Raw genomic sequence first — 144179 nt, 5'->3', positions numbered from 1 at the left:
CATTCATTGTTTAATAGTGTACTGTTCAGTCTCCATGAGTTTGCAAGTTTTGGAAGTTCCTTTTCGAGGTTGATTTCCAGTTTCAATCCCTTGTCGTCTGAGAAAAAGTTTGGTATTATTTCAATTTTCCTGAATTTGCTGAGGTTTGCTTTGTGTCCTATTATGTGGTCTATATTTGAAAATCTGCCATGAGCATTTGAAAAGAATGTGTATTTTTTTCTTTGGGATGTAAGGTTCTATATATGTCAGTTAAGTCTCTCTGATTCAGTGTGTCATTCAGCACCACAATATGTTTATTAATGTTTTGTTTGGAAGATCTGTCCATATTGGACAGTGGGGTGCTGTAATCCCCTACTATCAGTGTGTTTCTGTCTACATATTTTTTGAAATCATCCAACAATTTCCTTATAAACTTGGGGGCTCCTCCATGGAGAGCATATAAGTTTACAATGTTGATGTCTTCTCGATATATTCTTCCTTTAATTATGATAAAGTGCCCCTCTGGGTCTCTTTTCATGGCCTTTGTTTTGAAATCTACTTTGTCTGATACAAGTGTGGCAACCCTGGCCTTTTTCTCTTGCCCATTTGCTTGGAATATTTTTTTCCATCCCTTTACTTTCATTCTGTGTAGGTGTTTTGCTGTGAGGTGGGTCTCTTGTAGGCAGCATATGTGTGGGTCATGTTTTCTTATCCATTCAGCTACCCTGTGTCTTTTGATTGGGGCATTTAGTCCATTCACATTGAGAGATATTACTGACAGAAACTTACTCATCTTTTCTCTTTGTACCTGTGTTCCTCTCTCTCTCATTCTTTTCCTTCATATTCTTAAACTGGTCCCCTTAGCATATCTTGGAGTGGTAGTTTAGTAGAGATGTATTCTTTTAGCCTTCTCTTGTGTGGGAAAGTCTGTATTTCCCCTTCTGTTTTAATTGAGAGCCTTCCTGGGTAGAGCAGCCTTGGCTGTAGGTCCCTGCTTTTCATAACTTGGAATATTTGTTGCCATTCCCTTCTAGCTTGTAGTGTTTCTGTTGAGAAGTCAGCTCCTAGGAGTATCGGGGCCCCCTTGTATGTTACTTTGTCCTTCTCCCTTGCTGCCTTGAGGATTCTCTCTTTGTCTTTGATAGTTGCCATTTTAATGATGATGTGTCTTGGAGTGGGCCTCCTTGATTCCCTCTTAAGTGGGGTCCTCTGTGTCTTCTGGATCCATGAGAGCGTTCGTCTCCTCAGATTGGGGAAATTTTCCATCATTACACTTTCAAGAAGGTTTTCTATCCCTGGATCCTCTTCTTCTCCTTCTGGTATCCCTATTATATGGATATTATTGCGTTTCGGGTTGTCCTGCATTTGCCTAAGTGACTCTTTATTCTTTTTGAGTCGTTTCTCCATTTCTTATTCTTTCTGGGAGCTTTTTTTCTACCTTATCCTCCATCTCACTCATTCGATCCTCGGCTTCATCCAGCCTGCTTTGGATTCCTTCTACTGTGTTCTTCAATTCAGAAATGGTATTCTTCATATCCTCTTTTGTCTTCTTGATAGTTTCTATATCGTTTTCCATGTTGATATAATTTGCTGTAAGATCCTGATAGTTTCTCTGCAGTTTCTCATAGTTCTCTTTGAGCTGGCTGAGCTCATTGAGCTTCCTTAGAACCATTGTTTTGATTTCAATATCTGATAGTTCCCTTGCCTCTATTTCATTGAGCTCTCTGTGTGGGGAGTCCCCTCTTCCACTCATTTGGGGGAAACTTCTTTTTCTTCCCATTTTTGTGAGAGTCTGTTGAGTAATTTATTTATTTATTTATTTATTTTTGCTTTTGCTTCATTTGGGCTGTCTAGATTTCCTGACATTGTGGATTAAACTTTTATGGTAGTAGGTGGGTCTTTTTATTGATTGATTGATTAATTGATTGATTGATTGATTGATCCCTTTACTTTTCTTTCTGTGCCTACCTCTGATGATGTCAGTTGTTGACCATATATGACCTTGAGTTGTTTATTTGAGCCTTCCAGGAGTCTACTGTCTGTGTCTGACTCCTGCTTGGGGCAGCTTTGTGATCCCTTCGGTAAGGTATGGACTCTTTTTTGGGATCACTCTACACTCTCACCCAAGCTCCTTGAGCGCGCTTCCCGGCGAGGCAGGATCTCTTGCCTGCCTGGGCTCATGCGTGCTTGCTCCAGACACGGGGGCTTATTCGTGACCTTGCGTATTCGTCTGGCCCCCCTGGTCGGCGAGCTCTCCATCACTGGTCAGTTTAGGGTCTTCTATTGTGTAATTTCCCTGCATTTGGTTCTTTGGGTGCGTTTCTTCCCCTCACCAAATGGAGATAAGGAAATGGGAGGAAGTCAGCTCCAGGACTCTCAGGTTAATCCTGTCTCCGGTCTCTCCTCCAGGGACTCTGGGCAGCTCTGTGACCCCTTTTGCTCGGGATCTACTAATTCTGTGAGCCTCTCTGCAATCGGGAGCCGGGCGGGTCAATTTACGCCTGCCCTTGCCGCTCTGTGTACTCCCTTGCAGGCCATATCGGTGCCAGTCTGTGGGAGGCCTTGCCGGCCGGTGCAAGCGTTCAGCAGCCCGTGCAGGTCGCACACACGCGCGCCAACTCTCGCTGGCCACCCGGCGCAAGTGTGCGCGCCTGCACTGGGTGGTTTTGGGTGTCAATGTGTGCTTTTTGGCTTTTGGCTCTTTGGGGGTGTGGCCTCTTCCTGCACAATGGAGACTACGGCAAGGAGAAGGAGTCGGGACTCTCCAGTTCCTCCTCCTGTTCTTTCCCCAACGCCTCCATTTCCAGTCTCTCCTCAGGGGTCTCTGGGCAGTTCTGTGACCCCTTCGGCCAAGGATCCACCCCCTGTGTGGACTGCGTTTCAATCGCAGGCACTATGGTTCATGCATGGCCCTCTTCTGCCTCTTTGGGGGCGCGCCTTTCCAGCCCACAATGGAGACTACAGAACGGGGAGGGAGTCGGGACTCTCCGGTTCCTCCTCCCGTTCTTTCCCCAAGGCCTACATTTCCAGTCTCTCCTCAGGGGTCTCCCAGCCAGTCTGCACTCAGCCCCCCAGCTCACATGCACAAACTGTGTGCGGAGCGCACAAAAGGCAGGTTAATTGATTCCCTTATGCCTGAGTGAGATGGTAGCCGCAGAGTGGGAGGTGCTTTATCACTGGGGCTCCACCGGCCGCCGTGTCAGTTCTCTTCACAAATTTTTCCTCACAAATCTTTTCCCAGGCACCAGCCCACCCTGCTGCCGCCTCTACCCAGAGATCAAGGAGGGTGGCTGCCACTGCAATTTTTGCATTGGCCCTTTAAATGTCTCTTTGCATCCCTAACTACCTGTCTCTGGAGGAGAGCGCCCCTAAGCTTTTCAGGGTTGCCTTTTGGCTTTATTTTCTTGGTTTTAGCTGCTGTAGTTTAGAGGTCCCTGCTCATGATTCAGACCCTGTTCTTCTTGGGGAGAGCTAACTGGCCGTTTCAATGTCCCTCTGGTGCTAGTGCCCGTGGGCACCCAGCCCACCCTCTCGATCCTCCACTGCACTTCTCATCCGTTGGGATGTATGAGAGTTGAATTCACTGTCTGTGGCTCCAAGGCTCCTCTCCCACTATTGTTCCATTGTTTTCCAGGTGATTACTCCATTATTTAGTCGCAATTCCAGTTTGGTCTTGGGAGGAGGTCAGTGTGACTCCCATTCTCTCCTCCATCTTAATCTCCCCTAATTATTCATTTAAAAGTGCATATTTAGTCTGGGCTGATGTGGCTCAGTGGATTGAATGCATACCTATGAACTAAATCGTCTCTGGTTCCATTCCCAGTCAAGACACATGCCTGGGTTGTGGGTTAGGTCCCCAGTTGGCGGTGTGTAAGAGGCAACCACACATTCATGTTTCTTTCCCTCTCTTTCTCCTTCTCTTCCCCTCTTTCTAAAAATAAATAAATAAAATCTTTTAAAAAATAAAAGTACATATTTATTGGCACTCACTATGTCAGATGTAGTAGTTCTGTGAGCCAAGGATAAGTTAGTTAACAAAGCACAGTGAAACAGTCTTACTCTCCTTGAACTTTTCATTCTAGTAGTAAAAGATTGAAAATGAAGTCAACAAATAATTACCCAGTATGTCTGATGTTGGTGATAGATGCTATGGAGAACAATAAAGGGTAGAGGAGGTAAGGAGAGGCCTGGTGATGATGTTATTGTGCTTACGCATTGGAATGAGGATGGAGTACTAGTTTATATAGATAGGATAATCTGAAAAGATCCCTCTGATAAGGTACCATTTGAAATTAGGTAAATTTGAGAATCTTATATCATTAAGATAATCCAAAGTATTGAAAACAATTATTATTTTTTTTACCACATTGTAAATTAAATTTTATTGTAAAAATATATTATTTTAAAAACTGCACACAATACTGGTTTCAAAAAAGTAGAATTTTATGAGATGTGCAATACTACTTTCACATCAGCTTTATTTGAATGATGAGAATTTTTTCAATCAATTATTTTTTTTTCTATTTAGTTTATGTAGAACAGTCCCAAGGGATTCCCTTTGTCTTAATAGTTCTGATTTATTAAGTGTCTTCAATGTGCCATATATTTTATTCTATTACCTTATCTTTCAACTCAACAATGATCATGAAAGGTAGGTACTGTTATACTCATTATGGGTGTATAAGAAAAATTGTTTAGCTATCTAATTGCATCCTTATTACAGTTTGTGACTCCAATATTTCTAAATGAATTTTAAACAAAATAAAATACTTGCAGAAATAAAGTGCTCCAAGGTCACACACCCATTGAATGGTAGAACCATGATTCTAACTTAGCTTTTCCTTAGTCTGACATTGCTGCTCTTTTCCTCTACGCCATGCTGCCTTCCCCATCCCTAGATAATTACAATGAAATACTTCTCTCTTGGAATAAGTTCCATGGGTTCCAATATCCTGCCAGTTTCTTACTCCCTGCTTCGTGGCTTCTAAAATAGATTTAACAAAAATTGAGATTTAGCTATGGATAATTAATCCATAATGGTTAATGGAGGAGAACTTAGGGCTTTCTACATTTTCAACTAGAATCTTTAAGCATGACAGCAAATGAAGAAAATACTATACCTTATTTAATATCATATTCAGTATTTGCTTTTGGTTGGCACAGAATGTCCTCTCTGTTTTTGCCAAATGCAAGAGGCTTTTTCTCGAAGCTGATGGGTCTGTAAAGTGAACACAAATATATGACTAGTTTTTAAGATGTAAGGGGTACTGATATTGGACTGCTCTGTCCCTATGATACAGGAGCCCCTACAAAGAGAGTGAATTTGCTATTAAGTCAAGTTGTAGGTTACTCCATGGATGCTATCCTTAACACCCCATTCTTCTTCACAAACATCCCTTGTACATAATAATCAGAAAATTATGCAAATTTTGCCTGTAAAATCCTATTTCATGTTCCACAATCTCTACCTTGGTTCAAACCATCATCATCTATTCCCTGGACTACTACAGTGACATCTCCCCTAGCTGATCGTCCTGCTTCCCCACTTATCCTCTTCAGTCCATCCTGTACACAGCAGCCACACTGATCTTTGGAAAACACAAATCTGATGATGTCATCATACTCTCTTCCCAATTTCAGACTTTGCTAAAGCTTCTTATTGCTCTTAGAATAAAGATCAAACTATTGTAACTTATGGAGCTCTAGATGCTCTGGCCTCTGCTAATCTGTCAGCACCCACTCCAGAGACTTCCCATCACTATGTCCATTTTTACTCCCCATTGCATTCCTACTGCCTATCATGAGGCTCTGCACAGAGTAGATGCTCTGTAAATAGTTCTTGAATGAATGAAAATATATATAATTTTTTAGAACTTATGCACTCACCATGTCTGTTAACCTGTTGGTCATGTTGGAAGGAAAGATGGGCCCTGACTTTCTGAAAGCTGAGAAAAATGCAGAAAAGAACACATTTAACAATTTTTATACAGGCATAAGACAGGTGCAAATATCTGGATCAAGATATCTTTAAATCCAAATTTTTCACATTAAATATTTCTTTAAGACATTTTCTAGATAGCAATCTACTCCATCATTAGAAAGAACTTCTTAGATCAGGCTGGATATAAAGGGGTGTTTCTATATGAATCAAATCAGATTTGTGAGCATGCTGCCAGACACTGTTGGAAACTGGTCAGTATTCTTCCCCACCCTAGCTGCATTAACCAGTATATGCAATCTATTGCCAGCAGTCTTATCTCTAGGATTTATACCAGGCAGCTCCCTTTGCCAGTCATGACTCACTGTTTCTTGCTCTAATCTTTGTAGGCTATCTAAAACCTTTGTCTCCATACAGTGGTTTTGACTTTGGCTTATGACCTTCCTTGTTCTCATGACCCATCAGAGACATAATCCTCTGGTGGTAGTCTGGGAAGCCTCTCCTGGAAGCTGTTTGGTCACTGTACTCTGATTCCACTGTGACAGCTGTGAGCAATACTCTTCCTTGTTCTTGGCAGCCTGGCCCTGTTAACTAGCATTACTGGGCCCAGCAGTTCTACCCTGAGAAGGGGAGTGGATAGAGAGCTCTAGTAACTTTATAGAATTCACAGTTCTGCCTAACTTAATTCATGATTATAAAGATAAAAATGGTCTTGACTGAATAGTGCATTTGATTATATATAATCACCAAATTGGAATGAGTAGCCCAGCTAGTGTAATGTTATTTTATGAAATAGTTTACACCTACTCTTAAATTTATTTGGAAATTAACTTCAATTAGCCAAATATAAGAACTGCCACTGGATTCTTTCCAATTTGACTTGCAAAATAGCTAAGATTTCAGAATGTGGCTCCAAGTGTGTCTCTGGTTTTAAGGACACTATTTAATACCCCAAATTTGTTATTTTTTCTATGTGCCTGGAATCTATCTGTACTGAGAGCTCAAGCTCCTTTTCTTTTTCATCAAGTCTTAGATTGTTCTCCAAGGAAATCTTATGGTCCCAGATCCAGCTGTATGCATCTACTCTTGAAATGGGCCACCTTTACCCTTTGCATTTGTGACTCCCTTGGGTCACATCTTGGACCTCTATTCCTTGCTGCCATCTTGGACCTTAAGATGATTTCCTCAGCAGTCTAAGAGATATTCTGACAGCATGCCTGTGGTATGACATTTCATTTTAATGGCTTGGCTTCCGATCAGAATATTACAGTGTCTTTGCAAATTGTTTTTTGTTTAAGGATGGGCACATAATTGAGGCAGAGGAAATGAAATGCACTTTTCAGACTTTTGCTTTTATTGTTGAGATAACCATGCTCTCATTTCTTCTGGCTTTGGGCCTGTGGGGATATAAACAGAAGGTATAGAGAGCCTTGCAATGAGTGAAAAAAAGCCTGAATAAGATCACAGAAGAAAGCAAAACCAGGAGATTGAGAGTCTGGGTGCACATAACCAGAATCAAGCCAGGTTTACCCCTGGCTTTTCATTTATGGAAACGAATACAATCCTTTTATTTGCTTAGCAAATCTGGAGTGATTGTATTTTTCACCTGGAATTCCAAGAATCCTGAGTAAATGATAATTATTTTCTCTTTGAATTGCCCCGATGCATCTTTTCTTGTACTTTATAAACATTGATTATTGTAAAATTACTTTTTAATTTTTAAATTATTTATCAGGAAATATTTTTAACTTTATTGCTGATGATATAGATGTCCCTATTATCTCCCCCTTTGCCCACCTGGCTCCCACTCCCTCTTCCCTCTGGCCATCACCCCAATGTTGTTTGTCTATTGGTTATGCACGTACTGTACTTTGCCATATATATTGCATACTTTTTGTCCAAATTTTTGAGGGAAAAATAAGGATGCACATTATATATGGGTAGTACCTGAAATACCTTGTATCTGTTTTTGTGTTTTGTAATTATTTGTCATATAAAATTACTTGTACCATAATATGTTGAAAATAAATGCTAAAGTTCCTTTATAACACAAAAAAGTATCTAAATATAAATAAATAAAAATTTAAATTAAAAGATTGCAATTTTTTTCCTGAAAGTTTGGGCCAAAAATGCGTGTGCACACTACACACAGGAGTACATTATACACGGCAAAATATGCTATGTTCTTTAGCTAATCCTTTTACCTCTCTTTATCCACTTTCCCCCATCCCTCCAATACATCTTAAAGAACTGTATTATTTGTGTAAGGGTTATATTAGATTTTCTACCTCGACTGTGGATGCCAGCATTTGCCTGTCATGACTTACTGCCTCTTGCTCTAATCTTTTGTGGGCTATCTAAAACCTTTGTCTCCATACAGTGCTTCTGACTTTGATGTCTGGTCTTCCTTGTTGTCATGATCAACAAGAGAGATACTCTTCTGATGGTAGTCAGGGAAGCCTACCTGTTCAATATTTTTCACACAGTCCTGATTTTAACTCAATGAAACTTTTGGCAACCCACTGTCACTGGGAAGCATTCACTTATGCATCCATCAAACCTATTATGAGGCATCTATCCCTCATATTGTTGACTTACTAGCTTCATAAGGTTGGTGCAATGCTCAAATGCATATTTTATTATGAAAGTATTCAAACATACTCAGAAGCATAGAAAGCATTTACAGTGAACTGTCATGAACTCACAAACTGGATGCTATCATTAATATTCTACTACACTTGATTTATCATATCTATCTCTCTCTTACTTTATCTTATTTTGGGGTGAATTTCAAACTAAGTTGCAGACATTATTACACTTCCTGTTAAATACTTTGCATACAGCTCTGTTTTAACTCATTGAAACTTTTAGCAATCCACCCTCACTGGGTCTTGGTTCCTGTATATGAAAAGACATAGTTAGAGGTTGCTTTAGATGACCTCCAAGTGCCCTTTCCAGCTCTGACATTTTATAGTTCTCTGATATTTGCCTTTTTAATTGATTGACATGCTTGTGCTAAATGCTTTCTTGTTGGATTTTAAAAGGATTAATATGGAAAATATATTTTGTTTATCAATGAAATATTTACCTAACTGAAACCTGTTTGGTTTAAAATACTCTCTTAACCAGTATGTTGTGATTTTGAGCCAATGCAGATGTTTTTAGGGATCTAGGGAAAAAGAAAATAAAGTATCAGGTATATATTTTTTAAGTTATGTGAACAGTTGCATCATATCTAGGAAAGGAGAGAAGGGAAAGAGCATGCAAGAACAAATGGATTCTAATGCAAGTTGTACCCTGCCAGTCCTGGGGAGGAAGAAGATCAAAAGTATGATAGCCCGACAGCAAAACAGCAGAAGTCAGAGTTCTGAGGCCGCTGAACCTGACAACATTATCCCTGTTTATTTAATGCTGGGCATCTCTTCCAGATAGTTTTTTATAGTGGTGGTCTTTAAGAACTAACAAAATGGTGTAAAACAAGCACTCCCCCATCCCACAAAAAGATATCATGAAAGTCAGTTGGACAGAGAACTGATTATTTCTAGAAACAATATCAAACATAACTTATTGCAGGAAACAACCAAACCAAATGGAGACCACGACCTTGCTTTTCTGTGGACAGCTTGCTCTAACAAGCCAGGCTGTAGTGAAGCAATCTTAACTTCTGATTTCCTTGGGGACCCATGAAATGGCTTCTTCAGCAGGGATGCAAATCAGTTACTATGGCTCTGAGGCAGGGCCTTTGGCATCTGATGTAAATTCTAATTCTCAATGATGTAGCCCTGCTCATACTAAGGCCGCTCTCCAGATTCCACTCTTTTGACTGCAAATACTCTTCTGGATTATTTTGAATAATTCAGGGAAGAACAAAAATATCAGTGAAATTCTTCATAACTGTCATCATCTTTCATGAAACTTCAAACATTTACCTACATATGTGAAATAAGAGGGCCGCAGGGCTTCTTGGGAGGACCTTTATGCATGCCAGATGATCAGTCCCATTAAATATAGACAAGTATTAAAATTCTTATGTATATTTTGGATCAAAGAATCTGGATAAAAGGTGATATCTGGTTATTTGGTCACAGTCCATCAGTTTCAGATCTAAGCTAGGAATAAGTAGTCATTCACATGCTATATGCATTAGGGAAATATTACTGTAGAAAATCTAAAAATAATCAGGAAAACTGTGTCTCAAATAGCATTTTTATTTTTTCATTTTAACACTCTATTGCTTATGATGATGGCTCATTAGGCACTGTCAAATACTTCAGATCCTAATTCTCAAGTTTATTTGAAAATGCTACATTAATTTGGCATTGAAGTACCCAGTTACTGTAGGCATGTCTAAATTTGTTAACCTTGTATAGATTTTGATTACACAATCATTCTTTTTCTATAATCCTTATTGGTACAAGGCTTTGTGTGTATATTCCATTTTGCCTTAAAAATATTTCTGGAAAGTGAAAACAAAAATAAAAGATTGTGTGAGGCCACCATAATATAGGATTTTAGAATAGAGTTGCTGTCTAGGATTCAAGCTGGAATATGAAGTATAGATTATGGAAATTAGCAGCTGCATGATCTCTTTATTTGATTGTTTCTTATGAGCAACATGCTTGATTAGCTCTCTACCCTTTTAAATGGAATTACAAAATAATTATGTGTTCTGCCTCCAAAGCCCTTCATTGAAGATAACAATAAACTGTCTGACATTCAAATCAATGTGTGATACATTTATATGATTATTAAATGCTTGTAAATTGCCAGTTAACACTGCATGTGTTTACTACCTAGTAAAACAAGTGTTGACCCATTTATTTAAACAACTGGGGAGCATTCATCTTGGCTTAAGTCATTGTTTCAGCTTGGGAAAACTCTGTTAATGTACCAGCCAGCCAGCTTGCCAGCATATCATCTTTCGTCTGCGTTTATTAACAGCTTAGAATGTCCATCTGTTGTCCTTAGTAAATGCAACACTAAGAAAAAATAGCATACATAAAGTCAATCTATACAAGGGTGGGCAAATGTAAGTTTACAGTTGTAAGCACATGAAACGGTTTATTCTTGTATAATTATTAATTATTGTATTTAATTTGTATTGCAACTATAAACTTACTTTTGCTTACCTCTGTACATGATTGTTGTTTTTTTTAATGGAGAAAAGCTCTTCGAAATGTTCTTCATAAATTAGAAACAAGGAAGAAATGTTAGTTAGAGAGAAGTCATCGAAGTTGCTGAACTTTTAAATGACACACAGCAGATTCTTCTCACTCTGGGAGAAGATAAACATGTTTGTTTCAGATAGTATGAAAACCATCATGGGAACATTTTCTCCAAATGTCTTAAATCACATTTATTCAGACTTTGCTGATGGTCTGATGGGTGGTATAGAATAAAAGAGAAAAAATTATCAATTCTTTCATGTGAATTTGTGTTCACAAATCCTTATGCACTGATGCCATCTTGTTTGTGGTTGGGGTTAGATTTGAAATTCAGGAGAACTATGAAGGCATATGTACACTTCAGTTATTCTTCTAAGAATCTTAGCAGATTTGTTTGTGGCCCCATCAATGTAAAATTACAGTTAAAGTGGGACCATTTGATGACATTCTAGTGAAGAGAACTGAGGGAATGTATGCAGTCTACAAGCACATACAAGTGGATTTACTTTGGATAAAAATAATATAATGTCATAACACATCTGCAGGGAATTTTAACTTTTGTTGGAGTTAAAAAACCTTATGTAAAAGGAGGGTTAGGCATTAGGATAAATAGAAAGGTGTAATTTTACTTGAACATGTTATTTTGATATACGGTATGTAAGATGAAACTATAAAGTCATTGCTTGGAAGCCATAATTGCATTACCTCAGTCTGATGCCATGGAGTCTAACAGCAATATAATTCGTATAATCATGTTGATCATGGTGGTGATAATAAGGGTTAGATTTCTGGGAATATAAACTGTTGACATACAACACAATATATAAATGGAAAAATAGCATCTAGACATAGATAATATGGAAAAAGAACTATTAGATAAAAATACATCATTTCTAGTAGAAAAGAAGCAAATTTAATTTGGAGACATCAGTTGCAAATTTACCATAATAAGATTCTCAGTTTATGATACCTACAATAATTCAGTCTAATATATCCTTGACAAATTAGCAATGCCTCTCTCTGGTTGCTTATTTGACTTGGAAAGAGAATTTGATATGTTGGTTTTTAATATAAATGATCAAGTGTTGATGTCTGCAACTTGCCTACAAGTTGTCTTCATCTGTTTAATTTCTTTCAACTCTACCTCCATTCATCTCCTCCTCTGGGAGGTGAATAAAAGGAAAATTAGGTCATGAAAAAGAGGGTATTTTATTTCACTTTAAGTCGGCTTTGCAAAATCTTTTAGTTTTGGATAGACGTTTTTTCTCCTGACAGTGGCTTTAAAATTGATATGTAGTAAATAACAATAAAAATAAAAATCAGAATTTATCTTCTTTTTATAAACAACTTAAGGTTCTTTGTTTAGATCTAATTTGAGGACATTTAAATCACATTATTTGCAAATATTTGCACTTCTGTCATTATTGTGAACCCTCCTCTTCACCGAATTATGTATTATTTTGTGTGTGGAGAAAAAATGACTTAATGGTAATTTCATTTGCCTTAATATCTCATCTTCCCCTCAGGATAACATGCATTACCATTGCCAGACTTAGCAAACATGGAAGAAAACCGAATTAAGTTTATATGTCAACTCTTTGTAGTACTCTTTTAATAAATGTCTACAGGCATCTTATAGATAGTATAGAGCTGCTTCTTTAGTAAACTATGAATAATGGGAGTAAAGGGATGGGTTTTTAAAAAGATTTATTTATTTTTAGAGAGAGGGGAAGGGAGGGAGAATGGGAGAGAAACATCAATGTGTGGTTGCCTCTCATGTGCCCCCTTCCGGGGACCTGACCTACAACCCAGGCATGTGCCCTGACTGGGAATCAAAGTGGTGACCCTTTAGTTCACAGACTAGCACTCAATCCACTGAGTCATACCAGCCAGGGACAGATTTGTGTTCTCATTTTATCAGTGTTTATCTTGTCCTCATTCACTTTCCTTTTAAAATTTATATGTCCATCTTGGCCATGGTATGGCAGGTTTTTTGACCATATAGGAGAAGGCATTGATTATGTATCCAATTATTCCTGAAGTCAGTTGTTGTCTTCTGAAGATTATTTTCTGAGATGAGGTGACAAGTAGCATCTTGAATTAGTTTTACATGTAAGCCATGCCTCACTGAGCAGCTCTTAATTTTCACTCAGAAAATAAAAAATGTATTGAAATTTAGAGTAAGAGTTTGTATTTTTCAGCCAGATTCTTCTTCTGTATTTTTAATCTAAACCTAGATACTCAAAGCCAGAAACCCTGAGAGTCAATCATCCTTTATTCTGTTTTACCCTGTCTTTTGCATCCTCCTCCCACTCTCGTTCAATCACTAAGCCCTGTTGTTTCAGCTCCTTAAATACCCCTGGAAGTTGCCTTCTCCTTTTTTATCAGGACTACCCATATCTTGGCTCAGATGTAATAGTGCCACAGTCTCTGAACTTGTCTTCCTGTTTTAATCTTGTCTCTTTATAGTTCATACTCAATGTTGCCACAAGTATGATCTATCTTTAAAAATGTCCATGGCACTTCCCAGTTAAAACATTTTGTGGACATAGAAAATGTCCAAACCTGTAGAGAATTTTTATGAGTGTATTTGAGCCAAACTGATGACATATGCTGGGATGCAAGATTTCAAATGCTCTGGAGAACAACAGTTTTGCAGCTTCTTTTATATATTTAAAATTAAGGTGGGAATATAAGGAAGATTGGAGGAAGCAAGATGAGGACTGGCTTACAAGATACTTAGCAAGATTACTTGCTCACTTGAGGGTGGTTACAGTTTATTTCAAAGGTGTGTTCACCTAGATGCACAGAATCAATGGACAGAGCTTCCTTAAGGCAAAGATAAACTTTTTACTATAGAAGTTACCTGCCTGGGTGTGCCTACCCACTGTGACCTGCCCAGTTAGAAATTTTTTATTAGATCACCCTATGAGGTTAGTTTTCATAAAATTTTTTTCTTCACAATATCAAGGGTCTTTTCGTTATTTACAGCAAAATGAAAAATATCTATTGTTTATAGGTGTTCGGCAGGTGATAGAAACGAGTGAAGCTGGCCCCAGGAAGAAAATGTAGTAAATTGGAGGGTCCATAGCCTATCTACACAGTCACCACTCTGCTCCAGCCTATTATTGTCATGCAGAATTGTGGGTCACTTTTTCCTGACCTCTTTATTTTTCTCCTCAAAAGAAATTAGAAATCCAGACTTTCATGTTAAATGCCTTGATTTTTAAATATTGGCAACTAACTTGTTTTCTTAATTCTTTGTGGGCAAGGAAAACAAAATAGGTCTGCAGGCTACTGGGATTGTGCTTTACCAGTGTGAAGCTTCTGTCCTCTAAGACAAAGTGAGTCCCTTAATGTGGTATATGAACTCCTTTATGAGCTCTTTCAGAACTACATCTTGAGCCTCTTTTCTCACAACTTCTGTCAGTTACACCTTTGAAAATCGCTCTCCAAATCTTTCTATTTCTTTCTGTCCTCAGTGCCACTCCCAGATTTAAGGCCATCACAATCTCTCCCCTGGATTACCACAATAGCCTCTTAACTGGTCTCCCTGTTTCAAATCTTTCCTTGTTCCAAATGATTTCTTAAGCTGTGATCTTTAGAAATGTAACAGTGATTTATTGAGAATTTCATGTGGCAGGGTGACTTATTGATAAATTACCTAGTGCCTTGTTATCTTTTTCTGCAACTCATTGGAAGAGATGGTAGGCATTTCCCCACTTTCCAGGAGAAGCAGGCAGACCTGTGTGTTCTGAAGAGAGATGTAATAGTGTGGCTTTTGCAGGATGTCTCTCATGGCCTAGCTAGGGAGATGGGCTGGGAAATTCAACATGGCTCCAGGAAACTCTTACCTCACAGAGTACAGCTGATGGCTAGTACAGATTCTGTGGAGCACAGAAGTGGACATTTTTGAACTCCATTAGGCAGGCAACTATTGTGTAATCATCTCTCTCTGTAACTAGATTTGGATACGGTGCCTAGTATTGCACATATTTAGTAAATATTGTTGAATTGCATGTGGGATTGAGCCAAACTACATTACAAGGCTCTTTAGGGAGCTATGGGTTATCTTTTTAGAAATTTTATCAGTTTTGAAACATTTATGAACTATACCTCCAAAATTACGTATAGGCCTGTTACAGGCATATCTCTCATCCATGAAGTTACCTCTTAAACCTCACAAATTCCTGTATGAGAGTAGAGGCATGTACTTACTGGTGACAAGTGATTTTCCAAAGTCCAAAAGGGTTAAAACCTAGAGAGAGATAAAACTGATCAAAAGCAAAAAAAGTATTCATATGCTTTGTGCAAGATAACAAGGATTTAAGAACAAGTACAGCTTAAAATAAGGAATCGAATTCACTTTCTTCTTAGAAAATGTTGCTTTAGTTCTAGCTCAGAAAATTAAGTAAAAGTTTCCTTAGAACTCTGGAATGAAATATTGTAACTTAGAAACCCATACCTTACTTAGGTCAACTTTCAGTTTATTATAAGGAATGGGTAAATAATTTTATTTCACATGCTAACTCTGAGAAGAGAACCTTATACTTGGTTATCTTATACCTAATATCTAAATAAATGAACAGCAGTTCTTACTAGGGGCACTATGTTTAGAAGAATTTTGAGGTAAGCCCAAATTCAGTGGGGAAAATTTCATGATCATGGTAGAATGTTGGCCATGGGCATGAGGCTGTATTTGCTGATGGCACTTGGGCCACATGTTTCCCCTTGGTCACATGTTTCCCATGGACTCCATATACCCTTTGGCTGTACCTCTCCTAAGGGCTATATATACTCCTTGAGCTACATATTTCCCATACTTTCTTGATTAAAGATTCATGCCTCTTCAGGTAATTTTCTTCACAGATGTCTGGGAAGTTATCACTTTATCTGATCTTTAGTAAAACTCTCTACTTCAGTTTATAGACAAAAACAAAGACCTACTTGAAAGATAGGAAATTTCTATTTACTTAAGGGATTAATTATGGGTGAGCCCACTCATCAGTTCTAAGTGAGGCTATGATAGTATAGCCTAGAAGTTAACTGATGAGTTCTGGAATCTTATGAAATAAAATTTAGTTTTATTTGCCATTTACTTGTAGAGCAACATTTGGCTAAAGTGCCTCTTAGCCTCCTTATTTCCATCTGGAAAATGTGGATAATGATCAATGCCTGGTAAATTGTTTTGATGACTAAAGAAAATAATAAACATAGAGGTTTTAGAATAGCACCTGGCACGTACTAAGTACTGTATTAATGGAAATAACTACACCGATGACTATTATTCTACAAGATACAGGGGCAACAGAGGATAATTTGTATTGAAGTTTCTTTAACAAGATTTTCATATTTATCAAATCAGAGATAGTTAGATATAACAGACTCAATACTGTATTTCTTTCCAAAGTGAGTGCTGAAAATAATTTTATAACAATATAAAAATATATTGTATCTTAATTTTCATGTAATTTCTTAACCAGAATACAATCTGCTTTTACACCATTATGAAGACATTATTTACAAAATTTATCCTAAAAAGTCAGTCTGATCATGTATATATTTTAAAAACAGTGTCAGTTTTTTAAATAAATAAAATGTGTCAAGATGAGACCCTCAATGTCATTTAGATTGAATTTAAGACTACATAATTGAAATGAGTGACTTTCTTATCTTTCAACATGTATGAGACTAATAAACTTCAAACATGTTTTCTTTTTTAAAATTAATTAATTTATTTTTTCAAATACATTTGTCTCTGCAGACCCCTACCACTTTCCCTTGCCCCCCTCCCTCACTCAACTCTTCCCCTTTGATTTTGTCCATGAGACCTTGCTATATGTTCCTTCACTTTCCCCTTCCCTTCCTTTTCCCTGCCACCCCTCCCTCCTTCCCTCTTGTCTCTGTTGGTTTCTTTTCCTTTCAGTGTTACTGGCCTTATTTTCCTTGCATCTTTATATTGTTGGTTAGGTTCCGCTTATAGGTGAGATCATATGGTATGTGTCTTTCTCCCCCTGCCTTATTTCGCTTAGCATAATGCTCTCCAGTTTCATCCATGCTGTCCTGAAGTTTACTAGTTCTTTTTTTCTTTCTGCCGTGTAGTATTCCTTTGTGTAAATGTACCATAGTTCTTTGATCCAACATCTACTGATGGGCATTTAGGTTGCTTCCAACACTTGGCTATTGTAAATTGTGCTGCTATGAACATTGGGGTGCATAGGTTCTTTTGAATTGGTGATTTGGGAATCTTAGGGTATAGTCCCAGCAGGGGAATCGCTGGATCAAAAGGCAGTTCCATTTTCAGCTTTTTGAGGACATTCCACACTACTTTCCATAGTGGCTGCACCAGTCTGCATTGCCACCATCAGTGGACTAGGGTTCCCTTTTCTCCACAGCCTTGCCAGCACCTGTTGTTTGTGGATCTGTTTATGATGGCCATTCTGACCGGTGTGAGGTGGTACCTCATGGTGGTTTTGATCTGCATTTCTCTGATGGCTAGTGATGCTGAGCATCTTTTTAAATGCCTCTGGGCCCTCTGTATCTCCTCCTTGGAAAAGTGTCTGACCAGGTCCTTTGCCCATTTTTTGATTAGATCGTTTGTCTTCTTGGAGTGGAGTCGAGTGAGTTCTTTATATATCTTGGAGATCAAACCTCTATCTGATGTATCATTAGCAAATATATTTTCCCACAGGGTTGGTTCCCTTTTCATTTTACTGATGTTTTCTTTGGCCATGCAGAAGCTTCTTATTTTGATGAGGTCCCACTTGTTTATTCTTTCCTTTATGTCTCTTGCTTTAGGAGACATATCGGTGAAAAAATTACTGTGTGGGACATCTGAGAGTTTCCTGCCAATGTTCTCCTCTAGGACTTTGATGGTGTTGCGACTTATACTTAAGTCTTTTATGAGTTTATTTTTGTGTATGGTGTCAGCTGATGATCCAATTTCAATTTTTGGCATGAAGCCATCCAGCTCTCCCAACAGCACTTGTTGAAGAGGCTATTATTGCTCCATTTTATGCTTCTGCCCCCTTTGTCAAATATTACATGCCCATATAGACCTGAGCTTATTTCTGGACTTTCTATTCTGTTCCACTGGTCTATGGGTCTGTTCTTGTGCCAGTACCAGATTTTTGAGTATAGTGGCTTTGTAGTAGAGTTTAATGTCCAGTATTGTGATCCCTCCTATTTTATTTTTCTTTCTCAAAATTGCTGCGGCTATTTGGGGTCGTGTATGGTTCCATATAAATTTTTGAAATGTCTGTTCTATTTCTGTGAAATATGTCACTGGTATCTTAATAAGGATTGCGTTCAATCTATAAACTGCTTTGGGTAGTATGGACATTTTGATGATATTCATTCTTTCAATCCATGAGCACGGTATGTGCTTCCATTTATTTGTGTCTTCCTTAATTTCATTCTTCAATGTTGCATAGTTTTCTGCGTACATTTCTTTTACCTCTTTGGTTAAATATATTCCTAGGTACTTTATTTTTCTTGTTGCTATATCGAATGTTTTTTTTTCTGATTTTTTCTTCTTCTCTTTAGTTGCTGGTGTACAAAAATGCCTTTCATTTCTGAATGTTGACTTTGTATCCGGCTGTTTTGCCAAATTCACTTATTAGGTTGAGGAGTTTTTTGGTAGAGTCTACAGGGTTCTCTATGTACACTGTCATGTCATCTGGAAACAATGATAGTTTTACTTCCTCCTTTCCTATTTGGATGCCTTTTATCTCTTTCTCTTGTCTGACCGCTGTGGCTAGGAATTCCAATACGATGTTGAAAAGAAGCGGTGAGAGGGGACATCCTTGTCGTGTTCCCGATCTTAGTGGGAAAGCTTTCAGTTTTTGCCCGTTGAGTATGATGTTGGCTGTAGGTTTTTCATATATGGCCTTTATTACATTGAGGAATGCCCCATTTATTCCCATTTTGCTGAGTGTTTTGATCATAAATGGGTGCTGTACCTTATCGAATGCTTTTTCTGCATCTTTCGAGATGATCATGTGGTTTTTGTCTTTTCTTTTAATTATGTGATGTATCACATTTACTGATTTGCGTATATTGAACAATCCCTTCATCTCTGGGATGAATCCCACTTGATCGTGGTGGATAATCTTTTGAATGTATTGCTGGATGTGGTTTGCCAATATTTTGTGGAGGATTTTAGCATCTATGTTCATCAGCGAAATTGGCCTGTAGTTTTCCTTCTTTGTAGGGTCTTTATCTGGTTTTGGGATCAGGGTGATGCTGGCCTCGTAGAAAGAGTCTGGGAGTCTTCCCTCCTCTTGGATTTTTTGGAATAGTCTGAGAACAGGGGTTAGCTCTTCCTTAAATGTTTTGTAAAATTCTCCTGTGAAACCGTCCGATCCTGGGCTTTTGAGTGTTGGGAGTTTCTTGATGACTGCTTCAATTTCCCCAGCTGTTATCGGTCTGTTCAAGCTTTCTGTTTCTTCCTCCTTCAGTGTTGCAAGATTATACTTTTCTAGAAATTGGTCCATTTCATTGATTTTCCAAATTTCCTGGCATATAACTGTTCATAGTAGTTTCTGAGAAGCCTTTGTATTTCTGTGGTATCAGTTCTTATTTCTCCTCTTTTGTTTCTGATATTATTAATTTGGGTCCTCTCCCTTTTTTTCTTGATGAATCTGCTTAGAGGCTTGTCAATTTTATTTATCTTTTCAAAGAACCAGCTTTTGGATTGGTAGATCCTTTGAATTGTTCTTTTCATCTCTATGTCATTCAGTCTGCTCTAGTCTTGACTATTTCCTTCCTTCTACTTGCTCTGGGATGTACTTGTTGTTGTTTCTCCAGTTCTTGAAGTTGTAGTGTGAGGTCTTTTATTTGAAATGTTTCTATCTCTTTTAGGTAAGCCTGTATTGCTGTGAACTTCCCTCTCAGGACCGCCTTTGCTGTGTACCGTACGTTTTGGACTATTGTCTGTTCATTTTCATTTGTTTCCAGAAATTTTTTGATTTCTTCCCTTATCTCATTATTGACCCATTCATTGTTTAATAGTCTACTGGTCAGTCTCCATGAGTTTTCAAGTTTTGGAAGTTTCTTTTTGAGGTTGATTTCCAGTTTCAAGCCCTTTTGGTCCAAGAAAAAGTTTGGTATTATTTCAATTTTCCTGAATTAGCTGAGGTTTGCTTTGTGTCCTATCATGTGGTCTATTTGAAAAATTTCCATGAGCCTTTGAAAAGAATGTGTATTTTCCTTCTTTGGAATGTAAGGCTCTATATATGTCAGTTAAATGCATTTGATTCAGTGCATCATTGAGCTCCATAATATCCTTATTGATGTTTTGTTTGGAAGATCTGTCCATTTTTGACAGTGGGGTGTTGAAATCCCCTACTATCAGTGTGTTGCAGTCTATATCTTTCTTGAAGTCCTCCAAGATTTTCCTTATATGTTTGACTGCTTGTATATTGGGGGCATATAAGTTTACAATGTTGATGTCTTCTTGATAGATGCTTCCTTTAAGTATTATAAAGTGCCCCTCTGCGTCTCTCTTTATGGCCTTTGTTTTGAAATCTACTTTGTCTGATACAATTATGGCATCCCCGGTCTTTTTCTCTTGCCCATTTGCTTGGAATATTTTTTCCATCCCTTTACCCTCAATCTGTGTAGGTGTTTTGCTCTGAGGTGGGTCTCCTTTAGGCAGCATATGTGTGGGTCATGTTTTCTTATCCATTCAGCTACCCTGTGTCTTTTGATTGGGGCATTTAGTCCATTCACATTGAGAGATATTACTGATAGAAACTTATTCATTTTTCTCTTTGTACCTGTGTTTTCCTCTTTCTCATTCTTTTCCTTCATCTTCTTAAACCAGTCCCCTTAGTGTATCTTGGAGTGCTAGTTTGGTAGAGATGTAATCTTTTAGCCTTCTCTTTTCTGGTAAACTCCGTATTTCCCCTTCTATTTTAATTGAGAGCCTTGCTGGGTATAGCAGCCTTGGTTGTAGGCCCTTGGTTTTCATAATTTGGAATAATTGTTGCCATTCCCTCTGACTTGTAGTGTTTCTGTTGAGAAGTCAGCTCCTAGGCATATCGGGGCCCCCTTGTATGTGACTTTCTCCTTCTCCCTTGCTGCCTTGAGGATTCTCTCTTTGTCTTTGACATTTGCCATTTTAATGATGATGTGTCTTGGAGTGGACCTCCTTGAGTCCCTCTTGAGTGGGGTTCTCTGTGCCTCCTGGATCCATGAGATCCTTTCTCTCCTCAAATTGGGGAAATTTTCCATCATTACTTTTTCAAGGAGGTTTCTATCCCTTGCTCCTCTTCTCCTTCTGGTGTCCCTATTATGCGGATATCATTGCATTTCAGGTTGTTCTGCATTTCCCTTAATGACTCTTCATTCTTATTGAGTCTTTTTTCCATTTCTTGCTCTTTCTGGGAACTTTCTTTTACCATATCCTCCATCTCACTGATTCGATCCTCAGCTTCATCCAGCCTGCTTTGGATTCCTTCTACTGTGTTCTTCAATTCAGAAATGGCATTCTTCATATCCTCTTGTGTTTTCTTGATAGTTTCTATGTCCTTTTCCAGGCTGATATAGTTTGCTGTAAGATCCTGATAGTTTCTCTGCAGTTTCTCATAGTTCTCTTTGAGCTGGCTGAGCTCATTGAGCTTCCTTAGAACCACTCTTTTGAATGCAATGTGTAATAGTTCCCTTGCCTCTATTTCATTTAGCTCACTCTTTGGGGAGTCCCCTTTCCACTCATTTGGGGGAAACTTCTTTTTCTTCCCATTTTTGTCAGTGTCTGTTAAGTTATACATTCATTCATTTATTTATTTATTTTAGCTACTGTTTCAATTGGGCTGTCTAGATTAAGTAACTTTGTTAGTCTTCTATGGTGTAGGCATGTCTTTTCATTTATTCATTTGTTTGTTTGTTTGTTTGTTTGTTTATTCTTTAGTTTTCTTTCTTGTCCTGCCCGTCATGATGTCAGTTGTTGACCCTATATGATCTTGGGTCATTTGTTTTAGCCTTCCAGGAGTGTATTGTCCATGTCTGACTCCTGCTTTGGGCAGCTGTGACCTCTTTAGCCAAGAATCCACTATTTCTGTGGATCATTTTCCACTCTCCTGCAGGTTCCTTGAGCGTGCTCCCTGTCTCAACAGGATCCCCAGCCGGACAGGATCTCCAGCCCTCCTGGGCGCTTATTCGCCCAAACTTGCACACTGGTCTAGCGCCCGCGCTCTGTGGGCACCCCGGGACTGGTCCATTTAGGGTCTTCTATTGTATGCTTTCCCTGCTTTTGGCTCTTTGGGGGCGTCGCCTGCCCTCACCAAATGGAGACTATGGAAATGGGAGGAAGTCAGCGCCAGGACTCTCCGGTTAATCCTGTCTCCATTCTCTCTTCCAGGGTCTCAGGGCAGCTCTGTGACCCCTTTGGCCCGGGATCCACTATTTCTGCGGACTGCTCTGCACTCGTGGGCCCGCGTGGGTCAGTTTACGCCTGCCCTCGCTGATCTGCGCACTCCTTCACATTCCCCATTGGCGCCAAACTGCGGGAGGCCTTGTCAGCTTGCACGAGCCCTTGCTAGCCCGCGCAGGTCCATACACATGCTTGCCAAGCCTCGCCGGCCACTCGGCGTGAGTGTGCATGCCTGCACTGGGTGGTTTTGGGCTGTCTATTGTGTCCTTTTCAGTACTTTGCTTTTTGGGGGTGTGGCCTCTTCCCACGCAACGTAGACTATGGCAGGGAGAAGGAGTTGGGACTCTCCGGTTCCTCCTCCCGTTCTTTCCCCAATGCCTCCATTTCCAGTCTCTCCTCAGGGGTCTCTGGGCAGTTCTGTGACCCCTTCGGCCAAGGATATTCTATTTCTTCCATCTTGTCTGCACTTAGCCCCCCAGCTCACAAGTGCACAAGCTGTGTGTGGAGCACCCAAAAGGCAGGTTAATTGATTCCCTTATGCCTGAGCAAGATGGTAGCTGCAGAGTGGGAGGTGCTTTATCACTGGGGCTCCACCGGCTGCCGTGTCAGTTCTCTTCACAAAGTTTTCCTCACCCGTCTTTTCCCAGGCACCAGCCCACTCTCCTGCCGCCTCTACCCAGAGATCAAGGAGGGCGGTTGCCACTGCAATTTTTGTGTTGGCCCTTTAAATGTCTCTTTGCATCCCCAGACACCTGTCTCTGGCAGAGAGTGCCCCTAAGGTTTTCGGGGTTGCATTTTGTCTGTGTGTTTTCCTGGTTTTAGCTGCTGTAGTCTAAGGGTCCCTGTTTATGGTTCAGACCCTGTTCTTCTCAGGGGGATCCAACTGTCCATTTCAACATGCCTCTGGTGCTGGTGCCCATGGGCTCCCAGCCCACCCTCTGGAGCCTCCACCACACTTCTCACACGTTGGGATGTGTGAGAGGTGAATTCACTGTCTGTGGCTCCAAGGCTTCTCTCCATCTATCGTTCCATTGTTTTCCAGGGGATTTCTCCAGTATTTAGTCACAATTCCGGTTTGGTCTTGGGAGGAGGTCAGCGTGACTCCCATTCACTCCTCCACCACCTTCCTCCCCACCAGATATGTTTTCTGGTTTAGACATTACAACTCTTCTGTGAGGTAGGCATCAGTAGCCTATTTACCGACAACAAAATTGGGTCTGTATCTGCTCTTTACATTGTCTCCTTCTTATCTCCGAAGTAATTCTGTAGACAGCAACCACAGCAAATGAGTGCTGAGCGAGCAAGTGAGCAAACCAGAGCTCCGAGAATCCAGGTGGCTCTGTGGTCTGGAGAAAGGGACTGTAAGTATGCCAAGGAGGACATTTCAACCATTCTCTGGTCTTTGTTTGAGACCATACTTAAATCTGTACTAAATAAATAGACTCTATGCTAATTTGGGAGACTGCAATAGAAGATATTTTTCAGTTTCCTTTAATGATGCCTCCAAAATATAATGGCTTTTAAGGATAAGAACAGTGTCTGGTAATGAGAAAGGAAAAGAGTTTTTCTATAAAAAGCAAAAGTAAAAATGAACTCACTATTAGTTATGGCAATTGCCTAATCACCTGTTTTGAAGTGCAAACCTCAGTTTCTCATCTATAAATTGAGGGTATGCAGTTTCTCATCTATAAATTGAGGGTATGGATCGCCCTTGCTTCAAAAGCTCCTGGATGCATTTAAGCAATATACATAAAAGGCACTTAGTGTGTAGTTATTTATAACATGATAAGCATTAAATAAATGTTGATATACCTTTCTCAACATCTCATTTGGCAAAATCAAGATGGCAAATGGATCCTTCAGGAGAAAAAAAATAAAGAAAAATCACATTCAGTGATGGGGAAAATTTAAATATGCAAATATAGTGTCTAAGTAGTTAAACCTGAAAAGCTAATGACATGATAGAGCAGAAAATTAAGATAAATAGCCAAATGACGTGTATTTGAAATCAAACATCATCCTTAATAAACAGTATTCATTATAGACAGTCAGCAAAGCTTTCAAAGTTTTACTCATACCAATTATCCAATGGAATTGATTGGTATAAATTGCACAACTTCTGTATTTCAGTTGGATTTGGAATCTACACAATGTCAAAATGAGCACATACACACACATCTAGCTGTTAGGAAATATACTCAGTTAACTCAGATAGACTGTAAATATTTTATTTGCAAATTGAGGTATTTCTATGGGCCCTGTCTATGATCATACTGTACAGTACAAAGGCATTCATGATAGTCATTTTTGGCAGCAGCAACTTCCAGTCTTTAGAGGCTGCTGGATCCCTGGCAGTATAAGAAGAGTTCTGGCCTCGTATACAAGAAATACAAGGTCTTCATTATACCAGAGTTTAATACTCACAGCCAGAAGGCTTTAGATACAATGTACACACAGAATCTCTGTCTTGCTTTCAGACTGAACAACTTTTTTTTTTTCCTGCGGTGTGTTGCAAAACTGCCATAATGGCATGGAAAACTATAGAAACACACTCAAAATCGAAATAGTCCAGTTAAATACATTTCACAAACAACTTTTGAAATGAGTCTAATTTACCAAAATGTGCTAGTGATTGACTTTAATACCTACATGGTAACACTGAAAATTTTGCTGATTAAGAGAGCCTTCCTTTTCTGTGTTACTTTAGTTGAAACAGAAGGAATTTGCTTTAAGCAAACCTGGTGTAAAAATTCAGATTTATAGCCCAGAAAAATAAGGGTTTTTTTTTCTTTTTTAATTACAAGAGGATCTTTTGCATAAGATTCATCCTGACAGTTTGTTGACAAGAATACAGAGGGTGGTTATTAATTATTTTTAAGCATTTTAGAGCTTCTGAAGCACTTTATCTTACCTGATCTCATTTGATCTTTGTCAGAATCATGTAAGAAAGTAAGGTGCTATTTATTATCTTTTTCCTATGCATGATGTTCAGGGAGGGCCCTGGGTCATTAGTTTCATAAATAGCTAAGCCAGGACAGAGGGAGTCCCATCCTTTTACTCCTATTAAGGGCTGAGCTGCCTTCACTTGTGCATTTGGCCAGGAATAAGTTGTAGAAATATAAAGCCTACTGGTTTTTCCAGGAGCACTTACAGGCATAAAATAGAGCATTCCTGAGCTGCCTGTGTGCTGTCACCTTTACAAAATGAAGGGAAATGAAGAGCAGCCATCTTATTCATTTGGTATGGAAGGTATGATATATAGGACCTAGGTGATTTACACGTGACTATGAAAATGGTTGAGACTTGGAAAAAATGTTGGTTCCAGGGTAGGCAAATTTTTTAAAAAATCAAAATAAATAACTGTTTAATTGAATGAGTATTTAACAGTAGGTCACTTAGTCACTTGCAAGTGAACTCAATTCCTATACATAAAGACAAAGATATTAATGTAGATACATTTAAACAAGTTTGGTATGACATAAGATGAAACTTTCAAAACTAAACATGCCTGGGGCATACCAGGGCTTAAAGTGGTCTGGTTAAAAAGAGTAGGAGAAGAGTCAATGGTAAATAAAAAAATATCCTGGAACATTATTATTATTATTGTTATTATCATTATTTTCCTGGGGGATGCCAGTGGCTGGCTTTTACATGTGTCATGTGCTTCAGCAGTTTGATATTCCTTAGGTCAGTCTACTCAAAAGGCAAAGTTGAGGATGGGAGCAATATAGAGTTATTTAACTACTAACCCATTTTCCTTTGAGTCTAGGATTGGCCAGATTTAGCAAATAAAAATACAGGATTCCCAGTTACATTTGAATTTCAGGTAAGTGATTAAAATTTTAGTAGAAGTACTTTGGCATAAATATATGCATTTTTAGTAAAAGTATATTTCATGCAACGTTTGAGAACTATTTATGCTAAAATAGTCATTGTTAATTAGAATTTCACATTTTATGGGTGCCCTGTATCTCATTCAACAACCCTAGTTGAAACACTTCAGTCTGATTCACTTATGTTTCTAGACTTTTGGGTTGAAAGTCCTGGCATCATGATCAGTATGGATTCTTTACTTCTCATCAATTTGTAAAAAGTAGATATTTGAAAGGCTCAGTTTATAAGGAACATTCCCCACAGTGTTTAGTGTTTCTTTGTTTTCCTAACTACCCTTCCCTTGCTCTTATACACTGCCTCAGCTGAGCATAAGGAACTCTACCCTTCCAATCTGTGAAGAAGACAGATGCACTGAAAATGTGCTAATTGGATTGGCATGGCATCATGGTCCTGGCCATTTTCCAGACTATGTTGCTAGTGTTTTGACTGATAGATGCTTTGTTGTCTTTGGTCTATAAGAGGTATTTATAGAGATCTGCTGGACTATAAGCTCCTTAAGGCCAGGACTATTTCTTATTTATCTTTATATACCCCAAACCTTGCAAAGTTCCCAGACTTCTGAGAACATAGGTTTTGAAATCGTACAGACTTAGATCTGATTCCTGGTTACATAATATTTGTGAGTAATTTTATTTGTCTGTACGTCCATTTCCTTATTTGCAAAATAGTGATATAAATTCCTAAGAAGAATGCAGAGTTTTTTCAGGGTTATATATGACCTGAGGAATTATGATCAATCAATATATGGCTATGACTAAATGGTAGCATTCATTAAGCCAAAAATAGACTTTTTTCTTTACTTATTGGCAAAAAGCCACCAGTCAATTTAATAGAGGAACAGTCATCAAATTAATTTCTCATTAGTTTATACTTCACTTGTGAAGAATTTTTCAATCATAATAAAGAAATTTGATTCTGGATGCCCCTTGCCTCTGAAAATGTAGTCAACCCTTCAGGCTTTAAGTGCAAGGACAGTCCATACTTGAGTTTGCTTCTGAAATGGGGAGATTAGGGGATCCAGAAAAAAACATAGTGCACCAGTAAAAATGTAGGTCATTTTCACTTCATAGACAACTTTAATACAGAGGAGGTAAACATTATTCCAAGCAAAGGGTTCAGATTTAGTTTTTCAAAATACAAGTGGTTAGGTTCGAAAATCATGTACTGTTAATATCAGTATTAAAATACAAAGAAGTTAGGCCCTTGAGTTGGGAGTGTTATAGTGCCTTAAACAGGTCAGTTGGTATCCACAGCTTTCTGTCATTGATGTGCTGGAACTTGCTCCAACTAGCACAAGAGAATTGATTGTTGAATTTTCAAGAATTTTGCAAGCCTATTGTCAAACTTTTAGTACCTTTAAATCTGCTATGGTAGTAGTATTTACATTCACCAAAGAAATCCTCAAAGGCTACAAAAATAACCACATTCTCTGCTTCCAAATTGCTTACTAATACGCCACTCGTTTCAGTATACTCAGTTATGAGAAAAATTGTCCTGGGACTTTCTTCACTTTGCTTATCAGAGAAAAAGATCTTGCCTTATTCTCCCAAGTAGGGATGAAAATATGCCAGGACAAGAGGAAACAAGTAATTCTTCTACACAGGAAGCTTCAAAGCTCATTGGTGTATCCCAACATTTCTATTAGCACTAATAATAATGAATGACACTTTTTGAGTTTCTTAGTGCCAGATCTTGTCCTAAGCACTATGCAGTGTATTGTGTTATACTCACAACAATAACATGAGATAATTACTATCGTCATCAACATTTTACAAATAAAAGTAAATGAGGCTCAGAAAAGTGAGGGACTTGCTAATGGTCACACAATCAGGAAAAGGTAGATTTTAATGCTAGTCTCCATGCTTCTACCAAAGCTGTGTGTTGTTGTTTTTTGACTGTGCTAGGTATTGGAATGTGTGTCAGTGCCCTACATATTGTAGAATCTCAACATATACTTGTAAAATTGAATCATAAGTTGTAAGGTCTACATTTTTAAACCTCACTCCTAATTTAGATATTTTGAGCTCCTAGTAACAGTGTTTTGTCTATTTCCAGAACCTTAACATCCAGCAGGACCCTGGGCACCTACTTGGTACTGAATAAGCAATTGTTGTATAGAAATAAACTTATCAACTTCCATAGCAAGTAAGCTGACTTAGGAAAAGAGTAAGAGCTGCTCTCTGGAATGAACGTCATCAGAGTGTAAGCTTTCATGGGATTTATAAAGCTTTGTCCTTCTAAACCTGGCTTAAAATAGCAACAACTAAGAAGGTGCATATGTTGCATGCAGTTCCTTTGGGGCTACTAAACTATTCTATTTCCAATCTCTTGTAAGCGAAGCAAAGGAAAAAACAAACATATTTGTTAGTGGTCAGTAATTTCGTGAGATTTCATATGTATATTTGCATGTAAAGCAACCCTAAGAGGTTGGCACTCTATTTTCTTTCTACAGATGAGGAAAATGAGGCTCAGTGAGGTTAACAAAGCTGGTATTCAAAGTAGTAGATTTGGGAGTCAAACTCAAGACTCTTCAGCTCAGACTCTAACAATAATAATACCAGCTTCCTCACCATTTACTATTTTTTTCTGCACATTCATTAAATTAACAAAGAGTTTACTTTTGTTCTCTTACAACTACCACCCTTTCTTTAGAACTTTTTTAAAGAAATGATTTTTTAAAAGATTTTTATTTTTTTTAAATTTATTTATTTTTAAAGAGAAGAAGAGAGGGAGAGAAACATGAATGCGTGGTTGCATTTTGCACACCCCCTGAGGACCTGGCCTGCAACCCAGGCATGTGCCTTGACTAGGAATCAAACTGGTAACCCTTTAGTTCATGCAGGCCGGCACTCAGTCTACTGAACCATACCAGCTAAGTTTGCCATCCTTTTTTAACCCAAGACATTGAATGAGGTGGTGGTGGTGGTGGGGGTCTGTGTTACCTAATGAAAAGGTCTCCATCTAGTGGTTACAAAACAAAGTGCATTCATATACCCCAAAGGTGCTGATGGCTTCCAGACAGCCTGAGGTTAAGGATTCAAATTTGTATTTATTGGTGTAGGGCCAGGATTACAGTGAGGTGAATGAGGCAATTGCTCTTGGCCCAAAATTTAACAGAGTGCCAAAAAAAAAAAACTAAAAAATCAAGATAAGTAATATTCTAATCCAATGTTTTTAAAAAATCAATATCAATGCAAAAGGTCTACAATGAAAAAAATATCAAAATTTTAAATAAATACAGGATCAGTGTTGCTGATTTTGCCTTTTGCCTCAAGCTTCAGTATGGTACTCCATGGCACTGGACTGGTGTGGACAACATGAATGTTCCTGAAAACTTTCATACTGAGACTAAATCCTAATGTCTTGGCTTCCACATAATATCACTATAGTAATCACATGCCAAGAAAAAAAATCTCATTTTCTAAGGATTTCAGCCATTGTGGAAAATTAAGGTGGTACTTACTAAGAGGCACTGTAACTGGTCACAGTCAAAATGACTAACCAGTTTCCTCATGAAAGCACAACTTCATAATAACCATTTGATATGGCTGTTTTGCTGCTATGAAAACAAACAAAATGTCTTTTCCATTATGTTCAATTCAACCAACTGTTGTATTTTACCAGTTACTATAAAATTGAAAGTGTTTTAGTACAAATATGTCAACAGTGAACAACAACAAAAAAAGGTATTTGATTAGCACTTGAAAATTTTAATTAAGTTTGAACTAGCAGTGTTTTAGCAGATTCTAGTTAATTTGACTATTAGGAGAGTAAAGTCACTATTTTTTTAAAAAGAAATAAAAGGCACTTCTGCTGGAACTTGATTGGTTTTGAGTTTCAGAATTAGTGAGCATCTATTAGAATTATCATTTTACACACTGCCGTGCATCAGGAAGAAAAGTAGGAAAATTCAGTCCATTATCTACATCTTTATTTTCTTATTTTTCAGCTACTTTTAAAAAATATTTTATTTATTTATTTTCAGACAGAGGAGAAGGAAAGGAGAGAGGGAGAGAAGCATCAATGTGTGGTTTCCTCTCATGCACCCCCTACTGAGGACCTGACCCTCAACCCAGACATGTGCCTACTGGAAGTTGAACCTGCGGCCCTTTGGTTCATAGGCTGGCACTCAATCCACTGAGCCATGCCAGCCAGGGCTATCTTTCAGCTATTCTATTTTGAGAGAGCCAGTGTGTTTAGACTCTAAATATTTTCTGACAGTCTCAGAATACTACTAAATGTGACTGTCTGTTGTCAGTCACCAAGTACAGTTTATAAATAATGCAAACTCACAACTTTTTGCTCTGCAATTTCAAAAAGTTAAATGAACTTTGTCAACATTGGCATCTATTTTTTCAGTCTGAACAATCAGTAATGTGATTTATTTTAGGAAAATCTTTAGGCAGTTGACCATTTGAAGCTAATGGTTTACTATTAAGGAGCTTCTCTAATTGTGGATTCCACAGAGCTAACTGACCCAGGTAACACCATTGTAGACCTAACTGACACCTGGAGATACTCTCCCAGATGAACTGCAGCTTAGGGTTGCCATGGTAACAACAACAGGCAGGCCCAGGCATTTTATGTAGACTTTAAAGAAAAGATGAGGGAGTAAGGAGAAACTGCAGCATGTTGGTAAAGTCTGGGTTTACATTCAGACTGAGTTTGAAGGAAAAAATAGTACAGCAGGGTTCTGTTGCTACTTGATGCTGGTCAGAAGGCTTTATACTGAACATCCCTGAAAGGACTGGGTTTGAAGAGAAAGGACCATTTCACATCCAGAGCTAATAGTAGGGGTAATTTTACTCAAAGGACAAAGACAGATAAATTCTATGGAATCAGTAGAGTGTGTGAGACCATTAAACCCTTGTAAAAAGTTAAGGATACAAGACAATATTCTTCTCTACCATAGATTTAGGACAAATATATTAGTATATAGGCATTTAACTTAAATTCCTTAGATGAGTTTCATCGTTTCCTGTTAGTTTTAGTAATACAAATAAAATGATGTACACCAAATACATACACCTTTACACATTATACACCTATACATACATATTTATATATCATATATGTGCACACTATATATACACATATGCATACCACATGTATCCATATCATATATATATATACACATACATACACACATCTATAGATAGTATGCATACATACTACCCACAGTTACAAAATACTTACACAGAAGCAGGCCACACACATTAGATCCTCCCATCTTACAAGGTTGTGAGTAATGCAAAGATAAAGATCATGTCTTCTTTAAGTTACTCTCCCAGACCTGTACACAGTGAGTGTTCCATACTGTTGAGTGAAGGAAAGGTTCAACCATGAAAACACTGCTTTTATATCCTCTGTATACTTACATAGTTTAATTTCATAGTTTTCTCTTGAAAACTTTGAGACTAAAACAGCTTTCTTTTAGAAGTTGAAGAATCCTGTTCAGATTACACACAATTGTCTTTGTTGCTGTTGTTGTTTTACTATGTTACTTTAAAGTGGAGTGGGTATCAGAGTTGAACTAACCTGTAGTCCATACTAATAGGGGAGCTTCTCTTTTGGGGTTTTGTACGTGGAGAAGGCAAGCATCTCACCATATATCCAAACAGGGTTCAAAAAATGCTAATGTGACAAGGGAGCTGAGAGACTGATTTCCATACACCATGTTTTACAGATGAGGAGGATAAAACCCAGACATGTTTTTTAAGATACCCAGATATTTGTTCATTATGGATTTGACATCATGATAGTTTTTCCCAAATGACTTTCAGTTCAACAGTACAGACCTGATTGAGCCTAATGTAAAATCATTTTTGGTATTAATGTAATCTGTGAAACCTGAAAGTTAAGAGAATGGACAACTTGGGTTTTGGGGTCAGCTCTTATTTGTAAGTTATGTGATCTTTATCTAGTTGGTTAACTTTCTAGTTATAACTTTTCTCATGGGTTGTGTAGGAATAATAATTTCTACCTTACAGAAGTGTTGGAAGATTTAAGTGAAATAATTTATGTAAAGTTTTTCTTCCTTCCTTCCTCTCTTTCTGTCTTCCTTTCTTCCTCCCTTCCTTCCTCTCTTATGTCCTTCCTTTTTTCCTTTACCAAGAATTTACCAAGCACCCACTCTGTGTCAGGTACTGTTTCAGATACTGAAAATACAGCAGTGGACAAAACAAAATCTCTAACCTTATGTAGTTCACATTCTATTGGGGAAGGCAACTAAGCAGACATGTAAAAATATATAGTGTGTCAGAGGGTGATGCATTTTATGTAGAACAGAAATTTGGGGGAGAAGCATAGACTGAAAGGACTGTGTTTGAAGAGGAAGGTTCATTTCACATACAATTGTTAGGGAAGGCTGCTTTCATCCTGTGATAATTGGAAAGAGACCTTAAATGAAGGAACAAACCAATGTGCACTGGGTTGAAGAGACCAGGCAGAAGAAAGAGGAAATAAAAGACCCCAAGACAAGAACATGTTTGAGGTTTTCAGAAAGTTCAAGGAGGTCACCAAAGCTAAAGCCAAATGATGTTAATGAAGGAGGGAAAGTAGGAGGTAAGGCCAGAGAGGACAATGAGATCTGCTAATAAAAGGCCTGGTAGTTCCCTGTAAAACTTGTGCTTTTATTCTGAGATAGGAAGTTACTGAGGGGTTTTGAAGGAGAAGAATGACATGATGACTTTGAAGACTGTTTTGCTTTTTCACATGTTTTAAAACAGGTTACAGAATCACACCTTGGATACTCATTGAGTGTAGACTTATGTGACAAGAGAAGAAGTAGGAAACCACTTAGAAGGAAATTTCAGTAGCTTAGTTGAGAAACTACTCAGTAATAGTAGATGATGATGGTTAGCACTAAGTGCCAGCTATTATTACACTGTAATAATAAATAATTATACTATATTGGCTACAATTAGATTTTCATGGAAAAAAAACTAAATTTAAAAATGGGATACAAAAGGTTAAGAAATAGTTTTTTTCTTAGAATGAAAGCTGTATGAAGGTACAAGGCAGCTCCTTAATCTTTGGCTACATCATAGCTATGTGTGCATGGTACCAAAATAGCTGATATAAAATTTTAAATTTTAGTCATCAGATAAAAACGGCAACATAATTGAATATATCTGTTCAGCTATTTGAAATACAGTTGTTTAACCATTGTGGCTTTTAATGGAAGTCAAACTGAATTTAATGTCAAACCAAAGGAAGAAAGAAAAGAAGGAGGAGGAGGAGAAAGAAGAAAAGAACAAGGAGAAGGAAGAAGAGGAGAAGGAAGAAGAAAGGAAGAAGTCGTGTCATGTATTTGACTTGCAGAAGAGAAAGAAGGCAGTCATCCAAAGGTTTATTGGAAAGTGATTTTTAAATAAAAGTGATTTTTTTCTATTCTATAGAAATATATACAAATTATTTGAAATAGAAAGTTAGAATGTTGAGAAGAAAAATTATCATCAGAGTCTATCATCCAAAACGAACATTAGCTTAATATGTTTCTTACTGGTCTTTTATTATTATTATGATTATGATTATTATTATTATTATGTTTTGCATTTAACACTCATACAGAATATAAATTTATGTACAATTTTTTCACTTATTGCAAAATAAAATCTATTAAACTATGTTCCCAAATTCCTTATAAATATCACTTAAAATAACCATGCAATATATACAGTATATGTCATGATTTACTTTACTAATTCTCTATTCATAGATAATTTTAAAGGTTATTTTTGTATTTCAGAGAGTGTCATTATGACTATGTTTGTGCATAAAATTTGTATTCTCTATTAAAGAGTGTTTTCTTAGGGCAGGTACTCAATATTGGGATGATTGAAACACTTTAAGACTTTTAAGTAGAATTCTCAACCACAAGAATAAAAAAAAAACTGAAAAAAGAATGAAAATTACAGAACCTTAAATTGAGGACTTTCCAGAGAAGAAATTTAGAGATTAATTAAGTTAAATGTGAGGGAAGGAAATAATGTATAAAACCCAACATGACTAGAAGTTTTCACTCAGAGTTCCAAATCAGATCATAGATCAAGTAATATCAAAACAGTACATCAGGTTTCTGGCCAAGATTGAGGTGTAGGTAGATACTCTTTGCTTCCTCACACAACCAAAATAAGGTTAACAACCAAGTTAAAAACAAAAAACAACCAGAATTGCCAGAAAATCAAACTGTATGAAAGTCCGACAACCAAAGAGTTAAAGAAACATTCATCCAGACTGGTAGGAGGGGCAGAGATAAGAAGCTGGTGCAGTGAGGATGCATGACAAGGTGGCAGGCTAGCTGATTAGGATATCCCTATTCATGTGCAGCTAAGCCAGGAGGAAAAACTGGGGAGTGAGACAGACTGCACAACCCAGAGTTCCAGCATGGGAAACTAAAGCCTCAAAACCTCTGGCTGCAAAAACCTGTAGGGGTTGTGGTGGTGGGAGAAATTCCCAGTCTCACAGGAGAGTATGTTGGAGGGGCCCATGAGATCCTAGAATGTACACAAAGCCACCCACCTGGGAATCAACACCTGAAAGAGCACAATTTGCTTGTGGGTAGCAGGGGAAGTGACTGAAACCAGGGCAAGAGTCAAGCAAGTGGCATTGTTCCCTCTCTCATCCCTTTCCCACCTACAATGCCACAATGCAATGATGTGGTTTGCCCTGCCCTGAAGAATACCTAAGGCTCCACTCCTTACAATGTAACAGGTGTGCTGAGATAAAGAAATATAGCCCAAATAAAAGAATAGATCAAGACTCCAGAAAAAGAACTGAGATTTAAGCAATGAAGAGACAACCAACCTATCAGACGCATAGTTCAAAACACTGGTAATCAGGATGCTCACAGAAATGGTTGAGTACAGTCGCAAAATAAAGGAAGAAATGAAGGCTATTCAAAGTGAAATAAAGCAAAATGTACAGGGAACCAACAGGGAAGAAAACTGGGGCTCAAATAAATGATTTGGAGCAGAAGGAAGAAATAAACATTCAACTGGAACAGAATGAAGAAACAAGAATTCAAAAAAATGAGGAGAGGTTTAGGAATCTCTTAGACAACTTTAAATGTTCTAGCAATTGAATGATAGGGTGCCAAAAGGAGAAGAGGAAGAGCAAGAAATTGAAAACTTATTTGAAAAAAATAATGAAGGAAAACTTTCCCAATCTGGTGAAGGAACTAGACATTGTAAGTCCAGGAAGCTCAGAGAGTCCCAAATGAGTTGGATCCAAGGAAACACACACCAAGTCACATCATCATTAAATTACCCAAGATTAAAGATAAGGAGAGAATTTTAAAAGCAGCAAGATAAAAGGAGAGGGTTACCTACAAAGGAGTTCCCATGCAACTAACAGTTGATTTCTCAAAAGAAACTTTGCTGGCAAGAAAGGGCTGGAAAGAAGTATTCAAAGTCATGAAAGGCAAAGACCTCCAACATAGATTACTCTATCATTTAGAATGGAAGGGCAGATAAAGTGCTTCCCAGATAAATTCAAGATAAAGGAGTTCATCATCACTCAGCCCTTATTATATGAAATGTTAAAGGAACTTATCTAAGAAAAAGAAGATCAAAACTATGAAGAGTAAAATTTAAAAAATCTCACAACTATCAAAAACTGAACCTTAAAAGAAAACAAACTAAGCAAACAAGTAGAACAGGAACAGAATCACAGAAATGGAGATCATGTGGAGGGTTATCAGTGGTGAGGGAGAAGGGGAAAATGGGAGAAAAGGTACAGAGAATAAGAAGCATAAATGGTAGGATCAAAATAGACACGGGGAGGTTAAGAATAGTATAGGAAATGGGGAAGCTAAAGAACTTATATGTATATCCCATGGATGTGAACTAAGAGCAGGGAATGCTGGGGGAGGGGAGTGCAGGGTGGAGGGGAATAAAGGGGAGAAAAAAAATGGGACAACTGTAATAGCATAATCAATAAAATATGCCAAAAAACCAGTGCATCATTTTAAAATGATGGCTTCACTGACATCAAATGATTACAGTTTACATTTATTTTGAATATAGTTTTTAAGTTGTCAATAAACATCATGCATAATGTTTATTAATGAAGTTGAAAAATTCTGACATTTTGTAATTATATTAGTTCTATTAGTCAATATGAATTAAGTAATGTATCAGGTTGTTAAATGAGATTTTCCCTATTGTCTCAAACTTTGGCTGAAACCCCAAAGCTGAGAACAATGCAAATAGTGTCTACACATTTGAAAAAATGTGCTAGACACATACACATAGGATTTGCTGAAAGAAGACAAATCTAAACCATCACGATCAGCCTCTAGCTTATTTGAGAGAAGAGAAGATATTTAAAAAGAAACTGTTTCAGGGGAATTTGAAGAAATAGATCAGACTTCAACTTTTCTCCTTGTCTTTCCAAACCAGGTAGATGGTTGCTGAGATTGGGAGTACCTGTGAGAAAGTCAGCTTACTGTCCCTCATCTGAAGGATGCCTGGGCAGCAGAAATTCTGTAGATTTCTTATAATGTGCCACCCAGGTGGCAAATGGTGAAAAAATATCAGGAGAGCATGACTAGCATCTCTTGGATTTTGAAGTTTCGTTCATTAATACAGTCAGGTAACAGATTTTAACATGAAGAATCTCATAATGGCATTGTGTGCAGATAACTTGTCCAACATCTTGGGGTGTTACTATTGTGTGAGTTTTACTTTGATCAGGTGGGTTTTAGAGGTAGTTTAATTTGAGCCACCTTAAATAGATCTCAGTAACTGAAAATTAGTTCTTATAAGTGACTGAAGAACTATGGGATCTAAAAGGGATGTCACAAAGAGGTGGAGAAGCAGATTGGTCGGAGTGGGGATGGGAATATTGCAGGCCATTCAGTAAAGTAGGCATTTACTTTATCTTAACTTACAAAATGAAAACTAAAAAATATCGACAATTAACAGTAAGGTTTCCTAGTTACAGGTGCCATATAAAATACAGGATGCCCAATAATTTGTTGTTTACCTGGAATTTAATTTATCTGGGCACCCTGTTGTTTTTTTTAACCTGTAAAATCTACAATTTGTCAGATCCTGGTCAAAAGACACGTGCACTAACAAGTGACACATATTACACATATGTTTCTATGTATGCACATTTAACACTTGTTTGTGCAAACATAAACATCAAATGTTAATTTTACATAGTTTTTGTATTTGTAAATAATGTTTCATATATAATACTTTAATGCACTTGTAAAAACATTTATTGATACAATGTATTTACATATGTTTATTGTTACAGCTTTATCTGCATGACTTCCTTTAGTGTTCACAGCCACCCATGACATTAATGCTATTTTTATCACTATTTTACAGAGGAAGAAAACACAGTTTAGAGACATAAATAAACTTGACCAAGATCACACAGCCAAGAAGGGGCCAGGGAAGATTTATAGTTAAGCTCATGTGACCGCACAGTCTGTACTCTAACCACTTGTGTTCTACTTACCTCTTTATGAAATGTAAATCAGAAGAATAAGCAAATTGCTTCATTAAAATGTTTGCATACGGATGTTTTAAGGAAGAAACAAGGGAAAAAAAACACTAAAAAAGCTAAAAATGGAACTGCTTTTTGATCCAGTGATTCCCCTGCTGGGACTATACCCTAAGAATCCCAAAATGCCAATTCAAAAGAACTTCTGCACCCCAATGTTCATAGCAGCACAACTGACAATAGCCAAGTGTTGGAAGCAACCTAAATGCCCAACAGTAGATGATTGGATCAAAAAACTATGGTACATTTACACAATGGAATACTACGCAGCAGAAAGAAAAAAAGAACTACTACACATTGCAACAGCATGGATGGAACTAGAGAGGATTTTGCTAAGTGAAATAAGCCAGGGGGTGAAAGACAAATACCACATGATATCACCTATAAGTAGAACCTAATCAACAAAACAAAGATGCAAGGAAAATATGACCAGCGACATTGAAAGAAAAAAGAAACCAACAGAGTCAAGAGGGAAGGAGGGAGGAGTGGGTGGGGAAAGGGAAGGGAAGAGTCAAGTCAAAGAACATATAGCAAGGACTCATGGACAAAGCCAAAGTGGGGAAGGAGGTGGGGGAGGGGGGCAGGGTAAAGTGGTGTTGGGATGGCAGAGACAAATGTATTTGAACTAACTAACTAACTAACTAACTAAATAAATAAATAAATGAAAAAGAAAACTCTCCAAATGCTACAAAATAGGATGGCAAGTTTGATTTTAATTTGGGACAGAGAGTTCATCTTTCTCATCCTAATACAAAAGTAGAGTTATGGCTCCAAGTACTTAATTTGTGAAAACATCAATTGTATAGACACATTGAAACTTCTAAACAGGATCTCAAAAATAATGCCCCAGTTGAAATCGTCCTTTAAAGTGTTAGATACCCATGTCCAACAGAAAGGAGTTTGTGTTTTGTATCTTTACCTTTATTTGTGTCTTTTAAAAAATTAGTCCTGTCTGGTGTGGCTCACCAGACAGTGTCTTGAGCACTGGACTGTGAAGCAAGGGGCTGCTGGTTCCATTCCCAGTCAGGGCACATGCCTGGGTTGCAGGCCAGGTCCCCAGTAGGGGGCGCGTGAGAGGCAACCATGCATTGATGTTTCTCTCCTTCTCTTTCTCTCTCCCTTCCCCTCTCTAAAAATAAATAAATAGAAATCTTAAAAAAATTAATGCATGTGTTTGCTGTTTTTTTCCACAAATGCATTTGATTGTACTTGAATAAAAGGAGGTACACATAAGTATTATAATTTTTCTGAAAGCATCCTAATTGTTTTATTTTTCTGTTGAATAGGGTGGTATAATTTATCTTTCATGGGTATAAAATAAATATGGATTGGAAACAAACTTTTCAAATTGTCTTTAAAATCATGAAATTATTTGGTCCCCGAAGATGGCATTTTTGTTACCCTCAAATAGTTGAATGAAGTGAATGAAAACTGCCTTTCTCTTTTATTTCTAATTCACCAAAGAATATATTAATCTCTGTCTTCTACTGGAAAAAGAAAGAATTCTCTCTAGAGATGTTGCCATCGTATAGCCAATGGGAATTCTTCTTTCCTCATCATTTTGGTATTTCTATCATTAAAAAATAATTCCAGTCCTAGGAGAGTATTTTAAAAGTTCAAAATAATGATACGAGTGCTATTGTGTTCTTTTTAACTCCATGCCATATTTTTAAAACTTTCCAGGTCTATTGTTGTACATTATTAAAGTATTTGCCAATTTTTTTAAAAAAAATCCATCATTAAGGAAATTATCCCTAGAATTACCTCCATTATTCTGAGTAACTCTTTTTGCTATTTAAACCAGAATCCATCTAAAAAGTAGTTTCAATTGGGTTACTGCTCATCATGGGTGAAGATGCTAGTTTCAATGACAGGTATGGACATTTTAGCTTCTTTCTAGCAAAAAAAATAAAATCAAACAAAAATTTAAAAAGGAAAAAAAGCAAACTCTTTATTGTGTATCATTCACAAAGCAAGCAATTGTTAATGTAAAGTTCTGTCTATTTGAATATACCCCTTCTAGTAGCTATGTTTGCACTCCCCTGGGCTTCCTGCCCTGGGCTTAGATTTATATCAGTTTCAGTCTGACCCCACCAATCTGCTCTATATTTATGAGTGATGATAATTGTCAAAATGCTCACATAATTTTCAATAGTTCTTTATGCATCTGAATAGTAAACTAAAAATATTTGGGAAAAACCACAAAATTTTCAAAAAAGGAAAACAGACATTATTCATAAATGGAAGGATATTATGTTTTAATAATTGTTGGCTAAGGGCCAGGTGTTGCAGTATGTATTATATACATGTGTCTCATTTCATTCTTACATCTACCTTGTGAAGTAGATATCAGCAGAATGAAAAAGAAAACATGCTTAGAGAGAGAACAAACCAGTTGCTCAAGTTTAGACACTGCTAAGAAGAATAATCAGGAGTTGAGGATTGGTATCAGTAAATTTGTGACTGATATCTACTATATAAGGCTAACTCTGAGCCATTCAAACTGTCTTTAAAGTCCTAATTGCCTGACTACTGATAATTTTTTCATGGACATACTGTAGTCTGTCAAAACATGCTAAATCATTCTATAAGGGTGATACAAATTAGGTTCACCTGGTTTATATGAAAAATAACCAGTTGACTGAATTTTTCTTTAAAAAATATTTATGCAAGCCCCTGTGTGTATAGACCCAGAGAACACTATGCAAAATGATGAAGGTGATTCATGAATTCTATTAATCTATGCATCTAAAGAGATATAAGTATGCGACATTGAGTTTATACATATTATCTCTTACTGATGTGCCTGTAAATCTTTAGTAAATATTGGGGATTATGATAAACATAATCCCTTGCCAGAGAGATTACTTACATAATGTCTTCATTTTGCTTGCGTGTATATATATTTGATACTTAGTAGACTTTTTCTTTAGTATGTAGTATCTATATCGGATCCTTTAAAGCAGGGGTCTGCAGACCTCTTTTTTAAAGGACCAAATAATAAACATTTTATGGTTTCTGGGCCATACTGTCATTGTTGCAATTATTCAACTTTGCTGTTGTACTGCAAAAACAGTCATAGATAATATATAAATGAATGGGCATGGCTTTGTTCCAATAAAATTTTACTTATGAATATAGGTGATAATATGGATTTGGCCAAAGGGCCATAGTTTGCTGAACTTTGCTTTATACCATGAACTGATGGGGTATACATTCACATACAACACACGTATGCACACACACACACACACATCACACTTTTTTAATGGAAGTGAACCATTACTATGATGTCTTCTTTTAATACCTCTTATAAGCTGAATCTTATATGAAATTGCTGGTAACATACAGTTGCAGATTATTTATTTCCTAAAGCACTATTTTCATAAATTAACTACTGGATAATTTAAATGAAAGTTGGTTGTATTGTATTTGACAAAGGAATTATAGGCAATAGATTACAGTTTTCTTCAGTTTTAATTGAAAACTGAGTTGAATTAGTTCTACACTGCAATGGCTTTATAAAGGAGTTCATTATATGCATTTGTAAAACTAATGTGCAGTGTAAGCGTACTTTTCTATTTATACTATTGTCATAATTAAAAGCCTGTCAATACTTTTAAAGGCTAGTATAAGGCTTTTCCAATTTAGCATTATATATTCTCTTCAGATTAAAACCTGGTACATAACAATGACCCTGGGTTGGGGTGGGAACGGAGAGAGGGACTTCCAAACATTCATTTGTTAAACTAATTAGTCCCCTGGGCTATTTGATATGGGTGTTTATGTTGTTTTATGTTTAAGCATTCTAAGTATTAAGATCTGTTAAGTTTAGCAAAAGTCCACATATCTAAAGATTTATTTAAATGTATTTCAAGCTTTCATTCTAAATATGCAGTTTTATATTTTCAAAATGTTTCCAAGGGAATTCTAGGGAATACTCTGACAAAGTGTTTGGATTTGAAATAATAGACTGAAAACAATGCACAAAACAGATCTAGAGCATATAATTCAAAGAGGCTAAATTCCTGTCATGACTGAGGAAAAATGTGAGAAACTTTTGGAGGAAATGGATAAAACAGTTAGAAATGTGCATGTCTGTCACCTTTCTCAGATCAAGTATCTGCCACTTTTATGATATAAAGTGGGTAATGAAATGCTTGACTTACTGGAAAATATTAGAGATTTACAGTATTTTATAATGTCTATCAACCTATACAGTGAAGCTGAACAATGTCTTATATCTTCTTTCCTTTTTCTTCAGCCATGTTAACCAAGTTATACAACACAAAACATAATCAAAATATACATTTGAGATAAACTTGTTTATCATGTCACCTCAAAACATTTGAAAACCCAATCTCCAAAGCATGATGTTCAGTGCCTCACAATCTAACTCCAGCCTTCCTTTCCTGCTTTATTTTTTGCTAAGTCCTACCCTACATGGTTTCCTCTAGCCAAATATGATCTACTTCCTTATCACCCTGAATGTGCCTGATCTAGTCTGATCTCAAAAACTAAGCAGGGTTGGGCCTGGTTAGTATTTGGATGTAAGATCAATGTCCTTTTCATGAATATGTTCTCTATTTACTGGGCCCTTATTCTTTCTCCATTTGGAATGGAAATTTTAGAAGAAATGGATGAAGCTACTCTTAAAAGTTTGTGGAAAGTGATTAAATTTACCTCTAGGATCAAATGTCAGTAATATATATTTTGCAAATACAGCCTCAGAACCTAATCTTTGCCTCCTTGCCAAACATCAAAAATATGAACTGTTTCAGCCCCCACTAGTTCTTTCTTATCTATTAGTTTATAAATTATTTTCCTTTTTATGGAATGCCATCAACTCTGCTATCTTTGCATGTAAATGGTTTTTACAGTTAAGGGGTTTCTTTGTTAAAACACGGAAACTTTCAGTTGTGGTTTCCATTCAAAGGGTTTTGGATGGAAATTTTGAGGATATGGAAGTATACTTGCATTAGTAACAAGCATAATTTCTTACTGCCTGCCTGCCTGGTTTGTTCTGCCTGTCTATTTGATGAAGGACACATTCTGATGACAGTTAAGAATTAAATAGGACATGAGCGCTAAAGAGACCATTTTAGTCTATAGTTGGCCATATACCCTAACCCCTTTGAAAACCTTAAAATTTTCTCTGCTTCAACTTCCACCAGTGCTAGGCCAACGAACAGAAGAGGAGTTCTAACTTAGTTTTGGGAAGGACAGGTAGTGTGCTTGGCAGTGGGGCATCTAATGGAAGATGAAAAGGGATTGTAAAAAATAATAATAACAATAATAGATATTTATTGAACATTTACTATTTGTCAGACAGAGAGCTCAGTGCTTTACTTGCATTATCTCATTTAATACTCATAACAGCCCTAAGAGGTAGGTGCTGTTTGTTCATAACACTTTAGAGATAGGATAACTGAGGCTCAGAGAGGTTATACTCATTGAGTTCTTACTTTGAACCAAACACTGCTCTAAATGATTTATGTCTATCATTTAATTTAATGTTAATAACAACTCTATCGGTGAGATGCTATTATCTCCACTTTATAGATGATAAAACTATGGACATGTAGGCCCACTGATTAATGAGCTTGAACACATAATTCCTATGCCATCTAGTAACTTAGCTTCAATTTATTTTTTCTTTTATTATAATATCTTATTTTGTTTGTATTGCTTAGCACTGTCTGATAACCTATTAATGTCTCTGTACATGGAATTTCATCTCTGGACTCTCCTGATACTTATTATTTTCTACCACAACCCCCAAATCCTGGGACAACCTGCATGGTCAGGGGGCTCAGAGCAGAGAGCCCTTGAATGGTGGTCTATATGAACTTTATTGTAGGCCTTGGAGAAAAGGGTTCTTGCTTTCCCAAGCTTTGCTTTTCCAGTCTGCCTTCCTCAGTTTGGTGTAAGATCCAGAAAGAAGACTAGGAGGGGACTCAGACATATTTCCCCATTTGGGATGGGTGAAACTTCCAATTTTTCTCACTTTGGCTAGACACGTTTATCTTAGCCGCATAAGCTACCTTCCATGTACCTGTTCTATATGCATCTGATAATGTTATATTTAGATTGAGTATTCTTTCCTATAAAAAAGAAAGAATTAGGAAAATTATGAATTAATTTTTTAACAAACATTGTAGGATATGATCTGGATTTGGAACAATCAATATGTGTTTCTTCTGATATTAAGAAGCTGATTTTTTAGGCAAAGTCATTTTTGAGAAATGTAGTTGGGGAATTTTTTTTTTTTTTATCAGTTTCACTCTGACAGACCATCTGTTGGCTGTCAGCCATGGGTTTTTGCCTTCAGTAAGTACTGTCATTTTATAAACGATGCGCTATTTTTACTTGTAGTTATTATATGAATGACATTGAACATTTGAATGGAACTTCCTTGTTATTATACTAAGACTTAAAGTTTCATGATTATGAAGTCAGATACTTCACTGGCTCAGAGATAGAATACATTTAGAGTACTTCATTTTTTTTTCTGTGTGTGTGTGTGTGTTTAACTGATGAATATATTTTTATTTAAAAAAATTAAGGCATGCAATTCACAAAAAATCAAGTTATCTTACTATTAATCACAAATTATATTTTAAAGTTATGTGACCAAAAAACCCTATGGAGAAATAATTAACAAATATAATTGTATTTATTTAAAGTGTGCAATGTGATTTGATATACATATACATTATGGAATCATTACCGAGAACAAGATAGGTAACAAATTCATCACCTCACATAGTTAACTCCTTTGTGTGTGTGTGTGTGTGTGTGTGTGTGTGTGTGTGTGTGGTAAGAATGCTTTAGATCTACTCTTGGCAATTGACAAGCATACAATATTGTATTATTAATTATAGTCACCATGCTGTAATTAAGTTCCTCAAAATTTATTCTCTTACAACTCAAGGTTTGTATCTCTGACTGACATCATCTGATTTATTCTCCCACACACCAGTCCCTGGCAACCACCATTCTATTCTCTATTTCTATGAAATTGGCTTTTTTAAGTTTCCATATATAAGTGATACTGTACAGTACATGTCTCTCTCTGCCTGGCTTATTTCTCTTAGCATAATGCCCTCCGGGTTGTCACAAAGGCAGGATTTTCTTCTTTTGATGGCTGAGTAATATTTACATACAATATATGTAATATTTGTATAAAATAGGATACAAATATCATATTTTTTAATTTATAAATCATGTTTATTCTATTACAGTTGTCTCTAGTTTTCCCCCTTACCCCCTCCAGCCATCCCATCCCCATCCTCTGCTCCCAAGTCAATTCCCACTCTGTTGTCCATGTCCATGGGTCATTCATAGATGTCCTTTGTCTAGTCCCTTCCCCTTCTTTCCACCATTGTCCTCTTTCCCCATCTCCTCTGGTCACTTTCAGTCTTCTCCATGTTTCCATGCCTGTGGTTATTTTGCTTGTTAGTTTATTTTGTTTAATAGGGTCCACTTATAGGTGAGATCATATGGTATTTGTCTTTCATCGACTGGTTTATTTTACTTAGCTTAATATTCTCCAATTCCATCCATGTTGTTGCAAAAGGTAGGAGTTCCATCACTCTTTCTTTCTTTCTTTCTTTCTTTCTTTCTTTCTTTCTTTCTTTCTTTCTTAAATGCAGATTAATTTTATTTAATTTTTTAGATATCAAAGTTAATTATAAAATATTAAAAAAATGCAAAATCCTTATAAATTCTCAGCAATTAAACCAACATGACACCAGCACAGAAATAATCAAGTAGATCAATGAAATAATATGAGAATTCTAGAGACAAATGTATCTAACAATGTAATATATAATTAAATTGATACTTCAAATCAATGGGGAAATAAGGCTAATTCAACATATAAGGTGCATGGACCACTATTACTTGAAATAAAACAAATATAGAGCCCTATTTCACACATTATACAAGAAATATTCAGGTGAGTTAAAAATCAATATGTAGAACCTGAGGAGTTTTAGGAAAAAATACAAACTATTACTTTTCTTACCCTGAAGTAAAAAATTCAAACCCAGAGCTATAAAGTAAATATTGACAATATGATGATATTAAACATTTAAGACTGTACAGTAATATACGTATAAAAACAGTTAAAGGACAAGTAATAGAACAGGAAAATATTGGCAATACATCTAAAAAAGGGTTAATGGTTTTGTTTTTATTTTTAGGGAACAAACTTTACAAATATTTAGTCAAAAAATGGCTAAAGAATAGCAAGTCATTTAAAGCTTTTTAAAAATAATAGAAATAGGCAAGAAATCTATAAAAATAGGTTTAGTTTCAACAAATAATAAAAGAAAAATTAAAATAACACCTCATTGTCACAATCAGATTAATACATATTAAAAATACTGGTAATATCAAGTATTGGCAACTGTGAAAGGAACTGGGTATTCATAGACTCTTTTTCTTCATTTTCTTAAAGCAGTCCCTTTAGCATATTTTGCATTGCTGGTTTGGCAGAAATGTATTTTTTTAAACGTTCTTTTGTGTGGGAAACTCCTTATTTCACCTTCCATTTTAATTGAGAGCCTTGCTGGGTAGAGCAGTCTTGGTCGTAGGCCTTTGCTTTTCATGACTTGGACTATTTCTTGCCATTCCCTTCTGGCTTGCAGTGTTTCTGTTGAGAAGTCAGCTGCTAGCCAGATTGGGGCTCCCTTATGTGTTACTACGCCTTTCTCCCTTGCTTTAGGATTCTTTGTTTGTCTTTGATATTTGCCATTTTAATAATGATGTGTCTTAGAGTGGACCTTTTTGGGTTCTTCTTGAATGGGACCCTCTGTGCTTCCTGGACTTGTGTGCCTTTTTCTCTCTTCCAATTAGGGAGGTTTTCCATCATTACTTTTTTAAATAGGCTCTCTATCCCTTCCTCCTCTCTTCTCCTTCTGGTATCCCTATTAAACTGATATTATTACGTTTCAGGTTTTCCTGCATTTCCCTCAATGCCTCTTCATTCTTTTTGAGTCTCTTTTTATTTTCTTGCTCTTTCTGGAAGCTTTTTTCTACCTTGTCCTCCAGCTCGCTGATTTGGTCCTCAGCTTCATTGAGCCTGCTTTTGATTCCTTCTACTGTGTTCTTTAACTCAGAAATTGTATTCTTCATTTCCTATGGTTTCTTACTGATAATTTCTATGTCCTTTTTCATTTTGATATAGTTTTCAGTAAGTTCCTCATAGTTTCCCTTAGTTTTTGGTAATTCTCTATGAGCTCACTGAGCTCATTGAGCTTCCTTATAATCATTGTTTTGAACTCAATATCTGATCGTTTCCTTGCCTCTATTGCATTTAGTTCTCTTTGTGAGAATTCCTCCTTTCCTTTTGAGTAGGGGTTATTTCTTTGTCTTCCCAATATTTGTGAGACTTTTCTTTTTTGCTTCTGCGTCTGAAGTTGATCTGTCTTGATTTCCTGACTTTGTGGTGTGAACTTCTATGGTAGGAGACCTCTGTTTTTATTTCCTGGATCTGCCTCTGATGATGTCAGATGTCATCCCTGTCTGTTCTTTCCTCAAAGCCTCCTTCCCCAGTCTCTCCTCAGGTGTCTCTAGCCCACTCTGCTCCCACCTTTGCCAGAGACCAGGGTGAGTGGCTGCAAATAAAAATTTTGTCTTGGCCCTTTAAAAGGCTCTTTGCATTTTCAGCCACCAGTCTCTGGCAGAGAGCAACCCTGCTACTTTTCGCAGCTGGCTGTTTTCTGTGTACTTTTTTGTATCTGGTGCTGTAGGCTAGAGATCCCTGATTTTGGTTTAGTCCCCGATCATCTCAGGGGGATCCAACTGGCCGTTTCATTATCCCTCTGGTGCTGCCGCCCTTAGGTGCCCCACCCACATTCTCGAGTCCGTACTCCTTATCAGTTAGATTGCGCTAAAGCCAATTCTCTTTCTCCAAAGTCACAAGGCTCCTCTCTCATTATTTTTCGGTTGTTTGTTCCAGGTGATTTCTTGACAATTTAGTTGTAATTTCAGGTTGTTCCTGGGAGGAGGTCTGTGAGACTTACACTCACTCCTCCTCCATCTTGATTTTTCACCAAATATGATATTTTCTTTATCAATTCATCTGTGAATATTTACATTTTTCCATATATTGGCTATTATGAATAATGCTGCCATGAACGTGGGTATGTATGCCAATAACTTGAGATTCTTACTTTAATTTTTCCAGTTATGTACCCAGGATTTGAATTGCTGGATCATATGCTAGACTGAGTATCAAACTATTTCTGTTTTTAACTCACATAACATTAATTTTGTTTTTTCTTTGTCTGTACTAATGGTATTTGGACTATAATCTCTGAAGAAGAGTCATTTACACTTGCAAACTTAGTAGCCTCATTTATGGACTATCTTTTAAATTATCCTAGTAACATGCTGCTTCTATGTAAACACAAATTACAAACTAGAGGAAATAGCATTCTTTTTTGATAGATATCATAATCATTAAAGATCCACTGTTATGTTTCAAAGATAGTATATCTGACAGGTTTCTTGACTGCAAGCCACAGAAGCTGACTCTTGCTAAACAAAAAAGGTGTTGGAAGGATATCAGGGACTCAGAATTAAGAAAATATGTAGGAGAAGCAAATTTGGGAAATGGCAGGCAGCAAGGTATTTACGGAAGAGCCATAAGCAGAAATCACCTCTACTGCCTTCCCCCGCTGTTGTGTAAGACTCTCCTACCCTTGGTCATTCTTGTTATTCTTAATGGGACACCACAATATTCACCATGAAAATATCTGAACTGAACTTCCATCTTTGTGACACTTACTCCAGATTTAAAGTCTTAGATGGAAGTGTCCTATTGGCCCTTCCTTATCATGTATCCAAAACCACTCCCAGAAAAGAGCAACACTGCCCCACTTGGTTCCTAAATTAGGGGTCATAAAAAAACACAGCAGCACATAAAGACTGCATGTATTGGAGTATTTACTCCTAAAAGGAAGTGGGCTAGATAGATTAAAAAAAGATATAATATTCACTATATACAGGTTGGTGAGTAGTAAGTGATAGAAACAAGTCATATTTTGTTTTGACTATGCAGATTTTTGAGCTCTAAAAAGAGCTACCTCAATTTGATTTTTTTTCTGTTTATATGAATGCCTTAACAAAAATAAGATATATTTAAAAGGACATAGTATTTGGGAAACTTGAAAGAGCTACAAATAGCAGTCAGACAAAATTAAGTTCATAGATATTTGCCAGCTGTGTGATCTTTTTTTTTTTTTTTTTTTTTTTTTTTGTGGTGATTGGGTTACTCCATTGCATGTCTTGTATTTTTATTTATTTATTTATTTATTTTTAAATTTTATTTTATTTTTTCAAATACATTTGTCTCTGCCTACCCCCCACCACTTTCCCTTGTCCCCTCCTTCCTTCCCTCCCTCAGCTCTTCCCCTTTGGTTTTGTCCATGAGTCCTTGCTATATGTGCCTTGACTTTCCCTTTCCCTTCCTTTTCCCGGCCCCCCTCCCTCCTTCCCTCTTGTCTCTGTCATAGATATTTGCCAGCTGTGTGATCTTAAAAAAGTGTCTTAACCTATCTGGGTCTCAATGTCCCTACTTGTAAAATTGAAATATTGCCTTTTGTGCTGTAGTTACTATGAAGATCATGTGATATGATGGTAGTGTGCTAAGTACATAGTACTTAGCATAAAGCTTAATAAATGATAGTACTTTTCCCCATAGAGTAAAGGTAAGTAACTAACTTTGCACACACAAATTCACAAATTAATTTAGTATCATTTGTTTTTAGTTCAATTTAGAAAAAATGTGATTATTTTATTCAACCTAACCATGTAGTTGACTGACAGACTTTATTACTTTGTCTAACTTTTAATATAATGTTTTATTGTCTTAAATTAATTTTATATGGGCTTAAGTAAAGTTGAGTAATTGCATCATGTTGAATTACTGCTGATTTACCTCTGTAACAGTTTATCTTAATTAACTCCCCAAAAAGAAAATCAAACAGTGTTTTTTGACTTTGGTTTTCTGGGAGAAAATTACTTCAGATATAATTCAAAACATTCACAAGACTTAACTCTTATATCTTGTGTAGATTTTTTATTGCTTTTTTGTTTCCTATTTATCCTCATATTTTATCAAGCTTTTAATCTGTGCTTTGTTGAAAATCACTTCATGAGCCTTAATCCTCTATGCCAAATAATAATTAACTAGCAGTTTTGGAAATATTCCACATTTAAACCATTTAAATCATCACTGTCTTCTTTGACTGGTAAATTATATTAATATTTCAATGACTCAAGAGTTCAGATTTTTCTAAAGGCTAAAGTATTTTTTTTCAAAATATAGTTTCCATCTCCTGCCTAAGTTTCTACTCCACCTCCCAATTTCAGACAACTAATTAGCAGTTTAGGAAATGTTAGCTGATGCCAAACAATTCTTTGTTCTTTCTGTACCTTTCCTCCTGCTCAGAGACTCTTGTTTTTCCTTAATATTTAAATAGTTACTTATATTTGGGAAGTCTGTTTGTTACAGTCTTGTTATAAATAGTTGTAAAATTTGAACATAAATAATGTGGTAACATGCATATTACTTATTATTATGGTGTGCCCTGCTCTGGGCACTACCAAATAAAGAATATTACTATTCAAATCACATTTACATCAGCCAAATATTTTCACAATACTGATATCAGAGTATATTATGTTGAAGATGAAAATAGCAACTTGAGTGCTACAGAAGACTAGAGATAAACTTCCTTCTATACACTGCCACTGGCCTCATAGATCTGGGCATTAGAAATGCCTAGGAGATATGCTGCAAGACTCAATCCATACTAGTGAATATCCAATGTATAGTGGATTTCAACATGCCATTTTATCACAAATTTGAAAGGTAATTATGGGTGATGTTCTAGTAAATGTATAACAACTAGCTTGGGGGTTGGGTGGAGAAGTACTGACTTGTAGCATTGACTGATTTTCTAGCACAACCAATTTCAAGCTACCAATATGACATCAAATGTAGATTTGGGCACAACACCAGCAATTAGGCCTCATGAAACAAAAGCCAACTCCAGCACATCACTGCATATATTATTAAACCACTTCATTTTTCAGGAAACAAAAACATATAATATGTGATCAGCAAATGTGGCATCTATGGTCAATATAAAGCATTACAACTTAACTAAAGCTCTTATACAGTTGACTCTTGAACAGCTACCTGACCTCCCACAGTCAAAATTACATCTATAACCTTCGACTCCCCTAAAAACTTAAGTATAGTTTTTCCTTATCTTCAGGGGATTGGTTCCAGAACCACTCCCCATACCCCTCAGATACCAAAATACATGGATGATTAAGTCCCTTATATAAAATAGTGCAAACACACACACACTCAACTTCAATGAGCCCTCCTCATTGAAGGATTCAACCCACCATGATTGAAAACAGTATTTTCCATTTGTAGTTGGAAATTCTTGGATGCAAAACCTGGAATATGATGACCGACTGTATATTTATTGAAAAAATCTGCATATAAGTGAACTTGCATTGTTCAAACCATGTTATTCAAGGTTTAACAAAAAGTGTTACTTGGATTAAAAGTCCAAGGCATGTTCAAACCATGTTATTCAAGGGTTAACTGTATTTAAAGGCAACAGTAATCTATTATACAGGCATGGGAAGAAGTCAGTTAAATTACCAGTACTCATTACCTAAAAGATAACTCATAAGTAAGGATACAAAATAATAACAATAACAATAAAAAGACAAATAATATAAATAAATAATGCAATAATTAATAAGCAAAATAATACAAGAATAAACTGTGTATCGTGTACTCTTGACTGTAAACTTACTTTTGCCCACTCCTGTATTACTCAGCTTGCAGTTCAAGATCTTCCCCAAAAAAGTGAAACAAAAAGTAATACATTATTTTAAAGTGTGATTTGTGGAAAAGTCACTTTGCAGACTAATTAACACACTGTTGTTATAGTCACAAGCCAAATGTTGCTTTTTCAAAATGGGAAAAGGTGAGTGAGAAAATGAAGTCACTTCAACTGGGTCCTTCTTCACTTGAGGCAAGGTAAAACTAGAGTGTGTGAAGAAGGGCTTTCTAAAGAATGACTTCTACTCTGGCTGCTGTGGCTCAGTGGATTGAGTGCTGGCCTACAAACCAAAAGGTCGCTGGTTTGATTCCTAGCCAGGGCACATATCTGGGTTTCAGGCCAGGGCCCCAGTAGGAGGCACATGAAGGGCAACCACAGATTGATGTTTTTGTCCCTCTCTTTTTCCCTCCCTTCCTCTCAGTCTAAAAAAAATAAATAAAATACATATATATTTTTTAAAAGGGTGACTTCTCACATCATGTACAATTAAATGTTTGCCTTGGACTTTCATTCCAAGTAACATCTTTTGTTAAATGAATGAAGAGTGTATACTTTTTGAAGCTTACATGAATCCTTTTCATATTTAAAGTACTGAAAATCACTTAGATGCTGAGAGAAGATGTAGGTAGCAAGAAGATAATAGGTAGAGTTTGTAGGAGAACAGGATTTTCCCGATTGACATGGTTTATATTCACTTGCATGGTAGGTGCTATGTTACTGACCAGTTGCACTGAGACAGCAAATATTTTATTTTACATGAGCAGTCATCTTTATGAGCTCCATCCCATCAGATTCTTGAATGCTTCATTGTCACAGACTCATAAAATGGTAGAAATAGAGGGGTTCTTGGAGATTATCATGATTGTGCAGAGAATCTAATTGGAGGTGAGATTTGCTGAAATCACACATAAAGTGATATGGCTAGGCACTGAAAAAAGTTGCTCTTAAAGTCTAGTATTCTTTCCACCTCATTTAGCATCCTCTTTGTGCAGACCCTTGACCAGCACAGTGGGATCACCCACAGTGTTGAATCTCCTCATGCTACACTGAAATTCCTCATCAGTCTTTAGGTTGCTCAATTTGTGGTTGCTTTCACCTGAATTGTGCTTAAAACAAGTGCTTGTATGCTTTAGGATAATTTGTTTTATATAAAAACGACAACAGCAACAACAACAACTCTCATTTGAGTACTTTCTGGTATTACTTATTTTTAAAGTGACCTCTAGTGTTACATGATAGGGTTCTTTTAAAGCCTCACCACAGCATTGCACATAGGTATTATTATCTTGATTTTATATATAGAAAACAAAGACTTAGTTGAGTTCAGCAGACAAGGAGCCCAAACCTAAATTCAGTTTTTATCTGGCTCTAAAGCATGTCATCTTCAACTCCTTAAGCCACTAAAACCTTCACTATGCTACATAGCTTACAGCAATGAAATACCTTCAGAAAGGAAAAATGGTTGCAGCAGATAATTTATTTCCTACAATTCTTTATCTATTTTTTTAATAGATAAAGACTGTATTTTTTAAAAAGCATGAGTAATACTAAGTTTTTGAAGGCAAACAGCAGTTAACCAGGTAACTTCAAATGAATATATGGAGAGAAAATCGAACTCTCTTTAAAATAATGAACACAAGAGTGTTTGAGAGGTTGAGATGTAGGTCTTCTCCAGGAGAACATCTGTTTTCTGGAGAATATTTGCTACTGTGACTTGCTTATTTTGGGCTGTCCTAGAATGCCATATAACACAGCAACAGAGTTCATTTTAATTTCTTGAGGCCTCTCACTGGGGAAATCTCTGGTGCATTCAAGGACTGTAGCACTAAAAAGGTTCTTAATTGATTTTATCATGTGATATAAATGTAATGATGCTGGAAACATTTATGTAATATCATCTACCATCTCTCTGGCCCTTTGGGCAAGATGAACAAGTCTTTTTGATTGATCATTGCGCACTCATTTCAGGAAATAATAGAAAAGAGAGAGAAATAGGATAAATGAAGTCAGGTTTTATAATGTTCCCTTCAAGACAACATAGGGAAATGCAATGTAATATATATATATATATATATATATATATATATATATATATATTACATTTATTTTTATTTATTTTTTGTCTGGGGGAAGTGTGAGAGGATGAGAAGAAGAATTTTCACATTATGTATTTTTGTACCCATTGAGTTTTTAATCATTTAATGGATGCCTTATTCACACACAATCACTTAATAACATGAAATTAAACTTTATGAAATATAAATATTCCTGGCTGAAAGATGGAACTATTTGAGCCAAAAAGCTTAAATCCATATCGAGCACTCTTTTGTTTTCTGCTTTGTTACCAAAGAGCTGTCTAGTGCTGAATAATGATGGCAGTAACATGATCTGAATATATACTTACAATCCATGCACATTTAAATTAATTAATTATTTTTTACTGAATTTATTAGGGTGACATTGATTAATAAAATTATATAGGTTTCAGGAGTACAATTCTATTATGTCACCTATATATTGTACAATATTGTGTGTCCACTACTGCAAGTGAAGTCTCCTTCCATCGCCATTTATCATCTCTTTACCCTCTCCTACTTCACTCCCCCTTTCTCTCTGGTAATCACCATACTGTGTCTATAAGTTTTTTTTTTTTTTTGGCTTACTTCCTTCACATTTTTCACCCAACCTTCCAATGCCCTCCTGACTGACAGCTGTCAATCTGTATGAGTCTGTTTCTATTTTGTTTGTTAGTTAATTTTGTTCATTAGATTCCACATGTAAGTGAAATCATATAGTACTTTGAAGCATCCCAACTGCCTATAAGTAGAAGAGTGTATAAAAAAGATATGGTACGTTTACACAATGGAATACTACTTGGGGTAAAAAAAGAAGGAAACCTTATTTTTTACAACAGCATGGATGGACCTGTAGAGTATTATGATAAGTGAAATAAGCCAGTCCAAGAAAGACGAACAAAATTTTTTATTTAAATATCACAGCTTAAAACATGCAAGATGTTTCACACATGGTAGATATCACCCACTGTTTCTCTGTGTTGGATTAAATAGATAAACCCCAAAGTCTGTGTACTGAAGATGTTTTTCCATTTTTCCCCCCTACTCCATATGTCTTAATTTTCTTAGTAAGACACAAAAAGAAGAGGCTCTGTAAATGTTCACTGCAAGACATGGGATGATAACAAAGCCTTGGTTAGATTTACAGTATTAATCTCTACTTCATTGGGTCCTCCAAGGAAAGTAGAAAAGAAACTAAATTTTTGAAAGAGCTAAATCTGAGCCAGGCATGATGTTGGGCACCTTATATACATTATCTCATTTAACCTCCATAATGACACAAAGAAGTAAGTATAACCTAATTTGTTACAAGTGATGAAACTCATGCTTAGAATGTTCAGTTTAACATGGCTCAGATCACAAGGCTAATAAGTAGAAGAGCTGAGATTTGAGTTGGATTTTATCTGGTTTTTCAGGTAGATATGCTCATAAGGACCATAATAATTAATATTTATCCAGTTCTTTCTGTGTGACATATAAGTTCTAATCTTCCCACAAATCCTTCAAAGTATATTTACAAGTGATCCAAAACTGAGGCTTAGAGAAATGACATAAGCCATGTAAGGTAACAGCTAATAGATAGTGGGTATATGATTCCAGATTTGTCTTCCTCCAAAATCTACCGTTTCTTACATACTCTACCTCTAAATATAGCTGCATGGCACCTGATATTGGTAGAAAGCCCATCCAAACTTTAATCTCACTCTCTCAATGCAGCAGACACACACTCACCCCCACACACATACAGATGGAATAATAGTGGACACAATAAAGAAAAAAAAGCTATACTCTGATATCATGGAATGATATCCAATTTCATCATCATCCTGGCTATAGGACAATTAAATATAGAAAAAGCCGTTACATATTTATTTTAATATCTTTCCATTTAAAAGTTATCTTTGTGTCCCTAAGAAAGAAAAAAATGACATAAAATGTTTATTCTGTTTTCCATCATTTAGGTGCACAGAATCTTGTGGTTTGAGAGAAATCATGTAAACATTAATATAACAAGTTCTATAATCTATTTAAAATAATATTATGGATAGAAAAATAATAAAAATAAAAAATGTGAGATTTTTACTATATTTTCCATTGAGAATAAAGTGACTAAAGGAAAAAAATATAAAAAAGAGCTAGCTCAGAAATAGCAAAAGCAGTTGCCAAAAAAATGCACTTTCTTAATTGAGATCAATGACTCTTGATTAGATCAAATGTAATGAAGGGAAAAAGGTCTGTGCATAAGTTGTTTCCTAACTATTAATATCCCATAAGAATGATCTATTTTGTATTCAAATATAAGCAGTTATGCCAGTGTAGATAAAAATCAAATTTCTTGATATTTTTCATTAATAGATTAGAGGAGCTAATTAGAATTACAAAATCAAAATCAACCAAAACCTAATCTTTGAAATATACCAAGATGAATGAGAATATAGTAACAGCTCACCAAACTGGAAATATCACTTATGTAGAATACAATCAGGAACTCATAATTAAGCAAAAGAAATTAGACATGACCAAAAAAGAATTTTGGATGTCCCATGAAGTTGATGAATTTTAAAGTTTCTCTTGTCTATACTCAGTGCCTCTTTATCTTATTTCCGCTGCAATAGTAATACACTTGGGTTTTCTTGTTTCTAAATCTACCCTACATTAGAGGCAACAAATTAGAAGAGAGATAAGTCTCTAAAGGTTGAGCTGTTGACTGAAGTAAATAGTGACAGTTGTCAAAGAGTAGAATGTAGGAAAACTATTAAAACATACCACCAATCTATCTAGGGAAAATAATCCTATATATGTATAAATAGCTGACAAGAGTCCAAATTATATTGCAATGAAGTATAATAACACATTCATAGTCAATACCTTAAGACAGTGGAAAATGGTTAACTCATATTTCTCATTTTATGAAGACAAGGAAGAGTACCGTCTATTTGAGAATTGTTTATATAGTAAACAATTAAAATCAAGTTTTTGAGCTTAAAGCCATAATCTTTCAATTATCAAGAAAACCGTGTGTTTTAGATTAGCTGAGTTTCCAAGACGATGAAATACTTGCACTCACTGATGAACTCGTACTTACATTAAACTAGTCTTTTTTAATATTAAAAGAACGTGTTTTCCATAGTCACTAAAGAATTTGTAAATAACAAAGAAGTTGGATTAGCATTAAGTGATGTGTATGAAATTTTACTTATTAGCAAAAAAATGATGGCATTTTGCAGTAGTCACTGTACAGATATGACACTGCCTTATAGCCAAAGGAATAGTTTGGCAGAGGCTGGAAAGGGGTTTGAATTTGAAAAATCAAATGGAAGGAAACTGAAGGACACTTCCATTCAGGTCCTATAAATTGCAACTCTGACCATTGTGCATTAATCAGGAATTATTCAGCTCCTGCATTTCAAGCTATCTGTTGGGGGAGCTCTTTGCACAGGTGCTCTTGAACTCATTCTTTTGGTTTAGAGATAAATCCACCCAGGACTGTTGTCCTCTAAGCTTCACTGGCTGGCTTTGGGCTCATTCAATGGTCTTGTTGTTTCCCCACACAAACATTATATCCTTCTTGGCTGCTATGCACTAATTTGGGGTTTGCCATGATTTGTGAACTCGAGAAACCACTGTTCTTTTTATCTGTTTTGAAAATGATATGCTTTGTTCTTTAGTTAAATTATGTTTTGAAAGTTCAGAAGAGGGAAGAGGGAAAAGTCCCTGAGAAGAGCTGTGTAGCTATGACTGTGAATCAAGTTATAAATTGCAAGCAATCTTTAACAGAAGCAGACAGATTGGTTTAAATAAAAGCAACAATGAAAATGCATAGGTTGCTGTCAGAGAGCTATGTGTAACCGTGAATCAAAGCGGTCTTTTCTGAGAGATGGAATGGAAATGTTGCAAAGGGCAAACTGAGAAAGAAAAGGGAAGATATTTGTGGCCATCATGAGATTAAGCCTTAGCTTGTATTATGCCGTGGGGAGTGGAGTATAGAGGTGACATTTTCTCAATTTTGAATCAAAGAATGGATGATATATTGCACTGTGCTGTCAATACCTTAGAAATCAAGAATAGTTACTGTTTTTCATATCAGTTTTATAGAAATATAATAGATAAACAAGAACAGTACATATTTAATGGGTACAATTAGGTAAGTTTGGACATATGCAAATATCACTCACGTCACCACTACAATTAAGATAAGAAGCATAAGCAATGCCTTGTAGAATTTTCTTTTGATCCCTGTGGTTTTGTTTTATTCTAGTAAGAACATTTACCATGAGATTTGAAAACAAAACATTTGAACAACACTGTAAGTCAAATGGACCTTACAGATATATACAGAATATTCCATACAACAACAGAATGTACATTTTTCTCGAGTGCACAAGCAACATTCTCTATGATAGATTATATGCTTGGACACAAAACCAATCTTAACAAATTCAAAAAGATTGAAATTATATCACCTACAATTTCTGACCACAATGGTATAAAACTGGAAATCAATAACAGGTGAAAAACTGGAACATTCACATATACATAGAATTAAAAAAAAACACTCCTGAAGAGCCAATGGGTCAAAAGATAAATAAAAAGAGAAATTTTAAAAATATTATTTGAGACAGATGAAAATGGATATACCACATACAAAATCTTATGGAATGCAGCAAAATAGGTCATAAAATATAAATACCTACATAAGGGGAAAAAAGATCTTAAATAAACAACCTAAATTTATACCTCAAAGAGGTAGAAAAAAGAAAACCCAAAGTTAGCTAAAGAAAGAACGTAATAAAGAAATAAAGGAAATAGAGAAAAAATATAAAAGATCATCAAAATAAAGTCAAGAAGATAAACAAAAATGACAAAATCTTAGCTAGACTGACCGAGCGAAAAAGAGAAATAATCCAAATAAAATGATCTTGAGACACAAGAACAAAGTTGGAGAACTCACACTACCTAATATCAAACTATAATATATGGCCATAGTAATCAAAACAACATAGTACTGGTATAAAAGCAGATACATAGATCAATGGAACAGAATAGAGAGCCCAGAAGTAAACCTATGCTTTAATAGTCAATTAATATTCAGCTGAGGAAGCAAGCACACACAATGGGCTAAAGATCGTTTATTAAATAAATGGTGTTGGGAAAACTGGACAGATATATGCAGAAAAATAAAAGTAGGCCACCTTCTTATACCACACAAGATTAAATCAAAAATGGATTAAAGCCTTAAATGTTATACCAAAACCATAAAAATCCTAGAAGAAAACATAGGCAGTAAAATCTTGGCCATTGCTTGTAGCAATATTTTTTTTCTGATATATCTCCTCAAGCAAGGGAAACAAAAGAAAAAAAATGGGACTACATCACACTAAAAAGATTTTGCACTGCAAAGGAAGCCATCAATAAAAGAAACAGACAACCCACTAAATGAGAGAACATATTCACCAATACATCTAATAAGGGGTCAATAGCCAAAATTTGTAAAGAACTCATAAAACTTGCTCTGGCTGGTATAGCTTAGTGGATTGAGTGCTGGCTTGTGAACTAAAGGCCGGTTCGCAGATTCGATTCCCAGTCATGGCACATGCCTGGGTTGTGGGTCAGGTCCCCAGTAGGGGGCTCTCGAGAGGCAATCACACATTGATGTTTCTCTCCCTTTCTTTCTCCTTCCTTACCCTTCTCTCTGAAAATAAATAAATAAAATCTTTTTTAAAAAAAAAGAACTCATAAAACTCAACACCAACCAAACAAACAATCCAATTAAAAAATGGTCAAAGGACCTGAATAGACACTTCTCCAAAGAGGACATACAGATGAGCACAAGACATATGAAAAAATGCCCAAAGTCACTAATAAGCATAGGAATGCAAATTAAAACCACAGTGAGATTTCACCTCACACCTGTTAGAAGGGTTGTCATCAATAAATCAAAAGACAGTGCTGGCAAGGATGTGGAGAAAAGGGAACACTTTTTCACTGTTGGTGGGGATGCAGACTGGTGCAGCCACTATGAAAAGCAGTATGGAGTTTCCTCAAAAAATTAAAAATAGAACTACCTCATGGCCCAGTGATTCTACTTCTGGGAATTCATTCCAAGAAACCTGAAACATTAATTTGAAAGAATATAAGCACCTCTATGTTCATTGCAGCATTATTTGCAATAGCCAAGATTTGGAAGCAGCCAAGTGTCTATCAGTAAGTAAGTGGATTAAAAAATTATGGTACATTTTCACTAAAGAATACTACTCAGCCTTAAAAAAATAAGAAAATTCTACCCTTTGCAACAACATGCATGGGTCTGGGGAACATATTATGGTAAGTAAAATAAGCCAGTGAGAAAAATAAAAATACCATATGATTTCAGTCATATGTGGATTATAATGAACAAACTGAACAAACATGGAGAATACAGACAGACTCGTAGATAGAAAGCAGGCTAACAGCTCTGGAGGTTGATTAGAGATTGGAGGAGCGAGCAAGAAAGAAAAAGGACTTGTGGACATGGACGACAGTGTGGTGATTGTGGAGGGGAGGGTATGGGTGGAGGTGAAAAAGAGTATAAGGGGGATAAATGGTAATGGAAAAAAAATAAAAATCTGTAAATGAAAGAGGAGGCATTACAACTGATACCACAGATATATAAAGGATCATGAGAAACTACTATGAATAATTATATGCCAACAAATTAGGCAACCAAGAAGAAATTGATAAATTCCTAGAAACATACAAGTTGCCGAGACTGAATCATGAGAAATAGGATATCTGAAGAGACCAATAATGAATAAGGAATCAGACTCAGTCATCACTCTTCCTCACAACAACAAGGCTACCAAACATTTTTAAAAAATTTAAATTTAATTTTATTGTTTATGCTGTTACAGTTGTCCCAGTTATTCCCCCTTTTCCCCCTTCCATCCACACCCCCCACTCCCTCAGGCAATCCCTGTTGTCCATGTCCATGGGTCATACATATAAATTCTTTGGCTACTATATTTCCTGTGCTGTGCTTTACAACCCCATTTCTATTCTATAACAACCAATTTGTACTTCTTAATTACTTTACCTTTTTCTCTCATCCCCTGACCTCCCTCCCATCTGCCAATCATCAAAATGTTCTCTGTACCTATGATCCTATTTCTGTCCTGCTTGTTTATTTTGCTTTTTAGATTCAATTATTTATAGATATTTATTTCCATTTTATTGTTCATATTTTTGATCTCCTTCTTCATAAGGAAGACCCTTTAACATTTCATATAATACTGGTTTGGTGGTGGTGAACTCTAGCTTTTTCTTGTCTGAGAATCTCTTTATCTGTCTGTCAAGTCTAGATGATAGCTTTGCTGGGTAGAGTAATCTTGATTGCAGGCCCTTTCTTTTCATCACTTTGAATATCATCTGCTAATCCCTTCTGGACTGCAATGCAATGTTTTTGTTGAGAAATAAGCTGACAGGCTTATGGGAGCTCCCTTGTAGATAAACAACTGCTTTTCTCTTGCTGCTTTTAAGATTCTCTCTTTGCCTTTAAACTTTGGCATTTCATTTATGATTTGTCTTGGTGTGGGCCTCTTTGGGTTCATCTTGTTTAGGATTCTGCATTTCCTGGACTTGTATGTCTATTGCCTTCACCAAATTAGGGAGTTTCTCTGTCACTATTTTTTCAAATAGGTTTTCAATTTCTTGCTCTCTCTCTTTTCCTTATGGCACCCCCATGATGTGAATGTTGGTATGCTTGATGTTCTCCCAGAGGCTCCTTACACTATCCTCATTTTTTGCATTATTTTTGTGGTTCTAATTGGGTGTTTTTTGCTTATTAATATTCTAAATCAATGATTTGATTCTCAGCTACATATACTCTGACATTGATTCCCTGTAAATTGTTCTTCATTTCAGTTAGTGTATCCTTTATTTCTTCATTTCTGACTGGCTCTTTTTTATGGTTTCCACGTTCTTTCTTATGCCATTGAAGTTCTCTCTGAGTTCATCTACTCCTCTCCTAAGTTCACTGAGCACCCTTATAACCAGGGTTTTGACCTCTGCATCTAGTAAATTTCTTATCTCCCTTTTGTTTAGCTCTTTTTTTCCCTGGATTTTGTTTTGTTCTTTCACTTGGGACATGTTTCTTTGTATCCTCATTTTGGCAGCCTCCCTGTGTTTGTTTCTATGTATTAGGTAGAGCTGTTATGACTCTCTGTCTTGGTAGCTTGGCCTAATGTAGTAGGTGTCCTGTAGGGTCCAGTGGCACAACCTCCCCTATCACCCAAGCTGGGTACTTGAGGTGCACTCACCTTGTCGGCTATGTACACCTTCCTCTTACAGTTGAGCCTTGATTGCTGTTGACAGGTCAATGGGAAGAATTTACCCAGGTTGATCAGCTGCAAGGTCTTGTTGTAACTACCGACCACCAACATCTGACCACTGTGGAGGATCTGTTGTGCAGTGGCCCACTCCACAAAGCAGGGCTTACTTCAGCATGGTTCTGCTGCCTGCTGAGTTTTCCCTTCGTGTGTATCACTTGTAGAGGTGGTTGGGTGATAGTACTCCAACATGGTTTGTAGCTGTCCACTGTGTGTTCAAGCCCTGGGGCCTCATGAGAGGAACAGGCCAAGGTCAGCCACTGCCTGTGTTCTATCTGGGGTAACCCGACATATGCTACAACGTGATCTTCAGATGGCTGCTACCTGTGCTGGACTTGGAGATGCCCAAGTGACGCCAAGCTGTGAATCAAGGCCAGGTGCTGCTAGTGCCTGGGTTGTGGCCACTTGACAAGAGGTGAGGCTCACTGAGGCCAGATGCTGCTTGTTTGGGAGAATTAAGGAAAATCTGAAGCATGAGCGAAGATAAGCAATTGGTATGGAAAAGCCACTGGAAACAACTTGGGTGGGCCTGAAAGTTGGGTAGGGGAAAACCTCAGGGAATCAACTGGGTGGGGTAAACAGTGTGAGCCAGGTTTATAGAGTCTCTGATATGGTGCCTGCTTGCTGGCTTTGTGCATGGAGGGCTCAGAAAAGGAACATTGGCCTCTGCTAGCACTTTTTTCTGGGAGAAAGCTGCCTCCCAGTCCTTGCCCAGACACTTCAGTTCCTCCTTGTACGTCTCTGGTGCCTTTAAAGCTGCCCTGGCACCGGAGTTCACAGAGAGTGAGTCTAAGTAAGTCTGTCCACAGGCCCTTTATAAAGAACTGTCTGGGACTCCAGAAGTTTCTGTCTTGCACAGCTTCAATCCCCACTGGTTTTTACCACCACAGGTTATGGGGAGTTATCTTCCTGGCACTGGAAACCTGGGCTTGGGGCCTGCTGTGGGGCTCGGACCCCTTACTCCTGAGACATACTCCCTGATTTTTATCCACCATGCATGGGTGAGGGACCAGCCTGTTCTTCACTTCCATTCCTCCTACTAATCTTGATGTGGTTTGTTCTTTAAAATCGTAGTTGTAGGACTTCTATTCAGCTTGATTTCTAGCAGTTCTGAATAATTGTTTTTCTGTACTTTAGTTATAATTTTGATGTGATTGTGTGAGGAGGTGAGCTGTGTTTACCTGTGTTGCCATCTTGATCAGCAGTCTGAGAAACATCAGAGAACATTTCTAGCTCTTTTACAAAACCTCAGACTGAGTTATTTCAGTCATTTAGCATACCCAACATCTCTTACATGAGTCCATGTCACATCTCCTAAACTTTAATGTTAACAAAAATCATTTTTTTCCATTCATCAGCAGTGAGAAACTTTTTAAAGGAATATAAATGTACTCTAGATATTCTAGCCCTAATGGTTACACGTAAGCCTTCTTCTCTGTCACTGAAGTTCTGAATGAGTTGGGAAAAGATCATTCAAATATCATATGGTCAGTCACCTTAAGAATTCTTGTGAATTTCTTTGTTATATGTAGGGTAATCACTGCTGAGCGGTGCTGCTGTGGTGACCACCATTGTGGTCTGTCCTGTCCCCTTCCTGGTCACCACAGCCACCACTACTGAGCAACTGACGCTTACAAGTAACTAACTACTTGTTCCCTGAGTGGACTACTTGAGTCTGCTGTGCACTCCTGGCTGCTCTCTGCCATTTGCCTACCTGCCTCCTTGCAGCCCTCAAGGATACCAAACTTGTAAACAATAATTAACACCAATACTTTTCAAACTCTTCCAAAAAGTAGAAGAGGAAGGAACACTCCCAGAATATATAAGGAACTCATACACTCAATAGCAAAAACAAACAAACAAAAACCCACAAACAACAACAACAAAAACCAAACAACAAATCTCATTAAAAGAGAGGCAATGGACCTGAATTGATATTTTCCCAAAGTAGACATACAAATGGCCAACAGGTGCATGAAAAGATGTTCAACATCACTAATCATCAGAGAAATGCAAATCAAAACTACAGTGACCAGCTCACACCTGTCAGGATGGCTATCATCAACAAGACAAGAGATAACAAGTGTTGGCATAGATGTAGAGAAAAGGGAATTCTTGTATACAGTTGGTGGGAATGTAAGTTGTTACAGTCACAATAGGAAACAGTATGCAGGTTCCTCAAATATTGAAAATAGAACTACCATATGATCCTGCAATTTCACTTCTGGATATTTATCCAAAGGAAATGAAATCATTATCTCAAAGTGATATATTTATCCCCTCTCCTCATTCATTGCAACATTATTTGCAATAGCTAAGACAAAAACAACCTATGTGTCAATCTACAGATCAATGGATGGAAAAAAAATGTATATTATTCACTGGAATATTATTCGATTTTTAAAAAGAAGGAAATCTTACTTTTGCTATAACATGGTTGAAACTTGAGGGCATTAGGTTAAGTGAAATAAGTCAGACAGAGTAACACAAATACTGTATGATGGCACTTATTTGTGAAATCCAAAAAAGCTAACTCACAGAGATAGAGAGTAGATAGGTGGTTGCTAGGAACTGGAAGGGGAGAGGAATGGAACAATATTGGTCAATGCATACGAATTTCCGGTTACAAGGTGAATAAGTTCTGGATGACTATAGTTAAAAATACTGAATTGTCTATTTGAAAGTTGTTAATACAGCAGATCTTAAGTGTTCTCACCACACACACACATGAGGTGTTGGATGTGTTAACATTATTATGGTAATCATTTTGCAATATATATGTATACTAAATCATCACATTGTATACCTTAAACTTACACAATGTTACATGTTGAATATATTTCAATAAATTAGGAAAAATAAATTGCCAGCAGAAAATTAATCTATGAGAGCTATCTTAAATTTTGAAGTGCACAATTCCATATTGTTCACCATAGGTGTGATATTATTCAGCAGATCTCTAGAATTTATTAATCCTGCATAACTGAATCTATGAAAAGACAACTCCCTATTTCACCTAACCCTCCCAGCCACTGATAACCATTACTTGCTCAGTTCTATTCATCAAAGGAGCCCTACCTTTGTTACCTTTTTGTTAAAATTGTTGCCCTCTAGGGAAATTTCTGTCATCATTCTTCCTGAAGGAGAATCAGCCAATTCCTTCTGATACCTTTGTCAAACCAACTATATAGTAAGCTGTGAAACAAGCATGTTTTTGTTTTTACTCACATAAATATCAGTGAATTCTAAATACAGTCTAATTATTAGACTCTAAGGATACTACCCTTAGAGCTACTTAAGTATTAATTGATAACACTCAAAAGAGAGACAATTTAAGCTGAATTAAGTACAGTTAATAATGCAGCCTAGTTCAAAATACAAGTCCTACTATAAATACAAATGGTAAAATTGCCTCTTTGGTTTGTGAAAGCATAGTAATCATTTTGGAAAATGTTTGGTTTGAGTTTATTTAACTAAGAAGAAAAGGCTGTGTTAGAAATTTAGGGAGAGGGGTAGTATTTAAATTGTTTAAGTGACCAGATTGATTTCAGTATCCTTGGCCTTTCTCAAAGTAGGTCATTACATAAAGTCATTCACCTAAAAGAATGTATTACATAAAACCTTACGTATTCACCAAGGGACCTATGCAAAACAACACTTTGTTTTTGTAATTTGAGTTATAGTATGCACCTGAAAATAACATTTTCTTCTTTTTTTAAAGTACAATTTAGGGTACTGTTTTTTTAATATGTGTTCTACACAGCTCCAGGGTTCCACTGAGCCCTATTAAGGTCAAGGATAAGGAAGGTGACTTATGGAACTGATGACTAAAAGAAAGAAAATTTAATTATTTGCATCTGACCTAGGTTTATATTATTTAAATGTGATAGTTACTGCAGAATAATTTGTGAATCAGAAAGCATTCCTTGGCATGCAATAAAAATAATGCATGTAATGGATATCACTGGGAAAGCAGAAAGCCTGGGAATAAAGAATTTTGAAACCAGAAGCATCATATCTATTAGAAGTCTAAGCTTTTATTACACAAATTTGTAAACCACATTTTAAAATGTAATTAGCAATTCTTCAGTTGACTCAAACTATAGCATTTGGTTTTTGGAACTACCAAGCTGCCACATTATTTACAAATGGCTAAGTTATAAATTCAAGTAAAAAAAAAAACACATGAAATATGATGGAGACTTGCCTTGTGTCCATATTCTTTTGATAATTTACAACTTAAGAAAAACATTTATCTAAAATCATTCTTTTTAAAAAATATTTTATTTATTTTTAGAGAGAGGGGAAGGGAGGGAGGGAGAGGGGAAGGGAGGGAGAGAAATATCAATGTGTGGTTGCCTCCTGTGCGCCCTTTACTGGGGGCCTGGCCTGCAACCCGAGCATGTGTCCTGACTGGGAATTGAACCCACAACCCTTTGGTTTGCAGACCAGCACTCAATCCACTGAGCCACACCAGCCAGGGCTATCTAAAATCATTCTTAAAATCTGCCATGAGAGAAGGTTTATAAACTCATGGGCCAGTCTGCTTTTTTGATCTAAGAATTAAGAAAAAAATTCTCTCACTTGGACTTTAACAGAGAGTAGTCTCAGTTCCACAAAATAAGGTGACCTTTCTTCAATTTTCTTTAACTTTCAGAATTTCTATAATGAGCTCCTATTCTGAAAAGTAAGAAATGCAGTTAATTTGAGGTTCCCTATTTCCTTCACCTAAGTTTGGAGAGTTTTTTTTTTTTTTTTTTTTTTTGTATTAAGTGATTCAGAGTGAGGCATGCATCTGCCCCTTATTGTTGTAGTCTAAAAGCTGGCATTGACTGACACATCCTCATCCCTCTCTGTCTATCCTTCTCTATACTGACTTCATGGCCATTTTAGTCCTGCTGATTCTCTAAGCAATGAAACATTCCTATTCACCCACTGGTTTCTAGTCTAAACTTTCTTTGAACTTTACCTTTTGACACCCTAGGTGGTCAGGTGGATGAACATATCAAGGGATGTCTTCTCAAATCTTTTGTTTAAGCCAATGTCTTGCCTTCGAAAATCAGAAACTAAAAACTGACATCTTTGTCCTTGTGTACTGAGGTAAACCTTCTTCATATTTCAAGTTGCATGGATTTAAAGGTGATGGGTATGGGTGGGGAGACACATTAGAAGGCAAGAGGAAATACTGGAGGATGCAACATTTTAAAAACAGATAACATTTTAAAATAATTTTTTCTGCTTCATTTTGTTTTGCATGGGTACATTACAAAAAGGAAAATTGGTTTAAAGAGAAAATATTCTGAGAAGTCTTTGGGGATAATCAAGGTACCTAAACAAATGTACTAAAATACACTTTCTAGCAATATACAATATCTACCAATGAGAGATAAAGTTTCTTATTTTATAAGTCAACAGTCAAGTAAGTTCGGTTTAGATGTATTTCTAAATGCTTGAAGGAACATTTTCTATCATGATTTGAGCAGGAGAAGCAAGAATGCATTTTCATGAGAATACAGAAATAAGAAAATCTGACATCTATTATAGAAGTTCAGGAATTTATGCCAAAATTCATTAACATTCAAATTATGAATTAACTGTCATAGAAGAACACCTCAGTAAACAAAGCAAGGACCATACAGAATCTTAAATGTACTGGTAGCCCAGTTTTGTTTTTTGAGTCTCTGATAACACATTTAGCAGGGTGTAGTCTAGTCTGGCAATGTTCGTAAACATTTTCTAGGTTATTTGCAATCCTTGGTATCAGGTAATACAATAACAGTAATATCCTGGACAAATAGCATGGCAAACATAACTTTCCTTGGGGAAACAAAATAACAAGAAGGAATTTGAATAAACTGAGAGGATACGCCTTTTAAGACTCAATCAACTAAATACTGCTTTTTTTCAAATTTCCTTGAGGTTTTTAAAGCATTGTTTTCAAAAGTGTGATTCACACTTCCTGTGCTTTAATAAATACTTCTGATTATTCCTAAATGAACCACCAACCTTGAAAAATGCACACACAAAAAAGGAAGGGAAGGGGAAAGTCAAGGAACATATACCAAGGACTCAAGGACAAAACCAAAGGGGAAGAGCTGAAGGAGGGAAGGAGGGAGGGGGCAAGGGAAAGTGGTGGGGGGTAGGCAGACACAGATGTATTTGAAAAAATAAATTAAAATAAAATTAAAAAAAAGAAAAATGCACACACATATTCATTTATATACTTCTATGTATGTGGATATATGTGTGTGAATACATATTATTCTAAAAATTCTGCTAATCATCAATATATTAGTATGTTTGAGTATAAATATTAATGTGTTATTTTATTTTTAATTTTTTTATTTTTTAAATCATATTTATTCTATTACAGTTGTCTCAGTTTTTCCCCCTTACCCAGCTCCACCCATCCCGACGCCACCCCCTCCTCCCACAGTCAATTCCCACTCTATGGTCCATGGCCATGGGTCATTCATGCATGTTTTTGTCTAGTCCCCTCCCCTTCTTTCCACCATTGTCCCCCTTCAGTCTGCTCCATGTTTACATACCTGTGGTTTATTGTGTTCATTAGTTAATTTTGTTGAATAGCTTCCACTTATAGGTGAGATCATATGGTATTTGTCTTTCACCGACTGGTTCATTTCACTTAGCATAATATTCTCCAGTTCCATCCATGTTGTCACAAAAGGTAAGAATTCCTTCTTTCTTCTTTTTTTAAATGCAGTTTGATTTTATTTATTTATTTTTTAAAATGTCAAGATCCATTATAAAATCTTTAAAAACTTAAATACATTATAATGTCTCAGCAATTAAAACAACATGGCACCAACACAGAAATAATCAAGTAGATCAATGAAGTAAAATGAGCATTATGGAATCAAATATATATATCAGTCTAACAATGTAATATATGATTAAAGTGATATTTCAGATCAATGGGGAAAATTACACTTATTCAATAAATAAGATGCATGGACCATAATTACTTGATATGAAACAAAAAAGACTCAAAAAGAATGAAGAGGCATTTAGGGAAATGCAAGACAACCTGAAACGTAATAATATCCATGTAATAGGGATACCAGAAGGAGAAGAAGAGGAGCAAGGGAATGAGAACCTGTTTGAAAAAGTAATGATGGAAAATTTCCCAAAATGGAAGAGAGAAAAAGTCTAAAAGTCCAGGAAGCACAGAGGGCCACATTCAAGAGGAACCCAAAGAGGCCCACTGCAAGACACATCATCATTAAAATGGCAAATATCAAATACAAACAAAGAATCCTAAAGACAGTGAGAGAAACAGGTAGTAACATACAAGGGAACCCAATACGGCTAGCAGCTGACTTCTCAACAGACTACTACAAGCCAGAAGGGAATGACAAGAAATATTCCAAGTAATGAAAAGCAAAGGCCTACAACCAAGGCTGCCTACCCAGCAAGGCTCTCAATTAAAGTGGAAGGTGAAATAAGGATTTTCCCAGACAAAAGAAGGCTAAAAGAATACATCTCCACCAAACCAGCACTACAAGATATGCTAAAGGGACTGGTTTAAGAAGATGAAGAAAAAGAGTGAGAAAGAGAAAAACACAGGTAAAAAGGTGAAAAATGAATAAGTTTCTATCAATAATAACTCTCAATTTAAATAGACTAAATGCCCCAATCAAAAGACACAGGATAGCTGAGTGGATAAGAAAACAGGACCCACATATATGCTGCCTACAAGAGACCCACTTCAGAACAAAAGACCTACACAGATTGAAAGTAAAGGGATGGAAAAAATATTCCAAGCAAATGGGCAAGTGAAGAAAGCAGGGGTAGCAATACTTATATCAGACAAAATAGATTTCAAAACAAAGGCCATAAAAAGAGACCCCGAGGGGCACTTTATAATACTGAAAGGAAGAATCTATCAAGAAGACGTGAACATTGTAAACTTATATGCCCCCAATATATGAGCACCCAAATATATAAGGAAAATCTTGGAGGACTTCAAGAAAGATATAGACAGCAACACATTGATAGTAGGGGATTACAGCACCCCACTGTCAAAAATGGGTAGATCTTCCAAACAAAACATCAACAAGGATATCGTGGAACTGAATGACGTACTAGGTCAAATGGACTTAACTGACATATATAGAGCCTTTCCTCCTAAAGAAGCAAAATACACATTCTCTTCAAATGTGCATGGAATATTTTCAAAGATAGACCACATGATAGGACACAAAGCAAGCCTCAGCAAATTCAGGAAAATTGAAATCATAACAAGCATTTTCTCAGATTACAAGGGCTTGAAACTGGAAACAAACCTCAAGGAGAAACTTCAAAAACTTGCAAACACATGGAGACTGAACAGTAGACTATTAAACAATGAATGGATCAATAATGAGATAAGAGAAGAAATCAAAAAGTTTCTGGAAACAAATGAAAATGAACAGACAACAATCCGAAACCTATGGGACACAGCAAAGACAGTCCTGAGAGGGAAGTTCATAGCAATACAGGCTTACCTAAAAAAGATAGAAACATTTCAAATAAAAAACCTAACACGACAACTTCAAGAACTGGAGAAACAACAACAAATAAATCCCAGAGCAAGTAGAAGGAAGGAAATAGTCAAGATTAAAACAGAACTGAATGACATAGAACAAAAAGAACAATTCAGAGGATCAACCAATCCAGAAGCTGGTTCTTTGAAAAGATAAATAAAATTGACAAGCCTTTAAGCAGACTCATCAAGACAAAAAGGGAGAGGACCCAAATTAATAATATCAGAAATGAAAGAGGAGAAATAACAACTGATACCACAGAAATACAAAGGCTTGTCAGAAACTACTATGAACAATTATATGCCACGAAATTTGGAAACCTCAATGAAATGGACAAATTTCTAGAAAAGTATAATCTTCCCACACTGAAGGAGGAAGAAACAGAATGCTTGAACAGACCGATATCAGCTGGGGAAATTGAAGCAGTCATCAAGAAACTCCCAGCACACAAAAGCCCAGGGCCAGATGGTTTCCCAGGAGAATTTTACAAACCATTTAAGGAAGAGCTAACCCCTGTCCTTCTCAGACTAGTCCAAAACATCCAAGAGGAGGGAAGACTCCCAGACTCTTATTATGAGGCCAGCATCACCCTGATCCCAAAACCAGATAAAGACCCTACAAAGAAAGAAAACTACAGGCCAATTTCGCTGATGAACATAGATGCTAAAATCCTCAACAAAATATTGGCAAACCGCATCCAGCAATATATTAAAAAGATTATCCACCGCGATCAAGTGGGATTCATCCCAGGCATGCAGGGATGGTTCAATATACGCAACTTAATAAACGTGATACATCACATAAATAAAAGAAAAGACAAATACCACATGATCATCTCGATAGACAGAGAAAAAGCATTCAATAAGGTACAGCACCCATTTATGATCAAAACACTTAGCAAAATGGGAATAAATGGGGCATTCCTCAACGTAATAAAGGCCATATATGAAAAACCTACAGCCACTATCATACTCAACGGGCAAACATTGAGAGATTTCCCAGTATGATCGGGAACACGACAAGGATGTCCACTTTCACCACTTCTTTTCAACATCGTATTGGAAGTCCTAGCCACAGCAGTGAGACAAGAAAAAGAAATAAAAGGCATCCAGATAGGAAAGGAGGAAGTAAAGCTATCATTGTTTGCAGATGACATGATAGTGTACATAGAAAACTCTGTAGACTCTACCAAAAAACTCCTCAACCTAGTAAGTGAATTTGGCAAAACAGCAGGATACAAAGTCAACATTCAGAAATCAAAGGCATTTTTGTACACCGGCAACTAAAGAGAAGAAGAAGAAATCAGAAAAAAAAATACCATTCGATATAGCAACAAGAAAAATAAAGTATCTAGTGATATATTTAACCAAAGACGTAAAAGACCTGTACACAGAAAACTGCACAACATTGAAGAAAGAAATTAAGGAAGACACAAATAAATGGAAACACATACCGTGCTCATGGATTGGAGGAATTAATATCATCAAAATGTCCATACTACCCAAAGCAATGTATAGATTCAATACAATCCTTATTAAGATACCAATGACATATTTTACAGAAATAGAACATACATTTCAAAAATTTATACAGGACCATAAATGACCCCATAAAAGAGCCATGGCAATTTTGAGAAAGAGAAGCAAAGTAGGAGGGATCACAATATCGAACATCAAACTATATTACAAGGTCAGTGTAATCAAAACATTCTGGTACTGTCACAAGAACAGACACATAGATCAGTGGAACAGAATAGAGAGTCCAGAAATAAACCCATGTCTATATGGTCAACTAATATTTGACAAAGGGGGCAGAAGCTTAAGTTGGAGTAAAAATAACCTCTTCAACAAATGGTTTTGGGAGAGCTGGACAGCTACATGCAAAAAATTGAAATTGGATCATCAGCTGACAACATATGCAAAAATAAACTCAAGATGGATAAAATTCTTAAATATAAGTCAAAACACCATAAAAGTCCTAGAGGAGAACATAGGTAGGAAACTCTCAGATATCCCATGCAGTAGTATTTTCACTGATATGTCCCCTAATGAAAGGGACATGAAAGAACAAACAAGTGGGATCTCATCAAAATAGGAAGCTTCTGCACAGGTAAAGAAAACATCAGCAAAATGAAAAGGGAGCCCACCCTATGGGAAAATATATTTGCCAATGATACATAAGATAAAGGTTTGATCTCCAAAATTTATAAAGAAGTCACATGACTCTCCACCCCAAGAAGACAAACAATCCAATTAAAAAATGGGCAAAAGACCTGGACAGATGCTTTTCCAAGGAGGCGATACAGGGGGCCCAGAGACATATGAAAGGATGCTTAGTATCATTAGCCATCAGAGAAATGGAAATTAAACCATAATGAGATACCACTTCACACCAGTCAGAATGGCCATCATAAACAGATCTAGAAACATCTGGTTAGGCTGGCTAATCTGTGGAGAAAAGGGAACCCTAGTACACTGTTGGTGGGAATGCAGACTGGTGCAGCCACTGTGGAAAGCAGTGTGGAATGTCCTCAAAAAGCTGAAAATGGAACTGCCTTTTGATCCAGTGATTCCCCTGTTGGGACTATCCCCTAAAAATCCCAAAACACCAATTCAAAAGAACCTATGCAGCCCAGTGTTCATAGCAGCACAAGTTACAATAGCCAAGTGTTGGAAGCAACCTAGATGTCCATCAGTAGGTGATTAGATCAAAACATTATGGTCCATTTACACAATGGAATACTACACATCAGAAAGAAAAAAAGAACTACTACCCTTCGCGACAGCATGGGTGGAAGTAGAGAGCATTATGCTAAGTGAAATAAGCCAGTGGGTGAAAGACAAATACCATATGCTCTCACCAATAAGTGGAACCTAACCAACAAAACAAATAAGCAAGGAAAATATGACCAGCAACACTGAAAGGAAAAGAAATCAACAGAGACAAGAGGGAAGGAGGGAGGGGTGGGTGGTGAAAAGGAAGGGAAGGAAAGGATCAAGTCAAGGAACATAAATCAAGGACTCATGGGCAAAGCCAAAGTGGGGAAGGATTGAGGGAGGTTGGGGAGGTAGGCAGGGGAAAGTGGTGGTAGGAAGGTGGAGACAAATGTATTTGAACAACAACAACAAAAAAGAATAAAGAAAATTTATTAAAAAAAAGAAAGAAATATAGAGTCCTGTTTCACGCATTATACAGAAAATATTCAGGTGAGTTAAAAATCAATGTGTAAAATTAAAGGAGTTTTAGGAGAAAATACAAAATAATATTTTTCTAACCCTGAAGTAAAATATTCAAACCCAGAAGCTATACAGTAAAATATATAATATTAATATTATTGAGGAGAAGAGCAGACACAAATATACCTACTAACAGGAGAGTTCTGAGCAGGTTTTTAAGGAGTCTTTATGATAGTCACATTGGAGAGATTGAGTTTTTAGTAGAAATAGTACATATTATTTAATGAACACGTACATCTATGAACTGTGCTGAGGGCTTTATAAGTATCATCTTACTCCATTCTCACCATATTCATTTGAGCTAGAGGCTCTTATTATTCCTTTGTTACAAAAGGGAAAGAATATTTTTGGAGCTGGTTGTTCACATTTATTTATTCAACTCATGTATGTTTAAAGATAATTGAGGATCTGTGTTAATTACTGAGACTAGAACAATAGCAACATCAATGATAATGATAAGAGTAACACTTATGGAATGCTTACTATTATGTCAGGCACTGGACTAAGCATTTTACATTAATGTCCTCACTTAATCTTCATATTAACATTATGTGATATGTGCTGCCTTAATCTTCATTTTGCAGTTGAGGAAATTGAAGCTCAGAAATTAAGTAGTTTATTGAAAGGTACATAGTTAGTATTAATGGTAGATAGTGCCTAACTCCAAAGTGCATTTCAAACTTTCAAATTTTCCTTCCTTCCTTCTTCCCTCCCTTCTTCCCTCCCTTCCTTCCTCCCCTCTTTCCTCCCCTCCTTCCTTCCTTCCTTCCTTCCTTCCTTCCTTCCTTCCTTCCTTCCTTCCTTCCTTCCTTCCTTCCTTCCTTCCTCCCTCCTTCCCTTCCTCTCTTTCCTTTCTTTCTTCCTTCCTTTGCCCTTCTGTCCTGCCTACCTGTTTTTTTCTTCCTTATTCATACCAATGTATTTGAGTTTTGTTGCTATCATTCTAAGAAAGCAAATCCTTCAGTCCTGGTATATTTCTGAACTTATTTCTTTGTTTTCTATCTTTTTTAAAGGTTTTTTCTATCTTCTCCTATTTCCACCTTCCTGTTATATCCCTTGTCTTCTACACTTAGAAGTCAACCCTCATCAGTTTCTAAAGCTGCTCCTTTCAAGGTCACAAAAGTCTTCTTAACTACACATCTAACAGACTTTCTTAGTTCTCATCATCCTAGACTTCTTTGCTCACGGTGATCAACAAAGACCACTGAGCAGAAGAGAACGGGCTAATAACTTGGTTGTTTAAATGCATTACTAACCTGATTTTTTAATTTGTTTTCCTTTGTCTTTTTAGTGTTTTTCTTTACCACAGAGGCTAAGACTTTGCAATACTGAACAGTGTTGCTTAACCAGAGGTGCACATACACAACAGCTCTGAGGATTTTGATAGTTCTGGGGTGAAACCAGGAATATGTGTTTTTAACATATTCTCCACAAAATTCTGCTTTGTAGCAAATATTGGGATTAGCTGCTAGAGAATTAGCAGCTGTCTGTGTTTCTCTTCCTTTTATGTAACCCCTATCATTTCATAAAAAAAGAAGGAATGATTGCTTGATTTGCAATTACTTGGAAAACTAAGGCCTTAACATTTCTACAGTTGAGGAGAAAATCAAATTTTTTGCTTTTCTGATTCTTCAGCTTAGTTTTATGTGGGCAAACAGTCAGCAACATCCATGAAAAATGGGTCTACAAAAATCTGATGCCCGCTCAACATTTCTACCTTCACAAAGCAAAGGTCACATCTATGGTGACCAACTCATCTGAGCTTACCAGAACCTGCCCCAAATTTAAACGTGAAAGACCCATGTTCTGAGATTCCCCCACAGTTCCGGACAAACCAGGGTTTTGTTTGCTCTCACAGTAAAGTATAACTTAATTCTACTCACTCACTTCCTCATGGATTCATTTATTCATTTGAAATTTTAATAAGTATTTACGAAGGGACTACTATATGCCAGTCTCTGTGCAAGCTGCTAAAGAGACAGTGGTAATTAAGACATCTTTTTTTTGTCCTTAAGGACATTAAAATATATTGGAGGATAAGGACATTAAATGAGTATGGTAACATTACCAAAGGGGAAGATTAAAATGATATAAGAGAGTTTAATTATGAGTCAAGATTCTGGCGAGTCTAAGAAGGGCTTCTCTGTAAATGTGAGTGGATGGAGTGGTGGGGGTGGGGTGGACAGGTGAGACAGAAAACAAAATTGGAGAGGTACACAGAGGCTAGATAATATAGGGCTCATAAGTTGCTGTCTACATCTTTTTTGAAGTCATCCAACAATTTCCTTATAAACTTGGGGGCTCCTCCATGGAGAGCATATAAGTTTACAATGTTGATGTCTTCTTGATAGATTCTTCCTTTAAGTATTATAAAGTGCCCCTCTGGGTCTCTTTTCATGGCCTTTGTTTTGAAATCTACTTTGTCTGATACAAGTATGGCAACCCCGGCCTTTTTCTCTTGCCCATTTGCTTGGAATATTTTTTTCCATCCCTTTACTTTCATTCTGTGTAGGTGTTTTGCTATGAGGTGGGTCTCTTGTAGGCAGCATATGTGTGGGTCATGTTTTCTTATCCATTCAGCTACCCTGTGTCTTTTGATTGGGGCATTTAGTCCATTCACATTGAGAGATATTACTGATAGAAACTTATTCATTTTTCTCTTTGTACCTGTGTTCCTCTGTTTTTCATTCTTTTCCTTCATCTTCTTAAACCAGTCCCCTTAGCATATCTTGGAGTGCTGGTTTGGAAGAGATGTATTTTTTTAGCCTTCTCTTGTCTGGGAAACTCCGCATTTCCCCTTCTATTTTAATGGAGAGACTAGCTAGGTAGAGCAGCAATGGCTGTAGGCCCTTAGTTTTCATAACTTGGAATATTTGTTGCCATTCCCTTCTCGCTTGTAGTGTTTCTGTTGAGACGTCAGCTCCTAGGCGTATCAGGGCCCCCTTATATGTTACTTTCTCCTTCTCCCTTGCTGCCTTGAGGATTCTCTCTTTGTCTTTGATAGTTTCCATTTTAATGATGATGTGTCTTGGAGTGGACCTCTTTGGGTCCCTCTTGAGTGGGGTCCTCTGAGCCTCCTGGATCCATGAGAGCCTTTCTCTCCTCAAATTAGGGAAATTTTCCATCATTACTTTTTCAAGGAGGTTCTCTATCCCTTGCTCCTCTTCTTCTCCTTCTGGTATCCCTATTATATGGATATTATTGCATTTCAGGTTGTACTGCATTTCCCTAAATGCCTCTTGATTCTTTTTGAGTCTTTTTTCCATTTCTTGTTCTTTCTGGGAGCTTCTTTCTACCTTGTCCTCCATCTCACTGATTCGATCCTCAGCTTCATCTAGCCTGCTTTGGATTCCTTCTACTGTGTTCTTCAATTCAGAAATGGTATTCTTCATATCCTCTTGTGTCTTCTTGATAGTTTCTATGTCCTTTTCCAGGCTCATATAGTTTGTTGTAAGATCTTGATAGTTTCTCTGCAGTTTCTCATAGTTCTCTTTGAGGTGGCTGAGCTCATATAGCTTCCTTAGAACCATTGTTTTGAATTCAGTATCTGATAGTTCCCTTGCCTCTATTTCATTTAGCTGTCCGTGTGGGGAGTCCCCTTTTCCACTCATTTGGGGGGGAACTTCTTTTTCTTCCCATTTTTGTGAGAGTCTCTTAAGTATTTTTGTCCTTTACTTTTCTTTCTGGGCCTGCCTCTGATAATGTCAGTTTTTGACCCTATATGACCTTGGGTTGTTTGTTTGAGCCTTCCAGGGGTATACTGTCTGTGTCTGACTCCTGCTTGGAGCAGCTCTGTGACCCCTTCGGTCAGGACTGGGCTATTTTTTTCGGATGCTCTGCATTCTCATGGGGGCTCCTTGAGCGTGCTCCCGGCGCAGCAGGATCCCCCACCTACCTGGGCTCACATGTGCTTGCCCCAGACCAGGGGGCATATTCACGACCTCGCATACTCATCTGGCCCCCCTGGCCGGCGAGCTCCGTGCCACTGGTCTGTTTAGGGTCTTCTATTGTGTGTTTTCCCCGCTTTTGGCTTTTGGGTACGGTTGCTTGCCCTCGTCAAATGGTTACTACGGACGTGGGAGGAAGTCAGCTCCAGGACTCTCCGGTTAATCCTGTCTCCGGTCTCTCCTCCAGGGTCTCTGGGCAGTTCTGTGTCCCCTTCGGCCGCGGAACTACTAGTTTTGTGGGCTGATGCGCAATCAGGGCCGGGCGGGTCAATTTACGCCTGCCCTTACCACTCTGTGCACTCCCTCGCAGGCCGTATGGGTGCCAATCTGTGGGAGGCCTTGCCAGCTGGCACAAGCATTCGACAGCCCACGCGGGTAACACACAAGCTCACCAGCCTTCGCTGGTCACTCGGCGCAAGTGTGCGTGCCTGCACTGGGTGTTTTGGGGGTGTCTATGTGTGCTTTTCGGCTTTTGGCTCTTTGGGGGTGTGGCCTCTTCCTGCACAATGTAGACCGCGGCAAGGAGAAGGAGTCGGGACTCCCCGGTTCCTCCTCCCTTTCTTTCCCCAATGCCTCTGTTTCTAGTCTCTCCTCAGGGATCTCTGGGCAGTTTTATGACCCCTTCGGCCAAGGATCCACCACCTGTGCAGCCTGCGTTTCAATCGCAGGCAGTCTGGTTCCTGCGCGCCCCTCTTCTGCCTCTTTTGGGGCGCGCCTTTCCAGCCCACAATGGAGACTACAGAATGGGGATTAGTCGGGGTTCCCCGGTTCCTCCTCCTGTTCTTTCACTAACACCTCCGTCTCCAGTCTCTCCTCAAGGCTCTCCCAGCCAGACTGCACTCAGTCCCCCAGCTCACATGCACAAGCTATGTGCAGAGCACAGAAAAGGCAGGTTAATTGATTCCCTTATGCCTGAGCGAGATGGTAGCTGCAGGGTGGGAGGTGCGTTATCCCCGGAACTCCACCAGCCGCCGTGTCAGTTCTCTTCACAAAGTTTTCCTCACCAGTCTTTTCCCAGGCACCAGCCCACCCTGCTGCCGCCTGTGCCGAGAGATCAAGGAGGGTGGCTGCCACTGCAATTTTTGCGTTGGTCCTTTAAATGTCTCTTTGCATCCCAGCCACCTGTCTCTGGCAGAGAGTGCCCCTAAGCTTTTCGGACTTGCGTTTTGTCTGTATTTTCTTGGTTTTAGCTGCTGTAGTTTAGGGGTCCTTGTTTATGATTCAGACCCCTTTCTTTTCAGGGGAAGCTTACTGGCCATTTCAATTTCCCTCTGGTGCCAGTGCCCGTGCGCACCCAGCCCACCCTCTCGAGCCTCCACCGCACTTCTCACCCGTTGGGATGTGTGAGAGTCGAATGCACTGTCCACGGCTCCAAGGCTCCTCTCCCACTATTGTTCCATTGTTTTCCAGGTAATTACTCCAGTATTTACTCGCAATTCCAGTTTGGTCTTGGGGGGAGGTCAGAGTGACTCCCCTTCACTCCTCCACCATCTTCTCTCTCCTCAAGTTTTCAATTTATTCAGAATTTGGTGTGACAGGCATAGCCTACATGTAGCCACCCAGGCAGATCTATCAAGCCTTTGCAGCTGTTCTTACAATCAATATCAATATCTATAGTCATATTAATCCATCAGTGATGCCCTCTGATACCTCAGATGGGCAGAATCTTCTGCTTGGCTTCACCATATTCTGGTTATTTTGAACACAGAGATATAGCCTGAGGAACAATTGGTAGTATTAAGGACATGCTTATTGAATCATCATTCAACCTTTTAATGAAACATAATGACAGAACAAAAATGAATTGCTTTTAGGGAGATCTCTAATAAATATATATTCACTTTTGCATTTTTTGTGGGTATCCTAAAATTTTATCCAAGTCTATAAATCTTTCATAATTCTCATATGCAAAATAAAAGATATTATAATTTACTACAAAAACCTGTTCTGCAGACACTTATCAATGTCAATGTATTTTTTCATGTGCTTCAATGGCTTCCTAATGGTGAAAAAATGGAATAGGGCAGTATATGCATTTTAGATATATAAATAATTGTATGAGAGTTATAGATTTCTGTAGAGGAGAAAGTTTTTCTATATTATTGGCCAAGCATGTGTTATTGTTTAGCTCCATTTGTTTTTGAGCTTGAAATTTATTAATGTCTCTGTATGTTTATATTCATTAGGATCTACCAAAAGTTCCTAAGTGGAAAAAAAGACTGCAAGAAGTTGGGCCAGATTCTGGGATCTATAAGTGTGTCTGTAGTTAAGCTAGAATACACTTAACTCTTGGAACCCCAGTTCTCTAACCTGTAACATGACACACAGAGTGGCCATGAAATTGAATGCACGAGCACACTGTATACAATTCCTGGCACATAGCAGGTACTCAAAAATGTTACTTAGAATAAAATTGAAAACTACCTAGGCTAGTTCTATGCATTTCTGATTGCTCACCCCATTTATCTTAATAGGTCATTAAAACTGTCCTCTGGAAGGCTTTCCTACCTAGCATTTGAGCTCCCTTGGTATATGGAAATCCATATTGAAATACGTCGGGTATAGCATTATCATTCATCTGTGAGTACAGTAAAACAGTATTTGGATGTCTTAAGTTCCTTAAATGTCCACATGAACTTATCTGGTAATGATAAACAATATCTAATACAACTAATCTAAGTCCTAATACCATATTTTATTACAATGAGTTGTTTATACTTATTAATCAGTTGTCCCTCAGTTAATGTAAGTTTTTATGTCTAAATGATTAAATGATTATTAGCAATGTGATCCTAAACAGTTTTTTCAATGCCAAGATATTGCTTCTGTTGGATTATTTATTTTACATCACTCCAAGGAAATAGCCAACAATTTGTTGGATGTGTATAAACAAACTTATTTAGCTTGAACCAGTTGTTTTATCATTTGTTTTTTTAAAATATATTTTATTGACTATGCTATTACACTTGTCCCATTTTTTCTCACCTATTTATCCCCCTCTGCCCTGCAACCCCCCCACCAACATTCCCCCCTGCCTAAGTTCATGTCTATGAGTCGTACATATAAGTTCTTTGGCTTCTCCATTTCTTGTACTGTTCTTTACCTTCCCCTGTCTATTTTGGACCTACCAATGATGTTTCTTAGTCCCTGTACTTTTCCCCCAATTCCTCTCCTCCCCCTCCTTGCTGATAACCCTCCATGTGATCTCCATTTCTGTGATTCTATTCCTATTCAGGTTGTTTGTTTAGTTGTTTTTTTTTTTTAGGTTCAGTTGTTAAAAGTTGTGAGTTTGTTGTCATTTTACCGTTCACAGTTTTGATTTTTTTTTAAAACCGTACTTTAATGTAATTGTAGATTTTTATATACAGTTGTAAGAAAACATGATTAAATTGATATTTCAAATCAAAGGAGAAAATAAGGCTTATTCAACAAATAAGGTGCATGGACCACTATTACTTGAAATAAAACAAATATAGAGCACTTCTTCACAAGTTATTCAAAAATATTCAGGTGAGTTAAGAATCAATATGTAAAATCTAAGGAGTTTTAGAAGAAAACACAAAATACAAACTCAGAAGCAATAAAGTAAAATACTTTTATGGTGTTGTGACTTATATTTAAGTCTTTTATCCATCTTGAGTTTATTTTTGTGTATGGTGTCCGCTGATGATCCAATTTCAATTTTTTGCATGTAGCCGTCCAGCTCTCCCAACACCATTTGTTGAAGAGGCTATTATTGCTCCGTTTTATGCTTCTGCCCCCTTTGTCAAATATTAGATGCCCATAGAGACCTGGGCTTATTTCTGGGCTTTCTATTCTGTTCCACTGGTCTATGGATCTGTTCTTGTGCCAGTACCAGATTGTTTTGAGTATAGTGGCTTTGTAGTATAGTTTGATGTTCAATATCGTGATCCTCCTACTTTGTTTTTCTTCCTCAAATTTGCTGCAGCTATTCAGGGTCATTTATGGCTCTATATAAAGATAAATAAATAAATAAATAAAGTAAAATACTGACAATATGACTATATTAAACATTGAAGACTATAGAGTAATATACATATAAAAAGTTAAAGGATGGGTAATGGAATAGGAAAGTATTTGCAACTCATCTAAAAAGGGATTAATATTTTTTAGTTTTTTTAGAGAAAATATTCTACAAACATTTAATCAAGAAAAAGATAAAGAATACCAAAAAGTCATTTAAAGCTTTTTAAAAAAATAATATAAATAGGCAAGATATATACAAAAACAGATTTAGGTTCAACAAATAATAAAGGAACAGTTAAGATAACCCATCATTGTCACAATCAGATTAATAAGTATTAAAAATATTGGTAATATCAACTATTGGTGACTGTGAAAGGAAATGGGTATTCATAGACTCTTTTACTTCATCTGATTAAAGTAGTTCTTTTAGCAAATCTTCCATTGCTAGTCTGGTCGAAGTGCCTTCTTTTGACTGGGAAACTCCTTATTTCACCTTCCATTTTAATTGAGAGTCTTGCTGGATAGAGCAGTGTTGGTTGCAGGCCTTTGCTTTTCATGACTTGGGCTATTTCTTGCCATACCCTTCTGGCTTGCAGTATTCCTGTTGAGAAGTCAGCTGCTAGCCATACCAGGTCTCCCTTATATGTCACTATGTGTTTCTCCTTTGCTTCCTTTAGGATTCTCCCTTAGTCTTTGATATTTGCATTTTAATTGTGACGTGTCTTAGCGTGGACCTCATTGGTTTCCTCTTGAATGGGACCCTCTGTGCTGCCTCGACTTTTGTCACTTTTTCTCTCCTGCAATTAGGGAAGTTTTCCATCATTACTTTTTCAAACAGGTTCTCTCTCTTGCTCCTCTTCTTTTCCTTCTGGTGTCCCTCTTATATGGATATTAATACGTTTCAGGTTATCCTGCATTTCGCTCAATGCCTCTTCATTCTTTTTGAGTCTTTTTTCATTTTCTTGCTCTTTCTGGGAGATTTTTTCTACCTTGTCCTCCAGCTTGCTGATTCGCTCCTCGGCTTCATCTAGCCTGCTTTTGATTCCTTCTACTGTGTTCTTCAATTCAGAAATGGTATTTTTCATTTCTTCTTGTCTCTTATCGATAGTTTCTATGTCCTTTTTCATGCTGATATAGTTTGCAGTAAGTTCCTTGTAGTTTCCCTCTAGTCCTTTGTAATTCTCTTTGAGATCATTGAGCTCATTGAGTTCCCTCAGAATTGTTGTTTGGAACTCAGTATCTGATAGTTTACTTGGCTATATTTCATTTAGTTCTCTTTCTGGGAATTTCTCATTTCTCTTCAACTGGGAGATGTTTCTTACTCTTCCCAAGTATTTGTGAGGTGCTTCTCTTTTGCTTCTGCTTCTTAAATTGATCTGTCTTGATTTCCTGACTTTGTGGTGTGAACTTCTATGGTAGGAGACTTCCTGTTTTTTTTTTCTTTCTGGACCTGCCTCTGAATATGTCAGATGTTGTCCCCGTGTGACTTTAGGCAGTCTGTTCAAGACTTCCAGGAATCTACTGTCTGTGGCTGTCTCCTTCAGCTGTTAATCTAGTCACTCTGCAGTCAGCAGGCTGGCTTAGAGACACCACAGGGCATGGCAGAGTCCCTCCTGGGCGCAGGGTCATTGGGTCTTCTCACGTTGCTGCCATTCAGCGGAGTGGTCTGCCAGAGCCAGATGGCTGCTGCCTTATGGGGGAGGAGTCAGCACTGGGATCCCGCCAGCTACTCTCTCCATTCTCTCCCCAAAGCCTCCATCTCCAGTCTCTCCTCAAGTGTCTCATTCTGTGCCTCCTTTAGCCAGGGATCTACTAACTGTGTCTGCCACTCTGCACTCAACATGCTGGCTTAGAGACACCAAAGGGTGGGGTGGAGTTTCTTCTGAGGGTGGGGTTATAGTATCCTCTCTTGCTGCTGCCGCTCATGGGGGTGGTCTACCTGAGCAAGATGGCTGCTGCCATCTGGGAGATGAGTCAGCACTGGGATCCTGCTGGCTACTCTCTCAGTTCGTCCCCCAAAGTCTCATCCCCCAGTCTCTCCTCAGGTGTCTCTAGCGCAGTCTGCCCCCGCTTTTGTCAGAGACCAGGGTAAGTGCTAACCTTTCTTATTCTGTCTTATCTATATTTCCTCTTCATTGTTATTTCATCTACTTCTCTTTCTATGCTTCATCCTCAAAAATTTTTTTCAGCTCTATTTCTGGATTAGTAATTCAATTATAGGGTATGTCTGATATGTTGTTCAACCAGTCTATTTAGTTTTTGAGCTTGACATTTATACATATTTTAATTAAACTTCCAAAATTGGCTCGTTCCTTTACTTGGTTTGGCGTTTTAATAGTACTTTGTATGTTTTTTTGATGCAAGTTTATTTTTTTTATCAGATATGTGTTTTCCAACTATTTTATCCCAGTCTGTAACTTGTCTTTTTATTCTCTTAATAGTGTCTTTTGTAGAATAGGACTTTTTAATTTTAATGTAGTCTGGTTTATCAATTTTTTAATCCCATAGATCATGCATTTTGTGTTGCTTCTAAAAAGTTATCACTAAATCCAAGGTCACCTAATTTTTCCTGTAATTTTTTTAGAAAGTTTAGAGTTTTGCATTTTATACTTAGGCCTATGAGTTATTTTAGTGCAAGGTATAACATCATATTTAGAGTTTCTTTAGATATGAATGTCTTGTTGTTCTAGCACCGTTTGTTGAGACATTTATCTCTTATCCATTGAATTAACTTTGCCTCTTTGTCAAAGATCAGTAGACTACATTTTGAGACTCTTTTTTTGTTTCATTAACTATGTGTGTCTTTTGTTATGCCACATGGACTTCATTACTACAGCTTTGTAGCAAGTTTTGAAGTTGTGTAGTTATAGTTTGCTGGCTTTGTTCTTCCTCAGTGTTTAGTTGACTGTTCTGAGTCTCTTGCTTTTTTATAAAAACTTTAGAATTAGTTTGTTAACAACCACAAAATTAGTTGCTGGGATTTTGAATTAGGTAATAGAATTGACAGATTAAGTTGGGAAAAGCTGACATCTTAACAATATTTAGTCTTCCTATACATGAACACAAATGATGTCGTCATTTATTTAAATCTTTGAATTTTTTCATAGTTTGTAGCTTTCTTTATATAGAAATTATACATATTTTGTTATACCTAAGTGTTCTTTTGTTTTTGGTAGTAATATAAATGATGTTTAGTTTTTAATTTAATATTCCATTTTTCATTGTTAATATATAATAATGCCATTAATTATATGTGTTAATTTTCTATCCTGAAACCTTGCTGTAATTGCTGATTAGGTCCAGGAGTTTTCTTTATTTTTGATTATTTGGGATTTTTTATACAAACAAACATATCATATGCATCAAAGGTAGTTTTATTCCTTTTTTTCCCAATCTGTATATATTTAATTTTCTTTGTCTCTTTGCTTTAGCTAGGTGGTGTTGTAAGATGTTGAATAGGAATCATGATGGGAGACATACTTGTCCAAAACAAAATGACAACAGTAACACTCTTCTTGTCTACCTAAATTTTGAAGGTCATATAAGATGATGGATGTGAACGATCTATACAAATTATAAACCATGGCACATATTATCATAATCATTGCTTACATTGGAGGTAGAATGGGCAAGTAGTGGTCTATTTAGATTCCTTAGGAACTTTCTTATTTTCTCTTAGCTTAAATTCTGGAAGGAACAGAAAAAAGATTCTGATAGGGAGGAGAAAACATTTCAATAAAGTTTTGAGGATGACTAGAAATTATATGGCTGTTAGAGAACTCATACATGGAATTAGGCGCATTCAAAGCATACCCCAAAGGGCTGCTGAATTGCAAATCAGCCTTAAACAGGGGGAGGAAGTGAAGAGAAGGTCCAGAAAGGGGGAATTTATAAGAATATGTGTGTGTGTGACTTCTCCCATTTTGTTTCCAGCTCTAACCCACAGGGGTCCCTTCTCTTGCCTCTCCCCCTCTCCCTTGTTTGGATGGGAGATTCCCTATGTCAGCCCAAGTGAAGATCCAGAATCTGTAGCTCATTTACAAAAACATTTTAAGGTAAAAAAAAAAACTTGCTTGGAAGAAGAGGTAATATAAAATATAAGATTACTAGGATTTACCCAGTGTGATGGTTACTTTTATGTGTCAACTTGCTTAGGCAACCCTGCCTAGATATTTGGTCAAACATCAGTCTAGATATTTCTGTGAAGGCATTTGTTTTGGATGAGATTAACATTTAAATCATTAAAGCAACTTACCCTCTGTAATGTGGGTGAGCCTCAGCCAATCAGTTGAAGGCCTTAAGAGAAAGAGACTGGGGTATCCCTGACAAAGAAGAAATTCTGTCTCCAGACTGCCTTTGTCGTTCAGTTGCAACATCAGGTTTTTCTTGGTTCTCCAGCTTGCTCAACTGCCTTGAAGATTTCAGACATCCAGCCTCCACAATTGTGTGAGCCATTTCCTTATAGTTAGTCCCCTCCCTCATCTCTAAGAAGGAGATAATAAGATAAACATTGCATTTTATTGTTGTTTTTGTTATTGTGCTCATGTGTTTATTTGAGTGTTGCAATAATGGATAAAAGTAAAATAGCCCCCATCCGTGAAGGATACATTCCAAGACCTCCCTTGCCTGCCTGAAACTGTAGATAGTACCAAACCCCATGCATATTACATTTTTTTCTTATACATATATACCTATGATAGAGTTTAATTTATAAATTAGACACAGTGAAGCATTAACAATAGTAATAATAAAATAGAGCAATTATAACAATATACAGTACTATAATAAAAAAGTTATGAGAATGTGGTCTGTCTCTTTCAGTTAACTGATCTGGTAACTGAGAGGGCTACTAAGTGGCTAGAGGTTGATAATCTAGACAAAGTGATAATTCATTCCTGGGCAGCAGAGAACAGGATGGCACCAGACAGTGCTAGATTTCATCATGCTACTCAGAATGGCACACAATTTAAAACTGATGAATTGTTTATTTTTTGGAATTTTTTATTTAATATTTTCACCATGTTTGATTGCAGGTAGTGGAAACCGCAGGAAGCAAAATTGCACATAAAAGGGAACTATTATATATGATAGTACTTGACTCACTTTAGATGATCTTGAAACATTAATTTTATTTAACACCTTACACCTCCCCAAATCTTTTATAGGGAATGAAAAAAGTTGTCTTATTTTCAAGCATCAGAATAATCCTCTTGACATAGGGGTAAGGACCTTTAGTGAATTTTCTAAGCTGAAAACAAACGAGCTCTATAGCCATAAAAAGCCAACATAATGGAAGATTATAAAGCTGACAGCAGTAGCATCTATGACAGGTGCTGTGATAGAAACTGTAGAACAAATTAAAATAAAATGCCATCCTCAAGGAGTTCCCTCAAGAGTGTGAGAGACAGAGTTTCTTAAACAGGTAAGTTTGTTACATTGTGAAAGGTGTTAAGACGGAGGTACATGCAGAGTGCCATGAGAAAACAGACAAGAGGCCTTATTATGCAATTAGGTTAGGGTCAGGGGAGGCTACCTAAAGAACTTCACAACTGAGCAATGTCCTGAAGGATGAGAAGGCATTTAAAAGGTAAAAAATAATAGGCAAGGATATTCCAGAGAGCAGTAACAGTATAAGCAAAGGCTGAGAGAGAAAAGCCTGATACATGAGGGAAACTAAAACCTGCTATTGTGCTACTTACTGGCAATTAAGAGAAGACCTCTATACTCATATGACTTTCAGTTTCTCACAAAAAGAAGAACATTAATATTCAAGGAACACACCATGCAACGATACATACTAAGTGCTAAAAAGTGGTAAAAAGATGAATTTAGGGATGCTGGGAGTGATGGTGGATCACTACAAACCAGCTTCTGGGAGTTTAACAGAAAAAAGAGGAATAAGGTTGAACTTGATGTGGAAACTAAGAGCTACAATAGAAGAGAGAATGTAGAAAACATTCAAGGCAAGAGAAGTAACACAATCAAGAAGTTTTTCAGGAAGGAAACAGTGGGCCACATTGTCCAATATCTCTTTTTCTTTTTTTATTGTCGTTCAGTTACAGTTGTCCTGCCTTTTTCCCCATTGGTCACCTGTACCCAGCTCCCCGACTACCACACTCAATCCTTCCCCATTGTCTATGTTCAGGAGTCCTCTATCCATGTTCACTGGCTTGCCCCTTCCCCTTCTTTTCCCCATTTTCCCCCTCTAATTGAGGCTATACTGTCCACTTAGTGGGTATTCAGAAATGTGTGGGGACATATAGTTGTCAAAGTGCTTGGGAGGAGCTACTAACATTTAATCTCTTGAGACCAGCAATGCAAAACTTCTGTGAGTACAGAGGTCCTTAGGTGAGAATACATAATTGAATATAATAATTATTGGTAGCTTAACAAGCTTCAGGTTTTCCACATGTAGTTACCTTTGTTATTTCAAATGCAATTTACTTGGGGTGTTTCCAACCTCTGGCCTACGTTTCCCATTTTTGGTAAAGGTTTGAAAGTAGATATAATGTATATTTTCTTTGTATGACTGGACAATACCTGCTAGAATTTTGAGAAAGGGTGTCTGCCTTAATGAAGAGGTCTAGAATAAATGCAGAAGAATGTGTCTAAGACCATACTGGTTATTTTTTCTGTCAGTCTTCTCTCCCTGACACCTTCCTGTCCACCCCACCCCATCCCACACAAAAGCAAACCCTGACCCTATTTATTCAGACATGTTTGGGACATTTAGATCATAGACCTCACAAAATGATAGATGGGGACAAGAAGCTGTATTGCTTCAGCAAATCTAATTGAAAAGAAAACTGGATGTTGGTGCTTTAGCGATGATGAATGAATATGAAATGCTGTAGCCTATTTCCAAGGTATAATTCAGAAATTTGACATTCCCACTTCTCTCCTCCTAGAACCTTGGGCAAACCTTTTTTTTTCTACTTCCAAAGTTCAACCTAGCCAGTAGGCATTTTAAAAGAGGACTGGTTGTTTCCTAATTATTACAGAAATTAACAAAAAGGCAATTAATGTTAATATATTTGGAGATATCCCACAATACAAAACAACAGAAAGTCTCCCAAATTATCACTAAACAATGAGATGACTATAATTTCATATGAGAAGTAAATACCTACATCAAAGTAATGTGCTCTCAAAATATGTATCGAGTTCCCTTCCTGTTGTATGAGATTAAGAATAATGTGCCTTCTCAGTATGACATGGAAATAATTTGTATTATTATGGAGCCCTTTCTATATTACTAGGAGAAAATACTTGTGTGTGAAGTGGATTTCTACCTCCATCCCTCTCAAATTCCATTACAATAGGTTTAACTGTGACTGTATGCCAAGATATTTCTTGTTTTGTTTGGTATTTCTATAAGCTTAAACCAGCAGCTCTGCATGTTTGTGCAATTCAAAAGTCAGGATTTATATATGTAATTTTTCAACTGAGGGAAAAAATTAAAAATATCTTTAATGAATCACATGGAAAGCCACTGAAAAAATTACAACACCAAAAAGTTACTCTATTCATATATATATATATATATATATATATATATATATATATATATATATACACAATATTTATAATGGAATGGATATAGACCTCTCTTGAAATAAGGTTTACCTTCCTATAAACTGATTGAGTTAATTTTCATTGGAGTGATTCAGGAAAACAAACAGCTTTTTGAAGTCTTATGTTGTGCTAAGATGTAGATGGGACTACTTTTCTTTAAAATAAAAATCTTTCAATACTCCTGCTGGGACACATGCACCCCTCTCTTACTCAAATCCCTCTAGCCCAAAGCAAGGCCCACACTACAGCTGACCTTTCTGAGAACGAAGAATATTAGAAAAGCAAAATTTCTTGTTCACAAGAACTTTATTAGTACCTATATTTTGTCTTGTCAGCATTCTCCTACAAGTTCTTTCTTTCTTTCTGCTGCATATCATTCCATTGTGTAAATTTACCACAGTAAATGATCCACTCATTTACTGATGGACACTTAGGCTGCTTCCAGCACTTGGCTGTTGTCAATAAATCTGCTATAAACATTGGGGTGCATAGGTTCTTTTGAACTCGTGTTTCAGGATTCTTAGGATATTATACCAGCAGTGGAATCACTGGGTCGTAAAGTAGTTCCATATCTAATTTTTTTGAGGAAATTCCACACTGCTTTCCACAGTGGCTGCACCAGCCCGCATTCCCACCAACACTGCACTAGGGTTCCCTTTTCTCCATGTCCTCGTCAGTACTTGTCGTTTGTTGATTTATTAGTGATGGCCATTCTGACCGGTGTGAAGTGGTATCTCATTGTGGTTTTAATTTGCATCACTCTGATGGCTAGTGATGGTGAGCATCCTTTCATATGTCTATGTGCCCTCTGTATGTCCTCCTTGGAGAAGGGTCTGTTCAGGTCCTTTGCCCATTTTTTTAGTGTTTTTTTTTTGTTTGTTTTTTAGAGAGGAGAAGAGAGGGAGAAAGAGAGGGAGAGAAACATCAATATGTGGTTGCATCTCACGTGCCCCCTGCTGGGGACCTGGCCTGCAGCCCAAGCATGTGCCCTGTCTGGGAATCCAACCGGAGACCCTTCACAGGCCAGCAGTCAATTCACTGAGCCATGCCAGCTAGGGGCCATTTTTTAATAGGATTATTTTTCTTCCTGGTGTTGTGTCATATGAGTTCTTTATATTTTTTGGAGGTCAAACCCTTGTCCAATGTATAATTGGCAAATATTTTCTTCCATACAGTTGGTTCCCTTTTCATTCTGATGATGGTGTCTTTAGCCATGCAGAAGCTTTTTAGTTTGATGTAGTCCAATTTGTTTATTTTTCCTTTATTTCCCTTGCCCTAGGAGATATATTGTCAAAAATATTGCTACATGGGATATCTGAAATTTTCCTATGTATGTTTTCCTCTAGGACTTCTATGGTGTCACAACTTATATTTAAGTCTTTTATCCATTTTGAGTTAATTCTTCTGTATGGTGTAAATTGATGGTCTAGTTTCATTTTTTTTTTTTTGCATGTACCAGTCCAGTTCTCCCAACACTATTTACTGAAGAGACTATATTTATTCCATTGTATGTTCATGCCCCATTTGTCAAATATTAATTAACCACAGAGCCCTTGGTTTATTTCTGTGTCCCCTATTCTGTTCCATTGATTTATGTGTCTGTTCCTATGCTAGTACCAAACTGTTTTGAACACTGGCCTTGTAGTATAGTTTAATATCAGATAATGTGATCCCTCCTACTTTACAAGAGTGCTCAGGCTATTTGGGACATTTTTTTTCCCATATACACTTTTGAAATATTTGTTCTAGATCCCTAAAATGCACCATTGGTATTTTAATAGCAATTGCATTGAATCTATAGATTACTTTGGGTAGAATGGATTTTACATTTTAATAATGTTTATTTTTAACATTATTTTTAACATTAATAATGTTATTTTTCCAATCCATGAACACAGTATATTCTTCCATTTATTTGTATATTTCTTAATTTATTTCTTCAGTGTTGTATAGTTTTCTGAGTACAGGTTCTTTTACCTCCTTGGTTAAATTTATTCCTGGGTACTTTATTTTTCTTGTTGTTATATTAAATGGGATTTTCTCCTAGTTTCTCTTTCTGATAGTTTATTGTTGGTGTACAATGATTTGTGAATATTGACTTTGTATTCCACTATTTTGACAAATTCACTTGTTAAATAGAGTAGTTTTTTGGTGGGGATTATAGGATTTTCTATGCACACTTTCATGCTGTCTGTGGATAATGACCATTTTACTTTCTCCTTTCCAATTCGGATGCATTTTATTTATTTGTCTTGTCTGATTGCTGTGGCTACAACTTCCAATACTATGTTGAATAAGACAGTGAAAGTGAACACCCATGTCTTGTTTCTGATCTTAAGGAAAATGGTTTTAGTTTTTGCCCATTGAGTATGATGTTGACTGTAGGTTTCTCATATATTATCTTTATTGTGGTGAGTTATGCTCCCTCTACTCCCACGTTGCAGGCTGTTTTTGTCACAAATGCATGCTGGATTTTATTAAATGTGTTTTTAGAATCCATTGATTTGATCATGTGATTTTTATCCTTCATTTTTTAATCTGATAATTTAAATTATTTTTAAGTAATTAATTAATTTTTCCAACTACATTTGTCTCTGCCCTCCCCCCACCACTTTCTCTTGCCCCTCCCTACCTCCCACCCTCCCTCAACTCTACCCCTTTGGTTTTATCCATGAGTCCTTGCTATATGTTCCTTGACTTTTCCCCTTCCCTTCCTTTTCCCCTGCCTCTCCCTACTTCCCTCTTGTCTCTGTTGGTTTCTTTACCTTTCAGTGCAGCTGGTCTTATTTTCCTTGCATCTTTGTATTGTTGGTTAGGTTCGACTTATAGGTGAGATCATATGGTATTTGTCTTTCTCCCGCTGCCTTATTACGCTTAGCATAATGCTCTCCAGTTCCATCCATGCTGTCGCGAAGTTTAGTAGTTCTTTTTTTCTTTCTGCTGTGTAGTATTCCATTGTGTAAATGTACCATATTTTTTGATCCAGTAATCTACTGATGGGCATTTAGGTTGCTTCCAACACTTAGCTATTGTAAATTGTGCTGCTATGAACATAAGGGTGCATAGCATCTTTTGAATTGGTGTTTTGGGATTCTTAGGGGATAGTCCCAGCAAAGGAATCACTGGATCAAAAGGCAGTTTCATTTTCAGCTTTTGAGGAAATTCCAAACTGATTTCCGCAATAGCTACACTAATCTGAATTCCCACCAACAGTGTTCTAGGGTTCTCTTTTCCACATAGCCTCGCCAGCACCTGTTGTTTGTGGATCTGTTTATGATGGCCATTCTGACCAGTGTGAGGTGGTACCTTGTGGTGGTTTTGACCTGCATTTCTCTGATGGCTAGTGATGCTGAGCATCCTTTCAAATGCCACTGGGCCCTCTATATCTCTTCTTCGGAAAAGCGTCTGCCCAGGTCCTTTGCCCATTTTTTGATTGGATGGTTTGTCTACTTGAAGTAGAGTCAAGTGACTTCTTTATATATCTTGGAGATCAGACCTCCATCTGATGTATCATTAGCAAATATATTTTCCCATAGGGTTGGCTCCCTTTTCATTTTTCTGATGTTTTCTTTAGCCGTGCAGAAGCTTCTTATTTTGATGAGGTCCCACTTGTTTATTCTTTCCTTTATGTCCCTTACTTTAGGAGACATATAGATGAAAAAATTGCTGCCTGGGATATCTGAGAGTTTCCTGCCAATATTCTCCTCTAGGACTTTGATGGTGTTGTGACTTATATTTAAGTCTTTTATCCATCTTGAGTTTATTTTTGTGTATGGTGTCTGCTGATGATCCAACTTCAATTTTTTGCATGTAGCCGTCCAGCTCTCCCAACACCATTTGTGGAAGAGGCTATTATTGTTCCGTTTTATGCTTCTGACACCTTTGTCAAATATTAGATGCCGATATAGACCTGGCCTTATTTCTGGGCTTTCTATTCTGTTCCACTGGTCTATGGGTCTGTTCTTGTGCCAGTACCAGATTGTTTTGAGTATAGTGGCTTAGTAGTAGACTTTGATGTCCGGTATCGTAATCCCTCCTACTTTTTTTTTCTTTCTCAAAATTGCTGCAGCTATTTGGGGTCATTTATGGTTCCATATAAATTTTTGAAATGTCTGTTCTATTTCTGTGAAACACGTCATTGGTATTTTAATAGGGATTGCGTTGAATCTATAAACTGCTTTGGGTAGTATGGACATTTTGATGATATTAATTCTTCCAATCCATGAGCACAGTATGTGCTTCCATTTATTTGTGTCTTCCTTAATTTCTTTCTTCAGTGTTGTATAGTTTTCTGCACACAGGCCTTTTACTTCCTTGGTTAAATGTATTCCTAGGTACTTTATTTTTCCTGTTGCTATATCGAATGATATTTTTTTCTGATTTCTTCTCCTATTTCATGGCTGGTGTATAGAAATGCCTTTGATTTCTGAATATTGAGTTTGTATTCTGCTGTTTTGCCAAATTCACTTATTAAGTTGAGGAGTTTTTTGGGGGAATCCACAGGGTTTTCTATGTACACTATCATGTCATCTGCAAACAATGATAGCTTTACTTCCTCCTTTCCTATTGGGATGCTTTCTATTTCTTTTTCTTGTCTGACCGCTGTGGCTAGGACTTCCAGTATGATGTTGAAAAGAAGTAGTGAAAACGGACATCCTTGTCATGTTCCCGATCTTAGTGGGAAAGCTTTCAGTTTTTGCCTGGTGAGTATGATGTTGACTGGAGCTGTTTCATATATCGCCTTTTTTACATTGAGGAATACCCCATTTATTTCCATTTTTCTGAGTCTTTGGATCATAAATGGGTGCTGTACCTTATCGAATAATTTTTCCGTGTCTATCGAGATGATCATGTGGTTTTTGTCTTTTACTTATGTGATGTATTACGTTTATTGACTTGCCTATATTGAACCATCCCTGCATCCCTCGGATGAATCCCACTTGATCATGGTGGATAATCTTTTGAATGTATTGCTGGATGCGGTTGGCCAATATTTTGTTGAGAATTTTAGCATCTATGTTCAGCAGTGAAATTAGCCTGTAGATTTTTTTCTTTGTAAGGTCTTTGTCTGGTTTTGGGATCAGGGTGATGCTGGCCTCATAGAAAGAGTCTGGGAGTCTTCCCTCCTCTTGGATTTTTTGGAATAGCCTGAGAAGGACAGGAGTTAGCTCTTCCTTAAATGTTTTGTAAAATTCTCCTATGAAACCACCTGGCCCTTGGCTTTTGTATGTTGGGAGTTCTTGATGACTGCTTCAGTTTCCCCAGCTGATATCGGTCTGTTCAAGCTTTCTGTTTCTTCCTCCTTCAGTGTTGGAAGATTATACTTTTCTAGAAATTTGTCCATTTCATTGAGGTTTCCAAATTCGTGGCATATAATTGTTCATAGTAGTTTCTGACAAGCCTTTGTATTTCTGTGGTATCAGTTCTTATTTCTCCTCTTTCATTTCTGATTTTATTAATTTGGGTCCTGTCCCATTTTTTCTTGATGAGTCTGCTTAAAGGCTTGTCCATTTTATTTATCTTTTCAAAGAACCAGCTTCTGGATTGGTTGATCCTCTGAATTGTTCTTTTTGTCTCTATGTGATTCAGTTCTGCTGTCTATCTTGACTATTTCCTTCCTTCTACTTGCTCTGGGATTTATTTGTTGTTGTTTCTCCAGTTCTTCAAGTTGTCGTGTTAGGTCTTTTATTTGAAATGTTTCTGTCTTTTTTTGGTAGGCCTGTATTGCTATGAACTTCCCTCTCAGGACTGCCTTTGCTGTGTCCCATAGGTTTTAGACTCTTGTCTGTTCATTTTCACTTGTTTCCAGAAATTTTTTGACTTCTTCTCTTATCTCATTATTGACCCATTCATTGATTAATAGTCTACTGTTCAGTCTCCATGCATTTGCAAGTTTTTGAAGTTTCTCTTTGAGGTTGATTTCCAGTTTCAAGGCCTAGTGGTCCAAGAAAAAGTTCGGTATATTTCCATTTTCCTGCATTTCCTGAAGTTTGCTTTGCATCCCATCATGTGTCTATCTTTGAAAAACTGCCATGAGCGTTTGAAAAGAATGTGTATGTTTCTTTTTTGAGATCTAAGGTTCTATATATGTCAGTTAAGTCTCTTTGATTCAGTGTGTCATTCAGCGCCACAATATGTTTATTAATGTTTCGTTTGGAAGATCTGTCCATTTTTGACAGTGGGGTGTTGAAATCCCCTACTATCAGTGTGTTGCTGTCTATATCTTTTTTGAAGTCATCCAAGATTTTCCTTATATACTTGGGGGCTCCCGTATTGGGAGCATATAAGTTTACAATGTTGATGTCTTCTTGATAGATTCTTCCTTTAAGTATTATAAAGTGCCCCTCTGGGTCTCTCTTTATGGCCTTTGTTTTGAAATCTAATTTGCCTGATACAAGTATGGCAACCCTGGCCTTTTTCTCATGCCCATTTGCTTGGAATATTTTTTCCATCCCTTTACTTTCAATCTGTGTAGGTCTCCTTCTCTGAGGTGGGTCTCTTGTAGACAGCATATGTGTGGGTCCTGTTTTCTTATTCATTCAGCTACCCTGTGTCTTTTGATTGGGGCATTTAGTCCATTCACATTGAGAGATATTACTGATAGAAACTTATTCATTTTTCTCTTTGTACCTGTGTTCCTCTCTTTTTCATTCTTTTCCTTCATCTTCTTAAACCAGTCCCTTTAGTATATCTTGGAGTGCTGGTTTGGTAGAGATGTATTCTTTTAGCCTTCTTTTGTCTGGGAAACTCCTTATTTCCCCTTCTATTTTAATGGAGAGCCTTGCTGGGTAGAGCAGCCTTGGTTGTAGGCCCTTGCTTTTCATGACTTGGAATATTTGTTGCATTCCCTTCTGGCTTGTAGCTTTTCTGTTGACAAGGTAGCTCCTAGGCATATCGGGGCCCCCTTGTATGTTACTTTGTCCTTCTCCCTTGCTGCCTTGAGGATTTTCTCTTTGTCTTTGATAGTTGCCATTTTAATGATGATGTGTCTTGGAGTGGACTTCCTTGGGTCCCTCTTGAGTGGGCCCTCTGTGCCTCCTGGATCCATGAGACCCTTTCTCTCCTCAAATTGGGGAAATTTTCCATCACTACTTTTTCGAGGAGGCTCTCTATCCCATGCTCCTCTTCTTCTCCTTCTGCTATCCCTATTATATGGATATTATTGCGTTTCAGGTTGTCCTGCCTTTCTCTAAATGACTCTTCATTCTTTTTGAGTCTTTTTTCCGTTTCTTGTTCTTTCTGGGAACTTTCTTCTACCTTATCCTCTATCTCACTGATTCAATCCTCGGCTTCATCCAGTCTGCTTTGGATTTCTTCTGCTGTGTTCTTCAATTCAGAAGTTTTATTCTTCATATCCTCTTGTGTCTTCTCCATAGTTTCTATGTCCTTTTCCAGGTTGATATAGTTTGCTGTAAGATACTGATAGTTTCTCTGCATTTTCTCATAGTTTTCTTTGAGCTGGCTGAGCTTATTGAGCTTCTTTAGGACCATTGTTTTGAATTCAATGTCGGATAGTTCCCTTGCCTCTATTTCATTTTGCTCTCTGTGTGTGGAGTCCCTTCTTCCACTCATTTGGGGGGAACTGCTTTTTCTTCCCATTTTTGTGAGAGTCTGTTAAGGTATGTATGTATGTATGTATGTATGTATGTATGTATTTATTTATTTATTTATTTTTGCTACTGTTTTAATTGGGCTGTCTAGATTAACTAACTTCGTTAATTAGTCTTCTATAGTATTAGGCAGGTCTTTTTATTTGTTTGTTTATTTATTTATTTATTTAGTTTTCTTTCTGGGCCTGTCTCTGATGATGTCAGTTGTTGACCCTATATGACCTTAGGTCTTTTTTTTTTTTTTTTGAGCTTTCAGGTGTCTATTGTCTGTGTCTGACTCCTGATTTGGGCAGCTCTTTGATCCCTTCCATCAGGTATCCACTCTTTCTGTGGATCGCTTTGGACTCTCCCACCGGCTCCTTGAGCACACTCCCTAGCCCAACAGGATCCCTGGCCCGACAGGATCTACAGCCCTCCTGGGCACTTATTTGCCCAAGCTCGTGCACTCATCTAGCGCCCACGCCCTGTGGGCGCCCCGGGAATGGTCAGTTAGGATCTTCTATTGTGTGCTTTCCCCGCTTTTGGCTCTTTGGTGTCGTTGCTTGCCCTCGCCAAATGGGGACTTCGGAAATGGGAGGAAGTCAGCTCCAGGACTCTCAGGTTAATCCTGTCTCCAGTCTCTCCTCCAGGGACTCTGGGCAGCTCTGTGACCCCTTTGGCCCGGGATCCACTATTTCTGTGGACTGCTCTGTACTCGCGGCCCGCGTGGATTCGTTTATGCCTGCCCTCGGCGATCTGTGCACTCCCTCACAGGCCCCATTGGTGCCCACCCTGCGCGAGCCCTCGCCAGCCTGTGCGGGTCCACACACACCTCGCCAACCCTCGCAGGCCAGTCAGCGCAAGTGTGCGTGTCTGCACTCAGTGGTTTTTGGCTGTCTATTGTGTGCTTTTCAGCTTTTGGCTCTTTGGTGGTGTGGCCTGTTCCTGCACAATGGAGACTACGGCAAGGAGAAGGAGTCGGGACTCTCCAGTTCCTCCTCCTGTTCTTTCCCCAACACTTCTGTCTCCAGTCTTTCCTCAGGGGTCTCTGGGCAGTTCTATGACCCCTTCGGCCAAGGATCCACTATTTGTGCAGACTGTGTTGCAATTGCGGGCAGTATGGTTTGTGCGCGCCCTGCTTCTGCCTCTTAGAAGGCACACCTTGCCTGCCCAAAATGGAGACTATGGAATGGGGAGGGAGTTGGGACTCCCCGGTTCCTCCTCCTGTCCTTTCCCCAACACCTCCGTCTCCAGTCTCTCCTTAGGGGTCTCTGTTCAGTTCTGTGATCCCTTTGGCCAGGGATCCTCTATTTCTTCCAGCTTGTCTGCACTTAGCCCCCCAGCTCACAGGTGCACTAGCTGTGTGTGGAGCGCACAAAAGCCAGGTTAATTGATTCCCTGATGCCTAAGCAGGCTGGTAGCTGCAGAGTGGGAGGTGAGTTATCACCAGGGTTCCGCCGGCTGCCGTCTCAGTTCTCTTCACAAAGTTTTCCTCACCAATCTTTTCCCAGGCACCAGCCCACTCTGTCGCTTCCTCGGCCCAGAGATCAAGGAGGGTGGCTGCCACTGCAATTTTTTCTTGGCCCTTTATATGTCTCTTTGCATCCCCAGCCACCTGTCTCTGGTAGAGAGCGCCTCTAAGCTTTTCGGGGTTGCGTTTTGTTTGTGTGTTTTCCTGGTTTTAGCTTCTGTAGTCTAGAGGTCCCTGTTTATGATTCAGACCCCGTTGTTCTCGGGGGGAGCTAACTGTCCGTTTCAATGTCCCTCTTGTGCTGGTGCCCATGGGCGCCCAGCCCACCCTCTTGAGCCTCCACCGCACTTCTCACCCATTGGGATGTGTAAGAGTTGAATCCACTATCTGTCCATGGCTCCAAGGCTCCTCTCCCGCTATCGTTCCATTGTTTTCCAGGTGATTTCTCCACTATTAAGTCACAATTCCAGTTTGATCTTGGCAGGAGGTCAGCGTCACTCCCATTCACTCCTCTGCCATCGTCTTCTCTCATTTTGTTTATGTGATTTTTCACATTCATTGATTTGTGAATATTGTACCATCCTTGCATCCCTGGGATGAATGCCAACTTGATCATGGTGTTTGATCTTTTTAATGTATTTCTGGATCTGGATTGCCAATATTTTGTTGAGGATTTTAGCATCTATGTTCATCAGAGATATTGGCCTGTAGTTTTCTTTCTTTGTTGTGTCTTTACCTGGTTTTGGAATTAGGATAATAGTGGACTCATAAAAATAGTTTGGGAGTCTTCTCTCTACTTGAATTTTTTGGAATAGTTTGAAGAGGATAGGAGTTAGTTCTTCTTGGAATGTTTTGGTAAAATTCACCTCTGAAGCCATCCAGTCCAGGGCTTTTGTCTGCCAGGTGGTTTTTGATTACTGCTTCAATTTCATTAGTTGCTATGGATCTATTCTGGCTCTCTGCTTCTTCTTGATTCAGTTTTGGAAGATTGTATGTTTCTTAGAAATGTATCTATTTCTCCCAGGTTGTCCAATTTCTTGCCATATAGTTGCTCATAGTAATTTCTTTACAATCCTTTGTATTTCTGTGGTATCAGCTGTTACTTCTCCTCTTTTGTTTCTGATTTTATTTGTTTGGGTCCTATCTCTTCTTTTCTTGGTGAGTCTGGTTAAATGTTTGTCAATTTTGTTTATCTTTTCAAGGAACCAGCTCCTGGATTCTTCGATCCTTTGAAATATTTTTGTAGTCTTTATGTCCTTTAATTCTGCTCTCATCTTGATTATTTCCTTCTTTCTACTCTCTCTGGGCTTTGTTTGTTGTTGTTCCTCTAGTTCTTAGTTCTTGTAGATATAGAATTAGGTAGCATGTATTGCGATGAGCTTCCCTCTCAGGACTGCATTCACCGTGTCCCAGAGGTTTTGGGATGTTGTATGTTCATTTTCATTTATTTATGGAAACTTTTTGATTTCCTCCCTATCTTATTACTAACGCATTCATTATTTAATAACATGGTATTCAGTCTCCATGTATTTGAATGTTGTTGAGTTTTTTCATTGAGGTTGGCTCCTTGTCTCAAGCCATTGTGATCCAAGGAGATGCTTGATATGACTTCAATTTTCTTGAATTTGTTCAGACTTGTTTTGTGTCCTACCATGTGGCCTATTTTGAAAATGATCCATGTGCATTTGAAAAGAAATTGTATTTTTCTTCTTTGGGATGAAAGGTTCTATATATGTCAGTTAAGTCCATTTGGTTTAATGCATCATTAAGTTCCACAATATCCTTGTTGATGTTTTGTTTGGAAGATCTCTCCATTGTTGACAGTGGGGTGTTAAAATCCCCTACTATCAGTGTGTTGCTGTCGATATCTTTCTTGATGTCCACCCAGGTTTTCCTTATATATTTAGGTCTTTCTATGTTTACAAGGGTTATACACTCTTGTTGGACTACCCCCTTAACTATTATGTAGTGACCTTGTTTGTCTCTTGTTATGGCTTTTGTTTTGAAGGCTATTTTGTCTGATATAAATATTGATACCTCAGCTTTTTGGTCACATCTGTTTACTTGGAATATTTTTTTCCATCCCTTCATTTTCAGTCTATATAGATTTTTTTTAGGCTGTTTTTATTTATTTATTCATTTATTTTTTGAGAGCGGAGAAGGGAGGGAGAAAGAGGGAGAGAAACGTTAATGTGTGGTGGGCTCTTGTGGACACCCTGCTGGGGACCTGGCCCACAACTCAGGCATATGCTCTAGACTGGAAATCGAACAAGCAACCCTTTGGTTCTCAGGCCAGTGCTCAACCCTCTGAGCCGCACCAGCCAAGGATAGATCTTTTGCTCAGAGGTGGGTCTCTTTTTGACAGCATATATATGGGCCATGTTTGATTATCCATTCAGCTACACTATGCCTTTTGATTGGAGCATTTAATACACTTATATTTAGGGTTATTATTGATACATATGTATTCATTGCCATTTCCCCCCTTTGTACCTGTGTTCCCCTCTCTCTTTTTTTCTTCATCTTCTTAAAGCAGTCCCTTTAGCATCTCTTGCAGTGTTGGTCTGGTGGGGGTGTATTCCTGTAGCTTTTTTTTTTTTTTTTGTCTGGGAAACTCCTTATTTCACTTTCCATTTTAAATGAGAACCTTGCTGGGTAGAGTAGTCTTGGTTGCAGGCTTTTGCTTTTCATTACTTGGAATATTTTATTCCATTTTCTCTGGCTTGTAGTTTGTTGAGAAATCAGCTGATAGCCTTATTGAAGTTCCCTTTTATGTTACTAGGTATTTTTCCCTTGCTGCCTTTAAGATTCTCTCTTTGTCTTTAAATTTTGGCATTTTAATTATGATGTGTTTTGGAGTGGGTCTCTTTGAATTCATCTTGATTGAGACCCTTTTTGCTTCCTGGACTTGTGTGACTTTTCCCCTCACTAAGCTAGGGAAATTTTTTCTACTTTTTCAAACAGGTTTTCTATGCCTTGCTCCTTTTCTTCTCCTTCTGGTATCCCTATGATATGGATATTATTATGTTTCATGTTGTCTCCCTCATTCTTTTTGAGTCTTTTGTTTTGTTTTGCTGCTATGATTGGGCGTTTTTTATACCTGGTTTTCCAACTTGCTGATTCAGTTCTCTGCATCATCTAGACTGGTTTTGATTCTTTCTACTGTATTCTTCATTTCAGGTATTGTATTCTTCGTTTCCTCTTGGTTTTTATTCATACTTTCTATGTCCTTTTTCATGCTGATATATTTCCCATTAGGTCCTTGTAGCTCCTATAGAGTTTCTTGAAGTTCTTAAACATCCTTATAACCATTATTTTGAATTCTGTGTCTGATAGATTGCTTGGTCAATGTCAGTTGGCACTTTTTCTGGGGATTCCCTCTTTCCTTTTCATTGGGGGTTGTTTCTTTGTCTCTCCATTTTAGGTGATTCTTTTTTGTTTCTACATCATAGATTGATCTGCATTGAATCTCTGTCTTTGTGGAGTGACCTTCTGTGGTAGGAGACCTGTGGGACTCAGTGGTGCAGTCTCTTTGATCTCCTGAGATGGATGTTCTTGGGATTTCCTTTATGCCTTTATTTTTCAGCTCTCTTGTTAAAATTGAGTTTAGGTTGTTGTTGGGTCGTGCCTTGGTAGGTTCTTCCTTATGGCTGGCTGACTGAGAGTCACACTTCCCACCATGTCTTTTATACTGTTTTACAGATGCTGTCAAAACAAAACAATCATGGAAGAAAAACTCACCCCTGCAAAAATACCCCTCAACTACAACCACACTATCAACAACAAATGAGCAACTATTAATAAAGGTGTAATGAGATTAAGACTATTATAAGAAAGGAAAAATGAATATGAAATGAGTAACAGAAAGACAAATGACTTTGAGAAGTTAAAGAGTCAAAATAATAAGAGTAGGGAACAGAAGCAAGGTGAAGAAAGAAAGAAAAATAAAATTTACAACTTAAAAAATGGAGAAAAGGAAGTAAAATGGACTAGGAGAAAGGAAGAGTATAATATGAGGTTTTAAAAAATAAAAAAATTGGAAAATAGGAACAAAATTGAAGAAGAAGAACCTCCACAGTAATATTACCAATGAGCAAAGATTAATAAAGGTGAAAAGAGAATAAGAAGGAAAAGAGAAAGAAAAATATTATGAGATGTCTAAAATAAAGAAGTGATTTTGAGAGAATAGAAGGAGAAATAATAATAAGAATAAATAATAAAATCCAGGCTAAGAGAGGGAAAAATATAATTCAAAACAAAAATAAAGGAAGGGCAGGAGGAAGACAAATTGAAGTAAGAGAGGGGAACAGTAAAATTTGAGATTTGAAATACAAAAATAGTGAACATCTAGGAATAAAATCGAAGAAATGCAACAATTGCCATATTAACAACAAACAAACAAAGATTAATAAAGGTGGAGAGATAATAAGGCTATTATAAGAAAGAGAAAAATGTGAGATGATTAATGGCAAGAAAAATGGTTTTGAGAGGCTGGAGGGAGGAGAAATAGTAAGAGTATGGACTAGAAACAAGGTGTAGAAAGGGAAAAATACAATTTAAAACAAAAATAAGAAGAAAGAAAAAGCAAATTGGAGTAAGAGAGAGGAGGAGTAAAATATGAGATTTGAAATTAAAGTAGAGTAAAAAATAGTGAAATAATATGAACAGACTGGAAGGAAAAAATTGTTAAAAAGCTGTGCCAGAGAAAAGATAATGCAAATAATGAATAAGGCCCAGGTGGAATCCCTCTCAGAAAAGTCTAGTGTCTGCCACAGTCTTCTCTTTCTGAATCCATCCCTGGTGATGTCAGATGGTGTCCTAGTCTAGCCCTAGGCAGCCTGTTTGAGACTACAAGTGATCCACAGTCTATAGCTATCTCCTTCAGGCCTGGCTACTCTTCCCTGTTCTGCCCTGTGGGCTTTCCATCAGCACAAGGCCCAAGAGTGTTTCATGTAATGTCAGAGAGCACTTTAAGCAGTATGACTTCCACCTGCCTCCAGAGGGAGCCTCTGGTGTAATTGGGAGGGTTGATTCTCTGGGTCATCCTCCAGAGGTGCTGTTCAGACTTCAGGGAAGGTGGTGGGAGTGCTCCCCACTACCACCACCACATGTCTTTGTCTGTTGCAGATTATTTCCAATAATGTATAATTTCTGATGAATTAGCTGCCCATTTCCTGTGAAGGGCCAATCTGTGTAAAAGGGTCAGCTCTTTTCTACTTGGTGTTGATTGCAGCTCTGTATAAGAGCTGAGGCTGACACCCCAGCTGGTGTGGCTCAGTGGATTGAGCGCTGGCCTGTGAATCAAAGGGTGAGTGTTTGATTCTCAGTCAGGGCATGTTGGGGGCTGGGTCCCTGGATGGGGGTGTGTGAGAGGCAGCCAATCAATGTATCTCTTGCACATTAATGTTTCTCTCCTTCTCTTTCTTCTTCCCTTACCCCTTCTCTAAAAAGAAATAAATAAAATATATTTTTTTAAGCTGAGGCTGGGCAGGACCCTGAACACCCCTTGCTGTGCCTGTCTCTAATCTCTCTGCTCTGCTAGTTTCAGTGGATCAGAGCCTGAGGAACAAGCATAGCTCATAGTGTCTGATAGAAGTTCATAAAGGGCATTTTTAGAGCTTCTCCTTCTTTTTCCTATGATATGTGTTGACAGGTGGGGGTTGGGCATGCCTGCTGGTGAGGGGACCTGTCTGGATCCAAGGAATCTCAGGCCCTCAGCCCCTGGCCATCCAGTCCCCAGCCTACCACTCTTGCAGGATACTTGAACTCTCTATTCTGCACAGCCCTCTGCATATCAGCCTTGTTGGGTCAGGACCCAGAATCCCTTCAGCATGCCAGTTTTTGTTCTTCTTGCACAGCTGGACTTACTAGTAAAAATCTACATTTCCCCTCTGGTTTCTTTGATGGCAAGGCTGTTGCCTGCGTGGTCATGGGGTCCCTGCCCTGCCATGCCTCAGCTTCCCTATTAAAAAAGTCTATGTGGAACCAACACTGCAGCCCCGAGCCATGGGCCAACTCTTCACGTGCCCCACCTCCATAAAAGGCAGAAAGTCTCTCTCTCAGTCACAGCTGTTCACAGCCTGCCAATGCCTCCAACAGTTTTAGGAGCTAGAGTTTCTCTCTGGAACTCTCACTGCTGGCGCTGCAGCTATGAACATGCTTTTTTTCTGTGTGTGTGTGCAGCCTAAGCCTTCCAGACTTTGTATATCCCCTCAAGTCTCTCCTGATTAGAGTTGGTGGTTTCCCTGTGTGGGACCAGGGCCATGCTCTGGGAGGGGAGGAAGCCACAAAGCTACATATTCTGTCTAATCTCTCCTTTGCTGCAGGCACCTTGTGCAGGGTATTTCCCCCTCAACTTATAAAATCTCTTACTGGATAGTGCAAAGCATCCTCTGTATGTACCCTTGGCTTCAAAAATTCATATCAGCTGAGATTCTGTTGATTGTTCACCTCACTTGTCGGAAGATCAGCTGGAAAATCCATGCAGGGGCAGAAGGAAGTGAGCTTAGCTTCCACCTGCTTGGCCACCACCTTCTATTTGAATCTATAATTATATTCTTCATTATATTTATAATTACTCTCAAAGATATAGGAATGAATATCAGTAGAGACATACAAATCTAAGAACTGGCACCAGACTAAAATATATGAAGTCAATTTACATAGATACAGAGAATAATCATTTACTAACAGATCAACTTAGGGATTCATAGGATGTTAATCTTCTCCACTTTCAAACAATAAGTCCTGGTGTAGCCTTTAAGTATTGAGATGCTGACATATTGAGAAAAGAAGCATAACTTTTTCTTCTTCTTCTAAGATTCTTGTAGCTATCCTGAAGACTTTGTTTATCTTCAAAATAACTATTGATTATATGCACAAACTCTAATACAAAGCTAAAGTTGCATTTTATTCCTAAAACTTATATTTAAGTTATTTACAGATTAGTTTCAATTGATAATAACTCACAAGTTAAAACCCATTTACTTTGTAAAGTTTTACTCCCAACTGATGTCCATATTTTATAACACTAGGCTAATCTTTAACTTTCCCTCAATGCACATCTAAAATTATGACATTTGAGGCATGGATGCAAAAGCCCAACTTCTGCAACAAGGCTGATCAATAATCAAATCCATGAATTGTGTTTAAGTTTCAGCATCTATTCCGAAATATATTTGTTTAAATAAATGTGTCTCTTTGATAATGGTTTTTAGTGAGCTCTACACAAGGAAAACCTATTTTGGCTTTACCCAGATGTAGTGATGAGAAAATTTATGAAACTGGATTAGATTTCAGGAGAACTGGTTTTTAATTCCACTTGTGTTACTTTGAACAAGTCACTTCACCTCTTCAGGATTTAATAGCTTCTCTCCTTCAAAGTGAGGACATTGTGCTAGATGATATTAAAAGTTACATCAGATCTAAGATTTTAGGATTTTAGATTTCACATTTTTAAGACTCTTGCATTTGGTATATCTTGCTTTTCAAATAAGGCACAAAAAGGATCAATACTCTTAGGTACTCATATATACATGACATAATATTTCACTTGAAAAGAGAAAACAGTCATAGTTCATGATTTTGTTGTCATTTCCTATCATGGACACTAGCTGGCATTTAGAATGTATATTTAATTTTTGTTGATTGCATATTAATTAGATTTTTCTCAACTTATTGGATCCTATAATCCAGCAAGTCCAGATAATAATAGCTGTGAACTGTACCTTGTAGCCATTTATTTATTCATATATTCATTCAGGAAATGTTTATTGAGTACTTTTAGTCACTGATCAAGGTAGTGAGCACACAGGCAAAACACAGTGACATCTGTTACTATCACGGAGCTTGCAGTTCAATGGTGGAGACAGAAAATGAGTGAACAATAAATATTTAATATCTTGATAAATGCTGGAGAGAAACAGATAGCTGTGATATAGAATAAGAATCAGAGGTGGGGTAGGGATGAGAAAAGATCTTATTTAGAAATCATGATCAAGAAAGTCTCCTTAAAGACTGACAGGTAAAACTCACTCTGAAGGAGACGCCAGCTATGTGCAGAGAAGTGGGAAGGATGTTATGGTCAGGAAGAAAGCGTGGAAAGAGTTTCTGAGGCAGGAAAGAAGTTGGAATACCTATGTGTGGTTAGAGACTAGCCAGTACAAGGTAGAGCGACATAAGATAATGTTGGAGAAATGACTAACATATACCTGTTAGTCATTTGTATGTCTTTTTTTTGGTTTCATCCATCAATGGGGTTTGGGCAAAAGTATGCATAAGTCAATAATGTGGAGATTTCAGTGATGTAGAGGTGTTGTGATACTGGGTTACTAGAATAAATGTGCTGGAAGCATAGGAGGTTAGAAAGGGGTGTGCTTGAAATTTAAGTTTCCAAAGTGGTACAATTACCAGCGATAACAAGATCCAGAATTGATTATTGGAGTGGGTATCTACGGTAGGTTGGAGGTAAATCTAGTTATAACTAAGAGGTAAAAGACCTGAGAGTCCAAGCTTTACCATAGGTCATCCATCTTGGATATTTATTGTCCCTGACATGCTAATCAGTGTCGGGGTGAGGAGGGAGGGGAACACAGTGATGTGGGAACTACACAGTTTTCAAGAACAACTAGGAGTTGGTGGATGACAGCAGTGAAGAACAGGTGTTTAACTCAACAATATGAGCCTCTGTATTTAATGAGCATGCTGAAGTTATATTGTTTCTCAACTTAAGCCTCATGTTTTAATTTCACTTTTCTAACTATAAAAGTAATACATTCACATCCTAGGAAATTTGGAAAATGTAAATACATATCAGAAATAAAATAAAATAACCCATAATCCCATCACTGCTGGCATTTTGTCTTTATTTCTATGTATGTGCATGTAAAACATTCAGATAAAACAGTACTTCCATTTTTACATCCTAAGTTTTTACTTAGCACTATATCTTAAGCATTTCCTCATGTTTATATATCTTTTTAAACATAATTTTAAATGTTAGATCAATAAATCATCCTATGGATATAGTGTAATTTACTGAAACATTTCACTATTGATGTATATTTTCCTATTGTAAACAGTATTAAGGTAGATACTGTACATAAATTTTTGTCCATATCTCTGAAAATTTTATTTCAATTGATACCTATAATTAATACTTCTGTGTGAGAAATATAACCAATTTTAAATATCATGACACAATAGAGGGCACCAAAATTTTAGTATCCCTAGGCAAATAAATTTATTATTTAAAGGTTAAGATGACATTTCCTTTTGCATTACAGACTACTGAAAGATATATTAAACTCCTTTGGTTTCTAGTGATAGTGATATGTGTTCTTGAACTCTTTTACTGAGGATGTAATTGAAAATTTTAGATGATGATAAAGATAATTGACCAACATTTATGTGGGTTTAAATTATTATGCACTTAGTACTGGTGGCAGCAATTAAATTTTCTCCCATTATACAGGAAGAAAAGCTATAGAGGCAACTATGACAGTTCCAGAAATGAGAATAGAAATTTGTGTAAAATGTAGATGCAGGAGGATCATTAAAAACTGAGTTACTCAACCTTTCTATTATTACAGTACTCCTAAGGAGAAAAAATAAATTAAATTTAAATTCAATATAAATTAATCAATTCATTAATTAAATGTAATGAATGAATTAAATTAATTTCAATTTAATTTAATTTCTCCCTAATGAGAAAAATTAAATACCAATGAATACAATTTTGTCAGGTAGAGCTTTTGAAGACTCCAAACCATTGTAAAATCTAAGATTTCTCCCTGGTATCCAAATCAATTTTCACCCATTGGGGGCAATATTGCCTATGTTGAGAATGCATCTAAAAGATGAAATGAAGAGTGCTCAACTACTAATGAAAGAGAGGTGCCTTAGTTTGAGCCTATGTTCTCATTAGCAAGGAGTGATGTACCCCAAGATTCTGAGATGTATCCCATATTCTCACTCCTGTTGTAAACACACTCTCTCCCACTTATTTAATCAGACAGGTGTTGCTGTAAAGGGATTTTGCAGAGGTAATTTAAATCCTAAATCACTTGACCTATAATAGGGTGATTACCCAGGTAGACCTGATTTAATCACAAGACTCCTTAAAAGTGGTCTGGGTTCTTCCAGGCAAGAAATACTTAATATGTGAGAGGGCCTATGAAGACGGCAATGTAACAAGGACCTGAGAATGTCATGTCCTAGGCGTTGAGGGAAGTCTCCAACTGACAGTCAGCAAAGTAAACCAGAACCTCAGTCTCACAACTGCACTGGCAATAGAATTTGCCAATACCTTGAAGGAGTGTGGAAGCCAACCTTTCCCCAGTCAAGTCTCCAGAGAAGAACATACCTGGCTAACACTCTAATTCAGACTTACAAAGCCCTGTGCAGGGAACCCAGTTAATGTGTTCTGGACTAATGGCCCATGGAAATGGAAAGTTGATAAATTGCTGGGTTTTTTTACACCTCTAAGTTTATTACACAGAAATATAAAGCTACGTTGACCCTTGGACTAAACAGGTTTTAACTGTGTGGGTCCACTTATACATATTTTTTAATCAATACTGTAAATGTATTTTCCTTATGATTTTCATAATAACATTTTCTTTTGTCTGGCATACTTTATTGTAAGAACATAGTACAAACACATATAACATAAAATATGTGTTAATCGACTGTTTACTCTATTTGTAAGTCTTCTGGTCAACAATAGGCTTAAATAGGTCAAAAGTTAATAACAGTTAAGTTTTGAGAAATTCAGAGTTATACATGAATTTTCAACTGCATAAGGGTCAGCAACCCTAACTCCCTATGTTATTTGACTCAACTGTAGTATATTCCACATTATACTGCACATTCTTCTCATCCCTTCTGTGGGAAGTAAAATGAGATATTGGGGTGTGAAAGGGAGATAATGACAGTTGCCTTTTCATTTAATTAGCATTCTGTTTCTTTTTGCCCTTCTGTTCTTGCAACACTATCCAACTCATAGGCCAGCTATGAAAGCGTCCCTAGCTTTAGTTATGGCACACCTCAGACAGATTTCAATATATAAGTTACCTTTGTGGTTTGCTTCTCTCAACACCAGTCCGTACACATATTCTAAGGTACTTATAGGTTTAAGATTTATCTTGCAGCAGCTGTCCCTCATCCTACATTTGGCTCTAGTACCTGCCAATCAGGATTTGAGGGGTTAGTAAGCATTGGCCAAGGATTTTTTCCATTTATCCAGGTAAGTCTTTGCTATGAGTGTAGCTCGTCCCTCAATGTAATAGCATCTGGACAAAATTTTGCAGAGATAAAGCATATTTCTCATAGCTTGTTTTTTTTTTTTTTGCTCATTTGAGTGGAAATCCTTTGGAGGAAGGCTGTTTCCAGTAGTTGGTATCAGATATTAACCTGGACAACCCCTGATTCAAGTTTAAAGACATAGCTTTCTTTTTTTTTTTTTTAAAAAAAGAAAGATAGCTTTCTTCATCATTGCATATTACATAAGTATATTATGTAACAATTTCAGTCTTGTTCCTTAAGAGACTCAGAGAAATCAGATCAATCAAGCAAAGAGGTAATCTAGTGAAGGCACACTTTGTCTTAAATTTTGAAGAAAGACCTCTGGCTTCAGAAACAACTATCTGGCTTCAAAGGATTGATAGATTTTATAGATGCCTTGCAACTATGTAGGAAAGTGCCATTTTAGCTTGAAGGAAAAACAAATCTTTGTATGGACATGGAAAACCAAGGAATGGATGTTTGTCAACAAATACAAGGTTATTTTTGGATATATTGATGTATATATGTGTGTGTTTTATTTGGAACCTTATTGTCCTGTTTTGTAAAAAGAAAAAAGAGAAATCTTTGGCAGTATATTAAATACAGGAATTTTTTAGGGAAAATATCTTCTTTCTTAGAGCTCATTGCCCAAAAATGCAAGGACAGTTTGAACACCTCCTCCCTTCAGGTAATATTTTTCTATATATTGAGGGAACACTTGAGAATGAGTAAGTCTGAATTAGGCTTTAGCTGACTCAACATTCATTGACAAGCCAGAGACCAACATTTCCTAGGCCTCTTTGCCTCTATATACTGGCAAATTAAAAAAAAAAGAAATTTCTTGTACATGGTTCCCTGGTCATGTGTATGGTGATGTTTTGAGGACATTTATTTATTTTTTTTTAATTTTATTTTTAAATCATATTTATTCTATTACAGTTGTTTCAATTTTTCCCCATTTGCCCTCCTCCACCCATCCCACCCACCCCCCGCTTCCACAGTCAATTCCCACTCTGTTGTCCATGTCCATGGGTCATTCATACATGTTCTTTGTTTAGTCCCTTCTCCTTCTTTCGTCCATTGTCCTCCTTCCCCATCCCCTCTGGTCACTTTCAGTCTGCTCCATGTTTCCATGCCTGTGGTTATTTTGTTCATTAGTTTATTTTGTTGAATAGATTCCACTTAGAGGTGAGATCATATGGTATTTGTATTTCACCAACTGGCTTATTTCACTAAGGATAATATTCTTCAGTTCCATTTATGATGTCGCAGAAGGTAGGAGTTCCTTCTTTCATTCTTTTTTTTAAATGCACATTGATTTCATTTATTTATTTTTTAAATGTCAAGATCCATTGTGAAATATTAAAAAAAATTAAGTCTGTTGTAAATTCTCAGCAATTAAGTACAGAAATAATCAAGTATCAATTAAATAAACTGAGCATTGTAGAAAGAAATGTATATATCTGTCTAACAATGTAATATATGATTAAATTAATATTTCAAATCAATAGAGAAAATAAGACTTATTCAACAAATAAGGTGCATGGACCACTCTTACTAGAAATAAAACAAATATAGAGCCCGATTTCATACATTATACAAGAAATATTCGGGTGAGTTAAAAATCAATATGTAGAATCTAAGGAGTTTTAGGAGATAATAGAAACTAATATTTTTCCTACCCTGAAGTAAAATATTCAAAACCAGAAACTATAAAGTAAAATATTGACACTATGACTATATATTAAACATTTAATACTCTATAGTAATATACATATAAAAAAGTTAAAGGACAATATGACCAGCAACACTGAAAGGAAAAAAATCAACAGAGACAAGAGGGAAGGGGGGGCAGGGAAAGGGAAGGGAAGAGGAAAGTCAAGGAACATATAGCAAGGACTCATGGACAAAACCAAACGGGAAGAGCTGAGGGAGGGAAGGTGGGAGGGGGCAAGGGAAAGAGGTGGGGGGAGGCAAAGACAAATGTATTTAAAAAGTAAATAAGTTAAAAAAATAAAAAAATAAAAAAGAAAAAAGTTAAAGGACAAATAATAGAATAGAAAAGTATTTGGAACACATCTAAAAGAGGGTTAATAGTTGTTTATTTTTTCTTTAGGGAAAAAATTCTACAAAAATTTAATTAAAAAAAAAAAGGATAAAGAATACCAAAACATCATTTAAAACTTTTTTAAAATAATGGAAATAGGCAAGAAATATACAGAAACAGGTTTAGTTTCAACAAATAATAAAGTAACAAATAAAATAACATCATTGTCAAAATCAGATTAATGAGTATTAAACATATTGGTAATATCAAGTATTGGTTACTGTGAAAGGAACTGGGTACTCATAGACTCTTTTCCTTCCTCTTCTTAAAGCAGTCCCTTTAGCATATTTTGCATTGCTGTTTTGGTGGAAATGTATTTTTTTTAAACCTTCTTTTGTGTGGGAAACTCCTTATTTCACTTTCCATTTTAATTGAGAGCCTTGCTGGGTAGAGCAGTGTTGGTTGCAGGCCTTTGCCTTTCATGACTTGGACTATTTCTTGCCATTCCCTTCTGGCTTGCAGTGTTTCTGTTGAGAAGTCAGCTGCTAGCTGTATTGGGGCTCCCTTTTATGTTACTACCTCTTTCTCCCTTGTTTCCCTTAGGATTCTCTGTTTGTCTTTGATATTTGCCATTTTAACGACGATGTGTCTTGGAGTGGGCCACATTGAATTCCTCTTGAATGGGACCCTTTGTGCTTCCTTGACTTGTGTGACTTTTTCTCTCCTCCAATTAGGGAAGTTTTCCATCATTACTTTTTCAAACAGGTTCTCTATCCCTTCCTCATCCTCTTCTTCTGGTATCCTTGTTATGTAGATATTATTATGTTTCAGGTTGTCCTGTATTTCCCTCAATGCCTCTTCATTCTTTTTGAGTCTTTTATCATTTTCTTGCTCTTTCTGGGCACTTTTTTGTACCTTGTCCTCCAGCTTGCTGATTTGATCCTCTGCTTCAAATTTTGATTTATTCTACTGTGTTCTTCAATTCAGAAATGGTATTTTTCATTTCTTCTTGTCTCTTTTCGATAGTTTCTATGTCCTTTTTCATGCTGATATAGTTTGCAGTAAGTTCCTTGTAGTTTCCCTCTAGTCCTTTGTAATTCTCTTTGAGATCATTGAGCTCATTGAGTTCCCTCAGAATCGTTGTTTGGAACTCAGTATCTGATAGTTTACTTGGCTATATTTCATTTAGTTCTCTTTCTGGGAATTTCTCATTTCTCTTCAACTGGGAGATGTTTCTTACTCTTCCCAAGTATTTGTGAGGTGCTTCTCTTTTGCTTCTGCTTCTTAAATTGATCTGTCTTGATTTCCTGACTTTGTGGTGTGAACTTCTATGGTAGGAGACTTCCTGTTTTTTTTTTCTTTCTGGACCTGCCTCTGAATATGTCAGATGTTGTCCCCGTGTGACTTTAGGCAGTCTGTTCAAGACTTCCAGGAATCTACTGTCTGTGGCTGTCTCCTTCAGCTGTTAATCTAGTCACTCTGCAGTCAGCAGGCTGGCTTAGAGACACCACAGGGCATGGCAGAGTCCCTCCTGGGCGCAGGGTCATTGGGTCTTCTCACGTTGCTGCCATTCAGCGGAGTGGTCTGCCAGAGCCAGATGGCTGCTGCCTTATGGGGGAGGAGTCAGCACCGGGATCCCGCCAGCTACTCTCTCCATTCTCTCCCCAAAGCCTCCATCTCCAGTCTCTCCTCAAGTGTCTCATTCTGTGCCTCCTTTAGCCAGGGATCTACTAACTGTGTCTGCCACTCTGCACTCAACATGCTGGCTTAGAGACACCAAAGGGTGGGGTGGAGTTTCTTCTGAGGGTGGGGTTATAGTATCCTCTCTTGCTGCTGCCGCTCATGGGGGTGGTCTACCTGAGCAAGATGGCTGCTGCCATCTGGGAGATGAGTCAGCACTGGGATCCTGCTGGCTACTCTCTCAGTTCGTCCCCCAAAGTCTCATCCCCCAGTCTCTCCTCAGGTGTCTCTAGCCCACTCTTCCCCATCCTTTGCCAAAGCCCAAGATAAGTGGCTGCAAATAAAAATTATGTGTTGGCCCTTTAATGGCTCTTTGCATTTCCAGCCGCCTGTCTATGGCAGAGAGCAACCCTGCTGCTTTTCGCAGCTGGCTGTTATCTGTGTACTTTTTTTGGCTCTGGTGCTGTAGCCTGGAGATCCCCACTTATGGTTTAGACCCCGATCTTCTCACAGGAATCCAACTGGCCCTTTCTGTATCTTTCTGGTGCTTCTGCCCATGGGCGCCCCACCCACCTTTTCAAGTCTCTACTGTACTCCCGTTAGGTTGTGCTAAAGGTGATTCTTCTTTCTGTAAGAGGTAAAAAGGCTCCTCTCTTGCTGTTGTTCTGTTGTTTGTTCCAGGTGATTTCTCCACAATTTAGTTGTAATTCCAGGTTGGTCCCAGTAGGAGGTCAGTGTGAGTTCCACTCACTCTTCTGCCATCTTGATTCTTTCTCAGGACGTTTATTTTTAGACACTAATTGTGGACAGAGAACTTCTTGTTTTGAATTAATTGGCTGAGGGTTAATTGATATAGTATATATACAAAGAGTCCCATCTGGAAGAAGTCTACCTATTGTTAATAAAAGAAGAATGATTTGTGCAATATGGATATAACCTGGCAGCCAAGGAGAGTGGGCTAGAATCCACGTGTGTGAACAATGACAACTTCATTGTAGTAGTCAGTGTGGGCAGTAGATGACGTTGGGTGAGCATGTATATTACATGGCCATCTCATTCAAAATGTCTGAGTAGAGCAACAAATCTGCATCGAATTCTGCGTTAAGCTTTAATATTCTTCTGTGGAAACTATTCAGATGATTCAGAAGGCTTTTAAGGATGATGCAAGAGTGCAGGACAAATAAAAGTGTGACATAAACACATCAAAGATGGTTGAGAATCTGTTAAAAGTGTTCCACATTCTGGAAGATCTGCAACAAGCAGAATACCTCAGAATATTGAGTGTGTATGGGTTGCAATTAACAAATATCAGTGACTGACAGTGCAAGAACTAGAAGCTGATCTGGGGATTCCAAAACCTACTGTGTCTGAGATTTTGATGCAAGATATGGGCATGAAGCATGTTGTGGCAAAATTCGTTCTGCAGCTTCTTCTACCAGAACAGAGGGGACATTTGCTAATGACTTGATTCAAACCGCTACTTATGAAACAGATTTCCTCAAGAAGCTCATAACCAGAGATGAATTGTGAGTCTATGTCTATGATACGGAAAAGAAGGCCCAGTTGTCCCAGTGGAAGTCACCTGGCTCTTCATGCTCAAAGAAGATGTGGCAAAGTCACAGCAAGAACAAGGCCATCTTCAGTGTTTCTTGATTGGAAAGGTGTTGTCCATCATAAGTATGCACCTCCATACCAAACAATTAATGAGTACTACCTCAATGTTCTTTGTCAGTTGAGAGATGAAATATGATGAAAATGGGCACAGCTATGGGCAGCTGGTGATTGGCAGCTTCATCATGACAACGTGCCTGCTTACGCATCATGTCTTTTGCGGAGTTTTTTGGTAAAACATCAAATCACCCAGGTAACTAAGTCCCCTACAGCCCAGATTTGGTGCTCTGTGACTTCTGGCTTTTCCCAAAACTAAAATTACCTTTGAAATGGAAGAGATTTCAAAATATCAATGAGATTAAGGAAAATACTATGGAACAGCTGATGGATATTCCAACAAAGGATTTTACAGAATGTTTTTACAGGAGTTTATTTTACTTTTTATTTTTATATTTTTTTAAATTTTTTTAATTAATTAATTTATTTTTTCAACTACATTTGTCTCTGCCTTCCCCCCACCACTTTCCCTTGCCCCCTCCCTACCTCTCACCCTCCCTCAACTCTACCCCTTTGGTTTCATCCATGAGTCCTTGCTATACGTTCCGTGACTTTTCCCCATCCCTTCCTTTTCCCCTGCCCCTCCCTCCTTCCCTCTTGTCTCTGTTGGTTTCTTTATCTTTCAGTGTTGCTGGTCATATTTTCCTTGCATCTTTGTATTGTTGGTTAGGTTTCACTTATAGGTGAGATCATATGGTATTTGTCTTTCGCCCCCTGGCTTATTTTGCTTAGCATAATGCTCTCCAGTTCCATCCAATGCTGTCGTGAAGTTTAGTAGTTCTTTTTTTCTTTCTTCTGCGTAGTGTTTCATTGTGTATATGTACCATAACTTTTTGATCCAGTCATCTACTGATGGGCATTTTAGGTTGCTTCCAACACTTGGCTATTGTCAATGGTGCTGCTATGAACATTGATGTGCATAGGTTCTTTTGAATTGGCGTTTTGTGATACTTAGGGTATAGTCCCAGCAGGGGAATCACTGGATCAAAAGGCAGTTCCATTTTCAGCTTTTTGAGGAAATTCCACACTGCTTTCCACAGGGGCTGCACCAGTCTGCATTCCCACCAACAGTGGACTAGGGTTCCCTTTTCTCCACAGCCTCGCCAGCACCTGTTGTTTGTGGATCTGTTCATAATGGCCATTTTGACCAGTGTGAGGTTATACCTCATGGTGGTTTTGATCTGCATTTCTCTGATGGCTAGTGATGCTGAGCATCCTTTCAAATGTCTCTGGTCCTCCTGTATCTCCTCCATGGAAAAGCATCTGCCCAGATCCTTTGCCCATTTTTTGATTGGATCGTTTGTATTCTTGGAGTGGAGTCAAGTGAGTTCTTTATATATCTTGGAGATCCAACCTCTATCTGATGTATCATTAGCAAATATATGTTCCCATAGGGTTGGCTCCCTTTTCATTTTGCTGGTGTTTTCTTTAACCATATAGAAGCTTCTTATTTTGATGAGGTCCCACTTTTTTATTCTTTCCTTTATGTCCCTTGCTTTAGGAGACGTATCAGTGAAAAAATTACTGTGTAGGACATCTGAGAGTTTCCTGCCAATGTTCTCCTCTAGGACTTTGATGGTGTTGTGACTTATATTTAAGTCTTTTATCCATCTTGAGTTTATTTTTGTGTATGGTGTCAGCTGATGATCCGATTTCAATTTTTTGCATGTAGCCGTCCAGCTCTCTCAACACCATTTGTAGAAGAGGCTATTATGGCTCCATTTTATGCTTCTGCCCCCTTTGTCAAATATTAGATGCCCATAGAGACCTGGGCTTATTTCTGGGCTTTCTATTCTGTTCCACTGGTCTATGGGTCTGTTCTTGTGCCAGGACCAGTTTGTTTTGAGTATAGTGGATTTGTAATATAGTTTGATGTCCGGTAATGTGAACCCTCCTACTTTGTTCTTCTTTCTCAAAATTGCTGCGGGTATTTAGGGTCATTTATGGTTCCATATAAATTTTTGAAATGTCTGTTCTATTTCTTTGAAATACGTCATTGATATCTTAATAAGGATTGCGTTCAATCTATAAATTGCTTTGGGTAATATGGACATTTTGATGATATTAATTCTTTCAATCCATGAGCACGGTATGTGCTTCCATTTATTTGTGTCTTCCTTAATTTCATTCTTCAATGTTGCATAGTTTTCTGCGTATAGGTCTTTTACCTCCTTGGTTAAATGTATTCCTAGGTACTTTATTTTTCTGGTTGTTATATCGAATGGTATTTTTTTTCTTATTTCTTCTTCTTCTCTTTAATTGCTCATGTACAAAAATGACTTTGATTTCTGAATATTGACTTTGAATCCTGCTTTTTTGCCAAATTCACTTATTAGGTTGAGGAGTTTTTTGGTAGAGTCTACAGGGTTCTCACTGTACACTATCATGTCATCTGCAACAATGATAGCTTTACTTCCTGCTTTCCAATTTGGATGCCTTTTATTTCTTTTTCTTGTCTTACTTCTGTGGCTAGGAATTCCAATACCATGTTAAAAAGAAGCGGTGAAAGCAGACATCCTTGTCATGTTCCCGATCTTAGTGGGAAAGCTTTCAGTTTTTCCCTTTTGAGTATGATGGTGGAGGTGTTTCATATACGGCCTTTATTACATTGAATAATGCCCCATTTATTCCCATTTTACTGAGTGTTTTGATCATCAATGGGTGCTGTACCTTATCGAATGCTTTTTCTGCATCTTTCAAGATGATCATGTGGCTTTTGTCTTTTCTATTATTGATGTGATGTATTAAGTTTATTGACTTGCATACATTGAACCATCCCTGCATCCCTGGGATGAATCCCACTTGATCGTGGTGGAAAATCTTTTTAATGTATTGCTGGATGCAGTTTGCCAATATTTTGTTGAGGACTTTAGCATCTATGTTCATCAGCGAAATTGGCCTGTAGTTTCCTTTCTTTGTAGGGTCTTTATCTGGTTTTGGGATCAGGGTGATGCTGGCCTCATAATAAGAGTCTGGGAGTCTTCCCTCCTCTTGGATTTTTTGGAATAGTCTGAGAATTACAGGGGTTAGCTCTTCCCTAAATGTTTTGTAAAATTCTCCTGTGAAACTGTCTGGCCCTGGGCTTTTGTGTGCCGAGAGTTTCTTGATCACTGCTTCAATTTCCCCAGCTGTTAAAGGTCTGTTCAAGCTTTCTGTTTCTTCCTCCTTCAGTGTTGGAAGATTATAGTTTTCTAGAAATTTGTCCATTTCATTGAGGTTTCCAAATTTTGTGGCATATAATTGTTCATAGTAGTTTCTGACAAGCCTTTGTATTTCTGTGGTATCAGTTCTTATTTCTCCTCTTTCATTTCTGATATTATTAATTTGGGTCCTCTCCCTGTTTTTCTTGATGAGTCTGCTCAAAGGCTTGTCAATTATATTTGTCTTTTCAAAGAACCAGCTTATGGATTGTTTGATCCTTTGAATTGTTCTTTTTGTTCTATGTCATTCAGTTCTGTTATAATCTTGGCTATTTCCTTCCTTCTACTTGCTCTGGGATTTATTTGTTGTTGTTTCTCCAGTTCTTGAAGTTATCTTAGGTCTTTCATTTGAAATGTTTCTATCTTTTTTTGGTAGGCCTGTATTGCTATGATCTTCCCTCTCAGGACTGCCTTTGCTGTGTCCTATAGGTTTTGGACTGTTGTCTGTTCATTTTCATTTGTTTCCAGAAATGTTTTGATTTCTTCCTTTATGTCATTATTGACCCATTCATTATTTAATAGACTACTGTTCAGTCTCCATGAGTTTGCAAGTTTTTGAAGTTTCTCTTTGAGTTTGTTTTCTAGTTTCAAGCTCTCGTGGTCTGAGAAAATGTTTGGTATTATTTCAATTTTCCTGAATTTGCTGAGGTTTGCTTTGTGTCCTATCATGTGGCCTATCTTTGAAAAACTTCCATGAGCATTTGAAAAGAATGTGTATTTTGCTTCTTTGCGACATAAGTTCGTATGTATATATATATATATATATATATATATATATATATATATATATATATAGTCAATTAAGTCTATTTCATTCACTCCGTCATTCAGCTCCACAGTATCCTTGTTGATGTTTTGTTTGCAAGATCTGTCCATTTTTGACAGTGGAGTGTTGAAATCCCCTACTATCACTGTGTTGCTGTCTTTATCTGTTTTGAAGTCATCCAAGGTTTTCCTTATATATTTGGGTGCTCCTTTGTTGTGTGCATATAAGTTTACAATGTTCATGTCTTATTGATAGAGTCTTCCTTTAAGTATTATGAAGCACCCCTGTCGGTCTCTTTTTATGGCCTTTGTTTTGAAATCTTTTTTGTGTGATGTAGGTATTGCAGCTCCTGCTTTCTTCGCCTGCCCATTTGCATTGAATATTTATTTCTATCCCTTTACTTTCAGTCTGTGTATGTCTTTTGCTCTGATGTGGGTCTCTTGTAGGCAGCATATATGTTGGTCATGTTTTCTTATCCATTCAGCTATCCTGTGTCTTTTGATTGGGGCATTTAGTCCATTTACATTGAGAGTTATTACTGATAGAAACGTATTGATTTTTTCTGTTTGGACCTGTGTTTTTCTCTTTCTCACTCTTTTCCTTCATCTTCTTAAACCAGTCCCTTTAGCATATCTTGGAGTGCTGGTTTGGTAGAGATGTATTCTTTTAGCCTTCTTTTGTCTGGGAAACTCCTTATTTCCCCTTCTATTTTAATGGAGAGCCTTGCTGGGTAGAGCAGCCTTGGTTGTAGGCCCTTGCTTTTCATGACTTGGAATATTTGTTGCCTTTCCCTTCTGGCTTGTAGTGTTTCTGTTGAGAACTCAGCTCCTAGCCATATCGGGGGCCCCCCTTTTATGTTACTTTCTCCTTCTCCCTTGCTGCCATGAGTATTCTCTCTTTGTCTTTGATAGTTGCCATTTTAATGATGTTGTCTGGGAGTGGACCTTCTTGGGTCCCTCTTGTGTGTGGTCCTCTGTGGCTCCTGGACCCATGAGACATTTTCTCTTCTCACATTGGGGAAACTTTCCATCATTACTTTTCCAGGAGGTTCTCTATCCCTTGCTCTTCTTCTTCTTCTTCTTCTGGTATCCCTATTATACAGATATTATTGTTTCAGGTTGTCCTGCATTTCCCTCAATGCCTCTCATTGTTTCTGCGTCTTTTTTCCATTTCTTGTTCTTTCTGGGAGCTTTTTCCCTACCTTATCTTCCATTTCATTGATTCAATCCTCGGCTTCATCCAGCCTGCTTTGAATTCCTTCTACTGTGTTCTTCAATTCAGAAATGGTGTTCTTCATATCCTCTTGTGTCTTCTTGATAGTTTCTATGTCCTTTTCCAGGCTGATATAGTTTGCTGTAAGATCCTGATAGTTTCTCTGCAGTTTCTCATAGTTCTCTTTCAGCTGGCTGAGCTCATTGAGCTTCCTTAGAACCATTGTTTTTACTTCAATGTCTGATAGTTCCCTTGCCTCTATTTCTTTTAGCTCTCTCTGTGGGGAGTCCCCTATTCCACTCATTTGGGGGGAACTTCTTTTTCTTCCCATTTTTTTGAAGGTCTATTAATTAATTAATTAATTAATTAACTTTTGTTTCTGCTTCAATTGATCCATCTAGATTTCTTGACTTTGTGGATTAAACTTCTATGGTTGTAGGCGGGTTTGTTTGTTTGTTTATTTATTTATTCTTTTCTTTCTGGACCTGCCTCTGATGATGTCAGTTATTGCCCCTATATGATCTTGGGCCATTTGTTTGAGCTTTGCAGGAGTCTGTTGTCTGTGTTTGACTCCTGCTTTGCGCAGCTCTGTGACCCCTTTAGTCAGGGATCCACTATTTCTGTGTATCACTCCGCAGTCTCATGCTGGCTCCTCCAGCGCGCTTCCCAGCCAGACAGGGCCCCTGCCCGCCTGGGCGGTTATTCACCCAAGCTCGTCTAGCTCCTGTGCCCAGTGGGTGCCCCGGGTCTAGTCCATTTAGGGTCTTCTATTGTGTTTTTTTCCCGCTTTTGGCTCTTTGGGTGCGTTGCTTGCCCTCACCAAATGGAGACTATGGAAATGGGAGTAAGTCAGCTCCGGGACTCTCTGTTTAATCCTGTCTGCAGTCTCTCCTCCAGGGTATCTGTGCAGCTCTGTGACCCCTTCGGCCTGGGATCTACTATTTCTGCAGACTGCTCTGCACTTGCGGGCCCACGCAGGCACCAGTTTATGTCTGCCCTCGGTGATCTGTGCACTCCCACGCAGGCCCCGTGGGCGCCGACCTGTGGGAGCCCTTGCCAGACTGTGCAGTCGCGTGTCCTCACATGTGCTGGCCAACCCTCACCGGCCACTTGGCGTGTGTGTACACGCCTGCACTGGGTGGTTTTGGGCTGTCTACTGTGTGCTTTTTGGCTTTTGGCTCTTTGGGGGCGTGTCCTGCCTGGGCATAATGGAGACTACGGAAAGGGGAGGGAGTCGGGACTCCCCGGGTCCTCGTCCCGTTCTTTTCCCAATGCCTCTGTCTCCAGTCTCTCCTCAAGGCTCTCTACGCAGCTGTGTGACCCCTTTGACCACAGCTGCATAGAGAGCTGTGGAATCCTCTATTCCACATAGGGATCCTCTATTTCCTCCAGCTTGTCTGCACTTAGCCCCCCAGCTCACACGCGCACAAGCTGTGTGCGGAGCGCACAAAAGGCAGGTTAATTGATTCCGTTAAGACTGAGCGAGATGGTAGCTGCAGAGTGGGAGGTGAGTTATCACCGGGGCTGCGCTGGCCGCCATGTCAGTTCTCTTCCAAAAGTTTTCCTCACCAATCTTTTCCCAGGCACCAACCCACTCTGCTGTCGCCTCTGCCCAGAGATCAAGGAGGGCGGCTGCCACTGCAAATTTTTGCGTTTGCCCTTTAAATGTCTCTTTGCATCCCCAGCCACCTGTCTCTGGCAGAGAGTGCCTTTAAGCTTTTCGGGGTTTCCTTTTGTCAGTGCGTTTTCCTAATTTCAGCTGCTCTAGTAGTCTAGGGGTCCCTGTTTATGGTTCAGACCGTGTTCTTCTCAGGGGGAGCTAACTCGCTGTTTCAATGTCCCTCTGGTGCCAGTGTCCGTGGGCACCCAGCCCACCCTCTCGAGCCTCCACCACACTTCTCACCCATTGGGATGTGTGAGAGTCGAATCCACTGTCTGTCCACAGCTCCAAGGCTCCTCTCCCTCTTTCATTCCATTGTTTTCCAGGTTATTTCTCCACTATTTAGTCGCTATTCCAGTTTGGTCTTGGGAGGAGGTCAGCGTGACTCCCATTCACTCCTCTGCCATCTTCCTATATACCCCAAATTTTTTTTATTGTTCAATATATTTGTCTCCATTTTTCCGCCACCATCTTCCCCTGCCCCACCCACCTCAACCTCCCTCCCTCAATCCTTCCCCACTTTGGCTTTGTGCATGGCTCCTTCATACGTACTCCTTGACTTGACCCCTCTCCTTCCTTTCCCAGTTACCCCTTTCCTCCTTCTCTCTCATTAGTGTCAGTTTCTTTTTTGTTTCAATGTTGCTGGTTATATTTTCCTTGTTTGTTTTGTTGATTAGGTTCCACTTATAGGTGAGATCATATGGTATTTGTCCTTCAACCCCTGGTTTACTTCACTTAGCATAATGATCTCTAGTTCCATCCATGCTGTCACGAAGGGTAGTAGCTCTTTCTTTCTTTCTGCTGTGTAGTATTCCATTGTGTAAATGTACCATTGCTTTTTGACCCACTCATTTATTGATGGGCACCTAGGCTGCTTCAAGCCCTTGGCTATTGTTAATTGTGCTGCCGTGAAAATGGGGGTGCATAGGTTCTTTTGAATTGTTTTTTTTTTTTTGGGGATTCTTAGGGTATAATTCCAGTGGCAAAATTGCTGGGTCGAAAGGCAGTTCATTTCTGGCTTTTTGAGGAAGTTCCAAACTGCTTTCTACAGTGGCTGCACCAGGCTGCATTCCCACCAAATTGTACTAAGGTTCCCTTTTGTCCATAACCTCTCCAGCACCAATGGATTTTGCAGTGTTTTGAACAGTGAAGGAAACACTAGAACTGTGTTAGGGTCCAGGGTGGCTACTTTGAGTTGGACTGAGGCACCGTCATCCTATATACAATATTTCTTTTATTTTGTGTCATTGATAGATGTCTCTGTTTTTCATAGCGTGTGGCTGGATACTTCCTGGACATGCCAATATGCTAATTTAGAGTGATTCTCCATTTGAACAAGGGTGTTCTCGGGAGAAATATTTGCATTACTTGGTGGTTTTTGTGACAGACTATGGCTACATGATTAGAACCCACCATTTCAGATTTTAAATAGTTTTCCAATGATTGAGCTAACATCAGGACAATCTGGGTTTTATTTGAGGTCATTTTACCAAGCTACACAAAAAGATTAAGGACAAATAGATCCTTATTTAGAGTTTTAAGTCACATGATGTATATAGGTACAGTTTGGGGACAAAGTACTCCCTGGTCCTTGCTGATAGTTCTTTAAAGTGATATTGCGGAAGCAAGTACCATTTGAGATGGGGTACTTTATCCAAATCATCAGGGAATTTTGGTGGCAAATAATACTTTATTTTCCGATGCTTTGTCCAAGATGTGGATATAGTTAGTAGAAAAAAACACTCATAAAATAATTCATGCACAGAAATTTAAGGCATGAACTTCTTCTGTCATGTTCACTTTCCAAGTGTGGAAAGAAAATTGGATGGGATACCATCTTAACTAATGTTCCTTGTCTTTATAAGGAAGGCCATTTAAGGACTGTGAAGGGTGTACCTCTTTCTATGGGACTTTAAGATTACAGCAGTAGTACAGGTGGGGAAGCACTACATGTGGGGAGCTCTTTATCTACATGTTAAGAGAATTTAAGACAATGAAAAATGATTCATTACTTTGGAGTTTTTTTTGCCTTTGGGTGAAACAACATCATTTGAAGAATTATCCATTTAAATTTATCTAAACATGTGAGAGAGGTGTGTAGACAACATCTTACTTAATAGTTTGTCTTTTGTCCATGTATTCAGAAACAATTGAAGGACAAAGATTTCTTTATCTGTGGACTTTTGGACATAAACTTCTTCCAGGGATTTCTTTATAAATGATTATGGTGACAATTTATTATTATATTGTTATTTTGGATTATTACCTCAACAGATTAAAGACAATTTTGATGAAACAATTCTGTATGTGAGATTTATATTGCAAGTATGTGGCAACATACTGTCAAGACACTTCATTTTTTGGTATTTGTCAGTATTAAATAGCTAAGATACACCTGGGTTCAAGTCTCCTCTCTGCCATGTAACAGTTGCATGTCATTGGAAAAAATTACTCATTTCTGAACTTCAGTTCATTATGGGGGAACTATTAGTCCCAAACTTAGAGTCATCGAGAGGATTGAATGGCATATGCTTATAGGCCACTTAAAACAATGTTTGGCTTACTAAGTATTTAGTGAGGATTGCTATCTTTGAAACAATGATAAACTCTTCTTTGTATACAGCTTTTTACAGTTACTCCTCTTCCCCACCAGACATCTTAGGGTTTTTACACAAAATATTACTTTTTAGTTCTATCTCATTATTGAAGGTTTTCAAAATGAATTTTGGCAAGACATTAAGCATCTCTGCCTTTCTTGTTTTTCTTCTTTCAAGCTGATGTGATGATAACACACAGCCTACTCATAGTTTTGTGTAAATCAGATTAGATTCTGTGTATCATTTGAAATTTTAATACAATAATTTTATGGAAGATTCTCTACCTTCATTATGTCAGTTAATCCACCCAGAAGTCCAGCATGCAAAATATTAATACTTTGATTACATTAATGATGAAGATGCATTACAGAAGGGTTCAGTAACTTTCCCAAGATCATATAACTAGTAAATGGCAGTGAAAAAACTTTATAACAGGTATTTCTGACTATATAACTATGTTATTACCCACTGTAATAAACTATTTCTACACTGGAAATTTAGAAGTAGTATTCACTTATTGAATTCTATTATTATCATCATTACTATTATTAATGCACTGTCAACCAGAGGACTGAATTATTTTTTAAAGAAGATTTTCTTCCCACTACCTACATAATGTGGGAGAATGATAGAGTGAAAGTAAAAAAAAAAAGAAACAGTAGAATACTCTGAACACACATTTGTGAGAGTCTGTACTATTGTAATAGCTACAAATCTGAAGACAGATCTGTATGAACCACAATGTGGTAGACAGTGAAAGTTAGGAAAAGAAAATAAAATATCAGGGTGACTCTGGGTATCTCAATGTCCAACAAGATAGAAGTATTGTGAAAATAATTAGATTGAATTAAATAGGAAGAGTGGGATTTTAGAGAAAATATTAATTCAATATTCAAAACGTTTAGTTTTCCAATAATCTGACTTCTAAAAGTTAAATCAATTAAGAAACTTGGCTAATGGTTAAATATTTTTAGGCATGGAGATAAGATATGTGCACTTGCTGATATCAGTAAAATCTTCATTTTTATACCTAACCATCTTATACTTGTGACAAGACATCCATGGTTGCAGAATGAAATTCCTCTCCCTGGCTTTCAAAGCTTCCATAATGAGGTCATATACTAATAGAGAAGAATAAGTTTGAATCATAATCCTCCACATTCTAACCATGAGGCCAGAGCCAAGAAATTTCTTTTCCCTGAAATGTGTTTTCCTTATTTATCAAGTGGGCATAAGAATTATATTAATGAGATTAAATATATGAATATGTTTTCATACATGATAAAGATTCTTAGAAATAATAGAGAGTTTTATTGCAATCTCATGTCTTCCATAACATCCTAAGAAATATCCCCATTTAGGTTGGTATCAATCCTATATTTCTACCATTCTTATAGTTATGTTCATTCTTTCTGGATTGTTCATTTTCTTGTTCAGTAATATAAATTTTATTCATTCCTATTTTCAGATAGCTGTGTAATCTTTTTTGGCCATTCTATACACTTTATTTATTTTGTGTTTTCTTAAAGATTTTATTTATTTATTTTTAAAGAGGGGAAGGGAGGGAGGAAGTGGAGATAAACATCAATGTGTGGTTGCCTATTGATCGCCCCCTACTGGGTACCTGGCCTTCAGCCCAGGCATGTGCCTTGACTGGGAATCAAAGTGGTGACCCTTTGGTTCACAGTCCAGTGCTCAATCCACTGAGTCACACTGGCCAGGGCTATTTTGCATTTTTTATACTGTTACAGTCGTTCCTGCTTTTTTCTGTCTCTCCACTTCCCTCACCCTCTCCTCACACCGAGCCAATCCTCATATTGCTGTCCCTGTCCATGGGTAAGTAAATGTTCCTTGGTTAAACACTTCACCATCTTTAGTCCTGTCCCCACCTCCTTTCTGGCAGTTCTTAGTCTGTTTCATGTATCTAAGCTCCTGTTACTATTTTTTCATTGGTTTCTTGTGTTCATTATATTCCACATATAAATAAGATCATGTGGTGTTTTTCTTTCACTGACTAGCTTAATTCACTTAGCATAACTTTGTCCATGTCCACCCATGCTGCACAGTATTCTATTGTGTAAATGTACCACAGCTTTTTTATCCACTCATCTACTGATGAACCCTTTGGCTGTTTCCTGTGTAATCTTCTTCTGACAACTTCTTAGTGAATACACACAACACATACACACAAACACAGAACCTTCTTTTTTTTATTTAAATGTCTCAGTGGTGCTTTGTTCTATTCTTCCCTACTTAACTCTATTTTCAAAGTACTTTTGTAATTTATCTTTTTTAATCATGCATAGGCCTTACTAAATACCATGGAATTGAATTACATCTCACCTAAATTTTTTATGTCTCAAATCATTCCATTTTATTTCATCTATGATGAAAGGAGATTGCAATTCTATAAATGGAAACTTTCTTCTCTACCTGTGAGATGATATTGAATACTTGTTATCTTCTTTCACAGAGATCTGTTTGTCTAGGTTACATATAAGTCTCCCTTTGCTTTTCCTCATATCAACCTCATTTATATAGTGGGTGATTAATGAAGCTATAATAATATTTAGCAGGAAATTTTCTATATACCATATATGTGGATTCATTTGCTATCTTGGGTGACTGTTGGAATTGTTTTGGCCATATACATCAAGAATAATTGCTGCCCCACTAGGTATTACTTAGAAGACCCCAAAAGAGAATATGATTAGAATATGTCAGGCAAAATTAGATTTTATTTCAATAATGGAAATGGATCTATTGCCTTTCTATAGTGTCTAGTTAATTCAATGTAAGAGTATGATGAATTGATTCATTTTACTGGTAATTGCTATACATTTATGAGAAATAAGATGAGTTAAAAAGCAATGCTCTCTCACTGCAGGTATGTCAATATGTTAAAAACTAAAACCATCATCCAGGGCCAGGAAACATTACAATGAGACACAAATCAAAGCAAATAGGTTGCTTGCAGCAAAAGTTAACATGGCCAATCTTTAGGCTTCCACTCCATTTGTCAGATAAGAAGAGAATGATTGCAATACACCCAAGATGTTCTTAAAATTACACCTTGAGATGCTCAGATTTTAGCTCTTTCCCTGTACTTTCAAGTGGTTCAGTGTCACTCTTATTAGTATTAGAATTTAACTATATTCACCTGAACTGTGAAATTTTCAAAGATCCATCTTCCTTCCTCCACTAAACACATTAATGTAAAAGTCATATTTTGGTAATTTTTGGTGATATATGCGGTTTGATGTCTTGCTTCCTTCTTCACATGCATACTGTTAAAGAATCACTCTCCAGATAATTGGCTTTCAGGCCAGAAACTAAACTTAACCTATATAAAGTATTATAATCATCACTCAAAGTAAAGATAGTATATATGGCCTCATAAAGACATACATGGGAATTTCACTGAATTCAGCCAGAGGCTTTGAAAAATAACCTATCATTTGAGGGAGTTCTTCAATTTTGTAGAATTGGCTAGTGTTACTCCTTTGTTTTACTGAAGTTCAGGAAACAGAGAAAAGAAATTGTCTGTTCCCTTCTTCACCACATGTATGACAACTACACTTTAAATATTTCTCTTTTTCTGTTTGATATTTCAGTTCAGAGGTCTAACCTTACCAATTAATGTGTCTAGAGAAGCAGATTTAATAGTTATTCACTGAGGTTTCTAGATCCATATATTTCTCTATGAATTTATTCCTCAATTTAAAGTTAATGAGGTAAACATTAGGGAAAATGTCTCTGACAATTTTAGTGTTTGGTCTAATTTTTAGCTTGTACTCCTATTTTTGAGATTTTGTGAAGGTTGTTATGTAGAAAAATTGTTGTTTACTCTAGGAAAGCTATTTCAAAAGATGATGTAAGAACAAAATATTTAAATAATATATAACAAAGCATAAAATATACTGTAGGATAGTAAGATTTATGCAAATGATATTATTAATACATATTACCTACATCTAATATAATGAAAGAGCTTCAGTCATTTGATTTTGTTTAACAGAAATGATGACTTCATTCTTCAATTATGTTTTCTGAAATATTTGAAGACCATAGATTATGTCAATGAATATGAATGCATGATTATACAAACAAAATTCTTAAAAGCAAAAATCTGTGATTTCTGACTTTAAATAAAAGACATTTTCATCTTTTCTCTGCTTCCCCCAAATCCATTGAGATGAATGAAAACATAAAAAGAATGGAAAAAGGTAATGAAAATATAGAAGATAGTTGGACAGAGATGAGATATTACTGGGCAAAGACTGTTGGATTTTTGGAGGATGGAAAGATCAGAGGGCCATATTAAAACATGATCCTGAGCAGAGTGAATGAACCAACTCAGAGCACCTGTAAACGAAGGTTCTAGTAGAGGAGAGGATTCTCCTTCTTGGTGCAGTTCTCCAAGTTCCACTTGGAGAGTGGAAGTACGAAGAGGAATATAAGTTAAAGATTTTGATTAAATAACATTTCTATTTGCAGAAAGAAGGGTATTTTGGGCTAGTCATTTATAATATGGACTGTGAACAACTATCTGAATTATCAACTATCTGACTTAATTTACTAGTCTTTTCAAAAAAAATATAAACAGAAAACCAATAACCATTAATAACTTTGGGAAAACTAAAGAAAAGAGGGACCAAGATAAGAAAATAATATCTTATTCCAGAAGAAGCATCTAGTTTTTTAAGGAAGAGAGGATAACTTTAAAAACCTGGAATATTCTTTCAGAGAGATTTTGTAAGATATATACATCTGTAAAATGAAAACATGTTTCTAGAGTAAGAGAATAATCAGAAGCAAGGAAGAGTTTGGCAAAATTAAAATGATGTTTACCAAATAAGAAATTCAATATAAGGGTTGGAAAATATTTTAAGTAAAGGAGTTTATCATTACCAAAACATTATTATATAAAATGTTAAGGGACTTATTTAAGAAAAAGAATATGATCAAAACTATGAACAATAAAATGGCAATAAATACATATCTGTTAACAATTTAATCTAAAGAATGAAATAAGCAAACAAGAACAAAGAATCATGGTTAGGGAGAGTGCTTTGGTGGATGCCAGACTGAAGAGGAGAATAGGGAATGGGTGAGGAAGTGAGGGGATTAAGAAGTACAAATAGGTAGTTACAGAATAGCCATGGGGGTACAAAGTACAGTATAGGAAATTAAGTAGCCAAAGAACTTATATTCATGACCCATGGACATGAACAATGGTGTGGGGATTGCCTGAGGGAGTCAGGGGTGCTGGGTAGAGCGGGACAAAGGAGGAAACATTGGGACAACTGTAATAGGATAATCAATCAAATATAATTTAAAGAAAGAAAATGTTTTCAGAAGACAAGAAAAACATGAAACAGATGTATGATTGATAGGAAAGTTAGAAGACCAAGCTACAAGGACAAAAACCATCTGATTAGGAGTTTCAGAAATAACAGAAAAGATGGGAGAAGGGCAGAAAGTAACAAAGAAATAAAAGGAAATTTCCCAGTATTGTACATAGATAGAGCTCTACAGATTGAAAGAGCCTGTTGAGTCCTGAACATGATGGATGAAATAAAATAAACACCTAACCAAATCTTCACAGGATGTTATACCAAGGATTAAGAGAAGATTTAGGGACTTCAAGATGGCAGAGGAGTAAGTGAAAGTCACACTGACCTCCTCCCAGGACCAACCTGGAATTACAACTAAATTGTGGAGAAATCACCTGGAACAAACAACTGAACAGTAGTGAGAGAGGAGCCTTAAAACCTCAGACAGACAGAAGAATTGGCTTTAGCACAACCTAACTGGTAAGAAGTGGTGTGGAAGCCCGAGAATGTTGGCTGGGTGCCCACAGATGGCAGTGTAAGAGAGATATTGAAACAGCCAGTTGGATGCCCCTGAGAAGAGCAGGGTCTAAACCATAGGAGGGGACCTCCAGCCTACAGCATCAGAGCCCCAAAAGCACACAGACAACAGCCATCTGCAAAAAACAGAGGGGTACTCTCTGACAGAGACAGGTGGATAGAGATGCAAAGAGTTGTTTAAACGCCAATGCAAAAATTTGTAGTAGCAGCTACTTACCCTGGTCTCTCAGCAAAGGCGGGGGTGGAGTGGGCTGGAGCCACTTGAGGAGAGACTGAGGAGGAAGGCTTTGCAGAAAGAACTGGGAAAGTTGTTGGTGGGGTCCCAGTGCTGATTCACCCCCCATTCCACAGCTTCCATCTTGATCAGGCAGACCACTCCCCTGAGCAACAGCAGCATGAAAGGACACAATAGCCCCACCCTCAGGAGGTTCTGTAACAGTCAGGTGTTATGCAGGCCTGGGTGCTGAATACAGAGTGGCAGTCACACATAGTAGATCCCAGGCTAAAAGGGACACTGAGTGGTCAAGAAACTCTTCAGGAGAGACAGGAGACGGAGGCGTTGGGGAGAGAACTGAGGGAGTAGCCAGGGGGATCACAGTGCTAACTCCTCTCCCATTCCGCAGCTTCCATCTTGCTCAGGCAGACCATTCCCCTGAGCAGCAGCAGCAGCGTGAAAGGACACAATAGCCCTGCCGACAGGAGGGACTCTGTCCTGCTCTGTGGTATCTAAGCCTGACTGCTGAGGGTAGAGTGACTAGATTAACAATTGGAGGAGACAGACACAGACAGTAGATTCCAGGAAGTCTTTCAAAGGCCACCACCTAAGGTCAGAGGGGGACAACAGCTGACATCATCAGAGGCAGATCCAGAAAGAAAGAAAAAAAAAAGAACAATCTCCTACCATAAAAGTTCACAACACAAAGTCCAGAAATCAAGGCAGAGAAACAGAGAATCCTAAGGGAAACAAGGGAGAAAGAGGTAGTAACATATAAGGGAGCCCCGATACAGCTAGCAGCTGACTTCTCAACAGAAACACTGCAAGCCAGAAGGGAATGGCAAGAAATAGTCCAAGTCATGAAAGGCAAAGGCCCGGAACCAACACTGGTCTACTCAGCAAGGCTCTCCATTAAAATGGAAGGTGAAATAAGGGGTTTCCCAGACAAAAGAAGGCTAAAAGAATACACCTCCACCAAACCAGCTTTGCAAAATATGCTAAAGGGACTGCTTTAAGAAGAGGAAGAAAAAGAGTCTATGAGTACCCAGTTCCTTTCACAGTAACCAATACTTGATATTACCAATATGTTTAATACTCATTAATCTGATTTTGACAATGATGTTATTTTATTTGTTACTTTATTATTTGTTGAAACTAAACCTGTTTCTGTATATTTCTTGCCTATTTCCATTATTTTAAAAAAGTTTTAAATGACTTTTTGGTATTCTTTATCCTTTTTTGATTAAATTTTTACAGAATTTTTTCCCTAAAGGAAAAAAAAAAAAAACCCAACTATTAACCCTCTTTTAGATGTGTTCCAAATACTTTTCTATTCCATTATTTGTCCTTTAACTTTTTTATATGTATATTACTATAGAGTCTTAAATGTTTAATATATAGTCATAGTGGCAATATTTTACTTTATAGCTTCTGGGTTTGAATATTTTACTTTGGGGTAAGAAAAATATTAGTTTGTATTATCTCCTAAAACTCCTTAGATTCTACATATTGATTTTTGGCTCACCTGAATTTTTTTTTGTATAATGTGTAAAATCGGGCTCTATATTTGTTTTATTTCTAGTAAGAGTGGTCCATGCACCTTATTTGTTGAATATGTCTTACTTTCCCCATAGATTTGAAATATTAATTTAATCATATATTACATTGTTAGATACATACATTTGTTTCCTCAACGTTCATTTTATTTCATTGATCTGCTCGATTATTTCTGTGCTCAATTGCTGAGACTTTATCATGGACTTAAATTTTTTAATATAATTGATTTTAACATTTAAAAAATAAATGAAATCAATCTGCATTTAAGGAAGGAAGGAAGGAAGGAAGGAAGGAAGAAAGAAAGAAAGAAAGAAAGAAAGAAAGAAAGAAAGAAAGAAAGAAAGAAAGAAAGAAAGAAAGAAAGGGAGAGAGAGAGAGAGATGGAACTGCTACCTTTTGTGACAACATGGATGGAACTGGAGAGTATTATGCTAAGTGAAAGAAGCCAGTTGGTGAAAGACAAATACCATATGATATCACCTATAAGTGGAATCTATTCAACAAAATAAACTAATGAACAAAATAAACCACAGATATGGAATCTTGGAGCAGACTGAAAGTGACCAGAGGGGATGGGGAAAGAGGACAATGGTAGAAAGAAGGTTAAGGGACTAGACAAAGAACATGTATGAATGACCCACGGACATGGACAACAGAGTGGGAATTGACTGTGGGAGTGGGAGTTGGGGTGGGATGAGTGAAAGGGGGTCAAGGGGAAAAATTGAAACAAGTGTAGTAGAATAAACATGATTTAAAAATAAAAAGAAGAATTTAAAAAGAAAAACAACAACAACAACAACAACAAACCCAGAAAAAAAAAAAAAGGAAAGAAAAGGAGACAGTTACCTTCAAAGGTGTTCCCATAACATTGTCAGCTGATTTCTGAACAGAAACTATTCAGGCAAGATGGGGCTGGGAAGAAGTATTCAAAGACATGGAGGGCAAGGACTCACATCCAAGATGACTCTATCCAGCAAAGCTATCATTGAGAATGGAAGGGCAGTTAAAGTCCTTCTCAGATAAGGTAAAGTTAAAGGAATTCATCAACACTAAGCCCTTATTATATGAAATGTTAAAGGGACTTATCTAAGAAGAAGATAAAAACTATGAACAGTAAAATGACAACAAATTAATAACTATCAGTAACAGAACCTAAAAGAAAACAAAAACAAAATAGACTAAGCAAACAACTAGAACAAGAACAGAATCACAGAAATGGTGATCATATGGAGGGTTATCAGTGGTAGGGGGAGAATGGGGGAAAAGGTGCAGGGAATAAGAAGCATAATTGGTAGGTATAAAATAGACAGGGGGAGGTTACAAATAGTATAGGAAGTGGAGAAGCCAAAGAACTTATATGTACAACCCATGGATATGAACTAAGGGTGAAGGATTGCCAGAGGGAATGGGGTTACTTGGTGGAGGGGAATAAAGAGGAGAAAAAAACAGGACAACTGTAATAAGATAATCAATAAAATATACTAAAAAGAAGAACATGGCATGGAAATAATTACATCCTTTCTTTTCACATTCTATTAGTCACAGAACTAGTCACATGACCTCACCTATCTGCAAGAAAATGTGGGAAATACAGTGTTTAGTGGGGCAGATATGTACCCAGCTAAAAATTCTTTTAATATGGAAGAAGAGGAGAACAGATATGGGAAGCAGTTAATAGTTATTCCTATTTTGGTTAAATTTTATAAATAAAGAAATATAGGCCTAGGATAATTGTTTAGAGATATGGAGTCAACCAGAGACAATTAAAAACAGAATTGGTTACAAATATGATTGCCTCTGAGGAAAGGGAAAAGTGGGGAGAATAATACCTTTCATTTTGTACCATCCAGTTGTTATTGGATTATTTCCATGTGCTTTTAATAATGATAATATAATAATAACAATATATGTAATTTAGGTGGAAAAGATATATCCCTTTTTTAGATAGCAGGGGAAAAATGACATCTATAGGAAAGTAAAGAAAATTAGTTTTAAGGAAAAGAAAAAGCTTTAGTTAAAATACCTTTTGATTTCTACAACTTTTTTACCCCTTTGCTTTGTCTTGTTTGTTCAGATAGGAGTGTCAGTCCTTGCCAGGTATGTTGAGAAATGAAAAACAAGATGAAAATATAGCCATTATTACTTGGGCAAATGAGGTTACTCAAGAGAATGAGTAAGAGAAAAGGGAGATCAAACACATTCCATGCCATTTTGTCCATGGCTGAAACTGGGCAGTGTTTCTGCTTTCAGGTCTTTGACCTGTATGATGCTTTCATGTGCTGAGCATTGAAAGATGTTGCTGCCTCCCTTTGAAGGTTACTTCCTGGTATATTTCATCCAATGAAAATTGGGGGCCTATTTTCTATTCTAGATACATTTTCCTTTTCTCAATTTAATTCAATTATTTGTAATTATACCTTTCATATTATTTCTATAATTTTCATCTATTATGATTTTCAAATACTGGTAGACAGTACCTCCTTAGTCATTATTTAGTCAAATGCACCTATTATCTCTCCTTTCATCTATTCTCTTAAGTAAATTTCTTCTGTCACTCAACGTCAATGGTTTTAGGGACTCTTTTTCCTGTATTTTTCCTCAAAGGAACCCATATCAATTTATTCCTGAGAGCAGCACATAGTTTCAACTAAAATTGTTTCTTATACTGACTTGAGGTGGATAAGAGGATATTTGACAAGATGACCTTGAAATTTCCTTTAAACCGTGTGATTTTTCAATTTTATAAAAATATTGTAAGTTGTTTTTCACTTATATATTGTGCACCTAATCAGTGATCTATAAGAAGAAGAAAGTCAAATGCAAAACTTGTTCCATATCATCTTCCAATCTTTAGTAATATGAACATATTTTGAACTGTATTTACAGTATTTGTGCATTATGTTATATTTTGCTTCCATAACTGGAAACTATTTCATATATATTTATCTATATAATATACCATCCACCTTCATGTCCTTTAAAATAGCTAGGCAGTCATCCATTGTATTACTATATCATAGCTTGTCTAAGTATTCAAATATGCAAATCTTAAAAACTATTATTTCTAAGTTTTAAAATGATATCAATATGTAACAGGTGACTAATTCATTAAATCAAGAAATAAACTAGATTTTATTGCTGAACTTACAACTAATAAATCAGAGGATGCCCATAGAATACATAAATGATATTTTATAGTCTTAAATCCTTTTTCTGTTTTTGGAAAGCACATTAGAATTGCATGGCTGACTATCTTACAATGATGTGCTTCAGTATTTTATCCATTGTTACTTTCTTATTTAATTTAACATTTGACTTTTCTGTAAGGTACATTCAATGTCTTTGGCTGTATATATCGCATTGTAAAGAAACTAAATCCAAGAGGAATATTTCTCCAGCCTTAACAGAATATTTAAAACACAGAGAAATTTTCCTCTTGGATATACCCCAAGATATACTGCAGTTTCCAGTGGCTAATATTTCTGAAGGTGTAAAATGTGTTTCTAGTTCTTCCAATGACAGTTCCTAAATAAAAGTGTTGCTAACTGGTCTTGTGTGATAATATTTACAAAGTTATCATGCAAATATATAGGTCCCTTTTAATATTGAAGTTGCCTTTGGCATATGTCATTTTATAAAATATGCCTTTTCCATGATGGGCAGCAATATATTGCTGAAAGTACAGAGAAAGAATTTTCACTATGCATGAGAGAAACAAATACTTTAAAAAAGCTGTACACTGAAGACTAAATGGTTTAGACCCTTTTAATGAAGAATTGTGACACTCCTATTAACAAAGGTAGTAAGGTAAGCTTTGGACCAGACATGAGATAAATATATGTATATCTCTATGGAAAGTTAAATCTGGTGTATAATAATAGAGACTCAGTCTGGGTTGGGGGATTGCTAAGTGGTAGGAAAAAAGGTAAATGTAATGTGACAGACATTAAAAATAAAATTATATTTTATTTTTTTTTAGTGGTAACAAGAGAGGAGGATCTACAGTCATATATATTTTAAAAATAATGACAATCATTGCTATAACAAAATATAAGAAATTTACACTAGGAAAAAATTATGCCACTTGCTTGAAAGAGAATCTTTCTGATATCCCTAATGACTAAATGGGGTAGGTATCATCATTATGTTAATGGTACAGATGAGTAAGTTGGAACACATACCAGTCAACTTACTTGTTTAGGGTCACTCAGCTAGTATGTTGTGAAATAGTCAGATTCTTTTTTACTTCTTGTTTGGGTTTCTGGTCCCTCAACCTGTGCTTTTCAGTGGGACAGAACAATAAAGAACAAGCTACCTTTGGATTTTGGAAGACCACAATTTAAAGATTGGGAGTAAGAAAAACATCCCTTCTAAGTTTCTAAACAAGTGAGAACTAGTTTATAGATACCTAGCAGATTCTGGCTGTAGAGGAACAAGTCAGCACTTACAATAGTGATTAAAAAATATATATATATATATAGAAGTATTGGGGCAAATTTGGTAGACTGAGAGTGAACCCAAGAAGCAGGTTTGCTGGATCTTGGGTCCACACTAAGTGCTGGGTGAACTTTTCAAAGTTCTTTCCAGCTGGATGATTGTATGGCTATAATCAGTATGAAATTGATCACAGATAGAGAATAGAGGTAGTCAAGATAAAGAATGATGGTGATAATAAAGATGTTATTAAGTAATACTTTACAATGTTTTTCTGTTTGTAAAGCACTCTCTCATATATTGTTTCATTTGGTCCTCTGCACAACCTTTGAAATAGGTACTAGCATTAAACTCTGATCTTTATTTTATTGATAAGATCATTGGAGTTCATTGATGTTTGAATACAAGATTAGATTTGATATTATAAAAACAATAACAATGACAACCACCTAATGTAAAAGAAGAGTGGGTATCACTCAACTCCTGACCAGTGTGACTCAGTTGGTTGGGTGTTGTCCTGCAAATGAAAAGATTTACCAGATCAATTCCCGGTAAAGGCACATGCTTAGGTTGTGGCTTCAGTACCTGATTGCAGCATGTGAGAGAGGCAACTGATCAATGTTTTTCTCTCACGTGTATGTTTCTCTCCATCTCTTTCTCCCTCCTTTCCCTTCTCTCTCTAAAAAAAGAGTGAGTGTCACTCAAGACCTAAGCAGTGGAGAGAATTACCAAGATTTAAAAAAAACCCCACAAATTAACATCTTTGAGAGTTCCAGGAAGGCCTAGGTAATTATAACTTTCTCATGAGAAACCAAAGCTAACAATTATGCTTATTTTTACCCCAAACTTAGACTGATAAGATAGACTTCATATTAAGGTTACAAGCCAGAGATAGTCCCTTTAGAATTAGATTGACTAGAGGAAAACTGGAGGTTCAAAAATCACAGAAAATGAAAAGAGCAGTAAATCAGGAAAGTCAAAGAAAAGAATAGTGGGGAAAACTACTCGGATTGCCTGGACATGTAATTCATTATAGAAAGATGTAGGGCAATGCATGCCAAGATTCAAAGAACAAGACATAGACAAGACACAAAACAATTCTCTACCTACTTGATCCTAGTAGCACCAACATCCCCATCTGTGGCATGGACCACACCATGACAAACAACTGTGGAGTACTAAATCATACTGTGAGAGCAGTAGTGTAACCGAACCAAAAAAACAAAAAGAGGAATTTCAGCTGCTTGCTACCACAAAAACCAAATTCATGAGGCAAATCCTGGTGCAAAAAGAAAGAAGTTTATTCAGGTGCTGCATGATCTGGGAGAATGATGGACTCTCCTCAGCAAAGACCATCTCCTCTTTCTTCCCTGGAAAAAGTTCAACTATCCTCATCAAGGCCAAGACAAAAGCCAGTGTCAAGAGTTCCTGCTTTAATTTAAAGTACAGTCCTTTGGAGCCTGCAGGTGGCTACTGAGCAGGCATAGTTCCCATCCAGATAGCTTTGCTTGTTCCCAGCTGCTATTCATTTCAGGCTCCCTCCTGGAGCCTGTGTGTGGAGCCCACACAACCATAGGCCATGTGGCTGCTAGGGACGCAGGGTAGTGTACTTCTGGGAGAACACAAAAAAGCACTAGCCAATGCATCACCAGGTGGGATAGAGACAGCCAGAGAGGCTCCTTCTAAGAGGCCATAGGCCATGTGTTCAAATGGAGAGAACAGGTGAGTGCATCATGTGAGTCCAGGTCACAAGCAAGCCAGATTAGCAAGAGAGAGAGTTATTGGCTAGAGAGCCCCTTTGTTCCCCTGGGATTATATTAGCTTGGGTGTGTGATAGACCAAGTGCTTTCTCAAAATGACCAACTTCCCAAACTTCTGTGCACTTCAGATGGGTTCACTTCCCAACAAATCCCTTCTTTCCCCAGGCTAGACTGATTGGCCTCTTTGTTCCAGCACCTCCCCCTGTGTCAGTCTGACTTCTATGGTACACGTGATTGCCTTCTCCTGGTCCCACCCCAATTCTGGTACTGGAGGGGGAGCTAAGGTATTTTCTATCCAATTATCTTGCTATCTTTTTGTGCATTCAGTGTAAGAACCTCCCCCTGCCACTATCTTGGCTAGTGGGGGGACACTTTCTGGCACTCTGACTGTCTACCAGAAATAATAGCACAATGGCAGACCCCAGAGAAGATCCACTTTGTACAACTAAGACAATATCAGAAATATGAGCTTTACTCCTGTTATTTCATCATTGTTGAACTAAGTGCCAGGAATGTACTGGCACCTTTGACTACTATAGCAGAATATTTCTTGTATCTCTTCCTTTGTTTCTATTTCTTCACTTCCTTGATGCATTTTCTATTTATTAACCCACTTCCTCACTGTTGATAACCCTCCAAGGTCTAACCATGCTTTTCTTTTCTCTAACCTTCTTTCTAGTTACTCTTGAAAGTTAAATATAAAGCCAAGATTTATGTTATCTATATATTTCCAATCTCTAGTCCTATTATCGAAACCTGTATTTTTTATTGCTTGTATGTTATTAATTTGAAAATGTTGAAAACCAAAAGTGTCAGAGTTATTTTTATTTATGCCCCTATCTTGCCACCTACCACATTGAATGCTGTTGCTTCTACCTCTGAAATACCTTTTCTGTTCATCTTCTGTTTTTTATTTCAACCATGAATCCCCTATTTCAGGCTATTGCTATTATTATTTTATGACTTTTCAATAATCTTCCTGGTTACTCTGAATACAGACTTCAAGCTGTCCACTGGCACTCACTTCATTGGCTTAAAGCTGTGTTTTTAATATTGTTTCAAATAATGATAACTCTGAGGAATGTTAATAAGGAGTACCTTTTCTTGAAAAGTGAGTTATCAAATATTAGGAAGTGCTGGGTTAAACAAAGTGAAATGTGCTTTTTTATTACAGTACTTTTCAGAGACTCTAGCATGTTAGTTTACATTATGAATGTTCAGTGTAATAGTTAATCCCATGGAATCAAGGATTTGTTTGCCTTTTTCTTTGGTATATTTCCAGAATAGTTTCATGGTGCCCATCAAATAGTAGATGCTCAGTGCATATAATTTGAATAAATAAAAGAATGAAATATGGATATATTGTAAGGAGTATTTTCCAAATATGTATGGAAACTTTTTATCAAGCAACTGGTCAAGGAAACAGTGTCTATAAAATATTTTCTGTGAAACACTGCTCTAAAGTAGAGTTTCTCAATTTTGCACTAATGATGTTTGGGTCAAATTATTCTTAATGGTAGGGGTCTTGTTCTGTGCATTGTGTGATGTTTAGCAGCCTTTGGCCTTTACCTGCTAAATCCCAGTAGTACAAACACCTTCATTTGATACTACCAAAAATGTCTCCAAACATTGCCAAATGTCCCTGAATTCAGTTGGTGGGGGGCAACATCATTTATGGTTAAGAAATGCTGGTATGAAGTATAGTCTGGGCTTGTTATTGTTCAGCTTAAAACATTTCACAACTTCTTCATTGCTTATGAAATTGAGTCCAAATTTCTTAGGCTAATATCCAAGTTCCCTCTTTGTCCTGAATCTTAGACAGTTGTGTACACACACACACACACACACTCACACACACACACACACACTCACACACAATCTGCTGTAGGAACCAGGCAATCAGGGAAGGTAACACATAATGGGGAAGCTTCCTTAATGTAATTCTGATATGATCTCAGCCTATCACAGATATCATCACTCCCTCTTTCCGTATCTCACACCTTTAGCTGGCCAAATGTTTATTAGAACACTTTCTTTTTATTTTTTTATAATATGTACTGCTCAAAGTTGCCCTTGATAGTCTCTCTTAGATCTGATTTTACCTTTGAAGTATACTGCATGTTGTTTCCCAGGTCCCATATCTCATTAGAAGACCCCTTTCCAACTTTAAAATATGATCCAGACATATAATTGCTTAAGTAATATGCAAAAATTTCAGTGTCTATTATGTGCTAAGTACTATGTACTCTACTAAGTTTATAACAATGACTGAAACATATTCCCTACCTTCAAAGGATTTACATCCTAGCGATAAATAGATTGAGATAAATGCTATATCAGAGAAAAACACCAAGTGTTAAAGAGAGAGCTTAAAAGAAAAGAATAATTAACTCTGTTTGGAGTTCCTGGCGGGTAGTACGGAGAAAATTGCAAGTATGCTGAGTAATGAAAGTTGAGTAGGCATTGATCCAACACTGAAAAGAATGGCCAGTCAACTCAGGACTTGTGAAGAGCATATCCACATGTAAAAAAAGCAGGGTTATGTTTTAAAGAATTGCTATTGTTCAGTACTGGCTGCATTTGGTACTTGCAGTATTTCTTCCTTAGAGTGAAAAAGAGACTTGAATTTAACCAAGGATTATTGCCCAGGCTTGTCATCTTCTCACGAGTTTGTATGTAGACCTTGCCTTTATGATTGCTAATATTGAACAGAGCATGCAGATATACTGCTAGAATATGGCAATGTAACAGTGGATGGCTGTGGGAATGGAGAAGGCAATAATCAGGTAAGAATCAAGGAGTTTTTTTTTCTCTCAAAAATAGATGTTCTGGGCATAACAAACTTACTTCTCTTGTCATTCCAGATGAGGCTTTTCAGTTCATAGGCAGCAAACCAACTCAAGAGAATTAAACAAACAAAAAATGTTCAACTTACCACAGCAGTTTTTAAGGTTAAAAAAACACACAACAGCAACAAAAGAGAAGTTTTATCTAGCCCAACATTGAGGGAAAGTCCATTAGTAGTTTCTACACTGGAAGAAATTTTCCAATGTTCCTTAAATATTCTGCCAATGGAAGTTGCAAATGCATATTTTGTTCACTGAAATAGTGTAAGCTATAAAGACAAAGAAAGTGAAATACAGAATTTATCAGGTAGTCTTTACCGTATTTTTTATTTTCTTTAAGTTTTCTCCAAAATGCTTAAAATGGAAATAGACTTGTCCTTGTTAAAATTTGCTTAGTTTATTATGTCCAGACAGTAATATGACAAATTCATTTGGGACATATCTTGGCCTAAAGTAAATAAAGCTGTAGGTTCAGAGAGAAGTGAGAATTTGATATCTTCTGAAAAATTTTATTTTATTTTGTGTGGGATTTTCTCCATTCAGTATTTGCTATAGAAAGCTGTTCATTTGCTGGAGATGGCAGAGAGGCTTTATCTTCTGTAAAGGTTCTAAGTTATTGATAGTGGCTACTGGGAATTCTTTGTAGATAAAAAATGAAACCCAAGTTTGAACAGTGATATGTCATGGGCACAGATTTAGGAGTGGTGATATGCACACCAGTTACTGCCAAGTCAACTATGCTTTCTTAATCTAGTGCCTAGACTGTAATCTATTCTAGACCCTTTGTCTATTTTGTGACATGAAAATTAAAATTGTCAACACATTTGTATTGATTTATTATTTGAAATTATAGAATTACAACTAATAACCTATATTTTAAATATGATCCTCCATAATACTATGATGCTATCTTCTTAAATATGCAAATTTCTTGCTAGTACCTGTCCATATGCCAGTATTTAACCCATTGTATATGTATCATTTTCTGTGTTGCATTTTCATATAAATTTATGTCATGAGCATTTCCATTTTGCTAAATAGTTTACCAAATAATTTTTTAAATGACTAATTTTCTATTTTCTGATTGGTTTTTTTGTTACTAGATAGGCCCATCTAAAGAAATTTTAGGATGGTTTTACTAACCAAAGTGTATAAACTTTTCCTTCAGTGTTTATACTTCAGTTGGTCTGAAAATCAATGATGTTTTATTAAAGTATTTAAAGGAAAAATAACATTTTATACAATTTAGGTGAATTAATTCTCTCAAGTACATATATGTTTATATTTATATATTATATATAACAAGTACACATATATATTTATATTTATATAGAGATATATACAAACACACATATATGTTTATGCTTTTAAGTATCATGATCATCAGTGAGACAAATCACATTTTCAAAGTTAATAAGAACTCTGTATAAAACAAATACAACATCTGCATTTATAGATGTTCTATTTGCCTTCAACTCTTATCCATTCTTCAGGCAACTACCAGATTGATCTGAACAAACCCTTAGCATACAGAACCCCCAGGTTTAAAATATATTTAGATAATTCTTTATTCCAATCCAAGCCTGGGAGTCCCAACCTTCTATAATCCAGTATGAAGCCTTTGCTTTGCTCCCACCTGGTCCCACTACTTTGCATTAATTATCCACTTCTGGTGAACAGGCCTATTCACTGTACCACAAACACTTGATGTCCACTCTTTTTCACTGCCTCTGCTTATGCTGCTTTTCTTGTCTTGAAATCTTCACTGTTTTACAAGGCTCATAGAAATCCTACTTGTGCTTGAAGTATCTGCTCCTCCAGGAGATTTTCCCTGACTAACCTAAACTTTAGAAACTACTCTCTTTTCTTGTTTGCCTCACTGGCAACTTAACTTCTGTTGCTTTTTACTACTTACCTTTTATTATTTACTATTTTCTTTTACTAGATCACAGTGTTTTCAAGGATAAAAATACAGTAACAACTAAAATCTCAACCAAACCAAACCAAAACAAAACAAAAAACCCTGTACAATACCTTGCATTGATCCATGATAAATTAGTGACTTGTCGTCAATGTACCCCAAACTCCCAAGTAAGATCAACGATTATACTTCCTGACACAAACTGTCAACAAATTTTCTTCAACCAGTATGAGTGTGTCTCAAGCTTTGTGGACCATCATTCTTCTACATGAAATGGATTGAAATATTTCCTGCACAAGTGCTGTAGTTGCCTCTCTGTTCGGTATTCTGTTATGGCACTCTGGAGAATGTTTGTTTTTCACCGCCAGAAGCTGAATAGAGAACCATCTATGTTTTCTTCCTTGCTTTGTAATGAGACCATTTTCAGTAAAATGACAGCATTCTCAGACAGCTGAACTGCTGTTATGGTGGCAATGGGCTAACATCACCCACACCAACTATAACCATCAGCTAGGTAGCAGCAGTGGTTATGCCAAATATGGATAAAATTTACTGAAATTAACATAACTTAAATATATTGCCAACAATTTAAGGTTTAACAATTATTTTGAGACCTGATATTTCTCGGTGGAATTTTCCCTGACCTTTATATTTCTTACCTGTGAAATGAATGTTGATTTCTTCTTTTGCTTATTTACATTGACCCACAGACAATCTGTGGGTTGACATTGGACAGTAATGTAGACTTTGTATGACTGCAGCTGAAACTGAATGACTCTGGACACAAATTTATCAGGGAATGCTTGCATAATCTTTTCAGAAAAGGATTTGACTTTTGGATATCACACCTGTGAAACACCTTCCACTTTTGTCTCTGAACCAGCATTTTTGGTGGAAATTTGCAGGGCATGGGAAGGAG

Source organism: Pteronotus mesoamericanus, unplaced genomic scaffold (assembly GCF_021234165.1).
Source record: "Pteronotus mesoamericanus isolate MK-2021 breed Mesoamerican mustached bat unplaced genomic scaffold, CSHL_Meso_final contig_55, whole genome shotgun sequence".
Lineage (NCBI taxonomy): Eukaryota > Metazoa > Chordata > Mammalia > Chiroptera > Mormoopidae > Pteronotus > Pteronotus mesoamericanus.
The sequence above is the reverse complement of the archived record's forward strand: the minus strand, read 5'-3'. Positions refer to the sequence as shown.